We start from the raw sequence: 121,896 nt of genomic DNA on the forward strand, positions 1-121,896 counted from the left end.
ATAAATATTTACCATAAAGAGAAGTTAGTGTTGTGTTGGAAATTACCGTGCTATTGAGTTCCGCTGCAGCCAATGTTTCCCTTTACTGTGCCATTGTGTGAGTAAGTTTTTCGGAGTCGAAACAATTCTTCTGCGTTGCGATGAAGAGAGAGTGCCTCGTCTATAGTTGCGATCCGGAAACTGTTCGTTGGCAGGACAACTGAAACAAGTGAGAAAAAAAAAACTATCCTAATATGTCTGCCGCAAGTGGAACAAACGAGTGTGACCGAGCAACGAAGTAGCCTGCCTGTTATTAGACGATTTTCTCGGTAGTGTGGGTTCACCCGCTTCAATTTTCTCGGAGAGGGCCGCGGATGTCAAAAGGCTAATATTATAAATTGATGGATAAATAATCTTCAACTCAAACATTGTATTCTCTGCAATTTAAACAAGCGACACGCATCACGACACGGACAGCATCGCCGGCAGCGACACTCTTTTACTAATGAGGGCTAGCGACTCTCACGAGACTTTCCGATCACTCTCCGCCCTCACCTAACGCCTATCGGGACTGAGCAGTTCATCGATTAACCTTCAGATTACATTCAAGTGATGCTTTAAGCCAGATATATATTTTTGCCGTTTAGTCGGAATTTTGTGCTGGAGAAAACAGGAACAAGTAAAAAAAAAAGCCGGCTTTAACATTTCTGACGTGTTTCTTTCTCTTAGGACATGGGTAAACCACTTCAGCATGCTTGTGATAGTCATCGAGTATTATTATACTGTTTTAATAATAACTTAAAAAGGACTTTCCTTCATATTTCTGTAGACGTCACAACGTGAAGTTTTAAATGGGAATGCAATATGCCATTTATTATTAACGCTAATTTTGACGTCTTTCATGCAATGTGACCGGTGAAAAATAAACTAACGCATTTATCAATTGGTTGGTCGATTAAAGGGCGCCGATCAGTCGGGTTAATTTTTTAATCGAACCATAGCTTAATCAACGCTCAATGTTTTATAAAAGTTATGGTTTGTGGGAGATAACAAAAGTATGTGGAACCAGCGGTTGTATACAAACCACAACACTACGATTATGGAAGCTTCCGACTTAATAATAATCGCTTTGCTGACTTTTCACGCACCTCAAACAATACAACACCACCTTTAGTAGGAACAAACGGCAACAAAAACAGCATGTATTTCATAAGGACGGCTCAGCTCAGCCGGAAACGCGCTTGCGTCGTCGAGATCCATGCTTCTGAACGTGCGCCTGTAGCAGACGACGCACGGCGGTATCCCCGCTTTCGCGTGTTTCCAATTTCGGCCGCACGGTGGCGACAGGGTTCGATCTCGAGGCGAATACTCGGCGAGACACAAACGAGGAGGCTAGCCCGGTTCACATCGCTGACTTGAAAAGATACTACCGTTGTCGCGATGGGGAAGACTTATAACATGAGGTTGCGGTAGGACACAAGAAATCCACTGTTCTGGGCGACCCAGGAGCGAGCTCTGGAATGCGGACTTGCTGAGTTAGCCGCATGGTACACGAACCCGTCGGCAAGCTATTTGGCGGTGGAGGCTATAGCCACTGCCACAGTCTGCGGCAGAATACTTGTTCGTTATGTGTTGTTTCAACACTTCGTTCTGTGCAGAATAGCTTCTTGGAAAGACGGCCGTAGACGGCGTAGCCCAGGAAGCCAAGCGGGAGGGAAGACGAGCCCATTCGTTTTCCCAAGTGCTCCGGGTGGCTGAGAGTTGTTCGGCATGGCGAACGGTTCAGGCGGGCAGTTGTAAGCCCGCTGTGACCTTTAAGCTGGACGGGGCAAGTCCGTCTGCGTCGGCCGGACCAGCTTAGAGCAAGCCCCCTGCTGCATCGCGGTGAGTGGGACAGCGAGCGACAGACAGGTCGTCATTGTCTGCCGGCTTCGCTGGCCACCACCACCTACGCCGCTTTCGGACGCTGCAACGTGGCCACTCCGGCAACAGCAACCGCGGCCGCCCATGAAGTCCAGTGGCTCCCTGAGGCGCATGAAGTCCCCCGAAGCCTTGAGGGGGGGAGAGGTGGGAGCCGAGGGTGGAAAGACGAGGCATGCAGAGGGCACGTGACAGGCGGTCGGCGGAGAAGACACGACCTGGCGCGAGACAGTGCGTGCTGAGCGAGGCTGGTAGCTGGACAAAGAAGGTCGAAGCCAAGCTGCCTGGTGCGGCCCATGGCGAACCCCGGAGCGGTTTACCAGCGAGGTCTGGAGCAAGACCGGTGGAAACGGCGAGCCCTGGCCATATGACCTGGGCTACGACGATCCCGGGGTGGTTCCGCAGCGAGACTCGGGCATTGATAGCCCGGGACAGCCAGCCTACGCAGCGCTGGCGTGGGAAAAGCGATCCGCAGGCCTGGACACGGACCCCGACTGTGAGCTCTGATCGACGGGCCGCAACAAGGGTTGGCGGGCCCGGACTACTGGCTCTCGACGACGGGCAACCGAGAGGTACAGTAAACCCAGTCGCTGTCTTCTCGTTGCTGTATGTCACTCCCTGGGTGACGGGCGGAGCGCATACCGATCGGGCGGGATTATTAGTAGGGGTAGCTCCGTAAAGAACCCCACAAGGTACGGTGTGCGAAGGTCAGTACACCACACATCTCTTGCCGAGGCGACGCACGCGGACACGACCGGTCGACCGCTTGCGCCACGTTCTCATGCGTAACTCTGTACCAAAATGTCCAAAATCTCTACCAAAAAAGCTTGTTTTTTTCTCAAGTTGTAGCATTTCGTGTGTGAAATAAAAATCCTGACTGTATCGCATTGCAAGCGCGGGATGCTTGGGCTTTTGCGTCGCGGTGGAGGAACGCTATTTTCAAACTCTCTTGCGTAGGGTTCGCTAACGGAAGCGCTAAATTTAGCGGTAGCGTGCGCTCAAACTGCGTACGTTATTCTAAAACTTCATAATGACTGAACGCCAGTCCCGGCAGAACGCCGACAGTACTCGTGCTCAAGCTCTGAACCGCGTTGGGCCAGAGCCGTATATTGGGAGAGTTTGGCCATTGGGGCGGAGCAAAGGCCGCCGCCAGCGCCGAATACTGCCCCCGCGGTTAGAGCGTAAACTAAAAGGACGACACAGCGTCGACCAATAAGCAGATCGCGATGTCACGATACTGAAAACGACATTTAAAGCGTGAAATAAAAGCGTCCAATCTCGGCGTATCGGTGACAGTTTCCTCTGCACACTAAACATTGTAACACCCATAATCGTGTAAAAAGGGTGTAAGAAGGGTGTAAGTTATGCAAAACACCTTTTTTACACCCCTTTTACACGATTTATGAATATCGGTGGGTGTAAAAAAGGGTGTGCTGACGTTATACACCCCTTACACGCCCTTTTTACGCCCCACTTGTACCAATAATGTCTGAAATCGTGTAAAAAGGGTGTATGGGCGAATTGTCTGCTCTTCATTCACACGGTGTGAAAGGGGTTTAATAGTGATGCTGTCAAATACACCCATGATTTCATAGCTGCTCAGGTTTACTGCTTCGGTGAAACTGTTGATGATGCACGGCTGTACAAACATCGAGTATAATTAATCGCCATACCGTACGGGGCGCCGTTTTTGGTTAAATGTCAAAAATGTCCTGCGTGAATCGGCTATGCCGCTGAGGTATTTCTATTTCTTGACTGCCTAAAATCCGACGTTAAAAAAACAAAACAAAATTAAGCAAAACGGAATCTGCTTACTTTTAACCTGAGAAAGATCACCTGCCCTGAAGATTTGAACAAACTGTGGCGCCCTCATTTCGGTTATTACGAACTCACCGAAATGGATCTCGCACTACTTATAGTACTTTCACTGAGGTTTTATTTTTTTTGAGTAGTTTACGAACTTACCTAAATGGATTTCCCACTACTTATAGCACCTTCACTGAGATTTTATTTTTCTGGGTAGTTTACGAACTCACCTAAATGGATTTCGCACTACTTATAGCACCTTCACTGAGATTTTATTTTTCTGAGTAGTTTACGAACTCACCTAAATGGATTTCGCACTACTTATAGCACCTTCACTGAGATTTTATTTTTCTGAGTAGTTTACGAACTCACCTAAATGGATTTCGCACTACTTATAGCACTTTCACTGAGTTTTGTTTATTTTTCTGAGTAGTTTACGAACTCACCTAAATGGATTTCGCACTACTTATAGCACCTTCCCTGAGATTTTATTTTTCTGAGTAGTTTACGAACTCACCTAAATGGATTTCGCACTACTTATAGCACTTTCACTGAGTTTTTATTTTTCTGAGTAGTTTACGAACTCACCTAAATGGATTTCGCACTACTTATAGCACCTTCACTGAGATTTTATTTTTCTGAGTAGTTTACGAACTCACCTAAATGGATTTCGCACTACTTATAGCACTTCCACTGAGTTTTTATTTTTCTGAGTAGTTTACGAACTTACCTAAATGGATTTCGCACTACTTATAGCACCTTCACTGAAATTTTATTTTTCTGAGTAGTTTACGAACTCGCCTACATGGATTTTGCACTACTTATAGCACCTTCACTGAGATTTTATTTTTCTGAGTAGTTTACGAACTCACCTAAATGGATTTTGCACTACTTATAGCACCTTCACTGAGGTCTTATTTTTCTGAGTAGTTTACGAACTCACCTAAATGGATTTCGCACTACTTATAGCACCTTCACTGAGATTTTATTTTTCTGAGTAGTTTACGAACTCACCTAAATGGATTTCGCACTACTTATAGCACCTTCACTGAGATTTTATTTTTCTGAGTAGTTTACGAACTCACCTAAATGGATTTCGCACTACTTATAGCACCTTCACTGAGATTTTATTTTTCTGAGTAGTTTACGAACTCACCTAAATGGATTTCGCACTACTTATAGCACTTCCACTGAGTTTTTATTTTTCTGAGTAGTTTACGAACTTACCTAAATGGATTTCGCACTACTTATAGCACCTTCACTGAAATTTTATTTTTCTGAGTAGTTTACGAACTCGCCTACATGGATTTCGCACTACTTATAGCACTTTCACTGAGATTTTATTTTTCTGAGTAGTTTAGAACTCACCTAAATGGATTTCACACTACTTATAGCACCTTCACTGAGATTTTATTTTTCTGAGTAGTTTACGAACTCACCTAAATGGATTTCGCACTACTTATAGCACCTTCACTGAGATCTTATTTTTCTGAGTAGTTTACGAACTCACCTAAATAGATTTCGCACTACTTATAGCACTTTCACTGAGTTTTTATTTTTCTGAGTAGTTTACGAACTCACCTAAATGAATTTCGCTCTACTTATAGCACCTTCACTGAGATTTTATTTTTCTGAGTAGTTTACGAACTCACCTAAATGGATTTCGCACTACTTATAGCACCTTCACTGAGTTTTTATTTTTCTGAGTAGTTTACGAACTCACCTAAATGGATTACGCTCTACTTATAGCACTTTCACTGAGATTTTATTTTTCTGAGTAGTTTACGAACTCACCTAAATGGATTTCGCACTACTTATAGCACTTTCACTGACATTTTATATTTCTGAGTAGTTTACGAACTGACATAACTGGATTTCGCACTACTTATAGCACCTTCACTGAGATTTTATTTTTCTGAGTAGTTTACGAACTCACCTAAATGGATTTCGCTCTACTTATAGCACCTTCACTGAGATTTTATTTTTCTGAGTAGTTTGCGAACTCACCTAAATGGATTTCGCACTACTTATAGCACCTTCACTGAGATTTTATTTTTCTGAGTAGTTTACGAACTCACCTAAATGGATTTCGCACTACTTATAGCACCTTCACTGAGATTTTATTTTTCTGAGTAGTTTACGAACTCACCTAAATGGATTTCGCACTACTTATAGCACTTTCACTGAGATTTTATTTTTCTGAGTAGTTTACGAACTCACCTAAATGGATTTCGCACTACCTATAGCACCTTCACTGACATTTTATTTTTCTGTGTAGTTCAGAAGAAACAATGTCACAAGAGAATCGAAAGTGCCAAATTCATGACACCCCCGCTACGGATCTCGACTGTTATCTCTGCGTGGGGACACCAAAATATCTAGCGTCCCGACGCTTTTTTTTTCTTTCAGTTTTCCATTGGTACGTGTGAAACCGAGACTCTGATTGCTTCCTGTTCTCAGCGCCTTAGCTTTGACCCGTGCTACGACGGCGTTCAAATTTGTTTTTTTGTATTCATTTTGTGATATCGCGGTCCGCACCGGAGCATGCGCTTCTACATGAGTGGCAGTTTGATGCGCTCATAGTAGTGCTACGCAAAGCAACTCCTGACGAGTCCAATTTCGAGACCTTCCCTTGGCAGAGCAGGTAGCAGCACAAAGCAGCGGAGGGAAATTAGCCGCTTTGTCCAACCCCTTTTGACCTCGACTTCTGATAAGCCTCCACACCTTCTTTTGTGTCTTCGTGTGGCCGTGAGCGAGTGCGAAGGCCGCTTCTAGCAAATCAGAGGGGTGGTGCGTAAAACGTGACCGCTCTTCGTAGGGCAAAAACGCTTGGACGAAAATTTGTCACGTGACTCGCTCTGACGCGTTGATGGGCTACTGGGGCCGTAGTTTTTGCCGTATGCCAATTAATGGTGTGTTGCAGAGTTCACGTAAATCCGGTTTCCAAAAAGGAAGGGCGCCCGCTAGTGTTTTTCTGTTTTTCGTGCGTTGCAGTCGCAGCCGTGATTTTTCGACGTGAACGGCCGGTATACATCCATGCCAATTTTTCGGTAATGGTCGTTTATTTCGTCGGAGTCCATGGAATTATTGTGCTGTGTTTGTTGGACGCGTTTCGACAAACAGCTGCTCATCGGCGGCCGTGAGAGTTCCGTTGAATGTGATCAACCGCCTTCAACCTCGACATTGTCTTTGCGTTGTTTTGTGCTGCCCGAACCGGACAAAGGCCCGTTCACATATATGCGACCGAGTAAGACCGAGGGAGACCAGACCGGTTTTTAAGCCTCTTGCAACGTCTTAGGACCGGATGCGCCGCTGCGGAGCTGGTTCTCAGACGTCGAAAGGGGCTTAAAAACCGGTCTGGTCTCTCTCGGTCTTACTCGGTCGCAAGAGTGTGAACGGGCCTTTACGCATCTATCACGACAGAGAGCTGCTTATCGGCGACCACGAAACTTCCGTTGGATGTGAGCGACCGCTTTCATCCTCGACAATGTGTTTGTGGATTGTTTTCCGCTGCCCGAATGGGATTATGCATCAGTCACGGATTACATGAGATCGCTGTTTTATTTGTAAGTAATCTGCAAGCATGCTCCTGATAGTAGTCCTGCTTCCGTCTCCAATAGACCATTTTACTGTGTACAAACATGAACTGCCGCTTTCGTCCCAAGCAACTCCCGGTCGTTCCGTCTTTGTAAGTCTGCCATTTTGCTCACGGCACCAGTGCTAGAAAGCATAAATGCCGCAAGAAAAGTAAGGTTGGAGATTTAACTACGGCATTCGGTTTACAATTTAAAGGGGTTATGAAACAATATCCGGTTGGAATGTTCATGACCTTACACGAATGGACCACCACTGGTTCAGAAGCGTCTTGGTCGTGGCGAAATTGCGAGGATAAAAGAGAACTATTTCTTCAGTCTTGCCTTCGCCAAGTTTGATGACGTGCGCGTGAACTTAGCTTTGTCCGCATAAGCAGAGACATGGCAGCGGCCAGAGAACCTGCTTGCAATCGTCTATAAATAATTTAGCAGAACCTGGTAGAACCTTGATCGAAAAATAAAAGGTGAACCAGTCATGTTTCGACTGATTTGAAGTCATTTCTTCGTGCAGTCGTTTGGGTTATTACACCTTATCTTACGGGTGATTGTCATCGCGCCTTTTTTTATTTCCCTTTCTGGCGGTGGTACACGCAATTTCGAGGACGTACTGAGCAGTCATAACACTCCAATAAAAAGGTGTACACTGGAATCACACCCTAATTTAAGGGTGTTCGGAATAACGCCGTCCTTTAGGGGTGTTAGGAATAACGCCCTTTTCTTAGGGGCGTTTTTGCGACACCAACAAGGGTGTTAGTTATAGGACAAGCCATTTACACCCTGTGGGAGCCGAGGGTGAAAGACGAGGCAGAGGGCACGTGACAGGCGGTCGGCGGAGAAGACACGACCTGGCGCGAGACAGTGCGTGCTGAGCGAGGCTGGAAGCTGGACAAAGAACGTCCAAGCCAAGCTGCCTGGTGCGGCCCATGGCGAACCCCGGAGCGGTCCACCAGCGAGGTCTGGAGCAAGACCGGTGGAAACGGCGAGCCCTGGCCATATGACCGGGGCTACGACGATCCCGGGGTGGTTCCGCAGCGAGACAGCCAGCCTACGCAGCGCTGGCGTGGGAAAAGCGATCCGCAGGCCTGGACGCGGACCCCGACTGTCAGCTCTGATCGACGGGCGACAACAAGGGTCGGCGGGCCCGGACTACCGACTCTCGACGACGGGCAACCGAGAGGTACAGTAAACCCATTCGCTGTCTTCTCGTTGCTGTATGTCACTCCCTGGGTGACGGGCGGAGCGCATACCGATCGGGCCGCCATTATTAGCAGAGGGATCTCCATAAAGAACCCCACAACCCTCAAGGGTGTCATGATGTTTAGTATGAACACTGCTGGGCAACGGAGGGTGCTTCTTTCAGGAAAAGGGTGCATGCGCGCCTGATGCACCCGACTACACCCTCTTTTTTTCTTAGAGTGTACTCCGTTTCAGCTTAGCTCCGAGAGTGGCCAAAGCTACGGGTGGCCGAGGCCAATCCAACGTTGGCGAGGACACAACTTCTCCTGCACTTCGTATCTTGTCACGAATGGCAAATAATGAGGCGAGGAATGACTGAGTCAGCTGAACGTTTAATGGGGGGCCTTGTGCCCAAACATACAAAGGGAACAGAAGATAACAACATAGCGTCGCGGGCGTCGAAGTCGGCGTAAGAGCAGAATTGAACGCTGGGACGAGACTGACTCGGCTTGCCAGGCGGAGCCCCTTTCGTACACGCGTGGGCTTCTGGAACATTCGTCGTAGAAGGTTCGGTGCGTAGAATATTCTAACCTCGAACTAGCGCCCAAGACGGTTCTCGAATTTACCAGAACATCACATTATAGCCTTAAAAATGTGCAGACGCAGCCAGGAATCGAACCCCGGCCTTCGGCGTGGAAGGCAAGCGCGATAACCGTTAGGCCGCGGGTGCGCTGCCTACACTCTAAAAAAAAATGGAGGAAAAAAGTAGCAACGGCGCGTCTTCCTCCCTTCTACTGACGCGCCCCCAAGCGGACACGAGAAACAGGGAGGAACGAAACGTTTTTCTCCTTCTCCAGACAGACGGGACCAAGCTTTCGCCCTCTCGACTCATCTTCTTTCGGTTTCGTTTTTCGAGCACGTCGCGCACGTTGTTTAATAAATAGCTGTTGAGTTGATTGAGCTTCAGCGGCAGCAAGGGCCGCCTGTAATTCCGTCTTCTAGTCTAAACGTGCAGAACATTTCGGTCACATTGACGTTTTTATCACTAATTTTATCAAACGAGCAAACGAAGCCGCTAGAAACAGCGAAGTTCCGGAGCAGTGCGGCAGTGCCAGCAGTGCGGCAGTGCCAGCGGGATGGCCGACTCGATTGCGGGACTCGCGCGGCACGGAACTGCAGTCACTACAGTAGATAACCACGCGGAACTGCGTCGACGTTTTCGACGTTATGGAAACCGCAGGAACTGCGTCCAAGACAGGCAGGTTTTGCTGCCGGCTGCCTGGGTGCCTTCCGTCCTGAGTTCGGTTCTGTTTTCCGATGCCGAGTGCAACCGGCGTTCAACGTGGTTCTGTATTTGTGCGTGTCAGCAACATAGCTGCAACATCGTGATGGCAGTGTTGTGGGTTGTGAACAGAAGACTGGAATTATCGCCGATGTGACCGTGTGTTCGCGTATCAGTGGTGTAACAGCAAGATGAGATCGTGAGCTGTCGGGCATTGATGCCGTTGGTCGGGCCGTGATCGGGGGGGGGGGGGGGGGGGGGGCTTGGTGTCGCAGGCTGACATTCCGCTTTACATTAAAAAGTTTCATACCACTTGAGGGATTACGTGCAATCGATCAACGTGGGGATAGTCATGTTGGAACGCTGGTCTGAACAGTAGAAGCTCCTATCGCTATCGTACAGTGGCGAATGTGACTGTCGGAATTGTCTTTTCCCCGAGAGCGATTGAGCTCTGGGGCAAAGACTGAACAGTACGAAATCGTGACGGAAAGTACGTATATTTACAGTATGGAACTTCGGCATTAAAAAACAATGGTAGGTAAAATCGGGAAAAAAAAACTACCCTTTATTTTGCAGTTCAAATATACTACGGTTCCTGGAGAAACTGCCCTAGAAGTGGCGCGCTGGGTTGAGCGCCAGAAGTTTTCGGGCTCGCCACGGCGTAGCTCCGTACACTTAACACCTGCCGAAAGTCGCGGCTTTGACTGCATTCAAGTTGATCGAAAAGCGATTTCTCAGCCCGTGAAGCAACACTTCCAGCTGAGTGAATATCCGCTCTACAGAGATGAATTCAAGACGGCAATTGCAGCTTTGCGCGAACAGCACAAATAGAAAAACCAATAGAAATACAGGCTACGACGTGCCGTGTGGGGAAACCAACTCATGGCTTGGAACCGCATTGGAGCGGCTTGATTAATTGGCTTTCAAATAATTACGGCATGATCGAGCGTTTACTTTTTAATAAGGGATTAATCCCTTGAGCCATTCAAAATACTCTCAGAGGTATGACATTGCTGGGAAAAAATCAACATGCTGGGAGTATCTTTTATTGCTTAGGGGGTCACCGAAAAGTTCCGTCCGTTCAAAACGACCAGTATAAAGGACGGAAACGCAGAGCACGGGTGTAGTGCTCGGTTTAGTGTGGTGCTCTGTTGTATTGATATTTGTGTGTGCCTTGTGTGTGCCGTGTATGTGCTCAATGTATGTTCATCTGATTTTAGCAGTATGCGTGATGCAAGGAGGTGGCGTGATATGTGTATAGTAGAGGATCCCCAAGCGCAGTAGTGACCTAAGAAGAGCTAATTATTTTTTGTAGAACATGAATTGGGCGGTACCTAGCGCCACCTAGCCTAGCTACTTGCAATTACTCTGCTTGACCCCGCCATCTGGTGGCTAGCGAATTCACCTTACGCGCTACGCAATAAACAGCGGCTTCGAGTTTGTTCTTTCGAGAGCGGCTTTTGGTTTCGCGGGTTGAGTTTGCCCTTGTCCGTGATGTACGGTTGACGAAGGAACTGTGACTCCAGGAATACCAAAGGTAGGTAAGACGCAAAGTGCGCGAAGTAACTGGGTATCGGTTGTCTCCGTTTAATATCGCAGTGCTGTCGACGAGAAGACTCAGTAACTGCTTTCGAAACGCAAGTTTCTGTACCTGTGGGGGGAATCTGGCTTCGGAAATAAACACAGTTTGTGGAAAGCTCGTGTTACGCTTTTGTTTACTGCTGCTCTCGTCTTGTACAAGAGACGTAGCGTCCTCGTCAAGCGTTATTGGGCTCGATTTGGTCGATTCGGGGCCGCCATATTGAGATGCAAGCGACGGAGGAAGTTTGCTCCCCTGCTTCAGGGACGAAGTTTCTCCCTTTCTAAAGGAACATAGGTTACAAGACCGTTCCTCCCCTAAGGGAGGACTATCCATACCCTTTTTTCTAAGAGTGTTCTTGGTCAGCTGCGCTCGCGGCAATATCACTCGGCAGAGTCGGCACGGAATCTGCATGCGAAGAGGTGCAGAAAAGTCAGAGAGACATTTCGTCTGCTATGGGAGTACCGACGGCCGGGATCGTCAGATACATAACTAGAAATGCCATTTCGCGTCCTGAAATAAGACTCGGGTTCAGTCCGGTGGCTGCTGGGCTTCGCGACGGCCCGTCGCCCTGTCGGCAGAGGAAGGCCGGGGCTGGCCGGAACACAGAAGTTCGCAACGTTCGGTGCCCGGACGTGTCTTCCTCACTGGCGCCGTCCGGAGCCCATGGAAAAAGCGGGTTGAGCGAGCTCTCTGGTGTATAGACTGCCGCCTTGTCTCCGATTTCGAACAAAGCAGCGCGCTCTCTCCGCAAACGCACAACAGCAACAAAAGCATATAGCGCGCTCCTCCGGTCGCACTGCATGGAGACGCGTGTTCTCGGCGCTCCACCCGCACCGCATGGTTTGGCCTTCGACCGCCGCCTCGACGCCCGATGTGAACCCGTTTTTCATCGGAGAGCGTTTCCCGCCGTCGGCGGATCAACGTTTTGTGAATTTCTAGACATCTTTTCGCTCCGATGTTCGTTGAATTACTTCGCGGTGTATGGCGGTGTGAGACTCCTGACGAAGTATAAGTACACGTTCATCACGATCTCGCGCCCGACGCTCAAGCGCGAGACACATGCGCGAAAAATCCATCCGATCCGACGTCCGATCCGGCAGTGCGACTGCCTGATCCGAAATATTTGGTCGCTTCAGGCGTCGGATCGGCGATCCGACGTGCGTCCAACGTGCCAGATAGTTTCGCACGGCGGACGGATTGTCGGATGCGTCCAGCCAAGGACAGCGCAGCTAGCGCCAACGTCATGATGACGCACTGAGTCTGGCGGGACGAAGCGAACGCGATAACGGGACAGGCGAGGGGAAGCCGGAAGCGTGGATCCCGCTGACCCATTCGAGAAAGATGGCTTCGGCAAAGAATGCACGCGCTAACGAGAACGAGCTTCTAACTTCGCTCGTGTGAGCTAAACCGTCAATCTGGGACCAGAGATCTGTGAACGCGGACCTCCGCTGGACTGCTTGGATCTCCTGGGCGGAGCCGAACGGATAGTCGTGTCGCATGCAAGTTCGGAAGCGTGTGTCTCAAACTGTCGCGTGCGGCGATTCGGAGCGGCGTTCGGACTGTCGGATCGGACGTCGGATCGGACGATTCTGCCGTCCATGTGTCTCGCGCTTCAAACGTGCCTTTCTTCTGATGTTGCGTTGTCGGTGGAAATTAGGAAAACAAAAAAACAAAGCATGTCCAGCAACTTGGCAAGGAAACCGTCGAACTTAAAGCCCACTATTCAGCCGCTAAAAACACAAAATCACGCAAAAAAAAACAAAAAAAAAACGGAGTAAAAACGTGTATTTATTCATTGAAGAACCTGGGACGTCATTTGCTTCATTTATATTTTGATATTTAGTTCTTAGCAGGACACAACTGGAAAATTGTGCAATGTTTGCACATAAAAAAGTATTTCTAAAATTTTACTTCTGCGAACTACTTTGTGGTGCGTTGTGCGAAACGTCCCAAGACTCGCGTGAAGCTTATTACGATGGTTTCCGCGCTTTTTATATGTTACTACGTAGAGCTTACACGTCGGTTGCCATTCAAGTATGTTTAGAACGGCCTTCGATACGGGCCGTGCAACTTGTAGCCTTGACGAGAATAATTTGAACATCGAAACGACTGCAGTTGAAAGCTCTATTTTATAAGTTACTCCGGTTTAGAAGTTACATTATAACTTACCGAGATTATAGTGTAATCGTTCCAATCACAGCTCGGCGTTCTGAAATCCCCCGCGCTCTCTCGTCTTTTCCTCTCTCTTACTTTCTCAACGCATATACAGTCGCAATGGTAAAAAGAGAAAAAACAAAAACAAAAACGGTGTGGATGTTTTGAAAACGTCCAAACGGGAATGGGTCGGAAATACGAATGGGAGGTGTTGCGATACACCCGAGGGGGAGTATTTTTGACTGCCACCGCGAAGGTACGGAACGAACGTCGCCATTGCAGCGCTGAAAAGATGGCGGCACGCGATCGCAGTGGCCCCCATTTGGGCAAGAGACGTGACCCAGGATCTGGCTTTTGGGGGTCGTGACGGGATCCGCCCAAAGGGAGGCTCTCCCCTAAGGGGACGAAACGGAGCCAGGGCACACAAAGTCACTCCACAAGGGACCTGTGGGAGGTGACAAGCGCCGATCGAGGCGCCCCGAGGAAAAACCCTCGCAACCCGGAGACGGGTCGTCTTAGGTGTGCCGCATTTGAGACCCGGGTCGTCCTTTTCCAGGGGCACGCGCGGTAGTCGTCGCTGCACAGTTAGACGGCACGAGTGACACAAGTCGAAGGTGGCCCTCCGTTTCTCGGGGCACGGCGACGCAACGAGCCGGCTGACGGGGAGGAGACTCCGGGGGGACACTGTACGAAAGGCGAGGACCTCGCTCGCAAGAATGACCAAGGTCAAATGCGGCTGTTCGAGCAAGCGGGCCGCCGTGTGGCGGCGGGAAACGGCGTTAGGCCTAGCGGACCCGCTTCCGCGTGCTGCGGGAATGATCGGCCTTCCGCTCGCCGCGGTCGACTTTCGATCGGCGGGAACCGGGCGGCATTCTCTACGCCTCCACCTGGAAGTTGCCGAGTCACTTTGGGTTCCGGCAACGGCATTTGCGGACCGGAACCGTCTTCGAAGCGAAGGTTTTCGGAGCGAGCTCCTGCACGTGCCTCGAAGGAGCAACGTCCGGCCGGCCATTCCCCCTCAAAATCAGCTGCAAACAGCTCTTCTGAGGCCACGGGGGTCAACCCGCGCAGCGCAGACGTTGCTGCACCTCCCGACCGCCGGACCCGAGGTGCAGCAAGGTCGTCGACGCGCCGACTGCGAGTCCAGGGCACCGAACGCGGAGACACCCGGCTACGGAGGCGTGCTGCATGCAAGAGCAATGGCCGCCACCCGCGCACAGCCTTCGACGAGTCGGGTCTTCCCGGTTCTCCCAGCACCGGGGCGACCCAAGCTGTGCCTCCCAACGCGGGCCAGGAACCCGACGCGGCCTCCGACAGCGTCACCCGAGCGGACGCCGAGCGCCGAAGCGAGCCGCCGCAAAAAAGGAGCAGCCGCCTCGAGCGAGCGGCCGCGCGCCGTCCCCGCCGCCATGTTGGAACGAGGCGCCGCCACATCAGCTCGCCGACAGGGGCCTCCAGAAATCACTCGTAACTCGGCGCCCGCTCGTCGCAGCGACGCGCCGTTTGCGGCACCATCCGAGCCACGAGTCCGGGCACTAGCACTCACCGTTGGACGAGTCGACGCTGTCCCCGAAGCGGTCCAAATCGCCGGTCATAGACGAAACCAGGCGGCGGCGAGACGCTCGACGCGACGCCTGAGCCGGAGGCGCCGAAGCCGTCGAGGAGGAAGCCGCCGCACAGCCGTCTGCGTCGGGGTCCAGGGAGAGCCTCCGGAGCGGGCGGCGGAGGGTAGCTCATTGCGGGTTCCTGATTGGCCGGGGCGGGTCACGTGGACCCTTCCCGGGTAGCCTTTATCGGTGCCCTCCAGCAAATGGGAGCGAAGCGGCCCTGGCTGCCCCCGCTCCCGCGGACGCTAATGGCGACGCCGCGCTGCACTCCCGGAGAGGGGAGCGAGGTCACCCGCTCCGCGCGTACTTTTATTTATGTCTCTATTTGCGGCCGGAACGAGGACGCGTCGGAGTTCATTAGTGCCGCGCGTCGACGCGGTCGGGAGCGCGATTACGCCGTCTCCGGTCGGAGGTGTGCGCGGGTGCGCGACGAGGACGCATTGTCGGTCGGCCGGTGACCCACTCGCGCCGGTGACGGATTGAGCGCGCCTTTGTTGTTTCGCTTGTTCGCGGCGCGTATACTAACGAAGCCGCTTGCGCCGTTTACCTACGCTCTAAAAATGGTCACGCATAGCAAGCGTGACGCAAAGCGATTTTTTGCACGCTTGTTCTAAGCGGGGTGTTTTTCAACGCTTAGAATTCACGCTGCCTAAGCGTGAACTGCGCATATGTTTAACGCTTGCAGGCGTGACGCAAAGCGATTTTTTACACGCTTGTTCTAAGCGTGCTGTTTTTCAACGCTTAGAATTCACGCTCCCTAAGCGTGAACTGTGCTATGTTTTAACGCTTGGCAGGCGTGAGGGGGCCCTTGCGTTTACACGCTTATTACAGAGTGCGTTTTCTCCACACTTAGATAATGGCGCCTACTAGGCGTGTGAAATGCGCGTTGCGGTGGAGACCTCTGGCCGTGGGCATTCCGCTTTCTCACATTTAATATATCATCCCAATAACTAAGATTATTGGGACGACATACTAAATGCGAGAAAGCCCAATGTCAGCGGCCAGAGGTTTCAACCACGACGCACATTTCACGTGCCTAGAAGGCGTCATTATTTGAGAGTGGAGAAAACACACGCCGTAATCAGCGTATGAACACACGGGCCCCCATGCATCATATTGTTATCGGATATCGCTATAGGAGCTCAGAAACAATCTACTAAATCTCTCTAATTACTCCTTTAGGCGAATTGAGTAGTGCAAGAAAGATAAACGTGCTACTTTATGTATAATTACGCACATATACGAATCGGAGTTGTGAATCATGTTACGCCTGGTACATTGCGCTAAGTAGCTGCAAGCTGTTCACAGCTGTGCATCTTGTATAAAGTTTTAGGAAATTTATTTTTGGCGTCTAAAAACCCCAAAAAAAGAGAGAGAGAGAGAGAGATCCCGTTAGGTTCTAGTTACAAGAAGGAACAGTCGAAAAGGAACTAAATAGTAAAAGGCAAACAAATTCAGCTTCGGGTCTCAACTCTTTATTTGAAAATCTTTTTTTTTTTTTTTGTACAGATAAGCCATTAAAAAAGTATAATGCCCACTAACTGCTAAGAACTGCCACAACTATGAGCATAATGAAACAAATATGAATGAATGTCAATATTTGTCATTATGAATTAATGTCAATATTTGTCAATATGAATGGATGTCATTTTTAGCGGATTTGAATCAGGATATATTTTTTCAGTAACTGTTAGAAAAATATCAATATATAATTCATTGCCATATGTTTTGCAGCTACGCAGTGATAATTGTGTGGTGTCATACTTTGCGGGTCGGTTTGTATAACATACAACAATTGGTATATTAGAAAAATTGTGCTTTGTGGCAAGTCTGTGATTTTCTAAAAGAAGTTAACCACAGAATAAGAAGGATTTTTTTCCTTCTAAAAATAGTTCGTAGCGAGACACAACCAGTTTAAACAACGTCATCACTTCGCTAACAAAGGTCAAACTGGCTTAAATATTAAATGAGTTCAAATGAGCAAAGTGTTACGAAAGTCAACATTTGCTAATAAAAATTGAATTGGCGTAATGACTAGATTTAGTTTTGGAGCATTCGACCACGTGGCACTTGCCATTTTTTTCTACATATCATAGATTTTTCAATATTAAGGGCGGCTCTTTCATTCACTTCCTAAAGAGATTAATATTTTGATGTACATAACTCCCCTCCAACCATTCCTCAAAAACCAGAACGAAAAAAAAAAAAAAACAACTTTGTGCGAGCAAAAAGTGCAACTTTGAGAGAAGATCACGCAACATTTTCTGGGCCCACGCTACCTCAGACCTGCTTGCTGGTTTCACTACTCTCTGTAAAAAAAACCAAGCAGCTGCCCAAATGCTGCTGGGTATGTTACGTTTCTTTAAGTAGTAAACACAGAGGCATAGCACCAGCGCTTTCTCGAGAGACGTGTCTGGTTGCAGCTCGATTTCATTTCGTGGTTCGTGGACGCAGATTAGCCGTCTTGTTTCGCCCCACACAATGCAGGGTCCCAGAATATCCGTCGGTGCAACCTGTTGACAATAAGATTAAGATATTATGGCCTAAAAAAACTTAGTATTACAAAGATGAGTATAAACACTTGAACGTTCACATTGTCCACGTTGCACTAACTGAAGCGCTCATAACAGACTGTTCTTAGTTCGTAAAGCTGTGTAAACAAACTCGCCCGACTACCTCAACTACGCCCCAACATGCACGATTCATTCCTTCACCTTCCCGAACAAACAACATTTGTTTCAGTTACGCGCTCAATCACAAGCAGCAAAAACTGTTTCGTAGATGTGGCAGTTATGCTCAAAAGCACAACGCTTCAAGAAAAACAACACAATGGAGATTGTGCTACTTGATACTTGCGCTTTCACAACAAAAGAAAAAAAAAAAACAGCGGATTAAGACAGTAATGGGGGACAAACGAAAACAGGGTTCTTACCCAAATATTGCAGTCTTCCATGAATAGCTGGCGAACGGCCGCAGTAAAGGCACCAGCCAAATGGGAAGCTCTTTCCTTGGCTGGCCATTCAAGTCCGTCTCCCGCATGAATTCGGGGCACTCGCACTCGCTATGTTTGCAGCGACCCCGCGGCACTCCACGCACGGGAAGTGCGGTAAACATGGCACATTGTGCCCGAACTCACGCGCCGTCTCCCGCTAAATCTCACAAGTCGCAGTCAGTCAAGCTGATCCAGCCACCAGCCACAGCCACAAACAAGGCGTGTCGGGAACTGACTGAGCAAGCCAGGGAGCAACGGGAACACCACAACGGCTTTCTCGCTTTTCCCGCCAAAAAGAGGACGCATGCGCCCTCTGTGCATCCAGGAAAAGAGAAAAAAAAAAGCTGACATCAACAAAAAATTAATAAAAAAGCACGCGCAAGTGGATCTTCAGGAGGGTCAACCCATTCGGATATATATTAGCGTGACGATGAATGGAGGCGCGCGCGTTTCTCCGAAAATCTAAGCGTGTGTTTTGCGGTCGTCACGCTAACGCGGTTGATCACGTCCGAAAAAAAGGCTGAGCGGGATTCCTCGGACTGCTTTAACGCTTGAACACAGAAAACAAACGCTTATTTTCGATCACGTGGTGCTTAAAACGTCATTCCCGTCGTATTGACGTCGGTTCCACGCTTGAAACTCGCGGTTAGCGTGAGGTTCAGCGTGACAGTTTTTAGAGTGTATTGTTGTTTGGACTTAGCTAGGAAATACTAGTAACCCGGTATAAAAAGAAAATGAACCAAGAGCGCAAAGTGTGCTGCGATTTACCGCGACAGCTCTTGCGTTGTTAAAAGATGTGCCTTATGAAGAGAGGGCAAAATAACCTTTAAAAAGGTAATTAAATTACATTGTAAACTACTTTTTGAAAACTGCTAAAATTTAATTAATTTTCGCTATGCATTACCGCCGACTGAAAGTGATGATGTTACATTGCAATTACTCCCCAAAAGTAACGAAGTTTCCTTGACATTAATTTTCAATACCTTGGGGTAGTAATTCGTGCTTACTTCATTTAAAGTAGATGTACCAAACATATGATCTTCCAGTTTACACCGCAACAACCTTATAGGACTGAAAATGAACTATATATACTGAACAGTTGTGCTGCTGGCACACACGACATAAGTGTTAAACATGACGAATAACTTCTTGATTTGTGACTCAAAGAGGGTCGACTGACCGGTTTCGCTCTGCACTCAACGGTGAAGGTCCTTAGTTAAAGGGTGATTTGTTTCTGTCTTCCTGATTTAGAATAAGTTATTGTCAGTGTCAGTAAGTGAAGCCGGGCCATGGGAGCTCGTTCTGACAAGAATTCGTCACATGAAACGTTTTCCTTCCGCCTCGACTCAATCTAATTCTATTCTTCCAAGAGCACTACTTGACGCATTCCCGGTCATTCCTGTCAAGGAATACTGTTCTCAAACACCCGAAGAGCCCAAGTTATTGCACGTCCTCAAACAGGGGGCTGGATATTTGTTAGGCGGAAGCGTCCTCAGTTAAAGAAAGGGATGGCGCGAGCTTCCTAAAATATATCCTTTCGCAACCATCGGGTCGCTCCGCTTCTTTCAGCCCTGTCATGGGCTGAAAATATGAAAATATTTATGACAATTTAAAATCTCGCTGTTACGTAACTGATAGCAAGGTCAGCATTATAAGAATCAATAATAGAAGGTAAGTCATCGTTCTTGTTCATGACGCTTCTAATGTTAGTAAAAATAACAGGAATAATATTAGTAGAAGTGATAACATCACAGCTTCCACCCCTCGCTGCATGTTATTGCGGAGTTTGATTGGGATTAGAGGCGTTATGTGGAGGCAAATTAAAGTGTGGTAGAGAAGTTGAACGAGAGTTGGAAGCTTCGGTATTATGTTGAAATGAAGTGTGCTCTGGCTTTCGGGAGTTAAATACAATAACAAAGTCAGTGGCAGGTACATAGACATAGCATTTGTTTCCAGTGAGTAACTTGTCAAATCGCAGTTTAAAAGGCTGTCCCCCTGTCCTCGCAAACTGGAGCAGTTTACGCCGAGCGAGACGCACCGAGGGGATAAAATCTTCACTTATTGAGAAGATTTGAAAGCACCGCCTCTTTGTCTTTGTAAGAAGCCATTTTAACAATAATTGGGCGACGCCGTTGCTGATTGAACTGGCCAAGGCGAATTAGCTCTTTCGATACATGACACGGGAAGTTGTAAACCTAATCTTTCGAGGCATACATCAAGGACAGCCTTTTCGGATTGTACCAAAGTCTCTCTCTCAGTATCGCAGATGCCAAAGAAAAGAAGGTTAGCCCGGCGCGCTCTGCTCTGCAGCGTCATCATAGCGTGTTCTTACACTCTTATCTACGTCCTGGATAATGGCCTGGGTACAAGCGGTACTCCTCAATGTCCCGCCTACGACACGGGATATAAGCAGCCCTGTGACGAAAACTATCCGTGACGCCTCTGGAAGCGGCCCAAAAAGATCGAAGTACCACCTGTAAACGGCCCTAACCCGCCCGAACGTCTTTATGCGGCTCACTTGACAGCCGCCGAAGCTCACCGTCCTGCTTAAAGAAAAGAAAGCGCGAATGAAGCACAAAAGCCCGTAAAAGCCGCGTGTCTCCGCGTCTCCCACTCACCGCTGTCGGCGGCGGGGCGCACGGCGACGGCGCACACTTGAGAAAGAGAAAGGGTTCGAGCCCCATTTCCTCTCTCAAGTCCCTTTCTCTCTCTCTCTGAAAAGTTGAAAACAAAAACAAGAAATTTTTTGCGAGTCCTATTGCGCATGCTCAGCCCGCGCAAAAGGCAAGCCTTGGCCGGTAGTCGCGCGAAATTGCATTGTCGTCGTCGCGTTCTCTTGTGCGCGCAAGCCACAAGTTCAAAAAGGAAAGTTGGTTTGAAATCTGCGGCGGTGATGTATTCATCGCAAGACATCAAAGGTGTGTTGCGAGGTCAATGCCACGCAAGCAACTGCGAGTGCGATGGCTACAGCAGGGCCCTCGACAACTGCAGCCAACCTGTGGCTCCTCACCAAGCGACGTGGTGCGTTTACTGCGGCCACAGCCCTGTACAGCACGCACGGATTAGTAAGTGCCGCTTTTATTTCATGTTTTTGTGCGTGTGTGTGTGTGTGTCAGTCGAGGGGCACGCGAGTTCGGAACACCGTTGAGTACCCGACCGCTTCGGTATGCCCTTGTCCGTGGTAATAACGTTGCGTTGTTCCGTGTGACGCTGCCGAGACGTATGCCGTTATTGCACTTATATAGTTTTAGTTACCCGTAGGGGGAGGCACTCACTTGATCGAATGACGTTTTAGCGAACGCCCACGTTTCACCGAATGACACTTTAGCGAACAGTCAGACGCCACGAAGCGGCGTTTTCGGGTGGGCCAAATGGGTTCACAATTTTGTAATGAGCCGCCGCAGACTGTCGCCGCGAAGCCGAAGCGGCGTAACCCTTACAAAAACGGGTCTCAACATTCTTTTTAATTTTTTTAGACTTCTTATTGACTTTCCGCGATCCTACTGAATTCCTTTATAAACGCACTTTGTTTTGACTATTGTCAAAAAACTTTCAAAAGAAAAAATATTGAATTTTTTTGTAGACTTATTTATAAAAAAATTAAAAAGAACTTGTAAAGATGTTTTTCTATAGGATATTTTCTAAAAAAATTCAAAAGGAAAAACAATAGATTTTGTTTTGTAGACTTATTTATAAAAAAATTAAAAAGAACTTGTAAAGACGTTTTTCTGTAGATTATTTTCTAAAAAAATTCAAAAGGAAAAACAATAGATTTTGTTTTGTAGACTTATTTATAAAAAAAAATAAAAAGAAGTTGTAACAACGTTTTCTGTAGGTTATTTTCCAAAAAAGAAAAAGAAAACCTATTGACATTATTTCTCTATAATATTTTATAAAAAGAGACATTTTTTATTATTTTATTTGGTCTGCGGTCGTGTGCGGGGTACGATATGACTGATGTTTTTGTTTTTTTTTTACTTTTTATTGAAAATGTGTTGACTTCTTGTTCACTTTGATTACTTTATTTCGACTGACTTCCTGTTGACATGGTCAACAAAAAGTTTGTTGATTTTGCGTTGAAACTTTTTTTATGATTTTCTATTGACTTTCTATTAACTCTACGCTGGAACTTTTTTCTGTAGACTTCCTGTTGAAAGTGTTATCAGAAATACTGCAGGCGTTCGATTTACTTCGTGTTTAAATTATTCAGTTGACTTTCTGTAGCCAGTGTCAAAAGAAAAGCTACAGACTTTCTGTTGACTTTTTATTGAACATAATACATCTTGACTAAATGTCAAAAGTCACTAAGTTTCTCAATAGTCTCTGACAAGTTGAGAACCATAGGGAGGAGCTTCCGTTCTCCTGCCTCCAGCGCGAGCCTTCTATCCTTGACAACTCTTCGACGTCTCGCGCCCCTCGAGCTCGACTGCGCAGTCAAAGCACGACGGAAGGCATGGGGCGCGGGCTGGAGGGCAGGCGTTCGAAAAACACGCCCTGCCGTTCTCACTTTGTAAATGACAATCGGTGCATTATTGACCCTATTCAACTAGTAAAGAAGAGCAAAATAACTATTTTAAAGTGGAGCAACCGCCTTGACTGGCTTTGTCCCGAGTGGTGCTATGCAGAGAAGCGATAAACATTGGTTCTATGAGCCGTTTTTGTGGATGTTGTTTTAGCGACTACACGAAATTATTATTAGTTGTACCAATGCTTTTTAGTAAGAGATAGAGTCCACGAACTTCGAAACACTGTCTTTCCTTTGATAGACTTTCGAGAAGGAGACCGGAGCCTTGGAAACTTAGTAAGTGCTGAGGTGGTCACCGGCCAAATGATTACCTTCAATATGTAGGCTATATAAGGCTCTGGTGCTGTCAACAGGACTGTGTTTCTGGTGTTGAGTGCTTGATGCTGTTTGTGTTTGTTTACATTGCTTATTTGTGGGATGTGTATGTATCAAAAAGACACTATTTCCTAACGAAATTAAAAAATATATTAAACAATTTAATGTTTTTTTTTAAACGTTAATTTGTGGTTTTGTCAAAAGGAATTCAACAAAATTTATGTAAGAAGGAATTCAAAAGAATGTATGTAAGAAGGAATTCTAAAAGATTTAAGTGGCCAATTTTAACTAGGAGTTAAATAAGTTGTCAAAACAAAGTCTAAAAAACATCAAAAAAGTTTAAAAAGAAATTTAATAGGACTCCAGAAAATTTTCAACAAAAATTCAAAAGAATTTAACTACAGATTTTTGTAAGGGAAAGCGCAGCGCGGCGGACGGGTTAACGCGCGCCCCCGTTATTCGCTAAAACGTCGATTCGCTCAAATGTCGCTGTTCGCTAAAATGTCATTCGCTCATGTGATATGGACTCGATTGCCGCTTGCTGACGCGGGCGTGGATATTTTTGTGGGCTCCCCGCGCCGGGTGCCTGGTAGAGCAGCAGGGGGGGGGGGGGGGGGGATGGTGATGGTGATGGTGGCGGTGGCGGCCCAAAGGATTGCTACCCGTTTTTTACGCGTATTTTTATGTTTGACTGTCTTGTTCACCCACCATTTTCTGTTATCGTCTTCTTTTTTTTTCTTCTTTTTTTCCCTCATTTGGCGGCGGGCTAACAGGCGCATCTGAGTACGGGTCTCAACCTTTCTGTCTAGCCTTGCACGCTGCCGAGTGAGTAACCCAACTGTGCAAATAAAAATTATTATTAATATTATATCCTCTGTGAGTTCGTGCTGTCGGCATCGAGTACTGCATAAAATGACATTACAACAAAAAAACATAGGCACCCAGCACATATAGATACTATGTGCTTGTTGCACCCCCCCCCCCCACCCCCCCCCCCACCCCAAAAAAAAATGTTAAGTTATTTATTTCTCTTTCTGGGTTGAATTTTTTTTTTCTGAGGGGCCGGTATTGTGATGATTTTACACTCGGCCGTCAGTGTCAAGCTTGTTGCACAGCTTTTTAAACTAAAAGTGGAGAAAACATTCCACAAGTGACTTTGTATAACCCCAGACAATTTACAGCCATGTTTATTTCTACAGCTCTTTCTGCCCAAGGGAAACAAGGATGGTGCTAGAGCACCCATTCATTCGTCCCTTTTAGATAATACTGTGGGCTTGGAAATTTAAACAAATGTTTAATGCCAGCTGCTGACCAGGAAGCTAATACTGCCAGTAAAAACATTTGATGTTCTCGTGTGATGCCAGATTCATACCAGTTCCATAAATTGAAGTTATGAAAGTGTCATTTTTGCTGCCATATAGATAAAAAGACCACGTGAGGACAGCATATTGTAGACATTGACAGTATTTATGACTATACGACCTCAACAATGACATTTCTGACTTCATGCAGCTTGATTATTCTCTCTGTTTGCAGGTATATTTGAAGGCGAGTCATGTGATTTGTCTGACAACATGCAAAGGTCTACTTCGCAAGGTGCCAGCATCAGTACCTTTGAGGTCATGAACGACAGCACCTGCTCTGCTGCTGAAATTCTGCTTGGTGAGTACCAACATGCATATGTTGTGGTTAACATGGTTGTTTTGCAATAATTGAATCAACTTCCTGTTCACGTGGTTAAAAAGTCATTCAGGCAACAACTGTCGCCTTGATGACACCGGCAGGATTCCCTTGATTGTACTGTTAACTTCAGCTGTTGGAACAACGAAAGCATGTATGTACATAAATTCATAAACAGCATTGGCACAGTGCACACATTAGTTAAGCATAAAAAATGATTAACACTGCTAGGGATAGCAATTGGAACCTCTCTTAACAGTTTTTCAGGACAGTCAGTAAAGGGCCTTCATCTTGCAATTATAGTTGTAGATATAAAGGGTGGACTAAAATGTTAAGATGAGCTAGTTAATAAGTTTATATGTTCCTGCAAAAAGAAGTCATGGACCGAGAAGGCTTGAAACATTTGTGTATTATTATCCAGCTTGCCTGCACCCCTGTATTAATTGCATCAACATCTTAACCTTAATGTAGGCCTCACACTTGTCGGTCGTAATGCTTGTGGCAGTTGTTGAAACCCGTTTGCTCTACTGACGTCTTAGGGCTCCACTGGAAATGAAGAGGTCCCTGGTTTGAAACCAGGACCAGGCGGATTTTTTCAGCTGCACACCAGTCACCTAGCTGCTGTTGGAGATTTTGCATTTGTCCTTTGTCCCCTCGATCCCCTTCTCCGGGGATAATTTATCGTTTATTCTTATCCAGCTTGCCTGTACCCCTGCATTAATTGCACTGGCATAGAACATTCAACACTGCATGAGTTACGTCTGAAAGGTTATTTTAAAAAAGCCACCTTTTAATAGCTATAAGCACATATTTTTTTACAGAAGTTTGTAGCGACATCAAAACTCCGACATGTCTCAAATATTATTATTCCACTGTCATGTATGTATGCCACTGTCATTTATCAGTCATGTATGGTTGCCCTTAACCAAGACCTAAAAAGCAACTCTTTGTGCAGAGTACATTTTGTAGAAAGCAACAAGGCAGTTAGTGTAAATAACATGCTTTCCATTCAAGTGAAGGCCGCTGGAACTCGCAATACACAGGTGATAGGTTCATAATGAGTGCAATTAGAACAGTTATAATACTTAAGTTATATACTTAAAAAGCGCATGGTCTCAGGCTTGGCCAGTTTGCTGACATGTTTAACACTGCTGTTCTTGTTTTGTGCCTCTGTCAACAATGCTGAAGATCATACAGTGGAAACAACCGATGGGGACGATAACATGGAAGTCACCCTGAGCCCAATTGACACTGCAAACATGGAAGCCGCTCAGAGCCGAAGTGACTCTGCAGACGGGACCAGGACGCCAGCCAGCTTGGAAGGACAGCATGTATGCTCTCAATGTAACTTTTTTTGTGAAGCGTACACTTCATTTGCCACACACATGACGACTTTTCATCGTGGCACTAGTAGTGTCTTTGTGTGTAGTAAGTGCAGCTGCACATTTGCATTTTTGAAGCATTACAAAGAACATTTCAAGATATGCAAAAAGAAAACTTCAGCTTTCTCGAGTGCTAACTGCAGCAACGAAATGGATGATGGAAATCTTTTAGAACTTAGTTGTCCTGAAGGGCAGGATGCCACACAAAGTTCTACTATAGTTGATAGGCTGTCAAGTCTGTGCAGGTGCCTGGAAGGACAGCACAGGTGTCACAAGACAGTCATCGACATTGTTGTTGAGGGAGTTCATGAAATGTTCGCGACAGCTGGAGTGCCTATTAACACCGAACACATAAAAACTGACCGCCTTCGAAAGCAGCACTATCAAAATACAGGTGTCTTTGTGCCTCCTACTCAAGTGAAGCTGCTAGGTAATGCTAAAGCCTGTATTATAAAGCTATCAGATCTTCTTCAAAACCTTTTGAGTCATCCAGAGATTGTTGCCTATGTGAGAAATCCATGCAGACCTCAAAATGATTCTGTCTTGGGGGATTTTTGGGATGGAGCGAGGTTTCATTCACATCCCATTTTTGAAAAGCATCAGAAAAATATCATCTTACTGAATTTATACTACGATGATATTGAACTTGCAAACCCTATCGGCACAAAGAGAGGTAACCTAGGTAAACTTGGTATTTTTTATGTGACACTGTTGAACTTGCCTCCTCATGAACGCTCCAAGCTGAGTAATATCTTCTTGTTGGGAACTGGTCACACAGCAAATTTGAAGAAGTATGATGCACGGCTGAAGTTTTTTGAAGATTTCATAGAAGTGTTGAGAGCGCTGGCCGATGAAGGGTTAGTTTTTGACACAGACAAAGGACCAGAAAGGTTTTTTGGTGCTGTAATGACCTTCACAGGAGACGCTCTTGCTACTCACTCTTTGGCAGGTTTTAAAGAATCGTTTGGCCCAACAGTGTTCCGCTCATGCCGTACTTGTCTTGTACCAACAGCAGACTATGTACAGTACACTCACCATGGACAATGTGTTCTTAGGTCAGAGAGTGATGTCAAGGCACAGGTGCAGAGGCTTAAAGAGAGTACTTGTGTTGCAGAGCGAAAACAGCTTTCAAAGGAATTTGGCATCAATGGAGAGTCCATTCTGACCTTGTTTCCTTTTTTTCTCTTGACCAAAGACATTTTGTATGATCCGATGCACATACTGCTGGAAGGTATTATACCGAAAGAAATTTCTCTTTTTCTTAACATTGCAGTGAGGGAAAGGCATTGGTTTTCACTCAAGGAATTGAACGACGCAATCTCCAATTTTAAGTTTCATCGTGCAGTCAGTAGAAGCGACAAGCCAAGACTGTTCGAATCTGATTTAAAAGTGGTTTCTTCAGCAAGTGCATCCCTTGTGTTGATCCTTCACATCCCTTTGATCCTTGAGGGCTACCTCCCTGAAAATTCTCCACTTCTAAAAAGTCTAGTTCGGTTAGCCCAGATTACACAATTGATTTTGTCAACAGTTTTGACTGCAGAGGCAGTTGGAGACCTTGAAGAATTGGTTGCCAACCACCACGAAACATTTGTTGTGTGTTATGGGAAAAGTGCAGTCTTTCCTAAGCTCCACATGTTGCTTCACGTGGTTGAACAGATAAAAACTCATGGACCGGGGCGGCATCACTGGACCATGCGTATGGAGGCCAAAAATGCTGTTCCAAAATCGAAAAAGATGTTTAATTTTAAGAACATACCATTTTCGGTCAGTGAATTTCTCCAAACTAACATGTCTCACGCTCTTTGGAATTCTGATGGGAGTCCGAAAACTGGACATGCGACTACAAAGCTACCTTCGATTGCTGGTGTGCCTTATACTCTTACTCAAAGCTTTTGTAGTGCTGGACTGCCTGAATGTGGCATAGGGAAGACTGCTCTTGCTATGCCAAAGGTCCTTGTTAAAAATGTGTTACTTAGGGTAGACGATGTTGTTGTCATTGGAGCTGCCAGTGAAGCACCCTGCTTTTGCAAGATACGCGACATAGTTTCGTTTGAAGGTCAGGTCTTCTTGAAGTGCCAGCTCCAGACCACAACTTCCTATATGGAAAGGGCAAATGTTTTTGTTGGAAGTGACACTCTTCATGAGACCATATTTACAGCCGAAAGTTTGCTTCTTCCGTGGCCTGTGTTTTGGTACTGCAAAGAAGGAAGCGTTTATCACATTCCTCAATGTATTTCATCTTGCTCCCACATAGAAGCAGTGTGGTAACTGGTCTTCCTACTTACCGATGGTTTAGTAAGAAAAGGTACCCCTCCATTACCAGTTCACAAAAGAGAACTTAGGGTGTGTATTTAAGCAATTACTTGTACATAGCGGTATTATTGTGCGATGACCTGCGTAGGATGCTTTCACATGCAAATCACATGTATGCTTGTTGTTCTCGTGAATGCACTATTGTATGTCCCTAATTTGTTTCTTGAAGATGAAAAAGAAAAATGCAGTATGTTTTATGCAGGCAAGTTTTAAAAGCAGGCTGTTGTCAGAGAATACCTAATTGTGTTAGGCTGTTAGTTGGTACTGGTCCTCCTGTTGTGACATGTCTCTTTATCACATGTCTACATGGTTTTATAATAAATTTGCATCATTACCGTCTGTCTTAAGTCACTTCGGTTTTTTAGCAACGCACAATAAGGTACTGGTGAAATGCTGTTCTTTTTTAAACCTTATATCTTTATTGTACATAAATTGACAATTAGGACTTTCATATTTTGTTTCTTCATATAGAGAACTCTTCCAAGTATGCACTGGTCTTCTGATAATCTGCTGCCCCAGCTCTCATCAGTGGTTCAGCCATTACTGAAAGGATTGGATATCAGCAAAAAAGACCACCGTCAACACTCCAAGCAGCTCCGCCACGAGCTCATTCATTTTCTTAAGTAAGTATTAAAATTAAACATGATTATATCCTTATTAAAAAATAGTAAGCGCTGTTAATATATTCAAGCAGATCTGCCAGTTTGGAAGATAAATTTATTTTTAGAAGTGGCGCCGTTTACGAAGACTGTTAATGAACAGTAAGGCAGAATGCGGTACAGCTCACCATATAAGGATGCTCTGCTCTTACCAACCGTAGAATACCGTGCATCCGCACTAAGTGCCTACCCCCAAATTATTAAACACATGAAAAAAATATGCACAGTACATATATATATATAAAATTGATAACTTCACATGTGCCCTTCCCCTTTTTTTCGTGATTATCTTCAAATTTTGAGTGGGCATTTGCTCAGTATTTTACGGAATATACCAAAAATATGGCTCAGCTTGTTCTGTTCTATGCTTATTTATTCCACTTCACGAGTTCTATTGCAAAAGACTCTTTACTTATTTCAAAGAGGGCTTGTTTATTTTACTGTACAGCTTCACATGCCCTGTATAGCAGTGGAATTTCAAGCATTTGTTTTGTGCTAGCTTTCTTTCTTTGCCTCGATGTTTGCATTGGCAACATTCAGAGGGGATGTACAGTGTATTCTATACTGATGGCAGCAAAACTCAAATATCCCTTTGTGTTAAAGTTTGAATAATTGTCACCAGGAGGTCAAAATCAATCCAGTCATCTTGGACATCTCTTAAAGCCAATTCATAGCTTTTGGATATAGAACACCGTCCTTTCCTATATCTTCTATTCCTATTGGTCCTCACCGAGAAGATGGCAGAATCGTATTGCTCCTGGCCAGGAGAATGAGGTGGAGTGTTATGCTAATAAGGCTTCTGTCTCAATTATTTTTCAGCGAGAATAAACTAATTCAAGATGGGAATTGTGCCATGCGGCGATGGAAGTACTTTGCATTAGGAGAGTCACTCGCATCAACTCACCCAAACATGCTCTGGGAGGAGGCCCGAAAAGACAAGAAAGGGCGTACTAAGTCCCCGAAGGTAACTTCAATAGCAGTTTCCAAATGAACAATATTCAAAGGTGTTAAGGAACCCTGAAATAATAGCATCAGGCATGAAAAAAAAAAAAAAAAGCTTGTAACTCTAGCGCAATGGGTCGGCGTTCAGTTTTTTCAGCATATGGCGGTTTTGCCCCATATGACGTGATGCGCCCTGCCCCTAATGAAGCAGCGCTGCGTTCAATGCCTACCTTCCTGTCTGCATGGAAGAGGAGCCCCAAATCACAGCCAAGTGATTGGCACTCGTGACGCCCGTGACATTCTGTGGAGCGAATTGTGGTATGCTCGATTCACATACCAAGATGTAAGCAAGAGTCACAAGCTTCCCCTTTCCCTGTTCCACCGTTTTATGGACACCCTTTCATGATACCTTTCAATGTGCTCCACTAGCGAGGTATATATTTGCGAGGGGAATCACCTGAGCTAGTTGGCTGTACGTATTTAATTTTGTGGAACCAGCTGGGAGCTTACAGAAATATAGATATAGGAGAAAAGACACCCAATCGCTCTATATTTCTGTTAAGTTCAGCTGGTTCCACAAAACAAATATTATTGTGCCACAAAATAGTCTACATTGAAGTAATTCACTGGAATCAAACATTTCCTTAAAATGGCCTATAGATTTAAGTCCTGAATTATAAATTGTTGTTTCATTCAATATACTTTTCCTTAAAGTGTTCATTCAATGGATCTTGCTATTTAAGCCAGCCAACTCACACTCTGTTAAATGATTATTATGGTGATTTATGCAATTTCCTTTTATAAAATTTTCAGAGTGTTCATGACCAAGCTGTCTGAGGCAAGACGGCACAGGGCTCACAGGTGGGCAGCTAGAGAGGCTGCTAAGACTCCTGTGGTTCAGAATGCAGTTGTGCCACCAGAACTGGATGCTGAATCTGCATCAAACGAGCTGACAGTAAGTTGCGTATTGAAAACTGTACACATCATGTAGCTACACTCGATATGCTTACTCCCCACTGTGAAAAAGTGTAGGCGTAAAGCAGCATGTTCTATGACACTTGTGGTGCAACTCACTACATCGGCCCATGTATCTGTAGCTTTATGTCAGGCGTTCTTTTCCTGGCCACACGGCATAGAAGCACACTAAGCAGTAGCCTTAACTGCAAGTAGTTAAAAGACACTTGTGAGTCTCGAGACACTTATTTTCTGGAAAGGTGGAAAGAACACTAATAATAATTTATTTCTTTAGGCACTTAGTAAAGCTCTTGGTCCAGCTGGTCCATTCAACAAAGAAAGGCTGTTTTTGCTGCTGCATGCCACGCTCGGGGAACGCAAAACCAGTCCTGTGGCTTGTCTGCCGTGCTACTTTCTTAATGAAGATATTGTGAGTATCTTGGATAATAGTGCATGCTGTTCCAAACGGTGTTGCACTGATTCACACAATGTACTTTCTAATTGCAGATGACTCTAGAGACAGAGCTAAGGTTTGGCGACAACGTGGCTAATCTGTTGCAGAGACTATCGAAGGTTAAGCAACTGGTATCTACTATCTGCAACCGGCAGATGGACTTTGCCGAGATCGACGATTACCTTAGGGGAAGACATGCTAAATGTGCACTCATAACATTGGTAAGCTGGTTGGTGAGCGAGATATTTGTGCAAACAAATCAAAAGATTTGTTGTCATTGGCTATTATTTATGTAGTTTAAAAGGTTCCACTTGATTTGTATAAAGCAGCTGTGAATTTTTTCTGCAAATTCCTTGGTTTTTTGGATGCTTTCACCATCTTAGCACTGGGAACTAGCTAGACAGGCCAAGGGCACAGACAGCTTAAGTTAATTTTTTTTGGAACTGCACTACAAAACCATTGTACAGGCGTACCAGTGAAACCTAAATAGGTGTCCGGGGAAAGTGTTGTACAATGTTATATATGTATAATGTGTAGCATTTTTTCTGAAAAAGGAAACACCTTTTCAGAGCGACGTCTCCGCTGAGGACACAGCATCTCCTGGCCCAAGGATCTTCTGGGGCATATCGACAAAAATCGTCTCTTGTGGAGGGCCTGGCGAAATCATCAAGCTAAATGACGCTACTTTGGAGAAGGCTCTACTCCTTTGCCTAACGGTGTATTATGTCAAGGACATAACATACCCCTCGGCATTTGCGCAAACGTTGGGGCTCGTGCAAAGTGCGATAAGCAATGGTGAAAAATTTCCCCGCTGCTGGGCTAACAGCAAGCTCGTAAAGATTCTCGAGAGCATGAAGGTTACGTAAACGTACATATGTTTACTGCGGCAAAGTCACTGCAGGTGTTATTTCACAGAGGAAGATTATACCTGGCTTTAACGTAAGAAAGTACTCGTTCATCTTACAACGCAAGTGCATAAAAAAGAGTAGTTTTTTTTGCAAATGCACGATTAATGTAACAGCCTGATGACGTACAAATCAAATGCTTGTGCCATTCTTTGCGGATCCCAGTGGTATATGATAACATGTTGCTATGTTGGTATTTATTATACAGTAATGGGCACAAGTAGATGTGTTCGCATTGCTGAACGCTAGCGCAAAACGCAGATAGTGATGCTGTGATATTTTCCAGTAAGAAACTGAATACAGCAGCTCCTGATCTCTTTTTTTTTAATTTAATACTGTAATACAGTTTGTGTGACTTGCATAACTTACCTACATTCGGTCACATTTATTTCAGTAAAAAAAGTAATAAGTACTTTGTTTAACAGTAATAAATATTCTTAGGAATGCAGAATCTTGATCTCACTGTATTCTTTGTTGAAAAGTGCTTGGGTACAGCTATTCGATGCTTCGTACAGCGAAAAAGGGCTAACTGTGATAGTAGTGTGAGTTCTTAATGTGTTCGCTCGTTTGAATTTCAATAAATGGATTATACACCCTTCAACAGACTGTGTGGGCTGTGCTAACAATTACTTAACTTAATACTTTACTGCTATAAGCAACTTAAAAGCAAAAAAAAAAAAAAAATGACGAAGAAGAGACATATACCACGAACTGGTGCTAACTTTCAACGGATTTAATCAAGCCTGTCAAACCCAGCGCGATAGTCTATTCTGTATGGGATGCATTTATCAAGAAAGGTTGACGTGATAGACAAGACTTCACAGATGCGCGCTGGGTTTGACTGACTTTATTAAATCAGTTGAAAGTTAGTGCCAGTCCGTGTTGTGCGTGTCTCGTCCTTACTTTTTTTTTTGCTCTTTTTATTTTTTTAGATCTTAATGAACCAACTAGCCCAAACCAAAGCTTCAATTCAGCAAATACTTTATTGCGCTTTAAAGAAAAAAATGAATATGGTGGGCGTGCCGCTTAGAGGAAAACAATTTTGTCTTGAAATCAGCTGTTCTTTTTTTGTGTGTAATGGAAGCTAATACACACTAAAAAAGTTTGTGCGTCTACTTTCACGCACAACACCCTCGGAGAGCCAATCACCACAACTTACGGAGGCTGCTCAGCGAGTGACAATGCCGAAACATATGTTTAGACCAAAAAAACGCAGTCTGAGTTGTGACATTAAGCAATGCAAAATGTCACGCTTGCATTGCTTAATGTCACAACTCGGACTGCCTCCTTTGGTGTCAACACATGTTTCGGCATCGTCATTCGCTGAGCTGCCTCCGTAAGTTGATTGGCTCTTCCAGTGTTGTGCGGGAAAGTAGAGGCACGGGCTTTTTTTAGAGTGTAATGCATAATTCCTGACACTTTTTAATGAAACTCATTGATGCTGTTAGCAGAAATTGAAAAATCACGTTCCCGATAATCCTGCATGTGCCTAACGCTACATCGCATACTCAAGGGCGCTAGTTATTTGGCTCTATAGCATGTTACACTCGGGTATTTAATAAGCTCACATTTTGAAGGCTGGGAATATACCATATACGTTTCTGGAGCATCAACAAAGGTATACGGCGAAAACGTCCTTGTGTCGCTCGCCAAGGGAAGGGCGCCCGTGCACAACCAATTATATATCTACAGTTATCCGAATAGCCTGCAGAACAAGGTGGTTTGTGCGTTGGGTTACGTTCCGATTCCGCGATTGTTTCTTTTAGCGTGCCAGAAACGGTTTATATTTTGCGAGACTATGCTTTTGTCACTCTTTCAATGTCTGGTTACTGTTATAGGGAGTATTCACTGGACGCCATATTTGTGGGTGCTGTTTAGAGCGCATGCTCAGAACGAGCTCATATCAATAGGCTGCTAAGACCGGCACTCTTGATGGTGCGGAATGCACGTTGCAAAAGAACTGCGGAAGCTCGCAGTCAGCACGCGCTCAGCATTCGCGCACACCGATATGGCCGCCAGTGAATACTCCCTATAATGCTTTTTCGCAACACCACTCGTGCAAGATGTCTCCCATTGATAGGCACTTGTCAAACCAATGTATAAAATTCCCCCATCGGTCGACGAGTTTAGCAAGCAATTCTTGTGTATATAAGCATACGACAACGCGAGCACTGTATGTGTGCGGTTGTGGCGTAGCAGCTATGGTGTCTGATTTTCACTTCGCGGGCGCGGGTTCGATTCCCCTCATGTGACGTATGTTGTGTTGCTGAAACTTGTGTTCCAGATCCAGAAACAACTAGTTGGAGTATCATGCCGGCTGTCTATGCCCCCAAGCATGCGGAGAATGGCGCAAAAATGGCGTTGTAGCATAATTTTGCCGCAGTTTAAATTTTAGGCCGCATAATCGTAGGCCGCTTATAGCCAGGAAAATTTTGATCTCAAATACCGCATGATTGTCACGCATGACAAAGGGCCTGGTAAATTTAGGCCGCATACCTGATCCGCGTGAAAACGAGCCGCTTGAATCTGGGCCTCATAACAACGGGCCGCATAAGTTGAGACACCTAAACCAACTGCTTGTAAGCGGCGAAATTTTGCCCCGCTTTCCTGCCTATATGCGTGCATTTTAGCCAGGATCTAACTAAGAGTGTAGCTGAGATATCTCGGCAGCGGCAGACTCCATCAAGTGAGCAGAACTAGCGCAGCTGTTTACGCCGGTTGATTTTGTAGCGGAAAGGTCATTTTCTAACTGGTTGACCCGTATTGTGAGCGCATTTAGTGATTCTTCGGTGCCGCTTTGTTTTATTTTCAAGTCTCTAACTTCCTGGAGGATGTTATTGTGGCCTGCCTGGAGTGTGAAGTATTTGTACATGCCTTGTCCGTTTTTCGAGCCGACTAGTGACCGGTCATACACAAAATCTTGTTTTCGTTTCGGCTATTCTCCCCTTCTTGATATTATCTAATTTAATTTTTGAACTTGCTCTCCTTATTCTGCTGAATGTTCTGCTCGTATTGCTCCAGTTACTGTATTATGCTCATTATTTTAAAAAAAGTAACGAGTAATTAAAGTAATATGTTAGCGATTTTCTGTAATGAAATTAAATTACAAATTACTTCCGAAGGAAAGTAACGTTGCGATTACAAAATCGCTTGAAAATGTAACGAATTACAAGGAATTCGCTACTTGTAACGAATTACTTCCCAAGTCTGGGAGGGACTCCCCTCTTGCTCGAACCCTCGTTTGCGTACCCGGCAGATTTGGAAGGAATCCGTTACAAGTAACAGGATTACTTGTAATTAATTACTTTTTTGTAATTTAGCATTTCACCCGTTACTTTTCTGACAATGTAATTTTTAATGTAATCTCCTTACTTTTGCATTAACGAATTACTGGAATTATCGTTACAACTCTTCCGCCCCCTCAAAGGGAGAAATAGAGTGGAAGAAGGGCGATGCAACGGCCTTCGCGCTTTTAGCATTCTAAAGGCTCGTTCACACATTTGTAACCAAGTACGACCGAGAGAGACCAGACCGGTTTTTAAGCCTCTTGCGACGTTTTAGGACCGGATGCGATGCTGTGGAGCTGGTCCTAGGACGCCGTAAAAGGCCTAAATACCGGTCTTGTCTCTCTCGGTCGTACTCGGTTACAGGTATGTAAACAAGCCTTAACACAAAACGCACGTACAAAAAAGAAGACAAAAAAAAATAAAAAACGCTGGTGTGGGGGAGGGAAGGAATTTATGAAAAGCACGACAGCCCAGCCAGAGTCCGTTTCTGGACTTGTTCGTGCGCGGTCAGCCAGGCTGGGAGGATTTGACTGCCTACATGAAGGCAGCAGTGTTCCACTTCTTGGAAAACGAACAGACTGCATGCTTCGAGCGTACAAGAGCAGAAAACGAATGGACCATGAAACCGTCGCGCGGGGTTCGTGTCGAGTGAGACCGTGGACACAGTGACCGCGGTGCATAAGTCCCCCCCCCCTTCCCTCTCCCCCCCCCTCTATCTACCCTTCTTCCTCCCCCCCCCCCCCCCCCCAAAGAAAAAGTTTTTTTTTTGTGGTGTTACACGAAACCGGTTTTTTTCTTTTTTTGTCGTGGGAGGTAGGCGTTTATTAAACAATTATGTGAGCGTGCTCGTTTGCTACATTGTGAAATGAACGGAAGCGAAAATCATAAAAATAGAAGAGAGAAAGGCAAACAAAAAAAGATAGAGGGAGAAAACTCACAAAACCAAAGTATTAAAGGATTAATAAAAAAGACACGAAAAGGGTTTCGTTGGAAAATATCATCGGCCATTGCTGTTCATCTACTCCCCTACAGTTTCTTCTGTAAGCGAGTAGCTTTTAGAAATTTCAGCAGAGCTTTCGTGGCTTTATACCCCTCAGCAGCAGAGATCCATGGACCAAGCAGAGTACGAATGCTTACGTCTTGTTCACTTTGTAGCCTCAGGTCTGTCTTCATAAGCTCTCTTTCATGGCTGTAGTCCTTGCATTCACACAATACATGTTCGATCGTATGTGTGACTCCGCACAAAGCACAACCAGACGACTCCGTTCTACCGATTTTATGAAGGTAGCTGTTGGTGTATGCCACATTGAGTCTCAAGCGATGTAGGACCGTCTCGCCTCTTTCTTGTCGATGTTTCTGCCAATACAAACGTCCGCCCCGCAAACACAGAAAAAGCGAAAAAGCTCTATTGAGACCTCGCCCATGCTCATCCTTGACAGGGCTGTGAAAGATGCTGGCTGGACCAACCAGCTATATGGCTTCTTTCACTTCGCACTAGCTGATGCGAGAAGAAGAAACACGAGGGGTGCAATGGGAGCAGTTCATTGGAACAGATCAAATGTAGCATCAAACCTGCTGTCAGTTTAAACAGTAACATTCGACAGCAAAGAATAAACTGACCGGGGAGCACAGCCAAAACAGCTTGGGACTTCGAAGCTGCACCCACATTTTTAGAAAAGAGAATGCTGGGGTTTTTGTCAGCGGAAACCGATGTTTTAGGCAGAGAGAACACAGCCCAAGTTTTCTGAGAATGAAGAGTGACTCACTTGGTCACTGGACTTGAGAAGCCTCCTGTTAACGCGTGAGAGACGTGGAAACGTGTAGTTCACTGAAAATTCAGTTTTTTTTTAATTATTTCTAAACGGCAAAATCAGTTCAGCTGTAAGGTTGCGCGATTATATTTCGTGTGACGTCTTGGTTCTGATACCTTTGGTGATCAAGAAAGAAGACCAAGGGGGTCATTCGGTCGGATAACAACATTCATCAGGAGGAGTCCTTGAGATGTACCCACACGCAAGTACCGCATGTTGGTCTCGCAGCCAGTCCGTTTTAGTAGGTAAACCAGCCCATATTTAGGCAACATGCAGCAGACATATAAATATTATAAGTTCAGAGGAAGCGTGCTTTCAAGCTCGCCGATTAATTCGAAAGGTGTGCGTGCCTCCACCGCCCAAGCGCATTCGTCGCATGTTCATGGCATTTAGTTCTGCCCCGGTTGAACAGCGCAAGGCTCGTTTATCTCGAACACCTGTTTAAATCCTCTAAAATTTTATACATTCGTTCTTCTTAAATTATTATTCTAAAATTTTGGGTAGAAAGTAATGAATGTGTTTATTTTGGTTTTAATATGGATGGGGCCCAGAAGTTTCCCTCTCAAACACGCAGTATATAGTGTATTTTTCGTGTTTCTTTGGAGTAATGGAAAAGTAATCGAGTGAAGTAACGAAGTAATTGATCGATTACTTTTGACGGGGAGTAATTTGTAATGGTAATTCATTACTTTTCAAGCCAAGTAATTGTAACTGTAATTAATTACTTTTTGAAGTAACGGGCGCAAGTCTGGTACCCGCACATAGCCATTCTCCCCCTAGAAGATTAGCCCGCCGTTCAAAATTTGGACAAAAGTGGCTTTTCCCACCCAGTTCACCCCTATAAGCTCACAGTGCTGTAGAAGCTACGTGCTCCTTGGACCAGCCACACGCTCGTCACCGTACTTCGAAGGGGTCGGTTGTAACCCATTAACGCTATCGACACCACCACAACACTGACAACGCCACCAACGGCAAAGCTCAAAACTACGCCAGCCTTGCTAAGTCACGAATGCGGGGAATCGTTTTTCTGCTTTTGTCTGCGCCGGATATCGCACGATGCACCGAGCTCTCCGTTTGCTTCTCTTCGAACGCTTGCTCGAGTGCACCGATTGGAACGAAAATACAGCCAGTCGTTCAAAACACAAACGTGCGATTATCATATACGGTTATTATTCGCATGCTTGACTCATTTCCGAACGGATTAGGTAAAGACATAGAACGATGCTGGTTGAAGCGCGGAGAGGGTGGGCCGGGGATTGTGAGGACAGGGTGATTACGGGACGGGGAAATTGAACGCTGGGTCTTAGAAACATGGGGCTAATAACCCTGGGTTTTTTTGCGACGGGGACTCTGCACGCGGGGCAATTGTGATACACCCTGACTTGTACACGTTACTGAAAAAAGGAACCGATTACAATTACAATTACTTCGCTGTAAAAAGTAACCGATTACGATAACAATTACCGCCTAAGAAAAGTAACAGAAAAATTACTCTAATGGCAAATTCGGGTGGTCAATCGTCGGCAACCTATTTTGCCGTAAAACCGGTAATAGTATTCGCGTGGTCAGTTTTCAGCCGGCGCGCACCGTTCGGGTGGTGGTTCTCCGGCAAGCACCGGCAACTTTCCGGAGCTTTTGCCGCCCCAGCTCCAAACGGCCAGACGAGCAGGCGCCAGGCTGTATCTGGTGTTGCCACTTCCGAAATGAGAGAGAAGGCCAGTAAGAAAAAGTGAACGAAAGAACAAAACTGACCTGAAGTCACTTCAGCAGTCACTACTCGAGTCAATCTAAGCCGTTGGGACATGGGTGACAACGGCGACAGCCTCTGACTAGCGGTGTCTCGCGGGCAAGAGGTGAAGTAAACTGCCATCGTCTGGCGTTTCGTGTTCGGGTGCTGAGGGTCGCGTGGTGTGCCACCAGTGTGCCGCTGGCGCGTTTCTGGTTGCCGGTTCCGCCGGCTCGGTCTTGCCGGCGATTGACCACCCGAATCCGCCATAAAGTAATCGATTACTTCACACGTTACTTTTCATTTAACTTTTTCTTTAATTACAATAGCATAATCCTTGGGGTCTCGCGCTGAGTTGTTCCGAAAAAAAAAAAGAAAAAGCCTTGACCATTTTCGCTTAGAGCTGAGTGAGTGACACCAACACACTCAATCCCTCTCGTGAAATAAATAAATAAATAAAAGGAGCGCTGTTTAGTTACATCACTCACAAAAGGCTGTATAATGTCATTTTTCATACCCCCAGACGCAATCTCCGGTGTACCAAAAAAAATGTACCCAGGGAACGAGGCATTGTGAAGTGGCCTACTAATCCTCGAGGTCCCATGCTTAGTAGTTTTGAAAAAAAGAAAAAAAAAAAAAAATGACCGTTGCCCAGAGCTGAGTAGCTGCAGAACATCTAACCCCTCCCACCCCCTTTCCCTTCGCAAAAAAATAAATAAATAAATAAATAAAAAAAACGAAATTGAGAAAATTGTAATCCGTAATTTTGTAATCGATTACAGCAAAAAATGAATTCAATTACAAGGATACTTACTCTTTAAAGGAAGTAATTCAAGCCTTACAAAATTACAGTAAAATGTAATCGATTAGAAGTATTCCATTACTTGTAACACGTTACTTTACAAGTCTGGCTACACCCCTCATTTTCTTCTATTTATTATTTTTTTGACAGTGAAGTCTGCATTGTTATCGTGGGTCGTTTCCCGGTCTGCGTCACGCCTCAGTGTGGCAATCTTTACTTACGTAAAACCACTCCTTCTGTTTGAGGATTGTTTGGGAGAAACTCTGAAAAACAAAATGCGCCTTTCGGAAGGTGAGAGGAAAACCTTCATTGTACGAACTTTGGGTTGAAATATGAGTCACGTTTGGCAGAAAAGCGATGTTTTCACGAACTCAATCTAAGTCACGGTAGCATATCGGAGCTAGCAATTACAGGATTTGGTATTCGAAAGGATGTTCACGTTTGCTCGTGCCACGCCCACACGACTTCATACCGAAAAACTGGGAAAATAGAGAAATGTCAAAAATGTATTTGAGATAATGAGTACAAGATACTCAAAAATGTAATTAAAATACAGTATAAAATACTCTCGATTAAAAGTATTTGCAAGATACCTAAGATATTTGAAATACAGTATCTTGAATAGAGTATTTGAGATAGGCACAAGTCTGCATAATCGTCACAGTAAGTTGACTAACTAAAATCTCTAAATTAACTTTTAGTTATTGGTTCTTACTTCGAGGGGTCATGTTAGAATTGCAGTATTAACGGCCATTATAACAGGCCAGTCAAATTTATATAAGCTGCGAAAAGGTAATGTATTTTTGAGATATCAATAAATTTTCGCCCGATTTAAAATTCGCACTCAAAGAGAGCGTGTCAAGCCCTGTCCAAAATGACGCTTGGAAGGGTGGCGTCGTCGTGTCGATCGTGTCGTCCCTGTCTCGGCAGTGTGTCCTTGGTGGGTACGCCGGCGACACAAGCGACGACGTGACGTAAACAGTCACGTCACTCTCAAGCGTCATCGTGGGCATGACTTAATGCGCTCTTTTTGCACGCCGCTCTTTTTTTTTTTTTCAATCAGGAGAAACAAAAAGCGAAAATTGATCGATTAATATCTAAAATACCACTACCTTTTCGCAAATCATGTAAATAGGATCTGGCCTTCAATAGTAACTGCCATCAACATTTCGATTCCAACATGATCCCTAAATCGAGTAATTCAAGAGTTACTCAACAACTTTAGTTGATTAGTCGACTTAGCATGACGGTTATCCCCTCATTTAATGTCCGCCGTGCTGGATAAACAAATGATAAAGACGGCAACTGACTTACTCTCTACTTTATTTTATTTTTTTATCTGTTCAAAATTCAAATTACAGGTCAAACACCCTGTATAAATAAAGAAGAAAAAAATATATATTGGCAGAGAAGCAGAGATGTACGTAAGGCGTTCCAAGTCACGAGTTACCTCTACTTATAGTTACTATTTTAGAATAGGAACGAGTAATGTACTTGGTTGCTTTTAAGGCCAAGTAACGAGAAACGGTGTCTCGTTACTTTTGAGGAGTAACGTGTACAATACCGCTGAAACAGCCTCGTTTTAATTCTAACCAGAGTATCCGTCTATTGCGACAAAGGGAGATTGGAAACCCGAAAAACAACTAAACGGTCTGAGAGTACAGCAACTTTTATCGTTGAACACGTCACTCGAACTCTACAGCTTTGAGTGTATACTTAACCCAGCGAGCACAATAAGGTTCGTTGGTTAGACATTCTAGAATCGTGTACAGACCGAATGTAAACCCGGAGGTTGCGAACACGGGAAGGCACAGAACCCATTGCCAACTTCAAACTTTAAACGAGAGGGAATCCCAGATTCACCAGCTCTTGCCGGTGCGCAACAGGGCCGTTCCTTCGAGCGCGTCAGTAGAAAGACTGTTCAGCGTCCCCGGAGATGTATTTTCAAGGAAGCGGGGAAACATAACCGATGAAAACTTGGAGAGGCAGCTACTGCTTAAATGCAACGACTACCGAAAAGAAAAATAATAAACCATGAAACAAAGCCAGCTGTGTATTTGGTTGTCAAATTAACGAGAAAAGTAACTCGATACTCTTGAGGTAAAGTAATGCGTTCCATTTGAGAACCGGTAACGAGTAACGTACTTAGTTACTTTTCGAGCGAGTAACGACTAACGGTATTTAATTACTTTTTGAGGGTATCGTGTACATGTCTGCACTGATGTCAGCTCAGAACGAGGCATTTAATGCATTGACCAATTCGAACGTCATCACATGCATTGCAGTGACACTTGGGATCGCGGTGGCATGATGCTAGGCGTGCAAGGTCATTCTCACTGCCTACCAAAAACTAAGTTACGCGAAGACCAATTTTTTTCATTTTAATTATTTACTATTTTCATAAAAGTTGTTGTTGCTGAGACGTCAGGCGAGCAAAATAAGATCGCCTGCCTTTATTCCTTAGGAAAAAAATAAGTTTTTTCTTTTTTTTTAATTTACCTCTTAATCTAAATTATCCCAAAAATAATTCAGTCATAAATCAATATGCTGATGCCTTGTTATAGACTAGTAGACCGGTTATTTGCTAATCAGTGTATGTCAAGAAGCTTCCTTGGCTTACCTTCCTCGTGGTCCTTTATCCGCGTTACGCAGAGTGAAAAGCTGGTCAGATATTACAACCTGGAACAAACAGAAATCTATATAAGAGGCCAAAAAGAACGAGGGACTGTTGGCCTTAAAACGAGAATACCTTCCAGCGAAATTGCGTTCGGACGCCGAACACCGGCTTTCGGTGATTGGAGTTCAAACGCCGAATTCTGAGCGAGAAGCAGACAATTCCCCCTACCTCTCTCTGATTGGATGGAGACAGCGGGCAGAGAGATCACGGCAGCTATAGCCTTTTTGTCCGCCCACTCATCCTTCCCATCAGAGGTCGGAAATGTCACATACCGTTGGACAACTCTGTCCATCAACACGAGGCGAACCTGTTTTCGACGACCCTCTCACATTGAGGCAACAGCAACTGGGGGGAAAACATGTGACAGGGTCTTAACACATCACCCTTGATTCTGCAGATGTAACAAAAAAAAAACACTGATCATCGATTGCGGAGGAAGCTTATCGACTAACTGTTAAGGCGGGGTGAGAGTTTGAAGGTGAAACTAACATATTGGGTTTTAAAAATTTTCATAACCGAAGTCAGCCTCATAATGTTTATTAGAATTATTATTAATAAATGGTAGATATATCAAAATAAGCTGAAATATTGTTTTATGTCTTTTTATTGCAGTTGTAATTTTCAACAAGAGAAAAAAAATTTACTGGTTGCAGAGTTGGCAAATTTGGGAGGAAGAGAGCTCTTGTATTCCTGCATGCCTGTCACTAACAGAGCTTATTAGAAAAAGAAAAAGAAAACACTTAAACGACGGAAGTTCTTTTTGTTTGGTAAACTAAAATCACTACCTTCTATCACCTTATATGCATTAAAAAAAATAAAAAAAAACAAGATAGACAATTGACGCAAGTTTCATTCAAGCTCAATCTATAAACACAACCGCGCAAATATTGATTGAAGTCGACTGCATAGCCGATAAAACAAGGTACAGATGCAAAATAAATAACAAAACAGCACACTCAAGACCGCTTACGTGTAGGAATGCGAAAGCATTAGTATTCACAGCGTATTGCTGCAACCCGGCCGGCCGGGCTCTGCGCAGCGGCGGGAGCACGCTGCTACGGCGACGCGCGGGAGCAGCGCCAGGAGTAGCCTTCCTTGGAACTATCCGGGGTGTCGCTGTTGCGGCGCGGAGGGAATGTCTCTGTCGTTTTTTGCGGTTATGGACAACGCCGGCTCCGCTCCATGGGGCACTTGACCGCTTTCGCATTAACATACCAAACATAAATTAATTCCGTTGATGTTTATTTTGTATCCATCTACGGTGTATTGATAACTATTCTACTAAATTTCATGAGCCTACCTTTAGTTATGAAAATTTTAGAACCCACTTTATTAGTTTCACTGGCAAACTCTCACAGCACCTTAAGTCCATCATTTTCTGCGCGAGAAGCCAACCCTTAATATTTCGCTTTACCCCCCTTGCCCGATCTTTGCCAAGCGCACACAAAACGCGAACGAAGTGAAAACTCCTTCTCCTTGTTTAGTTTAGCACTCGTTCCAGCTTCGCTTTCTTGTCTGTCTTTCGCGCTATTTATTGATCCTATAGCTGATCCAAGTAGCCCACCCTAATAATTATTTTGGGACGTAGAAAGAACGCGGAAGAGGGTAACCTGCCGCTCACCGAATGCTAGTAACAGCGACCTCCAAGAGATGGCGCCACGTTACTACGCGTCCCTTTAGAAGAGTTCCATTCGATGAATGGTGCCGTGGCAGGTTTCAGTCTTTCTCTACTCCCGCCCCCGCCTGAGTAGCGGTTCAAGCTGGGCGCCACATGTCCTCGGTCAGTATTTGTTTGCTTCACCCGCACCCCGCCTGTCCTCCTTTGTTGTTATTTTTATTTTTATGGGTGGCAATTGAGGCAATTGCGAGTCCCCCTCTCCCAACTGTGGCGGTCTACGCGCTCCCTACGCGACCCGGACGAATATAGATCGACCCACACAGCGCCCGATGGAGTGGCGGCACCCTGCGGCGGGAGCTGGAACAACTTTCAGAAAGCGGCTTTTTAGCCGACGAGGAAATGCCGCCTGGTTTGTGGAGAGGGGATAGACATTTTTCTTTGTTGTTTGGCACATTCGTTTGTGGCGGAACACATTGGCTCGGTGCTGCGCTGTCTCGTTTACGATACTTTTACGGATCGCGTTTCTCCGCTAAGGCACCCCCCTCCTAGAAAGTGGTCAACGGTGTCATCCTGGTGGCTGTATTTTTCGTTATAAACGGCCCACTCTGGCAAGCGCTCGGAGAAGGCCCAGCTTAGAGCACGTGACATCCAACGCAGTCGTGACGTAGGTCGTCTCAAGACAAGCAAAGCTACGGCGAGGCTGACGTCGAGAGGATGGCCTAGTCGTTCCAGCCACCGAAGCGGCTGCTTTTGTACGAATTTTGAGTGACGGGTTAATCTTCTGTAATCTTGTAGGGGGACAATAGCGACTTCTGCGACACACAAAAGGGGTTCTCGGGAAGAGGGGAGTTCCTCCTTCCCCCTTCTCTCGTCGTGGCCGGAGACGAGACAACCTCCGTCACTAGCTGTCAAGGTTCCTAGACGAGCATTACAAGCGAGGCGTTAGCGACATCCACCAGGTGCTCTTTGCTAATCGTTTAATTCGTTTTAAAATTCCTTTTCGAGACTTTTTAACAAGATATTGGCATGTTCCATGTGATACTGCTCTTTTGAACACATATAGATAAAAAAATGAGCGCCGAAATTTCGTTGTAGTATCCCTTTAACGGTTACTTTTTTGAGTAACGGCCACTTACTTTTCTTCTCGAGTAACCTAACTGAATAAATTTTAGGCACGAGTAATTGCAATTGTAATAATTGATTCTTAGTAACGTGCACGAGATTAGTATTTTGCAGTATTATATGTTAATTACGTTACTCCTCAGTCGTTACTTTTTATTGTTATTACTGATGTTTTCTGTCTAATAAAAAATCATTTGCATTCTGTCAACTGCGGCGAAGAAATATATAAATATTTTTTTCGCGGAAATTTTGCAGTCAGATAGCTTCAACGTTTCCATGCCGGTATCCATAGCAAGTCACATGGTTATTTATTGTAGGGAAACTGCAGCCATCCTTCGCGGATGTTTTGGATCTCGCCCTCGAAGATCACTGCCGTTATACTATAAAAAACAAATCCATCCTTCTGTAAAAGATATCGTATCCGTTCAAAACACGACGATGTCTCGCTTCAGATCTTTCCCAACGAAATCCGTCACCCGTAACTTTTAGGGAAGAGCACCAAGAGGCATCGCCGTGCGAACCGATGCCTTTTGTCTCCGAGGAAAGAGACGTGGCCTTGCAATCCGAGTCTGTCACAGCGCAATTCGTTCATCAGCCTTTCCCGCCCGCGGCGCCTTCCGAACAGACGAACGACCGCGTCGGCTGATAATCCCCGAGGACACTTTTGTGTCAAAGTTTCTTAAACGGGAACATTGTCGCTTTCTTCAAGGACGCAGGCATTCCGATCTGCCCGGAATAAGTGAAGCGGGTGTTTCTCCTGAATGCAGAATGTATTTTAACGGATGTGAGGTTAATGCTTCTGCATAGCCGTCATTGTATCGTCCACCGCCCTTTCCCCATCCCCACTTCCCTCTTTTATTGTGTATCACGTGGAGGCATGTCAGCCAATAACATCTTAGATGACAAACCTGTAGTGCTGCATTATCGGCGTCACCTATAAAGCCACAGTTAAAAAGTTTTGGTTTCAAAGAATTTCCGGGAATATGTCGACAAATGCTTTTGAGAGAAAGATTTGGCTGCGTCCGATTCAGAAGAACCAGCTTTCAGGCTTTTCCTCAACCGCATGCAAAATGGATTCGAGAACCATGGATCCCGTCTGCCTAAGGCAGCATAGGAAGCAGCTTGTCATATCTCGCTACAGTCATTACGACTTCATGTGAACCCCCAGCTAGCATAAGAAGCAGTTTCTCACGTCTCGCCAGAGTCATTGAGATTTTCTGTGAACCCGAGCTGCCATGGCCCGACCAACTGAAGCGAATGCGTTCGCTTCAGCTGGTTAAGGACTGATGGGATTCCGTTTTCCTGATTTTGAAGAAGTCGCGACTTCTTCAAAATCAGGAGAACGGAATCACATCAGTCCTTATCCGGTCGAATAAACAGCGAAACTGGTGGGCTGTCTATTTTCAGTCATATTTAAATAAGCTGTTCGTTATTCTTTATGTTTACCCTTCTGAAACCTATATTGTTCATTCAGCTAATCTTCTCGGATGTGCCTATAATTATGCTTCTCAAAAGTGGTGCCACACATCTAACTCACCGCAGTCTAACTCATCTAACTCAACGCAAAAAAAACACACACACGCACACAAAAAACAAAACAGAAAAAAAAAAACAGAAAAGCAACAACAAGATTTCGCGCGTTACCCGTAAACGAAAACTAGAAATAAGGACGGTCGTTCAACTTTATGTTAAAACAACTTGCTAAGCCTTAAGTGTATAGCACCTTTAACCCATTTTAACGCCGCTTTATGGTCACAATGAGCGTTTTTGTGAACTTGCGTTACTACATATTTTATGTAATTTTACATGTACAATGCACTTCAAACTTAACACCGCCACTCGGTTACCCAAATATTGATCTTTTACCGGTTACTCAAACCTAAATTGGTTACTGCAGCAGCTGAAAAGTTTTCACCATGTGAGGTAGAGATCGGGCGGGATGAAAGCGACACCACGTAGATGAACCGAGTGGACACGGAATAGCACAAAACGTGCCCAAAACAGGCCGTTTCATGGCAGCGTTCAGTTTGGGGAACATTATGCCTCCCCAGGGGTGTATCCGAGCTTTCTTCTTTTTCTCTTTTTTTTATTTTTTAAGCAAGAAATGACAATTGAAAGAGTTACACGAGTGCTAAAATATTGAAGTGGTCTATAGTCGGTTGCAAGCTAAGAAAAAACCGGAAATGCCTCTCAGAGGAAAATGTAATCCTACGCCGAGAAACGCCAGCCAATTGTTTTCATGACGTCACGATTCCGTGGACCAATCGCGATCCTTTTGAAAAAAAAAAAGCTCAACATGGCTGCTGGCCTTAGCAACGCGATGCTATAGTTTCTCGTGACAATTATTCTGCTTTTTTGCACCGTGTTTTACGTGCCCGAGGTTACGCCACGAAATCTTGATGGTATCGGCTTGCGTTTGCAGCAGTTTTTGCGCGACAACGTGATAATGCAGCGACGCTATCGCCAACGAAAATTTTGAAGCGGGCGCGAGGCTTAGCACTGCTGAGAGGTATGTTAGACGGTATGTTAGACAGTATCTTGGACAGAAAATGAATTGGGAAGACGGTACATTGGACATGAATTTCTTTCTTTCTTTACTAAACAGCTATTTCGTTGACAAAAACGTATTCTAACTTATTTAAATGTCCTGAATGAATTAAATAAATATTGTAGTAGTTTAAGACAGGTTTCCTGGAGAAAGAAAAAGCAACGTTGCTAGCGAACTACTTTCTCGACGGCGGAGGCTCTTCAGATGGGCGCAATGCGCTTGTGGGTGGAGCTAAAAGATTGTTCTCAGGTTGCATCCGACTATAGTTGGTTCAACATATGGAAAATATAAAGCGCGAGGGACAGACACGGACATGAAGAATGAAGTAGACAGGATAGCGCTGTCCTGTCTACTTAATGTCCGTGTCTCTCCCTTGCGCTTTACACCTTCAGCATGAGTTACACGAGCCCAGCTTGTCATTAGGCTTAGCGTGCTTGGCGAAACGACCCTTGAAAAAGACCGAAATTCGCGCTGGGCCTCTCGGCCGATCGGTAACAATACTTTTGTTGCCCCTAGTGCCACAGTATCCCAGATAAGACTTTTAGAGGGTAACATATATAAACATTTTATTTTCGTAAGACAAATAAGAGAAGTTGATTTTTATTACAATCTATTTTATTTTATTAAGTAAAGAACCTGGATTTGTTTATAAAAACGTCTAAATGAAGTGCGTATCATGATTAATTATTTGTTAAATTGAAGCCTACCAACACCACGAGTAAATAGTGCCTACAAATAATTTACAATGTGTCAGAAACAAATTGCTACGACCTAACTTCTCCTCTTAAAATATAACTTCAAATATATCGTCTTTCCGAATGCACGGATTTGTATGTCCCCAGCATATATTACATCCATTTTTTGTTGTTTCTTCTAAAACGCTACATAAACTCTTCATACAAAAAGAAATAATAAAAATGCTTTTAAAAAAAATTTATGTTAAAATTTCTACTTTTAGAACTTCCTCTTGTGTTCAGAGGTGTTTATCGCAAAGATAACATTATTTGACTCCGACAATATCGTATTTGTTAAATGGGTATTTGTGTAAACTTTCATTTTAAATGTAGTTTATATCCTAAAATATAACGTAACAAAAGGTTTCATTTACCAAACCAGATAAATTATCGTAAAAATAAATAGAAAACAAGTGTTATGAACACTGGTCGATTTTAATGTAGTTCAATTAATAATGTAAAAGTTTGTTTGCCTAGTTAAATTATGTGAGCGCGTCGAAGCTACCAAATACGCGACTGTGGCACGCAAAGAAGGGTACTGTTTCCTTGGCATTCCTCCAATCCCTCCTAAATTCATAGCGTTTAGAACGCATTGTTCGCGTCCGCCCGAAGCCGCAATCCGTCGCATGCATTACACAGCGCATCGGACAGACTGTCCGACAACTTGCGCTTGACTTGCCGGTCGGCCGCTGTGCAATGGCGCCTGTCGTTGCCGAGTCCTGGCGCTCTTGTTTAGCGACTGCGCTCTTCAACTTCCCTGAGCCGCTTCTGCGTCGCCTTGGTGGCACGCAAAGCCCGCGAGCCTTTGTAGTACGTAAGTCAACTTTTCTACCGCCGAATGCATACTGCGGAAGGTTTCCGCTTCATGAGTGGGTGGTCGTTGACCTCAGGGAAAGTTCGACTGGGATGCGCGAGCAGCAGACTTGGAAGTAATTCGTTACAAGTAACGGGATTACTTGTAATTAATTACTTTTCTTGTAATTTAGTAATTAATCCGTTACTTCTTGAAAATGTAATTTTTGATGTAATTTCATTACCTTTTTCAGTAACGAATTACTGAAGTTACTCGTTACAATTCTCCCGTCCCGTCAAAGGGAGAAATAGAGGGGAAGAAGGGCGATGCAACGGCCTTCGCTCTTTTAGCATGGTAGCACAAGACTCGGGTGAGGTGCTGGTGAGGGAAAGGAATTCACGGAAAGCACGAGAGCCCAGCCAGAGACCGTTTTTCGACTCTTTCGTACGGTCAGCCAGGCTGGTAGGATTGGACGCTCTACAGAAAGGCAACAGGCTTCGACTTCTTGGAAAACGAACGGACTGCTTCGAGCGTACAAAAGAGCAGAAAACTAATGAACCATAAAACCGTGGGGTGGGGTTCGTGTCGAGTGGAACCGTGGACAGAAAGGCCGTGGTGCACACGTCCGCTCCCTTCCTCCCCCCCCCCCCCCCCCCCCCCCTCCTTCCTGTACCTTCCTTCTTTCCTCCCCACTCCTCCGCGCCTTGTTCCCCCAAAATAATTGTTTTTAACGAAACCGTGCTTTGCTTGTTGATGTTTCCGCCTATACACCAACTCATGTTTACAAACAAACCGGAGCGCCCTAGCGGACGCCACCGGCGCCGCGCATGCGCGAGGGGGGGTGTGGGCAAGAAGCTCGCCGTCGCCCATAAACAAACCATTGAAATGCGATGTTGTCGGCGTCGGTGTGAGCCCCCCTGCCCTTTTTCGCGTTCGAAGTGTAGATTCTACGTCTTCCTGGCGATGTCTGACTACTTGAGCGGCCTCAGCGAAATTACCGAGGCTCGTTACACGGCAAAGCTTCGCGTGAATAATGTGACATGCGGCGATTCATTCCGCGTGGACGCCGCAGAATGTGCGCTAAAGCCCGATTCGCATGAAGAGATTTCGCTCGCAATTTTCTGCCCAAGCAATCGTTGTCCGACGGCGCCTGTTTTTCCTTTTTAATGACCCCTGTTCACGTTCTCGGGCGAACCGAGCAAGCAGAAAACGCATGAAAACTGACCTTCAAACCTTTCCCGACCCTTTCGGTAAGAAGTCGCGGCGTTTTGACGAGAAGGCAGGTTTTTGTCCGGTTTCTTCCGAGGCAACACAGAAATGTACGGGTCCGATGGCGGCTTCCGCCCACAGCCCCAGACCGGAAATGCGTCCGACGCGCCACCACTGAGCCATGACTTAACAGAGATGAGTTCGTGTATAGTGCCTGTGAAGAGACACTGAACGACGCTGACTGACATTAGTTTACGCCCGTGGATCGTACTGATGGGACGCTAAGACGCCGCTTCGCGTCTCGCGGACGCTAGCGTAGGCGCGTTTTTTGTGGTCCCGGCTTCTTGTGGACGCTCCGCCAATTTTTGGCTTTCGGCGGGTTCCTGGGAACTTTGATTCTTTGATTCATTGGATTAAGTACGGCTCATTCATCTGCACATATTCGTTCATATCCTCCTCGGAGACCACATACGATGGTGTGAAGTGCCCGTGTTGTATATATATATATATATATATATATATATATAACGGGCATGGTGGCGGGAGGCCGAAGGCGTGGGTATAAAACTGAGAAGAAAAAAGCCCTTAGTGAAAACAGCAACAACGGACGATTTAATCTTCGACGTTTCGGCCGGAGTCCGGCCTTCGTCAGGTTACGTGGCATCAATTTGCCCGCCAAATTTAGCAGAGAAACTCATTGGTGTTTTTGGTGTCATTGGACGAAGGCCGGACTCCGGCCGAAACGTCGAAGATTAAATCGTCCCTTGTTGCTGTTTTCACTAAGGGTTTTTTTCTTCTCAGTTTTATATATATATATATATATATATTACAGCGTACGTCTTTTTTAGCGGTAAATATTTTTATAAAGAATGAAATGCTTTTTAACGCCCCCCCCCCCCCCCCCCCCTCATTCCCAAAATTTTGTCCGTCCGTTCGTCCGTGCATATCCCGCTACCTTTAGCGGGGACATTCATGTCACTTACACGAATTCAGTTCCCCCGCTAAATTTAACGGGAAATTAGATGTCTCGTGGCCTGACCGTCACAGGAACTACCAGCCCAATTCATTTTCCCCACTAAACTTAGGGGAAAAATTGACGTCACATGGCTTATCGGCAATTCCGTTTCCCCGCTAAATTTGACTGGAAGTCAGGTAACGTGACATGATGTCTTGTGACCTATACTGTTAACACCAATGAGTTTCTCTGCTAAATTTGGCGGGCAAATTGATGCCACGTAACCTGACGTCACGTGAACTATACACCAATATAGTTTCCCCGCTAAATTAAAAAAAATTCAAGTCAGGTCACGTGTCACGACGTCATGTGACCTGTACTATGCAAGACTGTATATAGTCTTCTAAACAAATTAAAATGATTACTTCTTAAACACTGCATTTCATGCATCATAGAAGTTGGAAAGTAAAGGTCACGTCCTATTACCCTCGATGGTGACGTGACAGGGGAAACAGCCCTGTGGTCCGGACAAAAAAACAAAAAAAACAAAAAAAAAAACATATCCAGTGTCTTTAGTTCAGACAAGGCCCGCATCGAAAGCAGCTCTTTCCGCGGCGCGCGGGACCCGGGAAGGCTGGACAGAAGGCGGCAATGGCCCCTAAAGCGTCCAGCGTGGCTCCTTCGCGGCTCCGGAGCACAGAATCGATCGTCCTCTCGGGTTCTCGACCCGCGGTTTTCTCCGCGGAGGGAGGACAGGAGCCGGTGGCAGGCGGCCTTTTCTTTCGTTTCCGGCCATCTGAACGTTATGATCATCCTATCGTGCTCACTGCATGGGCGCAGTTCTGGAACTCGGATTTCGGCGTCCTCTTCGGGAATCCCGGAAAGAAGCTCAGCAAAGAAAAGCGCACCGGGGTAAAGCTCACGTAGACTTGTACGTAACGCGTTATAAGTAACGGATTGCCTATATTAGATTACTCTTTGCTGTAATTTTGTAACGCTTCAATTGCTCCCTTTAACGAGTAACGATCATTGCAATTCAATTACTTTCTTGTTGTAACCGATTACAAAATCACCCATTGCAATTCTTTTTTTCAATTCTTTTTTTCTTCTGTTTTTGCGAGAGGGGTTAGAAGTGATGTAGTCACTCAGTTCCGGGCAAAACCGGTCAACAGGCTAAGAAAAATCTGGTTCTTGTCCGCGTTTTTGGACTGTTTTTAGCTTTTAACCAGGAAAATTCGCATTCAAATTCACGAGCATGCTCCTACAAGTTTTTGACTGGTTTAGGGGTATCGCATTCAAACATCTATATTCTTAGTTCGTATTTGGTATGTTTCATTGGGTTTGTCAAAATTATGTCTTCGTCCCTAATATTAGTTCCCGAATAATATCCCTCCATCCACTGTGTCAATTGAAGCTAGGAGCTCTGTTCATGACACCATGATTCGTTGGCGGATGACCGACGCAAACTTTGAGATACAACTGCTGCTGACACTGAACAAGGTGTAAAGGACAGAAAACAAGAAATGTATAAATGCGGAACGCCTATTTAAATGTGTATCCGTGCTACCGTAATAACAAAAGTTGTATGAAAAGTAACGTGGGAAGTAATCGATTACTTTAGAGTAATTTTTCGATTACTTTTTTGAGGCTGTAATTGTAATTGTAATCGGTTACTTTTCACGGTGAAGTAATTATATTTGGTTACTTTTTTCAGTAACGTGTACAAGTCTGAGCTCAAGGGAGAAAACCTGGCGGGTGCGAAGTTAGCTCACCGTTTTGTTGGTCCGGGGAAAAGCTCACCAAAGAAAAGCTTACGGGAGAAAAGTTAGCCCGCTTTTTTGAAGGTCCAGGGAAAAGGTCGAAAAGCAAGGGAGAAAAATTATACTCTTTTTCGCCTGTTCGGGGGAAAACTCGCAAGAGAACACCTCAGGGGAGAAAGGGAAGCAAACTCGTTTGTCGGTATGGGGAGAAGCTCACCGGAAAGAAGCTCCCGGGAGAAAAGGCAGGCTCGCTGGGCAGATTTTACGAGCGAATTACAGTTTTATACCGCCTGTCGGTGTAAAAAACCAAGGCGTGAAAGTATGATCAAAAACAGGTGATGAAAATCGCCAATACTCTGGAAGCCGCACGATTTGTTCTCTCTCATCAGTGGGATCTCAGAACGCATGAAAACTAAAATGAACACAGAACGAGGTCATCACGCACTCGGCTTTGCCTTCCCTCTGACTTCTCTGCGTTCTTTATCTTAAAGCGCAGCTCTCAAGCGCACGTTTCCGGCTTGAGTGGCGTCGCCGTCGCCGTCAGTGTCGGCGTAGCAGTCGGCGTCGCCGCCGGCGTAACCGTAAAGGGCTGTTTATGCTCGGTCGTAACGTCAACGAGCGCACGCGCTCGTTCACGCTGGCTGACGCTGTCTACGAAAGGGGTGCCTCCAACGTCAAGTTGAACGCGGCGCCGCGCTGAGCAGCTCGACGCGCGACGTCGTAGCTTGCGACGGACTTGGACATGCTCTACGTTCGACGTTGGACGGCGGCGCCGCCGACGCAGGCTATCCCAGAAGCCCTCGAATGCCTCATTCGGGAATCCGGTTGGCGGGGTCGTCGGGGCCAGTCGGAGTGTGGTGCGAGCGGCTCATTTCTGGGATCTGAACCTGTCGTTCTTGCCGTGTGTCGTGTGACGTTGTCGTGTTCCCGTGTTGGTGTGCGTATTTAACGTTCGTGCGCTCGACTGAGCGATTGTGTGCGTGGGCGTGGACCGCTCCGAGGATGCGCTAGCCTCGATTCTCGATCGGCATATCGACCTAACGAGCCGGTGGTGGTGGGTCGTGGTGTTGGGGTGCCGGCAAAAGCTGGAAGCTCGATGACGCGCCAGAGGCAGGGTTAATTAGAATCAAGGATGACCTAGTGTGTGTGCTGTTTATAATCATGTGCCAGTCGCACTCACCGGCAGTTGTTCCCGATCGAAAAAGCGTCGTCGAATGTACGAGAACGGCGGTCACGGAAACCTTTGAATTATTTAGCCGGTCAGAAATTTTCAATTGGGCTGTCGCAGCTTGTAAATGGTCTCAGCTTGTAAACGATAGTAGCGATACGGGATGACAATTGGACTGAATCCTGTATTGTTTGTATAGGCTTTGTAAAGTGCGTTACAATTTCAAACGCGTACATCGCGTAATTTAGGTATCTTCGGTATCCGTTTCTTAAGTCAGCGTGAAAGTCTACTGTGATGATAACATACCGGCTACCTGCCAGAAAGAGGTTTCTGTGGAATATCTAGTGCATAGATTTCATTGAAGCATATGGCGAAATTGCCGGAGTCGCTTGGCACGATTCCGGCGAACCTGCAAGCAGCTAAATTCAACAGTTATCGGGCTTTTTTCTTTTTTTCGTTGACCATTGTGTGGCATTTAGGAGAAAATAAATGCTGGTTTGTACTCGTTATCACAGTCATTTGCTTGTTTTTGAACTTCTAACCACTACCCCGAATGGTTGTTCTGAAGCGTGACATGACAAGTTGACAGCATTAAGACGAACCACACTGACCGATTGCCTCTAGGCTAGATGGCCCAAGCTCAAGCCCATAGATAACCCGTAGAGACGATGCGGTTGCCACAGAGACGCGCATGCGTAAAGTGGGGCAGTTCGTCGGGGCGCGCTGCACCAGCGTTGGTCTGGGCTGGACTGTAAACACCATCGTTCGGGTGCTTCTCGGCGCAACGTATTGGCCGACGAACGTCGGTCTGCGCCGGCGCGCGTTGCGTTCGTCGATGTTGGAGTATAAACATCCCCTAACGCGTCGGCGTAACGTTTTTCGTGACGCAGCACGAAAAAGCGTTACGCCGACGCGTTACGCGACGCCGAAGCGTCACGAAAAAGCGTTAAGACGAGGCATTACGCGACTCCGAGGCGTCACGAAAAAGCGTTACGCCGACGCGTTACGCGACGCCGACGCGTCAAGAAAAAACGTTATGCCTACTTGTTACGCTACATCGACGCGTCACGAAAAACCGTTACGCCGACGCGTCACGAAAAAGCGTTACGCATACATGTTACGCGACGGCGACCATAACGCTAGCCGTAACGCGTCGGCGAAACCGCACGGTGCATTATGGGAAACGTCCCATAATGCACCGCGGTGACGCGTGCGTTGCATTATGGGACGTTTTTCATAATGCACCAAGCGGGAGGGAGAAGGGGGGAGGAGGATGGAGGAGGAGGAGTGTCGAGGAGGAGAAAGAGGCGGGAGGAAGAGGGAGGAGGAAGAGAAGAGGGGGATCAGGTGGGGAGCAGGGGAGAAGTAGACGAGGAAGGAGGACGAGAGGCTTACCGTCCCCTCCTTACCCTCCCCTCCTCCTCCTCCTCAAGAGCTACGCTCCGATTCGGCATTACAGAGAGTGGTAAACGTCTTTCATTTTTTTATTAGAGATATTAAAGCTCCATTAAGGGGAGTATAGGGATTCGCCATGCAGTTTTCCAGCTGGGAAGGAGGGAGCAGAGAAGAGAGAGAAAAAGAAGGAATTGCGGATGTGAAAGGAGGTTCCCTCATGGACAGGTCCATGAGTTTACGATAGATGTTGAGGTTTTTTGTCAGCAGAGCGTGGGGTATTAAATGTTGACGTTGATGAAATGTTGATGATCCAGACCAGTGCCTCCAGTATCATCAACATGGTGAGCAGTGCCCTGTGCGAACTCGCGAAAACCGGGATCAAGTTTCCAGCGACGTTGCGGGCCGCATGCTAGCTCAATGCACGCGCGGTAAGTGTTTTGCAAATGTCGTGCTCCATCTGCTTAATGACATTAACGCTCACCAAGATGCACTATATAGCCCGTTTTCTCGGCCTGACCCTCATATCAGAAACGCTGCCATCAAAGACCGTTTTCCGTGCGCGAAGCTAATTTCTGTGACTTAGTGTATGAAGCCGATCCTGAACTGGAATATCGTACGCAATTCGACTGCGTAGGCAGCTCGCTGCGACGTTTTGTAATATATTGCTTATTGAATGTCAGCGCAGGAGTAGGCTGAACGATGGCCAGCATGCATGGAAATCAGCGAACTAAAATCACATATAGCACCCTCTCCTCTTTTTCTTGTTTATTTAGTTCTGTTTAAATTATTGTTATGTTGCTTCAGTAAAGGCATAACTGACGTATGTCCCCTTTCGTTCAAACAAAGTGTTTGCATCACTTGTTTGAATGCTGCGAACAGTGTTCACAATGCACATGGTCGACTGAATGTTGCACATTTGGTTGGTGTATCCTCTAGGTTTCCTGGAGATCAATGGCTTCCCCGAGGTGCTGGAGTGCATAGACGGCAGTCACGGCACCCACATCGCCCTGAAGATAGCCAAAGAGGACCAACACCTCTACCGCAATTAGGAAGGGTTATGGCTCTCTCAACGTGCAGGCCATCTGCGATGCCTCCAACGAAATAACACGACTGACCGTAAAATGGCCTGGTAGCACGCACGATAGTTCCATCTGGCGAAACAGTGATCTTGCCGACAAGTTTGAGGCAGGGGACACGCCCCAAGGGTGGTTGCTCGGTACATACTTTCGGTTCTACTTGGGTTGTAAAGAGGGTATTCATTTTGAGACGGCTCGACAGAACACCGACCGGAGTGGTTAAAAATCCCGCATCGGGCTCCCCTGATGCGATAAGCTGTTGGGAGCGAGGCTGGAAAAAATGCCGCGACTTCATGCAAGAGAGAGGGGGAGGCATGTTAGTAGCGATAAGCCGTGCAGCGGTGGTAAGCACCGATCTCCACTATAGGGGGCTGGATGGCGCATAGCTGCTGTCCGAGCCTGGCGCAAGTGAAGCCACCGGAAATTAAGCATTTGAACGTGGGGCATAGGCACACTTGACCAAATAGAATCTCAAATTTTTCACATCAAATGCCTTCCCATAAGACTTCTCGGGTCCGTATGCGCTGTTACTCCGCCGCAACAAGCAGGCTCTCGTGGGATGACAAGAAAAAATCCAGCGCCCTAAACGCTGTTCGATCGAGCACTCGGAAGAGTTGAAAAGACTGTCAATCGCTTACTTCCAGGACAAGCCGCTTACTTCCGGTGGCTTCATACCTGTCTGCTCAATGCGGCGCCATTTAGCCCCCCTTTAGTGGAGATCAGTGGTAGCAAGACATCCCTAGTGAATCCGGCCTCTGGATCGTTGGCTTGCATTGGATTGTTGCCTGCTTACCCTTGTCAGCGAAACTTTCGGGAATCGGCTAGATTGAGTGGAAGCATGCTCTTGTGTAATTGGTCATCCTCCAACGGGGCGGAACCCCATCGTTCCCCTCGTCGACGACGGAGACGAAGAACATCGTCCATCGTCGACCACCACCGGGATTTTTTGGCCCAAACCGGTCGGAAGACCCTTTCCCCCGATGGAAAATGCGGCCTCTCCAGTGCCGAGAGGGAGCTGGTTCTGTGAATGAGGCCTCCATGAAGTTCTGCTTTGACCACACGCCATTGAGTGGTGTGTACGTTATGTTAGAAATGTGTCGGTATTTGGTGCTCCCTTCTTTGCATTTTGACAACAAAACGAACAGCTGCGGCAAGCATTATAAAACTTTTTTTTTTTTTTTTTTCGGCGGTCGGGAGCGTTTAGCAAGGAACTGGTATCATATTCGATGTTGCCGAGCCTCGTATACATCTTGTGCCACTGATGCTACAGTTTGGTTCACTTGCATTGACTTTCCTGGCGCCTTTGTCACATAAGGGCATATACAGACGGCGCGCGATCTTGACGTTGTCTGTGTTACGGCGGCATTGTGCCTCGACCTATATCTTTGCCTTTTCCTCGTGATGGCTCGCTCTCGACTTCGTGTACTACAAAGAATGTCGTCGCCCAAAACGGAAGATTATAGAGTTTTAGAACAATTTTAGAGCATGCGCAGAACTTCTATACATACGCAATGCGACGCCTTGGGAACTTAACGCGTTGGGACTCCCTATTGTAATAGTATTGTACTGAAGCACCGAGCCCCAAAAGTTGTCGAGAGACACAATATCGGTCGTTGTTTGAGCTGCTTTCGTAGAAGTCTCTTCATGACCGATACTCCATGTGTGTATGGATACAATTTAGAGGCGATCTCATTTGATGCGTAGGGCGCTGCCTGTTTCCTGTACACCCTGTCGTGATTCAGATTTAATTTTATCAAAGTTTTGATGCCGTCCTTGCAGAATAGCCTCATCGCTCAATGGATTTTGAGCTGATCAAGCGTGTTATAAGCTCATCGCTTAATTTTAAATGATAATAGCAATAATAATAAAAAAAATACGGAGCACGCAAAGACAATTCCACTCGCTCCGGAGTAAATATTAATTTTTTTCTTTGTTCTGGCTACTTCTTAAAATTATTTAGAATAGAGTAATTTCGACGTGCATTGCAACTCATATGTAAGATGAATCCTTTAGAAGTCAATCATTGCGTTTGTCGGCAGTACTTTCGAGATGCCTTGGATTCTGCACGTACAAAATATTCTCTATATAAGCAAGTTAGAACGCCAGAAGAGCCACCGACCAGTAGCTTCTGTCTAAATGTCTCTTAGTTTCATACAACAATTCAATGACTGGTTAAATTCGCCTACCCGGCTTTGTAGGGAAACCAATACGCATAAGCCTTGTTCTTGCATCCTATATGAATTGACCTTTTTCAGGGAATTTTGTGCGCATGCCCGAACTTGAGGAGAGAGTAGGAAAGGGAAAGGCGCCATCTTTGCGGGCTCTCCTCGTACGCTGCCTGGCTTCGCTCGCATTGCTAGGCGCGTCTGTCCGGCACTGCCGCGATGCCTCACCGCTGCTCGGCTGTTGGATGTACAAACAGCAACAAAAACACGCCGAACGTGAGCTTCTTTAGATTCCCGAAAGCTACCGCGCACCTCAAAAAGAGAGAAAAATGGATTCAAGCGCTGCGACGCCAGAACTCCGACGGAACGCCTTGGCAGCCATCTGCGAACTCGCGTGTTTGCAGTGTCCACTTCATTGGAGCTTAGTTCATTCATATTTGTTTGAACTCAGGATATACCCGTCATACTCCGTGCAGGCTAGTCATTCATAGCAAGGTTTTTGTTCCTGATTGTTACGACGCAAGGGTATCTTCACGAGACCAGAATCACCCAGACTTCGCTCCCTCCTTGTTTACATAGAAGCCGACACTGGCCTCCGCACCGAGTTTGCTTGCACGGTACAGCAGGGCAGCGAAGAGGCGGGACGCCAAGCCGTCGTCACGGAAAACAGATATTTACACTATCGCATAGTGTAAAGAGCAGGTCAGCTATGTGCTGGCATGTTCCGCTCAACCTGCAAAGTATATATTTACGCTTGAAGCTCATTAAAATATTGAATAAAAAAATGTCCTACTACAGAATTTTATATCAACACGTCACCTAGTTCGATAAGTAGATCGATGACATAGCTTGGCCCTTTTTAGTTGCATGCTCAAGTACCACAAAAAAGACGAAGACAACAAATCTTGTTTTTTGTTTTGTTTTTTAGATAACTTATCGCGTCACGCATAAAATATGATCAAAGGACTGGCACACACGGATCTTGATACAAATCTGCCGAAAGGATAGCGACTATGGGGCTCAAGCTTTACAAAGATTGACACATCTTGTATCCCTTAAGACACATTACATCGCCACGGGTTTTACCGAAGAAATAAACTCACACTGCAACGACGCTGTCGGAAGACGCTTGAACGATTTCGGCACTCTTGGAAAGCGATATCAGCTGCCTGTAATGTCCCAGCTTCATAGACGGTGCACACGTGCTCCTTACAAGGTGAACGGTGTGGTCGGGATCAAAGTTGTTCACCATGACCTTCTTGACGTAGGCTTCTTTGAAGGCCCATCCTTTCCGGAGTTGTCAGCAGTCCTTCGCCAAGTACCGATCGACGTACGCTGTGTTGACGACCGGTACCGATGCAGCATCGGCACTCCATCCGTCTTGAAAAGCGTACAGACGAATAATCTCCGAACTGTCGAAGACGGTTGCTTTACTCGATCCTCCGGGATCGTCATCAGCCATTTGTAGAGAACGCCAGCCAGAAAACAGCGAGAAAAACTTTCCACAACGAACGCACCAAAACGATCGCGTCAAGGAAGCGAACGGGGTGACGGGAGGACGAACTGAGCCCGCAAACGTTTTGAATTATCTCCACGAGGGTGCGCCACGGTCGCTTCAACGAATACGAGAGGCGTACACATTGATTTACTTTCTTGTATTTTCAACCCAGGTTCCCGCCATTTACAGGTTTGTAGAACTATGCACCTCTTCAAATTGTGTCTTTTGAAGACGAATGCCCTGGCGCCACCTCTGTTGTAGACTTCCCATGTCCTGCTGGAACCACTTTTTGAAAGTCCTTCGCATTCACGCCCAGACGGTTACTTCAAGCTCATCAATGACAACAAAACTGCGTCCTCGAAGCGTTTTTTTTTTTTATGGCCCTGTACTGGTGGTAGCCATCAAGAGCCAGATAAGGCCGAACGCACTCAAGGCCAAACGCCCGACTGGTGGTAGTATACGACTTGTCGGGAAGATGGCCGAACCCAATCAGGCGCTGGTTAATCACGGCGTCGCGAGAACTCACGCGAGGCCGTGATTGACCGGCGCCTGATCGGGTTCGGCCATCTCTTCGACGTCTCGTATGAACCCGTCGAGTTTCTGGTCTCTTCGCGTGTACCGCCTGATCCGGCCCCCAGTCTTTGCCACCCGTCCGTGGCCATGAAAAAAAATACCTAAGAATGTGCAATTTCGCTCTCACTAATGAGCTGGAAGAGTCGCCTAGGCACGGTTGCGAAGCACTTGCATGAACTGGTTCCAGTAGGACATGGAAAGGCTGCCACAACAGTGCATGATGCAAGTGCATTCAGCTCTGGGAAGTATGTCTAAGAAGGTTGGACTTACTACCTCTGAACCTCTAAGACAGTGGCGTAGCCTGGATTTTATTTCGGTGGGTGTGCGTGTGTGTGGGAGGGGGGGGGGGAGATCAACGGCATTCTCTACCCCCCCCCCCCCCCTGACGTAGGGTGAGCTCGGCTGTACGGTCGCTCAGGCAAAGGTTAGGGAGGTGCTGTTCTGATAAAACGGGTAAAGCTGCATTGTCATTCTTGAAAACGGAGCAGGCTTCATTTACAGGAATACGGGCGCGGTGGCGCACCCAGGGCCGTACCCAGAAAAAAATTTCGGGGGGGGGGGGGGGGGGGGGTTTCGGGGACAACGGCGGCCATTTTGAAAGTGTTTATTGTCTTATTTTCGCCTATGAATCATGTGCATCGGTGGCATATAATGGAGAGTTACAGCAAACCAGAGAACCGGTCCCGGTTTGGTATACCGGGTAGCCGACCGGCGCTACAGCGCGTGCGCAGAGGTGGAGATTAAAATCGGCTGGCTGCCAGTGCGCCGACTAGGGCCGTACCCAGAAAAAAATTTCGGGGGGGGGGGGGGGTTTCGGGGACAACGGCGGCCATTTTGAAAGTGTTCATTGTCTTATTTTCGCCTATGAATCATGTGCATCGGTGGCATATAATGGAGAGTTACAGCAAACCGGAGAACCGGTCCCGGTTTGGTATACCGGGTAGCCGACCGGCGCTACAGCGCGTGCGCAGAGGTGGAGATCAAAATCGGCTGGCTGCCAGTGCACCGACCAGGGCCGTACCCAGAAAAAAATTTCGGGGGGGGGGGGGGGGGGTTTCGGGGACAACGGCGGCCATTTTGAAAGTGTTCATTGTCTTATTTTCGCCTATGAATCATGTGCATCGGTGGCATATAATGGAGAGTTACAGCAAACCGGAGAACCGGTCCCGGTTTGGTATACCGGGTAGCCGACCGGCGCTACAGCGCGTGCGCAGAGGTGGAGATTAAAATCGGCTGGCTGCCAGTGCACCGACCAGGGCCGTACCCAGAAAAAAATTTCGGGGGGGGGGGGGGGGGTTTCGGGGACAACGGCGGCCATTTTGAAAGTGTTCATTGTCTTATTTTCGCCTATGAATCATGTCCATCGGTGGCATATAATGGAGAGTTACAGCAAACCGGAGAACCGGTCCCGGTTTGGTATACCGGGTAGCCGACCGGCGCTACAGCACGTGCGCAGAGGTGGAGATTAAAATCGGCTGGCTGCCAGTGCACCGACCAGGGCCGTACCCAGAAAACAATTTCGGGGGGGGGGGGGGGGGGGGTTTCGGGGACAACGGCGGCCATTTTGAAAGTGTTCATTGTCTTATTTTCGCCTATGAATCATGTGCATCGGTGGCATATAATGGAGAGTTACAGCAAACCGGAGAACCGGTCCCGGTTTGGTATACCGGGTAGCCGACCGGCGCTACAGCGCGTGCGCAGAGGTGGAGATTAAAATCGGCTGGCTGCCAGTGCACCGACCAGGGCCGTACCCAGAAAAAAATTTCGGGGGGGGGGAGGGTTTCGGGGACAACGGCGGCCATTTTGAAAGTGTTCATTGTCTTATTTTCGCCTATGAATCATGTGCACCGGTGGCATATAATGGAGAGTTACAGCAAACCGGAGAACCGGTCCCGGTTTGGTATACCGGGTAGCCGACCGGCGCTACAGCGCGTGCGCAGAGGTGGAGATTAAAATCGGCTGGCTGCCAGTGCACCGACCAGGGCCGTACCCAGAAAAACATTTCGGGGGGGGGGGGGGGGGTTTCGGGGACAACGGCGGCCATTTTGAAAGTGTTCATTGTCTTATTTTCGCCTATGAATCATGTGCATCGGTGGCATATAATGGAGAGTTACAGCAAACCGGAGAACCGGTCCCGGTTTGGTATACCGGGTAGCCGACCGGCGCTACAGCGCGAGCGCAGAGGTGGAGATTAAAATCGGCTGGCTGCCAGTGCACCGACCAGGGCCGTACCCAGAAAAAAATTTCGGGGGGGGGGGGGGGGTTTCGGGGGCAACGGCGGCCATTTTGAAAGTGTTCATTGTCTTATTTTCGCCTATGAATCATGTGCACCGGTGGCATATAATGGAGAGTTACAGCAAACCGGAGAACCGGTCCCGGTTTGGTATACCGGGTAGCCGACCGGCGCTACAGCGCGTGCGCAGAGGTGGAGATTAAAATCGGCTGGCTGCCAGTGCACCGACCAGGGCCGTACCCAGAAAAACATTTCGGGGGGGGGGGGGGTTTCGGGGACAACGGCGGCCATTTTGAAAGTGTTCATTGTCTTATTTTCGCCTATGAATCATGTGCATCGGTGGCATATAATGGAGAGTTACAGCAAACCGGAGAACCGGTCCCGGTTTGGTATACCGGGTAGCCGACCGGCGCTACAGCGCGAGCGCAGAGGTGGAGATTAAAATCGGCTGGCTGCCAGTGCACCGACCAGGGCCGTACCCAGAAAAAAATTTCGGGGGGGGGGGGGGGGTTTCGGGGGCAACGGCGGCCATTTTGAAAGTGTTCATTGTCTTATTTTCGCCTATGAATCATGTGCATCGGTGGCATATAATGGAGAGTTACAGCAAACCGGAGAACCGATCCCGGTTTGGTATACCGGGTAGCCGACCGGCGCTACAGCGCGTGCGCAGAGGTGGAGATTAAAATCGGCTGGCTGCCAGTGCACCGACCAGGGCCGTACCCAGAAAAACATTTCGGGGGGGGGGGGGGGTTTCGGGGACAACGACGGCCATTTTGAAAGTGTTCATTGTCTTATTTTCGCCTATGAATCATGTGCATCGGTGGCATATAATGGAGAGTTACAGCAAACCGGAGAACCGGTCCCGGTTTGGTATACCGGGTAGCCGACCGGCGCTACAGCGCGTGCGCAGAGGTGGAGATTAAAATCGGCTGGCTGCCAGTGCACCGACCAGGGCCGTACCCAGAAAAACATTTCGGGGGGGGGGGGGGGGGGTTTCGGGGACAACGGCGGCCATTTTGAAAGTGTTCATTGTCTTATTTTCGCCTATGAATCATGTGCATCGGTGGCATATAATGGAGAGTTACAGCAAACCGGAGAACCGATCCCGGTTTGGTATACCGGGTAGCCGACCGGCGCTACAGCGCGTGCGCAGAGGTGGAGATTAAAATCGGCTGGCTGCCAGTGCACCGACCAGGGCCGTACCCAGAAAAACATTTCGGGGGGGGGGGGGGTTTCGGGGACAACGGCGGCCATTTTGAAAGTGTTCATTGTCTTATTTTCGCCTATGAATCATGTGCATCGGTGGCATATAATGGAGAGTTACAGCAAACCGGAGAACCGATCCCGGTTTGGTATACCGGGTAGCCGACCGGCGCTACAGCGCGTGCGCAGAGGTGGAGATTAAAATCGGCTGGCTGCCAGTGCACCGACCAGGGCCGTACCCAGAAAAACATTTCGGGGGGGGGGGGGGGGGTTTCGGGGACAACGGCGGCCATTTTGAAAGTGTTCATTGTCTTATTTTCGCCTATGAATCATGTGCATCGGTGGCATATAATGGAGAGTTACAGCAAACCGGAGAACCGATCCCGGTTTGGTATACCGGGTAGCCGACCGGCGCTACAGCGCGTGCGCAGAGGTGGAGATTAAAATCGGCTGGCTGCCAGTGCACCGACCAGGGCCGTACCCAGAAAAACATTTCGGGGGGGGGGGGGGGGGGGTTTCGGGGACAACGACGGCCATTTTGAAAGTGTTCATTGTCTTATTTTCGCCTATGAATCATGTGCATCGGTGGCATATAATGGAGAGTTACAGCAAACCGGAGAACCGGTCCCGGTTTGGTATACCGGGTAGCCGACCGGCGCTACAGCGCGTGCGCAGAGGTGGAGATTAAAATCGGCTGGCTGCCAGTGCACCGACCAGGGCCGTACCCAGAAAAAAATTTCGGGGGGGGGGGGGTTTCGGGGACAACGGCGGCCATTTTGAAAGTGTTCATTGTCTTATTTTCGCCTATGAATCATGTGCATCGGTGGCATATAATGGAGAGTTACAGCAAACCGGAGAACCGGTCCCGGTTTGGTATACCGGGTAGCCGACCGGCGCTACAGCGCGTGCGCAGAGGTGGAGATTAAAATCGGCTGGCTGCCAGTGCACCGACCAGGGCCGTACCCAGAAAAACATTTCGGGGGGGGGGGGGGGGGTATCGGGGACAACGGCGGCCATTTTGAAAGTGTTCATTGTCTTATTTTCGCCTATGAATCATGTGCATCGGTGGCATATAATGGAGAGTTACAGCAAACCGGAGAACCGGTCCCGGTTTGGTATACCGGGTAGCCGACCGGCGCTACAGCGCGTGCGCAGAGGTGGAGATTAAAATCGGCTGGCTGCCAGTGCACCGACCAGGGCCGTACCCAGAAAAAAATTTCGGGGGGGGGGGGGGGGTTTCGGGGACAACGGCGGCCATTTTGAAAGTGTTCATTGTCTTATTTTCGCCTATGAATCATGTGCATCGGTGGCATATAATGGAGAGTTACAGCAAACCGGAGAACCGGTCCCGGTTTGGTATGCCGGGTAGCCGACCGGCGCTACAGCGCGTGCGCAGAGGTGGAGATTAAAATCGGCTGGCTGCCAGTGCACCGACCAGGGCCGTACCCAGAAAAAAATTTCGGGGGGGGGGGGGGGGGGTTTCGGGGACAACGGCGGCCATTTTGAAAGTGTTCATTGTCTTATTTTCGCCTATGAATCATGTGCATCGGTGGCATATAATGGAGAGTTACAGCAAACCGGAGAACCGGTCCCGGTTTGGTATACCGGGTAGCCGACCAGCGCTACAGCGCGTGCGCAGAGGTGGAGATTAAAATCGGCTGGCTGCCAGTGCACCGACCAGGGCCGTACCCAGAAAAAAATTTCGGGGGGGGGGGGGGGGTTTCGGGGACAACGGCGGCCATTTTGAAAGTGTTCATTGTCTTATTTTCGCCTATGAATCATGTGCATCGGTGGCATATAATGGAGAGTTACAGCAAACCGGAGAACCGGTCCCGGTTTGGTATACCGGGTAGCCGACCGGCGCTACAGCGCGTGCGCAGAGGTGGAGATTAAAATCGGCTGGCTGCCAGTGCACCGACCAGGGCCGTACCCAGAAAAAAATTTCGGGGGGGGGGAGGGGTTTCGGGGACAACGGCGGCCATTTTGAAAGTGTTCATTGTCTTATTTTCGCCTATGAATCATGTGCATCGGTGGCATATAATGGAGAGTTACAGCAAACCGGAGAACCGGTCCCGGTTTGGTATACCGGGTAGCCGACCGGCGCTACAGCGCGTGCGCAGAGGTGGAGATTAAAATCGGCTGGCTGCCAGTGCACCGACCAGGGCCGTACCCAGAAAAAAATTTCGGGGGGGGGGGGGGGGTTCGGGGACAACGGCGGCCATTTTGAAAGTGTTCATTGTCTTATTTTCGCCTATGAATCATGTGCATCGGTGGCATATAATGGAGAGTTACAGCAAACCGGAGAACCGGTCCCGGTTTGGTATGCCGGGTAGCCGACCGGCGCTACAGCGCGTGCGCAGAGGTGGAGATTAAAATTGGCTGGCTGCCAGTGCACCGACCAGGGCCGTACCCAGAAAAAAATTTCGGGGGGGGGGGGGGGGGGGTTTCGGGGACAACGGCGGCCATTTTGAAAGTGTTCATTGTCTTATTTTCGCCTATGAATCATGTGCATCGGTGGCATATAATGGAGAGTTACAGCAAACCGGAGAACCGGTCCCGGTTTGGTATACCGGGTAGCCGACCAGCGCTACAGCGCGTGCGCAGAGGTGGAGATTAAAATCGGCTGGCTGCCAGTGCACCGACCAGGGCCGTACCCAGAAAAAAATTTCGGGGGGGGGGAGGGGTTTCGGGGACAACGGCGGCCATTTTGAAAGTGTTCATTGTCTTATTTTCGCCTATGAATCATGTGCATCGGTGGCATATAATGGAGAGTTACAGCAAACCGGAGAACCGGTCCCGGTTTGGTATACACCTTTTCCGCGTAGTGGTCGCCATCTTGCGTGTTGCAGCGACAGCCGCGCCGTCTGGCGTACGGTTGTTGCGCGCCCATTTTGGTATGCGGTGAGCAGCGTTGTTCCTAGCTCCCGCGTTCTCCCCATTGACCCCGTGCATCGTATCTTCATTGTTTTCCCTTTAGTGAGTTCTTAATTTGTTTGTTATTGAAAGTGTGAATCATTCTTGTGTTCTGGTGTGTTTATTCGCCTTGATGGCGCCCGTTGTTGCGTCAACAGCGCCGAGAGGTTCGTCGCCAGCGTCGCCGGTAATCGAAATCGGAGGTATGTTCACTTTTCCTGAGCACGTTTACCAGTGTTTTACTCTTCGCGTGTTGTTGTTTGTGAAGAATGACAGTCTTCTGCGAATGACTGACGGAGGGTTTCTATGCGCGAGCGAGGGTGACCCTGGGCATAGAAGTATCGCCGTTTAATCGTAGAAATACAAGTTGGCGACGCGGGCCGAACGTTTTTTTGTTATGGTGCACCGTCGAGGGGTACGCCAGTTACCGGGACATCTGTACTTCGTATGACGCCCAGATGCGTCGGAACTATTCAGGAGATGGGGGTGAAAAGGGGGGGGGGGGGGACGACGATTTTTCGCTCCTTTTTTCGTATTGTTTCGCTTAACGTATTTTAACGGGCGTCGCTACCGAGCAACACACAAAATTATAGTGCACATCCTCGTAGGAATGAACGGAATGAAAAACAAAACTTGAGTAGCCAATAACAATCATTACACCCAGGGTCTTATATTTTCACCACAAGCTGCAAAATTCGTTCTACATTTGACTTGTTGAGGCCTATTACGGCACTTGTAGATGTCTGTTTCTATTCTGCCTATTTCCTTTTTTATGTGCTGATATTGGTGGAACTCTAATGTCACTAACTACCATTTCCCTAATTTTGTGTGGAATCTTATTTTCAGAGAACCGCCTTTACCCCCATCCAACCTGCATAACTACATGGGAGGACAACCTAAAGAAATGGCCAGAAATTCGTGCCCCACAGATAGTTTACTATCTTCTCAAGACCAAGGCCTGCGACTTGGAGGAGGTCAAGGCGTACAAGAGCCTCGACTCGTACAACTACGTGCAAAGCGGCTGGGTCGGAGCATTGCTGGTGCATGAGATTGACCCGTGCACACTTCTACTGAAAGGAACTGTTCAAGGTTCACAGTCTGTGAACAGGCCCAATGACGCATGGATTTGCGCGAAGAAAGACGGTGAGGTGATCACTGGTGGGTGCACATGCATGGCCGGCAAGGCAAGAGTTTGCAGCCACGTCGGGGCTGTCTTGTGGAAAGTGGACTGTGCGGCAAGTGCTGGTTTTACTGGGCAGGCATGCACCGATGCCGCAATGAACTGGAATCGGGGGACCAAGAAGAATGTTATGCCAGCACCCCTGCACAACATCAGCTTCCGGCTCCAGAAAGGAACTGCCAGGGCAGTAGAAAGAAGAGGGACTGAAGTTACGGAACCGAAGCAGGTCCATTCCCTTCGGGACGACCAGGAGCTCCAGCAGTTTCATGCAGCAGCTCCGTTCAAGAGCCTATTCTGCATACCAGGCAAGTATGAGCTATTCTTATAATTATTATGTCAAAACTCTGCGTAGTGAGCTTATGTGAAGTTAATTTTAAGTGGAAATGGCAGGTTCATTCCATCTGGTAACTACCCCAAACATGTGGAGCATTCATTTTGTCATGAAACAGTAGGGTCAAAGTAGCTGCCATATTCGTTTATTAATTGTCTAATTGTTAACCATTTGGAAGTCCAGTACCCTGGTCCATTTGGCAAGTTTGAATTGGGGCAAGCTCTGCTAACAACACTACTCAAAAACAATTGTTCCGTGCCCCTAAAAAGATGACGGCAATATTTAACAAAATAAGATCAGATGTGAAGCTTTACACGAGATAAATAACAAGATTAGAGCTCAAGGGCAACCATAGAGCTTGAGCAATCCAGCCTATCTGCACTACCTTAACAAGTGTACTTAGTGCATACATTACTGTTACAATAAATATATAACTCTTCCATGTTGAGCTTCTACAGACCCCTTTTTTAACCACAGAACTTGTTCCAACTGGTGAGTCACTGACCAGTCAGCTGTGTCTGCCACCCACTTTGATTTACCAGCATTCCGGTATCAGCAGAAAACACTTGAAAATAAAATATTCTGCGATATCAAATAAATTCCAACACCATTTTGTCTGTCCTTGACACATCAGGTACTATTTCTAAATGCAGAGATCACCTAAACAAGCTGCAAACGAGCTAAGGATGCCCGTTATCATTTGTTCTTGCTTTTCTAATGTAATTCATTGATATGAAGTTGTATGTTTCGTTTTTAATAAATTCTGTTTATATTGCAGGAACGCTTTTGCATAAGACCATCACAGCCTCTAGGCAGCCCCAGGCTCAACCAGTTGCCAAGGTGCCCGACCAGGCCCCAAGCCACCGAGACCATGATAGGGCAGAGACCCTTCCAGAATCGTGCCCAGCATGCAACTTATTTTATAGGGACTTTGTTGTACTAACTAGTACTGCAGCTGTGCAACTTGAAACTGGAACACGGGGCACTACAAATGCCTTGTGGAAAGATTCACGGAAGTTGCGCATCACAGCATCCAACGTTAAGTGCGTACCAAAGATGATAAAAACATCTCACGAGAAGGCCGTTCTAACCCTGACAGGCAGTTCATTCCATGGAAATGCTGCCACTAGACATGGACACATGTATGAACCTGTAGCGCGGCAGGCGTTCATTGTAAAGACAGGGTTCACAGTTTCCCTCTGTGGAACTGTAGTTTGCAGTGAGGAGCCCTGGCTCTCTGCTACTCCTGATGGCATCATCGAAAGTCAAAATGCCATTCTGGAGATAAAGTGTCCAGAGGTGCAAGACTGCAGGGCAATGATTGCCACTAATAAGAGGTATGATTTCCAGAGAAGAGATGACACATACACACTAAAAAAGACTGGAAGTAACGGCTTTTATAGCCAAGTACAGTACACAATGCTGTGCACAGGGAAGCAGCTCTGTTTTTTGTATGTGTGGTCAAAGAACAGTGATGTGTTGTTAGAGATTTCTTTCGATGGCAGCTTCATTGCTGAAAACACACCTCGGCTGAGCCGGTTTTATTTTTCTTCGATTTTGCCGCACCTTGAAAAGATGCAAAGGGGGGGCAAACTGAACATGTGCCTTGAATACAGGCGACTGGCCCTCATGTAATCAAACTTTTTCCAAAAAGTGACAAGAACAAAAGGTGAAATAAATGAAGCAGCAGGTGGAGCAGTGACAATGCTTCATACAACAAGCCAGTGTTGACTGTCGCCTGCTCGCCATGTTTTTCAAGGTTCGACGAGGTGTGAAGACTGTGCCATTTGTCTTTCACATTCCTTGAATTATTTCATATACACATACCACAATCGGTCAAGCAGAACAGAAATCAGTAACTTGCAAGTGTCCAAGAAGTAGAAAAACTGTCCAACTTTGGAAAATCTTGAAATGTACAACACATCAAGGACAGCTTACAAGGCTTTCGAGACCAGCGTCCTCGTCCTCGGCTATTGCATGTGTTGTCAAAGCTGAAGAGGGGACCACCGGTTCCAAACCAATCTTGAAACTGCACTTGAAGGGATGGTGAACCGAAATTTTGATATCAGAAAACATTGCAGGAGCTGTAGGCGGGAGACTACGATCCCTACAACACTACTCGTAAAATGATATCCCGAATGGACGGCCGCATTTTTGGAAAAAGGTCGAGATTGGACAATGCGCGTGATGTCAAGATGTCTCGTTTCCTCCTCTTCTCACTTCGCCCCCTCAAGGCGACGAGGCGGAGAAGACGTGAGGCTGTTCCTTCTCCTCCTCGGAGAAACGAGACGTAAGCACATCTGTCCAATGCGCCTCCTTTTCCTGAGAAATACGGTCATCCCTTCGAGATATCGCTGTACGAGTGATGTTTTGGTGTTTGTAGCATCCCGCTGAACGCTTTTGCCGCCGTGTTTTGTGGAATCCAGATTTCAGTTCAGCATCTCTTTAAACTGGTTAACATTTTAAGATTATCCTCGGCTAAGCAGGATCTTTTATTTATTAATATGTTATTTTTGTTTACGCTAGTACACATATCACAACGAAAGAGGTGAAATAATTGGCATGAGTAAAACGAGGCATGTGAAAAACCTACTTTTTTGCTAGACTAAGTCCATAAGCCAAGTTTTATCCTTTGCATCAAATAAGAATACTAACACTTTCAATCTAAAGGGGAGGTGAAACAATTTACTACACAAACATGAAGCATATCACTTATATTTTGTTTGTATCAACGTAAGTAAAAGTAAATGCAGACTTTCCCTAAAATATTGTGATTTTTCATGTTCTCGCGAAGCAAAAGCCAGATTATTTCCCAACTTGCAGCAGCATGTGGCAGCCATGAGAAAAATGGCCCGAAGTTACCACGAGCTACGCCACAGTGAATGAGCAAGTTGCGTGTGTAAGCGTGCCATTCACCTGAAGTCAACCAAATTATCCCCTTCCGATGCTTTCATGACAAGCGAGCAAAAACGGATGTCCATACTTATGTTTTTTCACTCATCCAAGATTGGCTACCTGCCACGACCATTACCGATGCCGACTGGCTATAATGTTCCAAGGCGATCGAACCAAAGTTTGAAAAGTGTTCCTATCTGAGGCGAAAGGTCCTCTTCCCACCGATGAAAAAAGGAAGGTCACGAGCATGCTTGAGAACACAGTGACTCAGTAGACAGTGTAACAGTTGAAAGATACCATGAACTTCAATTTGTATTATTTTTACAGCAACAGCTCTTAGCGAGATCCTGCTGGGGGAATAACGTTGACATCCTGCTCAAAACTTCACAGTGCCTCGAGCAAATGCACAGCTAGTGAATGCATCAAAAAGCAACGACCACGTGATCAAAACCACAAACACTAGTTGAGGGCCAGGCATTTGAAAGACATGCCTTACCGTTCTCACTCTGAGGGTGGATGTAACAGAAACCCCACTTTTTCCGGAGCATGCACACGACCATCCGAGCAGACGAACTTGCACGTTGTATGGCTAGACCTTGGAAAGTTTGTAGCGGGTCCAAAGAAAATGACTTTTAGTTACGGCACGGGAGTGGAATTGAGAGCGGAAGTGGTGTAAAAATTCTCGGAACTGTGCTCAGGAGGCAGTGCAGAAACGACAATGATGTCACAGTGTTGGCGAATTACGTGATTGCTGAGCTCCTGTTGCTGTGACGTATGTCGTGCAATTGTGTAAACCCACTATTGTTAAAAAAATATCTAGTGCACTTAAGCAATGAAAGGTTTTTGTTCTGAAGTTTGAAAATTGTTCCACTCCCCAATTAAGTGAGCAAGAAAATAAACAAAAAACTTCCATCCTGCAGACAAGAGATCAAAACAAACACACCTACAAAAATTGTACTCAACATCAGCGATGTGAGGCACACAAAGGAAACACGGATAGAGCAATGATCATAAACCACACTACCAAGTCTGTCCAAGGAAATAAAACCTGTCTTGAGCCGCATAGGTACTGGAAACTGCATGAGAATGCGACACTAGCTGTAGTGGCAGAATGCAAAAGCTGGAGAATATGTTACCAGAATCGAAAAATGGAAACACGAAATTTCTCTATAAATAGACGACTACCTCAGCGTAATGCATGTAGAACAGAACAAATGCCACTAAATGCCTGTGGTGTTTATTTTAAAAACAAATAACAAACAATAGCCAATGACAGAATTTGCTATCCGAATTTGTCTACTGAGAGCAGCTGCAGTCGACCTAGATTCTATCCCTGCTGGGGCTATGTTGATTTTATACACAACTTTAACGAACATGTCGGTCGTTACGACGCTTGTTCATATCTAGTTTCCTATTGTAAACAACCCATAAACCACATTCTGTGCTAGAAGTATGGTCTCAAAAAAAAAAAAAAAAACAATACTGCATTTCTTACTCACAAATTTTTCCCACCGGAGCATTAGATACATCTAGAATACCATTTTTTTTCGTTTGCCCCGAGTATTTGGATGATCCAGGTAACTTCAAGTTGTCGAACTTTCACATTCTCTCACCACTGCTAGCCTGACATTCCCAGTTTCATCTTTTGGCGACAAATAATTTGTCTATGCACGCCAAAAACCGGGTTTCATTTTCTTGATCAGACCCAATACATTAGAACGGAACATGTAGAAAACAAGCTCGAGAATTCAGTGTCTACAGAGTCAGTGTCTACACATCAACGCTGGCACTTGCCGCTGTTTCTTGCGTTGCAATCAGAGGTGCCTTCAGATTGCACAGTCCTGCGCAGATGAAGACCATGTCACTGATGGTTCTCCTCGACGTTATGGTTAACGCTGACTTGAAGATACGGTACGTTTTAATGCGATTAATCGCTCTCTCAACTTGTATCCGTAATGAGGCGATTCTTCTCGTTCGAGTCACATCGAGCTCGGAGAGCTGGGATTTCCCTGCGAATAATAAAGAAGACATATGATTGTTTAGTCTTACTAACGCTGCATCCTGCAGTACCTTTGACCAGTCCTTCCATTGCAAGCTGCATATATAGCATGCTGACTTTAGTAAGGAATACGTCACATCAACACAATTTCTGGCTATGCACTGAACTAGAAACAATGGAGGACATGTAGAACTAAGGAAATCACAACAAACATTAAGAAATATGTGAGTTGCAGATTTACTGCAAGCGTGCGGGGAGAGAGTGCCAAGCTCTGACTGGAAGGAATATTGGGCTAGCTGCATTTGTCTCCAGAGTCTCCCTCTAATCAAAGCGAAATTAGAGCTCGGTGCTCCGACATCCCTGTGCGCTCTCATGTACTCCTCTCTCCGTTTCTCCTTGCATACAAAACACGCAAACTGTTTTCTCATGGCAGTACTATCCTTGACAAAGTTGAAGAATGGCTACTTCATGTAGTGCTTCACAATAGTTTCTGAAGTGCTACGTCTCAAAACCATGGCTTGGCTGCGGCCAAAATAGCATTTCGATGAAAAAAAAGACAGCTTGTGTGCTGTGTTTTGTGTACATGCAATGCCAGACATGCAAAGCATGCTTGAGTTGCTCCTATTAGCTTAAAATGCTTGGCGAGATTAAGAATTAAGAAGCATGTTCCCACTATTTCGGCAGATAAGGAAAGTTGCCGGAGGTATCCACTCAAAGAAGTTGGATGTTGTGCACCAACAAGTTGACAAGTCTAGTGCCAAGCCACTGGAGAGCGCAGCACTCTGGCCACCGAAATAGCTGGGCAAAGCAGCATGAAGCACTGCACAATGCAAGCACATACTTATAACAGATCAAACTTGCATTGCAAACATTTGAGGATCCACATTCACATTTAAGCAAACACAGTCATATTTCCTATGGCTGGGTGATTGATAGACTAACCTCACAATTAATTGAATATTATTTTTAACTAAGTAAACCCCCAAAAAATCTTTTTTTTTTTTTTTTTTTACGGTTTCCGTGCTTTTAAAAGGTTAGTCCATTCATCTGTGGGGAACACAAAAATGCCAATAACATTCATCACATTTAGGCTCGGATTGCTTCCAACTTAAGCTTAGTTCAATATAAGGCCCAGTCTGCAGCCAGAGACGAGGACACCTCTCCTCGATTCTGTCTCTGACCCAGAAAGAAGGAAATCCCTCCTTTCTGCAGGAATTAGCTCCCAGGTGAACACCTTTTAGATAGCAAGGCTCATAGGCCTGAATATTGTACAGTACCTGAAGAGGCAAGCATGAGGCACAAATGAGACACGAGTGCTGCATCAGTGTTTGGCTGAGGATCATGTTCAATCAGTGAGGATACAAGTCTCGTCTCAGTGCTGCCGCAACACTTGTATCCAATCTGTGCACATTTGCCTGTTTAGATGACATAAAATAAGGCCAGTGCCTTTCTCCCAAGGCCCGTTTCTTATGTTACATTATATCATAGTACTCGCTAGGCTTCCTCATTTTAGAAGTCGAGTCAGTAATGAAGAAAGTTCCGTGCGTCTTTGTTCAACGTCTCGCAAGCATCTATTTAGCGCTGCAGGAATGATTGTGAAGTGAATGACCCTGCTCATGCCAGATAACATCAGGAAACCTCTTTGCCTTCACAGTTGGGAGTAATATTTTGTCATTTGAGCATTATCAATTGAAGGTTCAAGTTTATCCCCAGCTGAAAAAGTGCATTGCATTGTTTATCACACAGTAAAAGGAAGCAACGAAGAACAGGCGTCCTTGCTCTTTTCACAATATATTGAGCCTGAACATCAGTGCAACCAAAAATTTGACTATTGCAAGGCAATGAGACTGGCTAAAATTTTAAACCAAGAACCAGCCCTAGTTATCTCCAAGAGTATAACTAACACAAAGCATTTGCAGACAGGACATGAATAAACAGTGCCTGCATTAGGGTTCATGCCATGCAATCGTCTTACCCTTTGTGAACGCCGGCATGTTCAACTTCACCCCTTGAAGCTCCAGGTGGGCATCCAAAGTAAACCCACGATCAGCCATAATCTCATCGCCACGCTGGAAGTGGTCCTCGACCCCGCAGTGCCGCACAATGTATTTATCGGAAGCCCTCCCACCATACACATCTGACACATACATAATGAAGCCATTGGGGGCGATAACTGTAAGAAATTTGACCGTGTTGTTTGCCTTGTAAGAGCTGAATGTCTGTGCTCGAGCCATGAGCTTCTTAGGCCTCTGCAGAATGACTTCCGTGCAATCAAAGATGCAGGTAGTCCTGCCGTAACCGCCTTCAACAAAAGAGGCAGGCATACTGTTTTCTATGCGTGACCGTGGCAGCCAGAAAACAACATAGCTCATGATCTTCTTTAGGATCCGAAGCATTCTTTTCACAATGTCACAAATTCTAGTGACCGAGGTCTCAAACCTCCTAGCTAGGTCCCCATAAAGGAGGCCTAGGCGCAATCTCATGAGTGTTATCAGAAGCTGGTCTTCTGCGGACAACTGAGAGTTGGTGGTGGTCATTTTACAGACGGCCTCCGCGAGACTTAGAAACACGGTCTTCGAGACACCCGTATAAAACATTATATCTGAAGCCGACATTTTCAGCGCGATGGCAGGTTTTCGAGACTCCTTGAAGGAGTAGGTGTGGTCCTCTAGTTCCAGAGCTTCCCACTGGGTTTCTTGGTCTTTTGTTGTCACCTGAGAAATGTAAAACCAAAGAAGTTAGTCAGCTTACAAAGATTACGCTGCTTAAAGAAGCCAATAACTTACTGTAGGGCAGTGTCGCGCTTCCAGAGGGCCTTGATCATTACGTCCAGCCTGCAAAACCTAAACCACAATCCACATGAATGAGACGTTAGGCAGCCTGAACTACTACATCTCTCATATAACAGGGAGGCACTGACTTGATCGAATGACGTTTTAGCGAACGCCCACGTTTCATCGAATGACACTTTAGCGAATAGTCGGCTTTTTGGGTGGGCCAAGTGAGTTCATATTTTTGTAATGAGTTGCCGCAGACTGTCGCCGCGAAGCGGCGTAAAGCGCAGCGCGACGGATGGGTTAACGCGCGCCCCCGTTTTTCGCTAAAACGACCATTCGCTCAAATGTCGCCGTTCGCTAAAATGTCATTCGCTCTTGTGATATGGACCCCATATAACACTGTACTGCAATGATGATGTTTCATTTACATAAACCTGTGCAGCACTACACTTTCGTAAAGGGATGGATGAGGACTTACCAAATCTAAAGGCACCACCGTAACTTTGATTGTTGTTGTCAATGGCAGAGCCTCAGGCTGCGGAGCAGGCGTAGTCGTGGGACCAGCGGAGTATCCTGGGTTCTGTTGATGTGCAAACACAAATGCGTAAGAACAGTAAGAATGGACTTGTGAACAGCAGCCTGCACTGAGCCAAAAATGCAGTCTGCTTACAGCATCCAGCAGCTTGTCGGCTTTCGGCAACGGGCTCAGCACAGGCAGCTGGAGCGGCAGAGTCTTGGGTTCTGGGGCCGGCGTTGGCGTTGGACCAGCTGGGTGAACTGGGGTTTCCTGATGTGCAAATACAGATGCATAAAAACAGTAAGAACTTAAGAACTAACTCACAAACAGTGGCCCGCAGAGCACCCGAAAGGGGGTTAGCTTACAGCATCCAGCAGCCGGTCAGCTTTCTGCAAGAAGCTCCGCACGGGCGGCTGGAGCAGCAGAGTCTTGGGTTCTGGGGCCGGCGTTGGCGTTGGACCAGCTGGGTGAACTGGGGTTTCCTGATGTGCAAATACAGATGCATAAAAACAGTAAGAACTTAAGAACTAACTCACAAACAGTGGCCCGCAGAGCACCCGAAAGGGGGTTAGCTTACAGCATCCAGCAGCCGGTCAGCTTTCTGCAAGAAGCTCCGCACGGGCGGCTGGAGCAGCAGAGTCTTGGGTTCTGGGGCCAGCGTTGGCGTTGGACCAGCTGGGTGAACTGGGGTTTCCTGATGTGCAAATACAGATGCATAAAAACGGTAAGAACTTAAGAACTAACTCACAAACAGTGGCCCGCAGAGCACCCGAAAGGGGGTTAGCTTACAGCATCCAGCAGCCGGTCAGCTTTCTGCAAGAAGCTCCGCACGGGCGGCTGGAGCGGCAGAGTCTTGGGTTCTGGGGCCAGCGTTGGCGTTGGACCAGCTGGGTGAACTGGGGTTTCCTGATGTGCAAATACAGATGCATAAAAACAGTAAGAACTTAAGAACTAACTCACAAACAGTGGCCCGCAGAGCACCCGAAAGGGGGTTAGCTTACAGCATCCAGCAGCCGGTCAGCTTTCTGCAAGAAGCTCCGCACGGGCGGCTGGAGCAGCAGAGTCTTGGGTTCTGGGGCCGGCGTTGGCGTTGGACCAGCTGGGTGAACTGGGGTTTCCTGATGTGCAAATACAGATGCATAAAAACAGTAAGAACTTAAGAACTAACTCACAAACAGTGGCCCGCAGAGCACCCGAAAGGGGGTTAGCTTACAGCATCCAGCAGCCGGTCAGCTTTCTGCAAGAAGCTCCGCACGGGCGGCTGGAGCAGCAGAGTCTTGGGTTCTGGGGCCAGCGTTGGCGTTGGACCAGCTGGGTGAACTGGGGTTTCCTGATGTGCAAATACAGATGCATAAAAACAGTAAGAACTTAAGAACTAACTCACAAACAGTGGCCCGCAGAGCACCCGAAAGGGGGTTAGCTTACAGCATCCAGCAGCCGGTCAGCTTTCTGCAAGAAGCTCCGCACGGGCGGCTGGAGCAGCAGAGTCTTGGGTTCTGGGGCCGGCGTTGGCGTTGGACCAGCTGGGTGAACTGGGGTTTCCTGATGTGCAAATACAGATGCATAAAAACAGTAAGAACTTAAGAACTAACTCACAAACAGTGGCCCGCAGAGCACCCGAAAGGGGGTTAGCTTACAGCATCCAGCAGCCGGTCAGCTTTCTGCAAGAAGCTCCGCACGGGCGGCTGGAGCGGCAGAGTCTTGGGTTCTGGGGCCAGCGTTGGCGTTGGACCAGCTGGGTGAACTGGGGTTTCCTGATGTGCAAATACAGATGCATAAAAACAGTAAGAACTTAAGAACTAACTCACAAACAGTGGCCCGCAGAGCACCCGAAAGGGGGTTAGCTTACAGCATCCAGCAGCCGGTCAGCTTTCTGCAAGAAGCTCCGCACGGGCGGCTGGAGCAGCAGAGTCTTGGGTTCTGGGGCCGGCGTTGGCGTTGGACCAGCTGGGTGAACTGGGGTTTCCTGATGTGCAAATACAGATGCATAAAAACAGTAAGAACTTAAGAACTAACTCACAAACAGTGGCCCGCAGAGCACCCGAAAGGGGGTTAGCTTACAGCATCCAGCAGCCGGTCAGCTTTCTGCAAGAAGCTCCGCACGGGCGGCTGGAGCAGCAGAGTCTTGGGTTCTGGGGCCGGCGTTGGCGTTGGACCAGCTGGGTGAACTGGGGTTTCCTGATGTGCAAATACAGATGCATAAAAACAGTAAGAACTTAAGAACTAACTCACAAACAGTGGCCCGCAGAGCACCCGAAAGGGGGTTAGCTTACAGCATCCAGCAGCCGGTCAGCTTTCTGCAAGAAGCTCCGCACGGGCGGCTGGAGCGGCAGAGTCTTGGGTTCTGGGGCCAGCGTTGGCGTTGGACCAGCTGGGTGAACTGGGGTTTCCTGATGTGCAAATACAGATGCATAAAAACAGTAAGAACTTAAGAACTAACTCACAAACAGTGGCCCGCAGAGCACCCGAAAGGGGGTTAGCTTACAGCATCCAGCAGCCGGTCAGCTTTCTGCAAGAAGCTCCGCACGGGCGGCTGGAGCAGCAGAGTCTTGGGTTCTGGGGCCGGCGTTGGCGTTGGACCAGCTGGGTGAACTGGGGTTTCCTGATGTGCAAATACAGATGCATAAAAACAGTAAGAACTTAAGAACTAACTCACAAACAGTGGCCCGCAGAGCACCCGAAAGGGGGTTAGCTTACAGCATCCAGCAGCCGGTCAGCTTTCTGCAAGAAGCTCCGCACGGGCGGCTGGAGCAGCAGAGTCTTGGGTTCTGGGGCCAGCGTTGGCGTTGGACCAGCTGGGTGAACTGGGGTTTCCTGATGTGCAAATACAGATGCATAAAAACAGTAAGAACTTAAGAACTAACTCACAAACAGTGGCCCGCAGAGCACCCGAAAGGGGGTTAGCTTACAGCATCCAGCAGCCGGTCAGCTTTCTGCAAGAAGCTCCGCACGGGCGGCTGGAGCGGCAGAGTCTTGGGTTCTGGGGCCGGCGTTGGCGTTGGACCAGCTGGGTGAACTGGGGTTTCCTGATGTGCAAATACAGATGCATAAAAACAGTAAGAACTTAAGAACTAACTCACAAACAGTGGCCCGCAGAGCACCCGAAAGGGGGTTAGCTTACAGCATCCAGCAGCCGGTCAGCTTTCTGCAAGAAGCTCCGCACAGGCAGCTGGAGCGGCAGAGTCTTGGGTTCTGGGGCCAGCGTTGGCGTTGGACCAGCTGGGTGAACTGGGGTTTCCTGATGTGCAAATACAGATGCATAAAAACAGTAAGAACTTAAGAACTAACTCACAAACAGTGGCCCGCAGAGCACCCGAAAGGGGGTTAGCTTACAGCATCCAGCAGCCGGTCAGCTTTCTGCAAGAAGCTCCGCACGGGCGGCTGGAGCAGCAGAGTCTTGGGTTCTGGGGCCGGCGTTGGCGTTGGACCAGCTGGGTGAACTGGGGTTTCCTGATGTGCAAATACAGATGCATAAAAACAGTAAGAACTTAAGAACTAACTCACAAACAGTGGCCCGCAGAGCACCCGAAAGGGGGTTAGCTTACAGCATCCAGCAGCCGGTCAGATTTCTGCAAGAAGCTCCGCACGGGCGGCTGGAGCAGCAGAGTCTTGGGTTCTGGGGCCGGCGTTGGCGTTGGACCAGCTGGGTGAACTGGGGTTTCCTGATGTGCAAATACAGATGCATAAAAACAGTAAGAACTTAAGAACTAACTCACAAACAGTGGCCCGCAGAGCACCCGAAAGGGGGTTAGCTTACAGCATCCAGCAGCCGGTCAGCTTTCTGCAAGAAGCTCCGCACGGGCGGCTGGAGCGGCAGAGTCTTGGGTTCTGGGGCCAGCGTTGGCGTTGGACCAGCTGGGTGAACTGGGGTTTCCTGATGTGCAAATACAGATGCATAAAAACAGTAAGAACTTAAGAACTAACTCACAAACAGTGGCCCGCAGAGCACCCGAAAGGGGGTTAGCTTACAGCATCCAGCAGCCGGTCAGCTTTCTGCAAGAAGCTCCGCACGGGCGGCTGGAGCAGCAGAGTCTTGGGTTCTGGGGCCGGCGTTGGCGTTGGACCAGCTGGGTGAACTGGGGTTTCCTGATGTGCAAATACAGATGCATAAAAACAGTAAGAACTTAAGAACTAACTCACAAACAGTGGCCCGCAGAGCACCCGAAAGGGGGTTAGCTTACAGCATCCAGCAGCCGGTCAGCTTTCTGCAAGAAGCTCCGCACGGGCGGCTGGAGCAGCAGAGTCTTGGGTTCTGGGGCCAGCGTTGGCGTTGGACCAGCTGGGTGAACTGGGGTTTCCTGATGTGCAAATACAGATGCATAAAAACAGTAAGAACTTAAGAACTAACTCACAAACAGTGGCCTCTCAGAGCACCCGAAAGGGGGTTAGCTTACAGCATCCAGCAGCCGGTCAGCTTTCTGCAAGAAGCTCCGCACGGGCGGCTGGAGCGGCAGAGTCTTGGGTTCTGGGGCCGGCGTTGGCGTTGGACCAGCTGGGTGAACTGGGGTTTCCTGATGTGCAAATACAGATGCATAAAAACAGTAAGAACTTAAGAACTAACTCACAAACAGTGGCCCGCAGAGCACCCGAAAGGGGGTTAGCTTACAGCATCCAGCAGCCGGTCAGCTTTCTGCAAGAAGCTCCGCACAGGCAGCTGGAGCGGCAGAGTCTTGGGTTCTGGGGCCAGCGTTGGCGTTGGACCAGCTGGGTGAACTGGGGTTTCCTGATGTGCAAATACAGATGCATAAAAACAGTAAGAACTTAAGAACTAACTCACAAACAGTGGCCCGCAGAGCACCCGAAAGGGGGTTAGCTTACAGCATCCAGCAGCCGGTCAGCTTTCTGCAAGAAGCTCCGCACGGGCGGCTGGAGCAGCAGAGTCTTGGGTTCTGGGGCCGGCGTTGGCGTTGGACCAGCTGGGTGAACTGGGGTTTCCTGATGTGCAAATACAGATGCATAAAAACAGTAAGAACTTAAGAACTAACTCACAAACAGTGGCCCGCAGAGCACCCGAAAGGGGGTTAGCTTACAGCATCCAGCAGCCGGTCAGCTTTCTGCAAGAAGCTCCGCACGGGCGGCTGGAGCAGCAGAGTCTTGGGTTCTGGGGCCGGCGTTGGCGTTGGACCAGCTGGGTGAACTGGGGTTTCCTGATGTGCAAATACAGATGCATAAAAACAGTAAGAACTTAAGAACTAACTCACAAACAGTGGCCCGCAGAGCACCCGAAAGGGGGTTAGCTTACAGCATGCAGCAGCCGGTCAGCTTTCTGCAAGAAGCTCCGCACGGGCGGCTGGAGCAGCAGAGTCTTGGGTTCTGGGGCCGGCGTTGGCGTTGGACCAGCTGGGTGAACTGGGGTTTCCTGATGTGCAAATACAGAGGCATAAAAACAGTAAGAACTTAAGAACGAACTCACAAACAGTGGCCCGCAGAGCACCCGAAAGGGGGTTAGCTTACAGCATCCAGCAGCCGGTCAGCTTTCTGCAAGAAGCTCCGCACGGGCGGCTGGAGCAGCAGAGTCTTGGGTTCTGGGGCCGGCGTTGGCGTTGGACCAGCTGGGTGAACTGGGGTTTCCTGATGTGCAAATACAGATGCATAAAAACAGTAAGAACTTAAGAACTAACTCACAAACAGTGGCCCGCAGAGCACCCGAAAGGGGGTTAGCTTACAGCATCCAGCAGCCGGTCAGCTTTCTGCAAGAAGCTCCGCACGGGCGGCTGGAGCAGCAGAGTCTTGGGTTCTGGGGCCGGCGTTGGCGTTGGACCAGCTGGGTGAACTGGGGTTTCCTGATGTGCAAATACAGATGCATAAAAACAGTAAGAACTTAAGAACTAACTCACAAACAGTGGCCCGCAGAGCACCCGAAAGGGGGTTAGCTTACAGCATCCAGCAGCCGGTCAGCTTTCTGCAAGAAGCTCCGCACGGGCGGCTGGAGCAGCAGAGTCTTGGGTTCTGGGGCCGGCGTTGGCGTTGGACCAGCTGGGTGAACTGGGGTTTCCTGATGTGCAAATACAGATGCATAAAAACAGTAAGAACTTAAGAACTAACTCACAAACAGTGGCCCGCAGAGCACCCGAAAGGGGGTTAGCTTACAGCATCCAGCAGCCGGTCAGCTTTCTGCAAGAAGCTCCGCACGGGCGGCTGGAGCAGCAGAGTCTTGGGTTCTGGGGCCGGCGTTGGCGTTGGACCAGCTGGGTGAACTGGGGTTTCCTGATGTGCAAATACAGATGCATAAAAACAGTAAGAACTTAAGAACTAACTCACAAACAGTGGCCCGCAGAGCACCCGAAAGGGGGTTAGCTTACAGCATCCAGCAGCCGGTCAGCTTTCTGCAAGAAGCTCCGCACGGGCGGCTGGAGCAGCAGAGTCTTGGGTTCTGGGGCCAGCGTTGGCGTTGGACCAGCTGGGTGAACTGGGGTTTCCTGATGTGCAAATACAGATGCATAAAAACAGTAAGAACTTAAGAACTAACTCACAAACAGTGGCCCGCAGAGCACCCGAAAGGGGGTTAGCTTACAGCATCCAGCAGCCGGTCAGCTTTCTGCAAGAAGCTCCGCACGGGCGGCTGGAGCGGCAGAGTCTTGGGTTCTGGGGCCGGCGTTGGCGTTGGACCAGCTGGGTGAACTGGGGTTTCCTGATGTGCAAATACAGATGCATAAAAACAGTAAGAACTTAAGAACTAACTCACAAACAGTGGCCCGCAGAGCACCCGAAAGGGGGTTAGCTTACAGCATCCAGCAGCCGGTCAGCTTTCTGCAAGAAGCTCCGCACAGGCAGCTGGAGCGGCAGAGTCTTGGGTTCTGGGGCCAGCGTTGGCGTTGGACCAGCTGGGTGAACTGGGGTTTCCTGATGTGCAAATACAGATGCATAAAAACAGTAAGAACTTAAGAACTAACTCACAAACAGTGGCCCGCAGAGCACCCGAAAGGGGGTTAGCTTACAGCATCCAGCAGCCGGTCAGCTTTCTGCAAGAAGCTCCGCACGGGCGGCTGGAGCAGCAGAGTCTTGGGTTCTGGGGCCGGCGTTGGCGTTGGACCAGCTGGGTGAACTGGGGTTTCCTGATGTGCAAATACAGATGCATAAAAACAGTAAGAACTTAAGAACTAACTCACAAACAGTGGCCCGCAGAGCACCCGAAAGGGGGTTAGCTTACAGCATCCAGCAGCCGGTCAGCTTTCTGCAAGAAGCTCCGCACGGGCGGCTGGAGCAGCAGAGTCTTGGGTTCTGGGGCCGGCGTTGGCGTTGGACCAGCTGGGTGAACTGGGGTTTCCTGATGTGCAAATACAGATGCATAAAAACAGTAAGAACTTAAGAACTAACTCACAAACAGTGGCCCGCAGAGCACCCGAAAGGGGGTTAGCTTACAGCATGCAGCAGCCGGTCAGCTTTCTGCAAGAAGCTCCGCACGGGCGGCTGGAGCAGCAGAGTCTTGGGTTCTGGGGCCGGCGTTGGCGTTGGACCAGCTGGGTGAACTGGGGTTTCCTGATGTGCAAATACAGAGGCATAAAAACAGTAAGAACTTAAGAACGAACTCACAAACAGTGGCCCGCAGAGCACCCGAAAGGGGGTTAGCTTACAGCATCCAGCAGCCGGTCAGCTTTCTGCAAGAAGCTCCGCACGGGCGGCTGGAGCAGCAGAGTCTTGGGTTCTGGGGCCGGCGTTGGCGTTGGACCAGCTGGGTGAACTGGGGTTTCCTGATGTGCAAATACAGATGCATAAAAACAGTAAGAACTTAAGAACTAACTCACAAACAGTGGCCCGCAGAGCACCCGAAAGGGGGTTAGCTTACAGCATCCAGCAGCCGGTCAGCTTTCTGCAAGAAGCTCCGCACGGGCGGCTGGAGCAGCAGAGTCTTGGGTTCTGGGGCCAGCGTTGGCGTTGGACCAGCTGGGTGAACTGGGGTTTCCTGATGTGCAAATACAGAGGCATAAAAACAGTAAGAACTTAAGAACGAACTCACAAACAGTGGCCCGCAGAGCACCCGAAAGGGGGTTAGCTTACAGCATCCAGCAGCCGGTCAGCTTTCTGCAAGAAGCTCCGCACGGGCGGCTGGAGCAGCAGAGTCTTGGGTTCTGGGGCCGGCGTTGGCGTTGGACCAGCTGGGTGAACTGGGGTTTCCTGATGTGCAAATACAGAGGCATAAAAACAGTAAGAACTTAAGAACGAACTCACAAACAGTGGCCCACAGAGCATCCGAAAGGGGGTTTGCTTACAGCATCTAGCAGCCGGTCGGGTTTCTGCAACAAGCTCCGCACAGACGGCTGAAGCAGCTGAGTCTTAGGTTGTGGGGCCGGCGGAGTCGTGGGACCAGCTAGATGAACTGGAGTTTCCTGATGTGCAAATACAGAGGCGTAAAGACAGCAAGAACTTAAGAACTAACTTACAAACAGTGGCCCACACAAACAGTGGCACCCGAAAGGCCGTTTGCTTACAGCATCCAGCAGCTGGTCAGCTTTCTGCAAGAAGCTTAGCACGGGCGGCTGGAGCGGCAGAGTCTTGGGTAGTGGGGCGGGCGGAATTGTTGGACCAGCGGGGTGTACTGGGGTTTCCTGATATGAGAACACAGGCATAGCAACAGTCAAAACTAACTCACAAACAGCGGCTCGCAGAGCACCCGAAAGGCGGTCTGCTTACAGCATCCAGCAGCCGGTCGGCTTTCCGCAACAAGCTCCTCACAGACGGCTGGAGCGGCACAGTTTTGGATTGTGGGGCCGGCGGAGTCGGGCGATCAGCGGGGTATACTGGGGTTTCCTGATGAGCAAACATAGAGGCGTAACAACAGTAAGAATAAACTCGTGAACTGCAGCCCGCACTAAGCCAAAACTGCAGTCTGCTCACAGCATCCAGCAGCTGGTCGACTTTCTGCAACAGGCTCCGCGCAGGCAGCTGGAGGGTCCGAGTCTTTGGTTGTGAAGACGGCGGAGTCGTGGGACCAGTGGAGTGTACTGGGTTTTGCTGATACAGAAACACAAAGGTGTAACAGCAGTAAAAATGGACTCGCAAGCAGCAGCTGCGCTGTGGCTGGCTTGATCCTCAATAGACTACGGAATTTGGGAACGTCAGTTAAGACGCAGTGAAATTTCATTTGTATCAGCCAAGACACTGTTCTTCTGGTGTTAGTCTATCGTAGCACTCTAAATTTATTAGCAAATACAGATTATGACTGTCCAGCATCTGCTTCTTCAAATAACAAATTTGATTCTGTAAACTACATCATTAAATCAAACACTGGCTTTTGTTTATTTATTTTTTGTTCCTAAAAGTTGAGCGTCAGCTGTTTAAAAAAATTACAGATTTACAACATTGTTATAAATCAATAAGGTGTGCATATTCAGGTCTTTAACTATGAACTGCATATGAGCGATTCTTCCAATAACGGGACGAAACGCTTGCAATTCAGCCTTTACTAATATGACACTACGCCAATCACCTTCAGCGGACAGCCTGTCGACGAGCCTGATGGAGAGTCATCTGCGAGCTTCTGTAATGAGAAAATACACAAATGTCTCATCGCGTCAACGACGTGATTTTATAAGCAGGAAATGTCCAAGCATCAATTACCGATTTCTTGAGGGGTGGCACGGACATCCTCTGCAATCGTCTTCGGCCTACAATAACCTACAGAAAGCACCAATCGAGCAATAAACACAGGTTCCAAGTACCAAAAGCAACGGCAAATAGCAAACAACAAATATGGCAAAGTAGCAGAAGTAACCAAAATAGCACAGTACCTTGCGATCATAGCCCAGAAAGAGCATCGGAACTGGGTTCTGCTTGGTTCGCTTGCCGTCGACGAAATGCCGCGAACAAACTCTCGACGATGACCCCGGCACGAAGTCTTTCCTGTAGACACTTGCCACCCACTTACGTCGCAAATCAGGATCAGCGGGGAAGCGATGTAAGGTGTATACGTTACAGCCGCATTCGCTTTGCGACTTCTTGTGTTCGGTGCACAATTTGTCGCGCGCTATCTTCCGTTTTCGGAAATTGCTGCTGCAGCCAACGACTGCGCAGTGGTAGCCCGATGACCAAGTATGCACGGACATGATACCTCGACGTATTAATCCACCTTATTACAACACACTGCCCTGTCAAGGGCTTCAAAACCCATTTTACGCGCACCACTTCCGCACCGTACGAGCCAGCTAGGCCTGCTCCCGCATACCGGAAGTGCTAGAACCGGAAGAACTATTCTCGCTATGCGCCGAGTCGCCGAGTCGAGGCTACGCACGTTACGCGCTGGGTCGAGGTTACGCGGAAAAGGTCTATACCGGGTAGCCGACCGGCGCTACAGCGCGTGCGCAGAGGTGGAGATTAAAATCGGCTGGCTGCCAGTGCACCGACCAGGGCCGTACCCAGAAAAAAATTTCGGGGGGGGGGGGGGGGGGGTTTCGGGGACAACGGCGGCCATTTTGAAAGTGTTCATTGTCTTATTTTCGCCTATGAATCATGTGCATCGGTGGCATATAATGGAGAGTTACAGCAAACCGGAGAACCGGTCCCGGTTTGGTATACCGGGTAGCCGACCGGCGCTACAGCGCGTGCGCAGAGGTGGAGATTAAAATCGGCTGGCTGCCAGTGCACCGACCAGGGCCGTACCCAGAAAAAAATTTCGGGGGGGGGGGGGGGGTTTCGGGGACAACGGCGGCCATTTTGAAAGTGTTCATTGTCTTATTTTCGCCTATGAATCATGTGCATCGGTGGCATATAATGGAGAGTTACAGCAAACCGGAGAACCGGTCCCGGTTTGGTATACCGGGTAGCCGACCGGCGCTACAGCGCGTGCGCAGAGGTGGAGATTAAAATCGGCTGGCTGCCAGTGCACCGACCAGGGCCGTACCCAGAAAAAAATTTCGGGGGGGGGGGGGGGGGGTTTCGGGGACAACGGCGGCCATTTTGAAAGTGTTCATTGTCTTATTTTCGCCTATGAATCATGTGCATCGGTGGCATATAATGGAGAGTTACAGCAAACCGGAGAACCGGTCCCGGTTTGGTATACCGGGTAGCCGACCGGCGCTACAGCGCGTGCGCAGAGGTGGAGATTAAAATCGGCTGGCTGCCAGTGCACCGACCAGGGCCGTACCCAGAAAAAAATTTCGGGGGGGGGGGGGGGGGTTTCGGGGACAACGGCGGCCATTTTGAAAGTGTTCATTGTCTTATTTTCGCCTATGAATCATGTGCATCGGTGGCATATAATGGAGAGTTACAGCAAACCGGAGAACCGGTCCCGGTTTGGTATACCGGGTAGCCGACCGGCGCTACAGCGCGTGCGCAGAGGTGGAGATTAAAATCGGCTGGCTGCCAGTGCACCGACCAGGGCCGTACCCAGAAAAAAATTTCGGGGGGGGGGGGGGGGGTTTCGGGGACAACGGCGGCCATTTTGAAAGTGTTCATTGTCTTATTTTCGCCTATGAATCATGTGCATCGGTGGCATATAATGGAGAGTTACAGCAAACCGGAGAACCGGTCCCGGTTTGGTATACCGGGTAGCCGACCGGCGCTACAGCGCGTGCGCAGAGGTGGAGATTAAAATCGGCTGGCTGCCAGTGCACCGACCAGGGCCGTACCCAGAAAAAAATTTCGGGGGGGGGGGGGGGGGTTTCGGGGACAACGGCGGCCATTTTGAAAGTGTTCATTGTCTTATTTTCGCCTATGAATCATGTGCATCGGTGGCATATAATGGAGAGTTACAGCAAACCGGAGAACCGGTCCCGGTTTGGTATACCGGGTAGCCGACCGGCGCTACAGCGCGTGCGCAGAGGTGGAGATTAAAATCGGCTGGCTGCCAGTGCACCGACCAGGGCCGTACCCAGAAAAAAATTTCGGGGGGGGGGGGGGGTTTCGGGGACAACGGCGGCCATTTTGAAAGTGTTCATTGTCTTATTTTCGCCTATGAATCATGTGCATCGGTGGCATATAATGGAGAGTTACAGCAAACCGGAGAACCGGTCCCGGTTTGGTATACCGGGTAGCCGACCGGCGCTACAGCGCGTGCGCAGAGGTGGAGATTAAAATCGGCTGGCTGCCAGTGCACCGACCAGGGCCGTACCCAGAAAAAAATTTCGGGGGGGGGGGGGGGGGGGTTTCGGGGACAACGGCGGCCATTTTGAAAGTGTTCATTGTCTTATTTTCGCCTATGAATCATGTGCATCGGTGGCATATAATGGAGAGTTACAGCAAACCGGAGAACCGGTCCCGGTTTGGTATACCGGGTAGCCGACCGGCGCTACAGCGCGTGCGCAGAGGTGGAGATTAAAATCGGCTGGCTGCCAGTGCACCGACCAGGGCCGTACCCAGAAAAAAATTTCGGGGGGGGGGGGGGTTTCGGGGACAACGGCGGCCATTTTGAAAGTGTTCATTGTCTTATTTTCGCCTATGAATCATGTGCATCGGTGGCATATAATGGAGAGTTACAGCAAACCGGAGAACCGGTCCCGGTTTGGTATACCGGGTAGCCGACCGGCGCTACAGCGCGTGCGCAGAGGTGGAGATTAAAATCGGCTGGCTGCCAGTGCACCGACCAGGGCCGTACCCAGAAAAAAATTTCGGGGGGGGGGGGGGGGGGGTTTCGGGGACAACGGCGGCCATTTTGAAAGTGTTCATTGTCTTATTTTCGCCTATGAATCATGTGCATCGGTGGCATATAATGGAGAGTTACAGCAAACCGGAGAACCGGTCCCGGTTTGGTATACCGGGTAGCCGACCGGCGCTACAGCGCGTGCGCAGAGGTGGAGATTAAAATCGGCTGGCTGCCAGTGCACCGACCAGGGCCGTACCCAGAAAAAAATTTCGGGGGGGGGGGGGGTTTCGGGGACAACGGCGGCCATTTTGAAAGTGTTCATTGTCTTATTTTCGCCTATGAATCATGTGCATCGGTGGCATATAATGGAGAGTTACAGCAAACCGGAGAACCGGTCCCGGTTTGGTATACCGGGTAGCCGACCGGCGCTACAGCGCGTGCGCAGAGGTGGAGATTAAAATCGGCTGGCTGCCAGTGCACCGACCAGGGCCGTACCCAGAAAAAAATTTCGGGGGGGGGGGGGGTTTCGGGGACAACGGCGGCCATTTTGAAAGTGTTCATTGTCTTATTTTCGCCTATGAATCATGTGCATCGGTGGCATATAATGGAGAGTTACAGCAAACCGGAGAACCGGTCCCGGTTTGGTATACCGGGTAGCCGACCGGCGCTACAGCGCGTGCGCAGAGGTGGAGATTAAAATCGGCTGGCTGCCAGTGCACCGACCAGGGCCGTACCCAGAAAAAAATTTCGGGGGGGGGGGGGGGTTTCGGGGACAACGGCGGCCATTTTGAAAGTGTTCATTGTCTTATTTTCGCCTATGAATCATGTGCATCGGTGGCATATAATGGAGAGTTACAGCAAACCGGAGAACCGGTCCCGGTTTGGTATACCGGGTAGCCGACCGGCGCTACAGCGCGTGCGCAGAGGTGGAGATTAAAATCGGCTGGCTGCCAGTGCACCGACCAGGGCCGTACCCAGAAAAAAATTTCGGGGGGGGGGGGGGGGTTTCGGGGACAACGGCGGCCATTTTGAAAGTGTTTATTGTCTTATTTTCGCCTATGAATCATGTGCATCGGTGGCATATAATGGAGAGTTACAGCAAACCGGAGAACCGGTCCCGGTTTAGTATACCGGGTAGCCGACCAGCGCTACAGCGCGTGCGCAGAGGTGGAGATTAAAATCGGCTGGCTGCCAGTGCACCGACCAGGGCCGTACCCAGCAAAAAATTTCGGGGGGGGGGGGGGGGAGTTTCGGGGACAACGGCGGCCATTTTGAAAGTGTTCATCGTCTTATTTTCGCCTATGAATCATGTGCATCGGTGGCATATAATGGAGAGTTACAGCAAACCGGAGAACCGGTCCCGGTTTGGTATACCGGGTAGCCGACCGGCGCTACAGCGCGTGCGCAGAGGTGGAGATTAAAATCGGCTGGCTGCCAGTGCACCGACCAGGGCCGTACCCAGAAAAAAATTTCGGGGGGGGGGGGGGGGGGGTCAGGACCCCCTATCCCCTTTCCCCCCTGGTTACGGCCCTGGGCGCACCGTTCTGCTGTCGTCGTAGTTGCGTCCCACCAACTTTAAAAGCTTCCTCACAGTACACAACTCCCTCCGCTTTTGAGGTACCACTGCATTACCAACGCGTGAAGGCCAGACAAAACACAAGGATAGCTATACTGTCACAAACAAAATAAACACACGACACACAAACACGCAAACCACACGCCGAACGTGGAAAGGAACTTGACTACCCATGCGCCTATGCGTAGTGAGGATATGAAGGCTTGTCTCTTCGGAGTTTCTAATGATCCGTGCAACGAAGAGATTAATTTAATAAGGAATTGCATCGGATGCTACCTCGACATGCAAAGCAAAAAGCAAGACGGACTTCATAGCATCCGTGAGCGACTATCGAGACTTGAGTCTCCATAAAGGGAAATTTTGCAAAGTGAGGGAAACTTCGCCAAAAATAGGGGAATTTTATGCGTCAAATGCAAGAGGGAGGAACGTGGAACGCCCTTCACGTCTGTGCTACAGGCGGTCGCCCTCTGTCCGGATGTCATATATTTCAGAACGTCCAACGGCTCAACGGCGGTAGCTGAGCGCTCGTTGTCTTCACTACGATGGTTGAACACATACTTCAGAGCAGCCACTTCGAATGAGCGACTGCTCGGTCTGTAGCGCTTTTGAATGTTCATCGCGACAATAAAGTTCAGACGGAGGACGTCCTGGATATTCTGCGCCGTGAACGCAGGCGGCTGCATCTTAATGTGTAGGCGCTTGGCATAAAGGAGATAATCAAGAGAGGCTGTAAATTGGTTTTTGAAATAACTAGTCGCAGTAACCTTTTTATTCGCGGTAATTTCTAGTCGAGAGCACGTAATTCTGATCAGTACACAAGGTGTGCGTGAGTGCAGCGCCACCCGTTGCTTACAGTGCGATTGCTTTTACAATTCATTCAATATTCCTTGCATCACTGACATTTCTTTATATTATCACCATGTGTTCGTTTTATTATTTTCACTTTGGTTTGATTGAACAGTGTATTTCAGTGAAAATAGTTTGCTATACTTTGCCTTGAAGTTGCCATCCATCCCCCCCACAAATGTTTCGAATTATCTATTCTCTATATACTGCGATCAAGTTTCGCATAGTATCGAATAAACATGAATGAAGCAATATTGCCTATTTTATTAATGTGAGCATTTGCTACCCCTCAAACGCTTTTCCCGAGAGCTTATAAGTAGCAGATAGTGCGAGCTCCCCCACGCAAAACCAATTGCGTGGGGGAGCCCCAAGGGGGTTTCGACCCCCTCAACCCCTCTCTCCCCCTGCCTACGCCACTGCTCTAAATAGCCGGTATCTGCCGCAAAAAAAAAAAAGTAGTACATCAATATCGTGCACGGTGCACCCCTCGTCTGTGTAATGCAATTGTTTTATAGCCCAATCTTTGTTCACATTTTTCTTTGTGTTTTTTTCTAGCCAATAAAGTTTTCTTTTTTCGACGGCTAATATATGCATGATTCCGTTCCTTCAGCGCCATGCCGCTGCGCGTTGGCTACGCCCAACCTCCCGCACACGTGACGTCACGGGGAGGGGCGCTGCGGCCTTGAACTCAAGTTCATAGCGCCGCTTCGCAGCGTTCTCTTTTCCCCCTTTAAAACCCCCTGCATGTACGTAAGCCACGTAGAGAGAGAGAGAGAGAGAGAGAGAGACGGCGCGCCGAAGGTCCTTGAAGAGTTGGAAGAACGTTGACCTTTCGCAGCGCTACGCAGCGCGCGCGACGGCGCTGACAGCGTTCCCGGGAGAGCTCTGCGCAAGATGTGCGAGCCCGCTGCGGCTGAGCTGATGGTATGCTCTGTGGCTATAAGAGGGCGCCACGAGATAAGCCGCTGCCGCTCAGCCGCCAGACTTCGCAGTCGGCTGCGCTAGTGCCAGTAAATAAGCTACGCTTCGGAGTTACGACACTTGGCCATATTGTGTCTTAAAATCATGGCTGCCAGTTACCTGAAGCCTTGTCTGAAATCACAGGAAACGCTTTTCCGCCCTCCACAAATGCTTAAACAGTTCGCGATAGAGCGAAGCAATATTACACGAGCTTCCTAACACCGAATCCAATGCTGAGGACGTCGCACTTTTGAATTATGACGATCGGCAGTTGCGCCTGCTCTGCATAAGAGTTAAAATGGCAGCGCCCACAACAATGTCCGGGAGCGGAGTGCCGATACTCTAAGCGTAGTTCATTTAGTGCCTTTAGGCTGCATAGTTTATCATAGACGGTTTGCCCATGCACTGTTGAATAAACCTACGGCAATCGCTGAACATGTGATCTAGGGTATCGTGTCAATAATAACACGGATAACAACCAAAGCTATACTATTTTATGCGAACAATTTAAATTATATTATCTACCAAGTAACGTCAAGAAAACAAAAGTCCTCCAATCAATTTTGTAACCCATGAAAGCGCCCTCCCACGAAGGCATGGGGGCAGACATGTACACGTTACCCCAAAAAAGTAACTAAATACCGTTACTCGTTCAAAAAGTAACAAAGTATGTTGCTCGTTACCGATTCTCAAAAGTAACGCGTGAGTTACCTCAAAAGTAACGAGTTACTTTTCACGTTACTGTGACGACTACATACGCAACTGCCTCTGCTTTATGGTTTATTGTGTTCTTTGTAGTAGTCGTTGCACTTAAGCAGTAGCTGCCTCTCCAAGTTTTCATCAGTTATGTTTCCCCGTTTCCTTGAAAATACATCTCCGGCAACGCCGAAGAGACGTTCTACCAACGCACTCGAAGGAACGGCAGTGCTGTGCTTCAGGAAGATCTGGTGGATTTGGGATTCCCCTCTCTCTCTCTCTCTCTTGTTATCTCTGCTTCTAAAGTTCGAAGTTGACAATGCATTATGTGCCTTCCCGCATTGGCAACCTCCGGGTTTACATTCTATCCGTACTCGGTTCTAGAAGGTTCAACCAATGTTCCAGTTCCAGGCTTCCTTTCTTTTCAACACTTCTCTCTCTCTCTCTTTCGACCGCTGGGTGAAGGACATTGCCAGCTGAAGAGTTCGGTACAGCAACGTTTATCGCTGGACACGTCAGTTAAACTGTTCTACTGACGTGTTCAGCGATATGCGTTGCTGTACTGTCATACTGTTTAGTTGTTTTCGGGGTTGCCCATCTGCCTTTGTGGCAATAGACGCGTAATCAGGTCAGAATAAAAACAAGGCCGTTTAAGCGATGTTGTACACGTTACTCCTCAAAAGTAACGAGATACCGTTATTCGTTACTTAGCCTTAAAAGTAACTAAATACGTTACTCGTTCCTTTTCTAGAAAAGTAACTAAATACCTTACTCGTTACCGAAAATAGTAACTAGGTAGAAGTAGCTCATTACTTGTAACACGTTACGTACATGTATGGCATGGGGAAACTAACTGCATTTGGGTTTCGGTTTTGTTGTTTCCTTTTTAAAGATGGCGGCCCCCATGGTATTTTGGTTTGCTTTGGTCCTCGCGTTCGCCGGCATTGCTAAGAATAGAGCTGTGTCCAGGGGCGCATTAGACCTGCCCCGTCAGTGCGCGAGATAACCGTCAGACAGACCTAGCCAGATTTCTAGCAGGTATACTGGATCTAGCCAGTGTATTTCATTCAAACAATGTCTACAGTGGATAGAAGCGCCGAAGGACAGGGACAAAGTGAAGAAGGTCACTATAACACGGAACGCACTCGCAACTGAAAGTTTAAGTTAAGAAACATATTGACTTAAATACAGGGTGTCACAAAAGAAAATTTACTAGGTCTTTTTTACCGCAAAAATAAACTAGGCATCGCCGAACGCTCATTCTCCGCCCAAAGGTAGCGCTAGAGGTCACAACCAGATGCCAAAGTTTCAGCCCGATCCGATAACTTAATCAAAAGTTATAACCGATTTTCTGAAACTTTCAATGGGAAAATGGCGGCCGACGGAGTTTTCCAGTACATGGGGCTTTATGGCACCACAAACCGAAAACTGGCAAAAATGGGCTCCATTTTCCAATCGAAATTTTCAGGAAATCTCTTATAACTTTCGATTAAGTTATCGGATCGGGCTGAAACTTTGGCATCTGCTTGTGACCTCTAGCGCTACCTTTGGGCGGAGAATAACCGTTCGGCGATGCCTAGTTTATTGTTGCGGTAAAAAAACCGTGTAAATTTTCTTTTGTGACACCCTGTACTTTAAAGGAACACCTAACACCCCCCCTCCACACACACACACGGAATTTTTTTCATTTATTGCCAGGCGATTTATTATGGCGTCGGAATACTACCCAGTTAATATTCTGCTAGAGTCACGCATTTTTTTAATAAATCCAAAAAACGCAACTGCTCGAAACTGAAACCGAATCCTTCGCACCGAAGTGGAGAGGAGAGAGGGAGTGGCGGAAGTCACGTAGCTACACCCGACCGTGCGATTGTTTTTTTCTTCCGGGTGGAACAGACGAAATGCGTTGCAGGATTCGTTCGCCGTGCGATTCCTTTGCAGTTATTGTTATGGAGTCGCCGACGTGCCGACGCTCGCGAGCTCCAATGTCCCCAGCGACCGAGAACCGCCGTTCGCGCTCAGCCCGAGAGATAAACATCCGTTCGTCCGCTTCGCGCGTAACCTGAGCGCCCCGTCTTTCTTTTATTTAGATTTACCTGTAATAAATGAGGCCTCAGTCTTCAGACTGACTTTCCCCAAAGAACGTAAAACGAAACAGTTATGTTTGTTCCGCTCGCTTTTCTGTACTTCAAGGTGAGTTGTTTTGTACATTTTAGTGTTGGAGATGAGTACTAAGTGCCCGTGGTGAATTCCCGTGATCGGCTCCGGAAAGAATACACCCAAGATGTTGCGTGAAGAGCTGCCTCACATGTCCTGCATCTGAGAGTTAATGTGCGGCAGAGGTGTCAAAATTGGAATCCCATACCATTTAGTTCAGCGATGTATTGTCCACAACAATTTTTGTTTTGTTTTTTTTAGTGATTAACGTAGAAAAAAGAAATTTAAACATCGCAAAATGCCTAAAAAAAATGGCACGCCCACACTAGGAATCGAACCAGTGCCCGCTGCGTGCGAAGCGGACGTCTTTGCACTGAGCTACTTTTTTTTTTTTTTTTTTCTTTATTGGACACAATGTGCAGCATACAAATGCCATGTCAATATTCATACAAACCGCCCAAAAACTCATGGGCTAACTAAAAGTCCTTCATATTTTTACACAATTCGAACAAGTGTGCCCAGTCAGGCGCTGTGTCAGGAGTCCTGCAGTACACAGACTGGACCTGAGTTACCACATCAATAAAATGAAAACGTGCCTGTTTAACGTGCAGGTCTGCATGACGCAGTTCCATTCGGGTTTTCCATAGAATAAACAGACCGAGGACTATAAACATATCATAGGGGACCGTGTCCCCTTTATCGACTGGAAGGATACGAATTGTTTCATGCGTTATAACCAAGTCCTTTTTCAACGTTCTCTGTAGTATGTCCCAAAAGAAGACCGCGTCCCAACAATAAATGAAAATGTGCTCTATTGTTTCTTGGCGTCTTGCACAGGAGACAATCAATCGACCAAGGAACGAAAAGACCCTTTTCCTCCAACCATGGTTTGACAGGCAATGTATCGCTATGAAGTTTAAAGAAAAATGATTTGACAACGGGCGGGACGGTCATCTTTTTGACGCGACACAACACATATTGTCCCGGACAATGGCTATAAACTGAGCGATACAGGGGCGTGGGAAAAAGAATTTCAACTAAATCCCTTGACAACTTTTTTTTGACGCTGTTAAGGTATTCCAGAGAAAATCGCGATTGTAAAAATAAAGCAGCATCCTTCACTTCTTTCAAAAATCCGACCAGACTCAGAGGTTTACCACAATCACTGGTAACTAACATGGCGGGCAGGGAATTAGCTAGTTTCATCTGGATAACAGTGCGCAGAAACGGGTGGTTCTGATCACGCAGAAAACAGAAACGTGAAACTAGTCTAACGTACAAGTGCGTGAGTCCCAGTCCCCCGGTCTTGACGCGGCGAAAGAGGTTGTCTCTTCGCATCCTCTCCCAGCTGGATTTCCATATAAAAGTGGCAAAAACTCGATGAAACTTTTGGATGCTTATGCGTTTGCATGCCAGAACCTGTAAAACGTACCATAGCTTCGCTATGAAGAAGATGTTGCATACCGTGGCACGGGTGAAAATAGATATATCCCGAGTAACCCACGTGGCGGTCTTTGATTTTAAATCCTCCAAAACTTCGGTCCAATAGGGTGTGCTGTCCTTGTAGTGTTGTAACGGCACCCCGAGATAGGTGGTTGGAGTGCTTGTCCAGTCAATTCTTGCAAAAGACAATGGCTTTGAGGTCCAATTGCCGTGCCAGAACCCGCAACACTTCCCCCAGTTGACCGCGGCTCCTGTGGCATCACAATACTCATTTGTGATCTTCACAGTTTCCTCTATGCTTTCTTTATCACTGCAAAAAACGGCAACATCGTCCGCATATGCTGATACTTTAACTTCCACCGTGTTTAAGGTGAAGCCTCGAATACTTTTGCAAGCTGCAATTTTCAGGCAAAAAGGTTCTAAGTATAATGAGAAAAGTAGAGGCGACAAAGGACAGCCCTGTCGCACCGATGTCTTGACTTCTATGCGTCTTGATAAAGAATTGTTTATTACCAGTCTTGTACCACAGTTATCATAAGCCATGGTCACGCCTTCCAAAATTAGGTCCCCAACATTTACGTGTGATAAAATCCGCTTCAGCACGTCGTGCCGAACCCTATCGAAAGCTTTTTCGAAATCCAACTGAATCATGGCCACGCGGCTACCCCCCACTGTTTCTAAAATACTCCTTGCTACGTGTATGTTTGTTTGTATAGACCTCCCTTGTATGCCACAAGTTTGGTGATCTCCAATAAGGTCAACGATGACTTTCTGAAGGCGGCGCGTGAGGACTTTTGTAAATATTTTATAGTCTGTGTTGCACAACGAAATAGGCCTATAGCCTGTTACACTGCGTTTTTTTACTTCGTCGTCCGACTTCGGTATAAAAATTGTATGGGCCTCTGAAAATGAACGTGGCAATTTATGCTTTTTGTAGGCTTCTTGAAATACCGAAAGCAGTAAGGGGCTGACAGATTTTTTGAAACATTGATAAAATTCCGCGCACAGGCCGTCGGGCCCCGGCGTTTTCTGTCGCGCTAACGAATCAATAACTAGCTCGATCTCTCCTATGGTTATGTCTCCTTCTAGCCATGTTTTCGCGTCCTCGCTTAGTTGGGGCATGAGAGCAAGGAAGTCATCTAGATTTTGAAAACCTTTAGGAGGCGACCGTTCGCCATAGAGCTTATTATAATAGTCGACAAAGCCTTGCTGAATGACCTCTTTATCCCTGCTTATTGCCCCATTAACCTGCAATTTCACGGATTTCCTTTGACAACGCATATTTCTTTTCATCGGACAAAGCTCGCTTGGTGGGCTGCTCCCCCAATAGGTACTTCTCAGACCGTGAACGTATTACTGCCCCTTTGTACTTTTCTTGGTATATTTTGTCTAGCTCTGCCTTAATGTTTCGTATATCTTCCATGCTTGTTCCTGGTTTTTGGCTCTCTAAGCGGTGAAGTGCTTCCAGGTTCCGTTTTAGTTGTTTTTCGCGCTCCCTGCGTTGAAAAAGAATGTTGCTCGATCTTTCGATCGCTACCAATTTCACTTCCTCTTTTAATACTTCCCACATTTCGCCTAAGTCGCCGTCCCTGTTGCTAACGTCACGCAGTAGTCCGTCTACAGTATCAATGAACTTTTCGTCCTTAAGTAGCGTTCTGTTGATCTTCCAGAGGCCCCAATTGAACTTTGAAGCTGCGCTTTCTTTTTTCCCTATTTTAAAGCTTACGAGGCAATGGGCCGAGAAAAAAACTGGTTTGACGCTATACTCACGCACTTGTTGTAATAGGTCACACGATAAATAAATACGGTCAAGACGAGCGTGGGAAGAAGCTTGAAAATGGGTGTAGCGCAGACTATGCGTTGGTGCGCACGATCCGCCTACATCATCCAGGCCACAAGAGATTACCATGTCTCTCAAAACGCTCACGCTGTTATCACTTAACGCTGTCTGCGAGGACTTATCGCTCTTATCGCAAACACAGTTAAAATCACCCATCAGAACAACTGTTCTGTCACAGTATACGTTACTGTGTAGAAACTGAAAAAACTGTTCCCTGTCTCCCGCATTATTCGGTGCGTATACACATATAACCCGCCACTGAACACTTGCCAAATTAAAATCGCATAAAATAAAACGTCCGCGATCATCTGTAGTCACATGTGTAATCGTTTGGTCGTTTCAAATAAAATAACTTCTTGATAATAAACGAGGTCTTGACGAATGGGTTTTTGGAATTAAAGAAACACTGGATTTAATATTCTTGATACAATTTGAGTTTACAAGACGGACACTATTGGTGGTCGCGTACCACCATCGCACACACACTCTCGCTTTGAGTCCCGCTGTTAGACTGACGCATAGTTTTCTTGAGCAGCTTGGTCTCGCCCAAGGCTGTAACCCGATCCGCATCCTGCCCGACGCCAGCCAGTCGCGCCTTCATGGCACGGGCATCCACGTGCGAGATTCCCGGCGCCGAGGAGTTCAAATAAGTCACGATCTTCTGAGAACTGAACCTTGCGCCCAGCGAAATAAAAGAAAAAGGCAAAACACAATGGCGCCTGCTTGGAATGCGCTCGGCGAAATAAAATAAAAGAGCCAGTACAGAATGGCGCTCGCTTACATTCGGGCATCCTGGCATTGTTAACGTCCTCGTTAACGACAACATAAAGCAATGCTTATACAAATTAATAAAGATTAATCTTTCATGTTTCTTAATAATAACAACATATGAATACACAGGAATTGACGCTACATATACGTGAACAGCACAAGAAACGCATAAATGCTTCAATGCACGTTATGCAACAAAAAACAACAACAACAAAATCGATACAAGCGAAAAATAATATGTGTTGCAAATGTGCTCATTTCGGAATTGCACGCTTACGTGCAGAGCGCCTCGGGAGCTGAACGGTGACTTCGTCCCTGGCGGATTCTGCTTCTTCTGACGATGAAGTGTTGTCTTCCAAGTGTGTTTTCTTTGTTGTCGACGTCCATCCCTTCAACTGGGAAACATGCGCCGTAGTTGCGAATCTACTGGCCTTGGTCTTGTCAAGCTCAGTGACGCGATATGTGTCGGAGGGAAGAACCTGTGTCACAACCAAAGGCCCTCTGTACTTCGGTTGAGCCTTCGTTGGCTTGCCTGTTGGTTCAGTAGCTTTTCTCATAAAGACTATTTCTCCGACATCGTACAGTCGCGCACGAAAGTGTCTTCGGTCGTATGCGGTTTTCAGTTTTTCCTGTTCCTCAATGAGGTGCTGTCGCACCCGTTCCCGCATTTCCTTGGGGTCCTGCCACGCCGGTCCCTCAGCTTCGACTAGCCGTTTTAATGCGGTGTTGTGAAAGTCTGGTTGATATCCGTGTAGCATCTCGAAGGGAGTCCTTCCCGATGTTTTGTTCACGGAGTTGTTCAAACTACACTCAGCTAAATTCAGTTTTTCGTCCCAGTCGCGCTGCTGGGGGTCTGTCATCGAGGTTGTGATGACAGGAAGTACTGTCCTATTCACCCTCTCCACCTGACCGTTTGCTTGCGGGTGTCGTGTAGAGTTAAGCACGTGGTGTATGGCTCGTGCACCGCAAAACTCCTCAAATTCTCGAGAAGTAAAACAACTGCCCCTATCTGTGATTAGGGTTCTCGGCAGGCCTCTTTCTAGGATAAACTCCTGCAGAGCCCGCAGTACGTGCTTGGTCGATGTGTCGCGCGCTGCGAAGAGTCTCACAAATTTTGTTAGGTTGTCAATGATGACAAGCAGGTATTGGTTTCGCTTCTTACTTTGCACGAATGGACCCATGTGATCCATGTGCACCACCTCAAATGGTCGCGTGCCTGGTCGTATGGGATTAAGGAGACCTTCTCGTCTGCCAGCAGGTATCTTGTTGGAAATGCACTCAAAGCACTGCGAAATGTGTTTCCGAACGTAGTTCCGCATTCGCGGGAACCAGAAGCTCTCTTGAATCTTGGCAACTGTTCTGTCAAGTGCGAAGTGACCCATTAAGTCATGGGACTGCACCACTACAGCCTTCCGCATACACTTGGGCAGCACAAACTTGTACTTTTTCTTGCCGTCGTGTTCGATTTCTCTCATGAGCCTATCATCCTTCAGAACGTAGCCGCTCACTCTTCCCTTCTCCTGCCCGGTGCGACAATGTTCTGGCTTTTCTAGTATGGCCACCAGTTCTCGTAGCTCTTCATCTCCTCGTTGTAACACTAGCACTTGGTTTGCAAGGTCATAGGTGAGGCAGATCTCGAAGCGGTCCTCAAGGACAGAGTCCATCGTATCCACCGGCTCTTCAACTGGGCTTCGGCTAAGTGAGTCCACATGAAGCATCCGTGATCCGGGACGGTGCCTGATTGAAAAATCAAACTCCTGGACCAAATCATACCACCTTGCAATCTGGGGCTTCTGTGTTCGTTGTGCATTAAGGTACACCAGAGCCTGGCAGTCAGTCACAATAGTAAAATGGATGCCAAGTAACAGCGGTCTAAGCCGATCCACCGCCCAAACGATAGCCATCAACTCGAGCTTCGATGAGTGATAGTTGCTCTCGGCGTCGGTCGTTCTTTTGCTTACGCAGTATAGGTGCCACTCGTCGTCTTTCCGTTGAAGGAGCATTGCTGCCAATCCCTTCGCACAGGCGTCTGTATGCAACTGCGTCTCCGCATTCGGGTTGTACAGTTGAAGTACAGGTCCACATGTTAGTTTTGACTTCAAAACTTGGAAACTTTCCTCTTGCTCAGAGTTCCACTCAAACTTTTCATTCTTCTTGGTGAGCCTTGTGAGGGGTTCAGCGATTAACGCATACTTCGGGACGAAGCGTCGGAAAAAGCTCGTCAGTCCCAAAAATCGTCTGACATCATGAGGGTTCTCTGGGACTGGGAATTCTGTGATTGCGCGTACCTTAACTGCGCCGGGTTGCACCGCTCCGTTCTTCAGTCGAAAACCCAGAAAATCCACACTGTCTCTTCCGAAAGCGCATTTGCTTAAGCAAAGGGTTAAATTCGCCTTCCTGAAGGCTTCGAGGATTTGGCGCAGCCGTGTAATGGTGTCATCCCAGTTTTTCGCTGGAATCAGCACATCATCCAGGTAGCACATAGCTATTGTTCCCCTCAGCGGCCCCAAAACGTGGTTCATAAGACGCTGGAACACGGACGGAGCATTCGTGAGTCCAAACATCATCCTCTCAAATTGACCGGTCTCGTCCGGAGTGATGAAAGCTGTCTTCTTCTTCGCATCGTCAGTCAAGGGAACCTGAAGGTAGCCGTGAGCGAGGTCGAGAACTGTGTACATCACTGCTCCGGATAGTCCTTCTAGTTGATCATCAATGCTTGGTAGGGGGTATTTTTCTTTTACGGTCTGGGCGTTCAATCGTCGATAGTCTACCACTAGACGCTTTTCTCCGTTCTTCTTCTGAACAAGGATCACGGGACTTGCGTAAGCGGAATGCGTCTCGGTCACAATTCCCTCTCGTTTCCATTCGCTGACGATCTCGCGAATCGTTTCTCTTTCGGCCACGTTTGTTCGGTAAGGCCGAACCGCAACTGGTGAGCTTCCCGGCACTTCCGGGATGTCCATTTCAAGGACATTTGTGCATCCAAGCTCGCTCAAGTTCGTAGCGAAGCACTCCCGATACTCGTTCAGGAGATCAAGGAGCTCATTCTTTTGCACCTCGGTCACCGACGGACCTACTTCGACCTGATTCTTGTCTATCGGCTTCCGAATTGCCGTGGTGAAAACCCCTTGTTTCTCGCTTTCGTAACTCTCTTCCGCTCGGTTTCTCTGGTTGTCCTCCTCACCGAGCGTGTTTACAATGTCGACCGCAGTGACACGTCCAAGACGCTGTCCCTTTTTAATGACTACATCGTTATTTCCGCTTGGGAAAACTGGAACAGCAATCTCTCCGTCTTTCATGTCGAGAAGAATTTCTTTTCCACAGTTGTTGAAAAGGACGGGGCCAGTGACATCAGATTCTGATGACAGCGTGATCCAATTTATCACGTTCGCCTGGAGGGTGGATTTTTCGGTTGTCTTTACAATCAACTTGGGATCGTCGCTCAAGGGTTCGAGGTGGGAGAAAGGGCACTGACTCTTGTGCCAAAAGCGCAGACATCCGCCCAGCCTAGCATAGGTCACGTACGGGAGCTCGGTGAAAGTTCGACCAACGAGCAGGTCGACCGACTGGGCGTCGTCTGGTACAACAAAAATTGTGATATCCTTCCCGGTAACACCGTCAACATCCAAGTCTGCTTTGCATTTACCAATTGTCCTTACTGCTGGGACGTCCTGGTTACCGAATCCATAAAGAGGTGTTGCGTCTCTCATCAGCTCAGCACCGCAACGCGCCGCCGCAGACGCGCGCAAGAGGCATCCGGAACTTCCGGTGTCAATCATTCCAATGAGCTTTTTGTCGCCATTCCATGTGACTTGCTTAAGGAGCACTTCAGAGAAACTCCTCTCTTTTGAGTTGCTTACGGCGTTGGCCTCACTCCTTGGAGCTCTTTCGATGCAGTGACGCTGAGTGTGCCCGGTTTTTCCACAGCTCAGGCACTTCAGTGGGCGCTTTGGCTCTGGACAGTCACGCGCGATGTGACCGAACCGTGAGCAGTTGTAGCACTTACGCTCACCCTTTTCGTTGTGTATTGGTGATCTCTTATCCTTGTTGTCTCTCTCGTCAACGGTTTTCTTGACAGACGTCATACCCGGGTCTCTGTTTCGCGGTGTGTCGGTATTAGCCCCTTTTTCACGCTGTCCACCGAAGCGCTCTTGTCGCTCCCGATCGATCCTTTCGAATTCCTGTATGTCGTGTAGGAGGTCATCACCGTCCTCGTGTGTTCTCCCCATTAACATGGTGCACAGTTGTCGCGAACGCAAGCCGGTGAGTACTTGTTCGCGAGTATCGCAGAAGTCGAGGTTTGCCTCTCCACAAAGACGAATCTTCGAATGGAAGTAGGCAATCGTGCTCTCGTTTCGCTGCTGGACGCGGTCTTGCATTCTCCTCCAGCGTTCCGCTGCTCGGGTCTGGCTAACGAATGTTCGTCGAAACTGGTACTCTAGATCTTCCCACGACGCAATTTCTGCATGGCGTGAGCGTAACCAGTCTTTGGCAGCTCCTGTGAGATGTGATTTTGCCGTTTCCAGGAGGAAAGGTGTCGGCCACTTATGAAGTGTCGCCGTCCTCTTTAGGTTCTCAATCCAGTCTCGCGCTGCTGCAGCGTCCTCACTTCCGTCGAAATTGGATATGTTCTTACTGAGGTCAGGCATCACCTGGAACGTCGCCACGCCGCTCACGTCCGCTGCGCCTGACTGCGCCGGAAGGGCAAGTCGTCCCAAGAGGTCCGTTAACAAACGATCCTTTTCTCGAATCATTCCCAAGAGCTCGTGCAAAGAAAACCCGTCCCCCATGGAGTGAGCAACTTCAGGCGAACCCGCCTGGCTCGGAGACGCTCCTGACGCTTCCTGGTTCATGGTGAAGCGTTCAGCTGTATACATGTAATTACACCCAACACACACGCTCGCACAAACAATATAAAGCCACAACATAATACACTACATCTCATATGTAAAATGAAAACTCTGTTGATAAAGAGTTCCACAGGGAGATGAAAAATCCGACAGTACCTGAACCTTGAGTTCCGCACAGTAGGAAGCCCCCAATCGCAGGCACTCACACACACGTCGCCCACCTGTCACACTGTGGGTCGCTCCAACCTGACTCTGATCGCACTTGACTCGTCGATCCAGGGTCCACGGGATTGGATGCCTGACGCACTTGATTGCTTGTGTCACTCTTCGGTCCGCTCTTCATTCCGAGGAGTTGGTTGATAATCCCACTACTGATATGTAATCGTTTGGTCGTTTCAAATAAAATAACTTCTTGATAATAAACAAGGTCTTGACGAATGGGTTTTTGGAATTAAAGAAACACTGGATTTAATATTCTTGATACAATTTGAGTTTACAAGACGGACACTATTGGTGGTCGCGTACCACCATCGCACACACACTCTCGCTTTGAGTCCCGCTGTTAGACTGACGCATAGTTTTCTTGAGCAGCTTGGTCTCGCCCAAGGCTGTAACCCGATCCGCATCCTGCCCGACGCCAGCCAGTCGCGCCTTCATGGCACGGGCATCCACGTGCGAGATTCCCGGCGCCGAGGAGTTCAAATAAGTCACGATCTTCTGAGAACTGAACCTTGCGCCCAGCGAAATAAAAGAAAAAGGCAAAACACAATGGCGCCTGCTTGGAATGCGCTCGGCGAAATAAAATAAAAGAGCCAGTACAGAATGGCGCTCGCTTACACATGTAAGTTCGAAAGATTGATGGATTTTTTCAGAAAAAGGAATCATCCCGCCGAAAAACCAACCGCCTGACTCACGCACACTTCATATTTGAAAAGAAAAGGCTTTAGCGCAATCGCAATGCCATTATCACTTTCCATTTTAGTTTCTTGCACTGCAAGAAAATCCGGATTCGCGTCAGATAACAAGCGTTGCAACTGGTACTGCTTCTTCCTCGAATTTAAACCACGTATATTGAGGGTGGCAAATATGAGGGCTATATTAAAATTTGCGGAGATTAAAGCAAAAACCGTGCAACTACACTGTCATTCTGACAAAGAAAAAAAACCCACTCACGACCCTAGTGTTTTTTTTTCTGCACGCCTCACCGCGGTTCTTCCCGAGGCTTGACCTCCACCGAGGTTCGAGGCCTTCCTCCTTGGTATTTGCCCCTCTTGGACATGACCGTTCTCCACCTTTCGAGCACCGTGTTCTGGAGCTCCGCTGGGTGCTCGTCGTCCGGTGTAGCTGATGGCGCGAGAGGCCGCTTGGCAGAGCCGTCCACGGCCTCCATTTGGACGCCGTCGTCCTCGCGGTCCGCCTTTTGGGCGGGGGCTACTGACGCCCGGTGTGCCTGGTGTTCGTCTTCTTTGCCGTCGGGTTCTTGGGGCGGCAGAGGGTGAGTAGGCCCGCTGCCTGTCGTTTCTTGCGTTGGAGTGACGTTCGCTTGGGTTTTCACATCAGCTGGGGGTACCTGGGGTTGGGCTAAAGAAGTACTTGAGGATGTTCCACCCTGACCCCGAGGTTCCGGGTTGATGGTGGTCCCTCCGGCTTCTGCCGTCGCCGCTTCCGCCTCGACCTGGTCCATGATGTGTTCCGCCAGGTCTTCTTCCGCCCCCGCGTGAGCCACGACGGCGTATGTCCTGACACACTCGCTTCTAGTGTGCCCGAAGCGTCGACAACCTTCACAGCGGGGCACACGACACTCCTTCCGGATGTGGCCGGTTTTGCGGCACCGAAGGCAGAGCGGTGCCCGTCCTGGCGCCAGGACCAGCGCAGTGCAGCCAACGAGCCGGAGCTGATGCGGCAGGTACTCAATGGTGACGCCCTCTTTTAGGGTTAGTCTCACCGTCCTCGTGGTCGACTGGACTCCCTCAAATCCGCCGACGCGCCAGGTCTCTCGGGAAACTTCCTCGACTTTGCCGAAAGGTTCCAGGGCTCGCTTTACGCAGTCGTCGGGCAGGTAAAACGGAATCCAATGCAACTTGAGGCGCACCTCCGCCCGGTCCGGGTCGAGGATGATGCACTGTCTGCCTTTAACTTCGAAGGCCTTGACGCCAGCCAACTTCTATTTGGCATCGGGTGTCTTCAGGGTCGCCAGCCATACGTGGTTCATCTGAAATGAACCAAACGCAGCTATGTCCTTGAGCACTCCTGCGTTCTCCAGCCCGGCCTTGAAATCTTCGATCCGGTACGGTCTTGCTCCGATATCGGCGTGCAAAAAGACAGAATTTAGCAGATGCTCGCCCGCCGGGATCGGGGGCATGATAATCCTGTAGTCCTCGCTGCTGCGTTCATCCTTGAAACCACGGCTATCAGCGGCCGTTGATACCGCTCCGACGGAGCTCATTGCGATACGTCTGCTCGCCTCGAAAGCCAAACGACGAATCTTTGCACTGAGCTACTGAAGGAACTTTTTAGAGCGCAGCTCTTAGGGGCCCGTGTCCGGCTTGAGCGGCGTCGCCGTCGGCGTCGGCGTCGCCGTCGCCGTCGGCGTCGGCGTAACCGCGCGGTGCATCATGGGAAATGTCCCATAATGCACCGCGCGAGCCCCCCACCGGGGTCACGTGACCTCGTGGGGGGCACGTGACCCCCCGAGGTCACGTGACCCCCCGAAGTCACGTGACTCCCCTGAGGTCACGTGACCCCCCACTGGTTAGTTTAACCCCCCCCCCCCAGTGCCCTTCCCTCCTCCTCCTCAAGAGCTGCGCTCTAATTCGGTGTTACAGGGAGTTGTAAGCGGCTTTCATTTTTTTTTTCTTTATTGCAAAGGTAAGTATCACAAGTCACATAACATTAAAAGTGCACTGCAAGACTCTTACAGGTCATATTAAAAAGCGCGCATTTCACGAAGCGCTTTACAGATGCCGAGCCACTCTGGCTTGAACTCGCGGGTGGCAAAAACACTTTCCACCTGCTGAATTAGGCTGAAGAAATAAAAGCGCACTTCTTTCGCATTGACGTCGGCATGCCTGACTGCCATGCGCGATCGCCATATGCTACAGAGTCCCAACAGAAAAAAAATATCGTATGGGACACAGCCGTCATTAGTCACGTTCAAGAAACGGATGCCTGAAGGGGAAATGCTCAATTGCTTTTTCAAAGCGCGCTGAAGCACTTCCCAAAAAAAAAAAACTGCGTCCCAGCAAAAAATGAACACATGTTCGATGGTTCCTGGTTGTTTACATAAAAGACAGTCAGTCGACCATGGCACATCTATGCCTCTTTCTTTAAGCCACGCTTTCACGGGCAAGGTATTGGTGTGTAGATTGAAAAAGAATGTCTTTACAGAGGGTGGAACACACATACGTTTAACGCGTTTCAACACATCTTTACCGCCTTGACAAACGACACTCCGATACAGCGGCGTTCAGAAAATACTTATCAACAAATCGCGAGCAAGCCTCTTTCTGTTTACTTCAGACAGGTACTCAAAAGAAAAACGGGCAGACAAAAAGTGCAGCGATTCCACAACGTCCTTCTGAAAGCCAACAAGTGTTGCTGGTTCACCGCCATAAGACGATACAAGAAAAGACGGCAAATGGGGTGACAGTTTCGTCTGAATGAACGCGCGTATGAAAGGGTGCTCTTGATCGCGCAGAAACATGAAGCGTGACACCAGCTGCCTCACAAACAAATGCGATAGCCCCAATCCTCCATCGCATACTCGGTGAAAAAGATTATCTCGCCTCATCGGCTCGACATTTGATCTCCAGATAAAAGTGGCAAAAACACGGTGAAACTTCTGTACATTCATGTGGGCACAGTGTATCGCTCGCAAAACATACCAGAGCTTCGATACAAGAAAGACATTACAAACCGTCGCTCTGGCGAAAATAGACAGGTCACGCCTCTTCCAGCGAGAAGCGCGCCTGTCCAGGTCGGTTGCGACACCCGACCAATAGGCTTTGTTGACTCGATAACAGTCGAGTGGCACGCCGAGCTACGTGCAAGGCACACAGTCCCAGCACACGCCCTCAAACATTGAAGGCGTTGTGGCCCACGCGCTATGCCAAAACCCGCGGCACTTACTCCAATTTATAGCAGCACCAGTAGCTTCACAATATGTTTTCGCTAAAGAAATTGCAGCACTGATGCTTCGCTTGTCGGTACAAAAAACTGCAATATCATCCGCATAGCTAATAACTTTAACCTCTTCATTTTCCAAACGGAAGCCCCGACATTCCTTGCTATTCAGGATGCTTAAACAAAAAAAGTTCTAAATACATGTTGAAAAATAACCGCGACATAGGACAACCCTGCCTTACGGACGTCCGAACATGGATAGGTTCTGTCAATTCTTTGTTGACGGTGAGTCTTGTGGTACACCCCTGATAGCCCCCCCCCCCCCCCCCATTTTGGCTCCTTCCAAAATGACATCACCCACGTTGACACATTTTAAAACATCAAAAAGAACATCGTGCTTAACACGGTCGAAAACTTTGTCTAGGTCCAATTGTAGCATGGCAACTTGGCCCATGCCACCGTCGCAGGCTTCCAGAACACTACGGGCTACATGTACATTAGTTGTAATTGACCTGCCTTTAATACCGCATGTTTGATGGCCTCCAATAAGCTGGCAGGCTACTCTCTGAAACCGTCGCGATACAATTTTCGCAAAAATTTTGTAGTCAACGTTACATAAAGTAATTGGACGAAACCCCGTGACGTAACGCAATTTGTCAGCATCGTCGCTCTTAGGAATGAAGACCGTGTATGTTCTCAGGAAAGACTGCGGAAGCACTTTCCGTTCATACGCAGTTAAAAAAACGTCCAGTAACATCCCGGACACTGCGCTCTTATATTTCTTATAGAACTCGGCGTTTAACCCATCGGGTCCCGGCGTTTTGGAATTTGTCAAATCGTCTATTGCTTTTTCAACCTCTTCCAAAGTGCTTACCTGCGAAAGACTGTCCCGTTCCTCCTCCGCCAGCTCTGGTAGGTAGTCAAGAAGGTTCCCGCACTCTGGGTCCTTCCTCCCCCGAACTTGCGACTCAAAAAGCTTTCTATAATGCGCAACAAACGCTTGCTTAATGGTACTCGGGTCTGTGCTGCTGACGCCATTTTGTTCAATTTCGCCTATTTTGCCACGAAGCGCGTATCGTTTCTCGTCGGCTAACGCTCCCTTGGTCGGCTGCTCTTCCAGCAGGTAGCTGTCTGAACGAGCACGAACAATGGCTCCACGGTAACGCTCAAGATGCAGCCGGTCAAGTCGGTCCTTTACACTTTCTAAGTCCTTCAGACCCACTCCAGGTGTTTGACACTCCGCTCTCAACAGCGCCTGAAAATTGGCGTTTAAAGTGCGTTCGGCACCGCGCGCCCCGAACGCTAAAACAGACGACCTTTCATTCGCGAGCATTTTAACTTCCTGCTTGACGGATTCCCACATATCAAAAATGTCCCCTCCCTGTCCCTAAACACACGATTTGAAAATGTTATCTACCCCCCTAAGGAAAGAACTATCGTTAAGAAGCTTGGTATCAAGTTTCCAAAGTTTCCAATCAAAGCGCGCCCTTGGCAGTGCTCTTCCACCAACCGTTGTCCACACTAAGCAGTGATCGGAAAAAAACAATGGCATGACCCGTTACTTCGTTAGAAAAGTTGCTAGTGTCGCCGAAACGTAAATTCTGTCTAGCCGCGCATGCGATGACGCCTGGAAATATGTGAAACGCATCTGGGAGGTTTCATTCCGCACAGTTCCAGCGTCTATCAAGTCGAAGTCTTCGAGCAGATTGTTGAGAACGGTAATGTCTTTATCGGTGCGTTGCCTGATAGGCGCTCTATCAATCGCTCGAACAACACAGTTAAAATCACCACACAGCATGACTGTTCTATCACAATCTACAAATCGGCCTGAGCCAGAAAAAAAGGAAACACGGTCTTTCACCGTACTGGGGGCGTATATGCAGATAAGCCGCCAGGGGACTGTCGAAAAAACAAAATCGCACATAATAAACCGTCCCTCCGTGTCAGTTGTAACCGCCAACTCCGACAAGGGCAACGACTTCTTTAAAAATAAAAAAACAACCCCCCGAGACCCCTACCGCGGGAATGACACACACCTCATACGAGTGCAAAAAAGGCTGTACTGCGCTAAAAACCTGCTCCTCCTCGGCCATCTTGGTTTCCTGCAACGCTAAGAAATCGGGTTTCTGTGTCTGCATCAGGCGCTGCACCCGGTATTGTTTCTTGCGCGTGTTAAAACCTCGAACGTTTAGCGTTGCAACCGAAATGGCCGAATTGAGCGTACAAATCATGAAGGCTATGATGCAGCGCTTGCCTTGTTGTTCTTCCACCAGTTCTGGAAACCAGGCGTTGCCGCCTTACTCGGAGCCGCAGAGTTGCCGGTCGTTCGGAGGTGCGTTCAGCACCCCCTTGAAACGGCCCCGCTTGTTCTTCTCGAACCCCAACCAAGGGTTAGGGTTGAGCGTCGTGTCCGCTTTCGGGGGCGTATACTCGAGGCCGCGCTTAGTTGAGTCGGTGGTTTCGTCCATGTCGTCGTGGCGCTTGGAGGTCGTTTCGGTCGTCGAAGGACGGGCCGTGGGGGTCCTGGAGCCCTCAGGCGATGCGAAGCAGAGGTCCGGGGATCGGAAGCAGGCTCCAGAACGTGAGGGGCTGACTTCTCTTTTTGTCCCCACGGCGCCCTCCCCGGAACCGTCATCTCCGTCAGGCTTCCCTTGTTGCTCTGTAGACGGTGGGGTGTCGAGCCCCAAACCACGCGCGGCTTTCTCGGCGTCTTCAGTGTCCATCTTGAAAGCCGTATGCTCGTCCAGCGCCTGTACCTCGGTGACGCCAGCGTACGTCTTCATACAGTCATCTTTATCGTGGCCGAAGCGAAAGCACTGTGAGCACTTTGGTGCTCACAGTGCTTTCGCCTGTGTCGTCCTTTCGCTTGTGGCGCCTTGTGTCGTTCCACTTCTTTGTCCTTGTCTTTTTCGGCGCTTTTAATTATTTAAAGAACCATGAACCAACTGGCTCAACTTTCCACTTTGCTTAAGAAACGGCCCGTGACCTCGGAGAAGAGAGTGAGCGCGACTCAAACCGACCAGTTCTCCATCGGCGGTTTTCGAGCGGAAAGAAACCGAATTTCGAGCCGCAAATTTTGTTCTGGGTATAGTTGGGCTCTCATATGTCACGTACGTACAACTAAAAACGTCGGCGAGCATAAATACCCTGTCAGTGTTCCTTTATTGAAGCCACGTCACTCCCCCCCCCAGCCACCCCATTCTCTCTCTCTCTAAAAATAACATTTCCTTATCTAAAAGTGCCACAAACGGCTCGCTAATACGCTTATCGGCCTCCCTTGTTTTGATGACAACCGCTTCGTGAATTTCCCTAGCTGCTGCGTGTTCTCTAGCACGGTCATTTCCGCAATGGCCTTCCCTTGCCTTACGTAGGTGCGCCCGCAGGATAGTGGAATGTCGTAGACCAGGGGTCTCCAAACATTGTGGTTAAGCGGCCTGATGGAGGCTCTGTCTCTGTCTCGAGGGCCGGAAATATAAATGGGCATATGTAAATGAGGAAAATCTAAATAAATAATCCTAGATATCTAAGCATTTAAATATACAATATTTAAAGTTAGAATAAACATGAAACAAAAAGATTCTAAGGTGGATGAATGCATTCACTTTGTTATGAAATTTAATCATTTAGCTGCTTATGACATCACACGATAACTGGAGCCCAGAAAACATACCAGCATAAACCAGAGCGGATACGAACTTAGGCACGTTCACACAGGGCAGAAGACTAGTGAGAACGATAGAAGTTATGCTGACAATATTTAGTAGCTACGACACAGTACACCAAGCACAATATACATAGGGACGTACACTAATTTTAACGTACTTAGTTACCCAGATATGGAACAGGGGACTAGGAGTGTGGATTCTGCTAATGACAATGTCCAATTACCAATATGACCAGAGCACACGCCTTACGGTAGGCAGTTTTCTCTCGTTTTTTTCTGGTAACTTCGTTTACGCGGTTGGTGCGCGCCGCGGCGCCGTTTCACACGCGCTTATTTTTTCGCCAGTAGCAGCGGGCGTGGAGGAAGCGGGCCGTGGGCCGGGCTCCATTGGGAGGACTACAGCCAGCCACGGGCCGGTCGGAAGAGCTCCGCGGGCCGAATGTGGCCCGCGGGCCGGGGTTTGGAGACCCCTGTCGTAGACCAAAGTTTCTAAATAACAGCCAAGGGACCTTGTACATTTCCAAAACTTTTTTTTTGTGTGTGTGTGTGTGTGTGTGTGTGTGTGTGTTTGTTTTTTGCATTCGTCACTGGGATAGTGACGAATACAGTGCTCGGCAGCATTGATTGTGTTGAACATTGCTGAAAGCTATATTTGGACCGAAAGAAAAGGAGAAAGAGAAATGGCTGTGAAGTGGCGTGTTTATATTAAAGTATGTCGTTACCTTCTTTACGTTGTCCCTTTCCTTCGGCACTTCCATCCAGTCACGAACCAACTATACTTCGTTTCAGCTTCGGTCCGAGCGCGGCCGATGTTATGATCCGAAGGGCCAATCAAACACCGCAAAAAGCGCAGCGTCATGGCGTGCTCTCTGCGCTTGATAAGCCTGACCGGCGGAGGAGCACGCAGAGAGAGACGGCGAATACCGGCTGGTCCTATCAACTGCAGAGAGCACGCCATGACGTTGTGCCTCTTTCGCTGTTTGATTGGCCCTTCGGCTCATAACATCGGCCGCGCTCGGACCGAAGCTGAAACGAAGTATAGCAGCATTTTGCTGTAATGTCTGGAGGTTTATTTATTTTTTCAGAATAGATGAAAGACTTATTCGAAAGTATCGGTCAAGTTTAAATGTGTTCAGTCATTATTATCAGCTGCAACACTCGGCGAGCATGTAAACGAACACCCGCTCTTTGGCAGCGTTCCCTATAATCGAACTACAGGGGAAAAAAAAAAAAAAGACAGAACAGCGATTGCCGGCAGGGTAACTGCCGGTGATCGCTGTTCCCGATAAGCGCTCTGCAGCAAAACATTGATAAGGAATTCTTTCTTGTGCCCTTCCGCGTGTCAGAGCCATTCCATGCAAAACATATTGCGTCCGTTCGTTCGTTCTTTTTTCGTTTTCCCTACCTTTTTTTAAGTGTTTTTTCGGCAGTTACCATGATGCTCGCGGTACTCACTGCCAGATACCTCCCGGTCTCGGGTCTGACTCGGCAAACTGCCAGATGTGCAAAACTTGACACTGCTGGCTAAATACCGGCCGGTTGGTCGCTCCACCAACGACTGGGTTTAGTTTCGTCTCTGCACGACGGTCTTCATTCAGTCAAGCTTTTAGTCGTGAAGTCGATAGGATGACGTACACGCTAGTAAAATGGCTGAGAGAGCCGAAGTGGGATTTTTATCCCCTGCACAATTTAGCGAACGTTGAATTGGGTTGTACGCCTCAACGACGACCCGACGGTATACTTGATGCCAGGGATGGGCAGTATTTCAAATACAAGTATTTGAAATACGCATTTCAAATACCTTGTGTATTTTGCATTTGTATTTAATTACAAATTGGGTAATGTATTTGACGTGTGTATTTAAATACTAAAACGTGGGTATTGCAAATACAATTGTAATTAAATACAATTTTGTGGCCGAAGATACATCCTTCAAATTTATTGTCACTGTCCAGAGCAGGAAGAAAACTACGCTCTGCACCGAATGCAGCGTCTCTCAATCAAGCACAAGCGTTTAGTGACTTCATTTCATTTCATTTATTTATCCCTTAAATGCCCACGTGGGGCTTTACATAAGGGGGGCGGGCAGTATTTCTAAGATTTAAGTACACGGTATAAACAAGAAAAACAAACAAAAGATAGCAAAAACGTCAGTTACGCGCCGTAAAAGGTGGCAAGTGCTTCTCTACATTTTGAAGTGTCCGATACGGTTACTATTGGATCTGGCAGTTTATTCCAATTGGTAACGGAAAGCTGCAGGGGAGAAAATTTAAAGGTATTGGTCCTGAAGGTGGATAAAAATAGTTTGCAGGAATTATCTAAGCGACGGGAGATATGAGGAGCGGGTATACAGTATAAAGTTTCCTGGAAAGGAAGATGGTAGTAAAATTTATGAAGAATAGTTAAGGCGGACACCGTCCTACGCGTTTTGAGAGGGGGAAGACCAAGTTGAGCTTTAAGAGTGGTGATAATAGTAGGGAAGGTATAATTTCGATGAATAAACCGTGCTGCGCGGCTTTGGACTGCTTCTAACATATCTTCTAAAAATAACTGATGGGGATTCCAGACAGATGAGGCGTACTATAACCGGGGACGGACAAGTGAGGTGTATGCTAATAATTTAGTTTCCTTGGAGGCAAGGGTGAGATTGCGGCGCAGGAAGCCGAGAGTCTGATTAGCTTTGCTAATAATATGAGTTATATGATTTTCCCATGAGAGATTGCTTGTTAAGTTAACACCGAGGTACTTGTAAGTTGGTACATATTCTATCGTATTGCCGGAAAGGGAGTATTGAAAGTTTATTGTGTCATGTTTCGTAGTAAAGGTCATTTGTTTGGTTTTATTTACATTGATTTGCATCTGCCACCTTTCACACCAAGATTCAATAGCACATAGATCGGCTTGAAGCTGCGCACAGTCAGAGCGATTGGTTACTTTAGAATACACAACACAGTCGTCAGCATATAACCTAATTGAAGACTTAATTAGCGAAGGTAAATCATTCACATAAATGAGAAATAACAAAGGACCCAGCACGGTTCCGGGAGGTACTCCAGATTTGACCACTATAGATGACGAGCAACTATTGTTAAGGGTGACGTATTGTGTTCGGTTTGAGAGGAAGTTAGCTATCCAATTAATCAGAGTTTCATCAATTTGAAGCGAACGTAGTTTTAATAATACACGTTGGTGAGGAACCTTGTTGAACGCTTTGGAGAAATCTATAAAAGTAACATGCGTTTCTGCACGAAAATGTAGGTTTTTATGAATGTCTCTTACGAATTCGAAAAGTTGGGTGTCACACGACAGAGACCGCCGGAAACCGTGCTGGTTTACAAAACGTAGACCATTATCAGCCATGTGGTTCATAATATTTGAGTAAATGATATGCTCCATCAACTTACTTGCAAGACAAGTGAAGGAAATAGGCCTATAATTGTTGGGGCAGTCTTTGTCACCGCTTTTATATATTGGGCAAACCCTAGCATGCTTCCAGTCAAGGGGTATGTCACCGGAGTCAATAGACTGTTGGAATATTCTACATAAAAGAATACTAGAAACCGATTTGGTTCATTTTAGCAGTTTAGTTGATATATCTTCCGGGCCTATATATCGATATATATCGTCTGGGACTTTGTGATTACGGGATATATCGTCCGGGACTTTGTGATTACGGTGCTAGTCCAGGGCAAGAATAGTGACGAAATCGACGTTCACAGGCAGACTGGCTAAAGAAGTAAGTACCTGTGACAACTTGTGATGCTTTCCAGCCTGATTTCCATCCATATTTTTGCCTGGAACATTTTAAATGCGCGGGTCGTCCGGATTTTCGTAACTGGTGCGAGTTGCAACAATAAAAAGTCTCTGGCTGGTGCTGCGCGTCTTGGTCGTCTCAGTTCTTTGTTGGTCTATACCAAAATGTAATCGACAAAAAAAGCTGCTTGAAGCTCTGTACTTTTTTCACCTATTACGTCCAAGCTGATTACATTTAAAAAAAATTATATTTCTATTACGTTACTAGAGACTCGCACACTAACTCACGAGTGTGCGATGCAAAATTAAAATGAGATGTCTAGAAACCCCTTGCAGGTGCCCTGAAGTCGCTGACGCAAATTTTGAGGAATGTATTTGGAAAAGTATTTGGAGGAGACCAGATACATTTGGTTGTATTTGCATCTTGTATTTAAATGCTTTTTTGGAAATGTAATTAGATTTGTAATTAAATACATTTTTGACGAAGTATTTTGTATTTGTATTTCGATACATATTTGCATGTATTTTGCCCATCCCTGCTTGATGCGATGAGCGGGAAAGTATCTAAAGTTCAATGGGCGGAAGACGAGACACCGGGTGATGCATTTGTCGTCGGTGGGGGGTAAGTACAGTGATTTTCACTGCTTATTTGAGAGTTTCAGCATTGCGCCAAAGCCGGGAGCGGTGTTGCATCCGCCTGCTCGCGCTGCGACTTCGAAGCATGCTATACTCCGTTCAATTGTAAGCTGAAACTAGAAGCTCTGCCTTCAGCGCGAGCTTTCTGCGCTTGCTAACGCAGGTGTAAACGCGAAGGCACGAGCAACAAAGCACTGCGGAAGCCAGCTAACTCCCGCTAAAAAGGGAGCTTCACCCCCCCCCCCCCCCCCTTTTTTTTTTATAGGAGTGGCACCGTGCCTGCGGGAGCGTGCGGAGTCGGTCGTGTTGTCAGGTTTCTAACCTTTTTTTTTTTTTACCCTCGCCCAGAAGCAAAATTTAAGAAAACTTGCTACTGTGTACTGTCATAGCGCTGAGATTCTCTCAATCTAAAAAATACCAGAAAATTATATTATTATACTGTTACAAAATTATTGCTTATTGGGCAGTCTGTCGGCCACTTTGCGAGGCTAGAAAAATAAAAAAAAACAGTGTTTATTTTTTAGTAATTGAAGTTAAATGTGACGTTTATTTAAACTTGTACTTTATGACTGATTATACGGAATTTTGATAAAACTGATATAGGAAATGAACTGGCCCAAAAGTTGCACCTTTTTTTCTACTTTACTTGCACGAAAACTACGTTCTAAGATCATGCTATTAATTATAAGATCATTGCTATCGCAGCGCGCAATGTAGCTGACCCTCAAAGTAAAATGTACGAGAAGTCAAGTCGACCCCGAAAGGCTGGGAACTTATTGTCTCTGAGCTTTTGGTTTGAGGTTTCTTTATTTCGTAGGAGGGTAATTTCATCTCCAATTGGGCAGGCAAAATAATTTATTATATAAATTCGACGAAATAATTATCACCCATATTCACCAGGCCTGACTAACTAGCGCCGTTTTAAGGTTAGTAGCACGACTAAGTAGTCGCGAGCTAAACGAGAAATCCGCGACTAACAGGCGATTCTGTTCTGCGGTTATTCACGAGCGTGAAGCGAGTGGGTGACTATCTAGTCAAAACTAACAAGCGGAAGAGACGTAAAAAGATAGGTCACGCATATGCATACTTAAACGCCACTGCGTAAATGGGTATTTTTTCGTATAAAAACTAAGCTTTAAATGTTCATGAGGAAAAAAAAACTTACAATGAGGGACATATTGTCCCAGACAGAGTTTTACAAAAAAAAAAAAAAAAACTTTAAAAACAACGCCAGGGAGAAACACGGTAGCCACATTGCCAGCGACATAAACAAATATGGAGACGCCCGTAAACGCGTTTTTTCTCGTCGTCCAGCGCCCTGCGGAGATCTCTTTAGTGGTCTTTCTGACCGTTGAACATGGCTATATACTTGCTCCTCCAATTCTTTCTAGATGTGTCCCCCAGCGTTCCGAGACAGAAGTGCTTCGTTAGCGCTGGCGGTCAGCGGTGATACGAGTCGGCCATGGCGCTGAGCCGCTAGTCACCCGCTAAACACCGGCTGAACTAGCCCTACCCCATGACTAAGATTTGTTAGTCGAATTCTTAGTCGCGCGGGGCGACTAGGCCCTAAACACGACCTGTGAATACCAAGCACTCCCTTAGCGGCGGCTATCGCTCGCCACGTGATCATTTTAGTCGATGACGTCGCCAGTCAGTGGTTAAACAGGCGCTACTCGCGCCTGGTGAATACGGGCGTATATGTTTTTGGGGGACATTTCTTGAAAGGATGGGAGCACAAACCCCAAGTTCCGTGAATTTTTTTATATCAAGATATAAACCGTAGACGCGACTACGAGGAGATTACTGTTTTCCCGCGCCGCTAGAGGTCGCATGTCTGGCTTACTCCTGCCGTTGCTTTTCGCTCGACACCATACTAACCTTTTCTAGTATTTAGTGGATGCGTAAAGAAGACATAGAGAGGATAAAGATTGGAAAAAAAAAAGTTTTTCTGACATAATATGAAAATTGCCTTCCAAGTCAATTTTTATAGTAATTATAGCAAGGAGCAGCACTATACTCCTGCTTAAGTTCTAGTAATACATTTTATACTCATAGGAAGTATAAAGCAAGCTCTTTACAAGTATCATAAGGTAACAAACCAGATATGTAAACGGTGAGCCGCACCCGTCGAATTCGAAAGCAAAATGAACGAACTGTTGAAAAACATAAGCCGGGATACGAACCGCGGTCCCCATGATTACCGGTCAAGTGTAACCAAGATGTCCGAAGCTCGAGTCCCACATGCACTCCCCCCTCCTCTCCCTCCTATGATTTTCGACAGTTTCTTAATTTGGGATTCGTTTTAACTTGATGAGTCTGGTTCGCCGTGTGCATATTTGGTTCGGGTAGAAAAACGCATTAGTTCTTCACCGAGAAATTAAGTGTTTATAAAAAAAAAAAAAAAATGCTAGGCATGCATGACCTCAATTTCCTCCTGACATTGTGAAATGCATAGGCGAAAAGGTCGCTTGTTTTTCTAACCGAACAAAAAACATTTTACCAGAGTGGGCTTAGATTGGAGGCCCATACAGTAAAATATAACATTGAAAACTTTTTTGATAGGTAACTAATTAGATTATCTAAAGCTATTTGCAAAATAGAGTTAAAAAAGACAATTGGTTGATGAGAAAATCGGTTTGAAATTTGCCACATTTTATGTATCTTTTAATGTTTAAGAGACAAGTAACGGATAATCTATAAAGATAAATAACTGTATCTCTAGTGAGCTTCTTTACAATTTCTATGGACACAGGAAATTATAAGTATACATTTTGTAGAATGACGCTCTTTTTAGCCAAATGAACACACGTTTCACAAGACCGAGGCTTACATTGAGGCCGCAGAACCGAAAGAGCATCTTGATCGATCATGGTTGACTATATATAGAGAACTGTAATAGCAAAAAAAAAAAAGTGTTTTGGAAAAATTGGAATAGATGCACTACACTTCTGACATGTGATCAATATTTTTAATTCATTTCAGAAAGCGGCCAGTTCCTGCGCAGATGAGGTGAACTCATAAAAGAAAACAGATATTTGAAGAAAAAAGTGTAAATTCTCTAGAGGATGTACAACTCAGTGTATAGTAATAGTTTTTTTATTGATCTAGGGGAAATATATGGTACCTCCTGGTACCTTAATTGATGAGGTCGTAAAGAGTAAGTTAAATAAGTAAATAATGAAGAAGTGGTACGGAACACCTGGACTACGTGCCGAGCATCGTGCTCAAACAACAACGGTTCGTATATAAACCACGAGGACAGACTATGCGCCGTGGACACGCTAATTACGTTATAAATAGGGCTCCGTGTTTTCGGATAAGTCCGAAAACTCCGAAGAACAACCGTTAGTAAAATTTGGGACAATTCGGGTTCATCCGATAAACTCCGAATGTTTATATGCCAATGCCCCCCCCCCCCCCCCCAAAAAAAAAAAAAGTTTTTTTTTTTTTTTTTTTTTTACAATTTGATTAGCACGGCGTTAATGGTCCTGGGAAAATGGCGCCATAATTATCTTTCAAATCTCAGACCGTTGCATAGCCTCCTGACCGTTGTCAAAAGGGGTTTTGCCGCTTGTCTCGTCGAGGGTGATTCAGGGCAACAGGTCATTGTACATTGGGTCACGACAAAAGTCAGTCTTTTGGTTTCGAGTTTGAGCCATGCAATCTGTGATTTAGAGAAAGGAGAAGGTATGTTTTTGTAACAGTGAAAGCTACGGACCATAGAGATTGTATTAAATAGAGAAAAGGTACAGTTCAAACATTCTATTACATCCTTAACCACTCCACCTCGCGCGGCCGCGGGCTAGGTTGATGGAATAGGATGGGATGACTACGAGTTTCGTAGCGACTGCCCCCGGCAGTTTATTGATGTTAAGGTATCGACGTTTATGGAAGCAACACTTGTGTGCGACTTTTGTCGTGGGACAAATGAATATTGCCAATGGCAATGGCACGAATGTCAAATTCAACTGAAGAAATTTTAATCGATACAAGCACGTTTTATTTTTTATTTGGCATACGTCTACATCCGGTTATTATTTACATATTTATTTTCAATAGGAAACACTGCGAAATTAAACTCCGAATTTCGGATAATTGGAAATCAAACAAATATAAACTCCGATAAACTTCGAATCTTCGGCCAAAAACAAACTCTGAAAAACACCCTCCGAATTTGACGAAAAATAAACTCCGAAAACACGGAGCCCTAGATATAAAGTAATTGTAAGCCTACAAAGACTTCTAAACTTGAAGAGTGCATACGGGGTAAATCGACTCGGTGTACACGACATATACAATGTGATATTGATTGTTGGCCATTGTAATCGATGGAAACCGTTCATTTGTTATATATCTGATTCCCATTCAATCAGTTCCGCATTGCAATTTTTATAGTCGCGAGGTCGAGCAGAGCACGTCCCGCCCAGGCTTCTTTTGCAGCACGAGCAACGTCCTGACTGAAAGTTGTGCGCAGAATCGCACCGCGGATCAGGCTTTAGTCTTCACGCTCTTTCCGCGCAATATGGAGTCGCACCATTTGCGGAAGTTTCAAGTATTACAAGCCTTGTCCATTTCCGTGTGATGATTAAAGTAGTCAGACATAACCGGGAAGACGTAAAATAAAACAATCACAATGCCAAAAAACAGTCCGGGGACTCACATAGGGTGACCACCCGTCCCGCGACTCGAGGGACTGTCCCGCTTTGAGGGCTTGTGTCCCGCGTCCCGCAAGAAATTCCCAAATATTCAAAATGTCCCCATTTCATACTTTCGTAAAATTCAATCTGCAACTCATGGTGCTGCCGAACAACGGGGCACGGGGAAGCGGGGAGTTTGCTGGTAATCACGTGAGCCGCAATGGTTACGCCATTTTCTACAAA

The 121,896-nt window shown here is 47.4% G+C and overlaps 3 protein-coding genes, 1 long non-coding RNA gene and 1 pseudogene across 4 annotated transcripts; 2 read left to right on the forward strand and 3 right to left on the reverse strand.

Moving 5' to 3' along the window:
* Window positions 1-30,727: 30,727 nt before the first annotated feature.
* Window positions 30,728-32,334, forward strand: LOC121837509. The gene is made up of 4 exons (XM_042293110.1): window positions 30,728-30,862; window positions 31,157-31,291; window positions 31,369-31,536; window positions 31,885-32,334. Exons 1-4 carry the CDS (start codon window positions 30,728-30,730, stop codon window positions 32,179-32,181), a joined length of 735 nt encoding a protein of 244 aa, XP_042149044.1. The 3' UTR covers window positions 32,182-32,334.
* Window positions 32,335-32,430: 96 nt separating this feature from the next.
* Window positions 32,431-70,694, forward strand: LOC115319610. The gene is made up of 3 exons (XM_042293085.1): window positions 32,431-32,440; window positions 68,333-68,971; window positions 69,776-70,694. Exons 1-3 carry the CDS (start codon window positions 32,431-32,433, stop codon window positions 70,630-70,632), a joined length of 1,506 nt encoding a protein of 501 aa, XP_042149019.1. The 3' UTR covers window positions 70,633-70,694.
* A 311-nt stretch (window positions 70,695-71,005) lies between these two features.
* LOC115323145 lies at window positions 71,006-76,521 on the reverse strand. Its single transcript, XM_040221458.2, has 2 exons — window positions 75,867-76,521; window positions 71,006-73,901 (listed from the first exon to the last, which is right to left on the reverse strand). Exons 1-2 carry the CDS (start codon window positions 76,504-76,506, stop codon window positions 73,663-73,665), a joined length of 879 nt encoding a protein of 292 aa, XP_040077392.2. The 5' UTR covers window positions 76,507-76,521; the 3' UTR covers window positions 71,006-73,662.
* Window positions 76,522-76,551: 30 nt separating this feature from the next.
* On the reverse strand, window positions 76,552-77,449 carry LOC121837510. Its single transcript, XR_006078175.1, has 4 exons — window positions 77,339-77,449; window positions 77,147-77,248; window positions 76,678-76,734; window positions 76,552-76,605 (listed from the first exon to the last, which is right to left on the reverse strand). It is a non-coding gene; the product is annotated as an uncharacterized LOC121837510 (long non-coding RNA).
* Window positions 77,450-111,260: 33,811 nt separating this feature from the next.
* LOC121837490 lies at window positions 111,261-119,211 on the reverse strand (annotated as a pseudogene).
* Between the last annotated feature and the right edge of the window lie 2,685 nt (window positions 119,212-121,896).

Source organism: Ixodes scapularis, unplaced genomic scaffold (assembly GCF_016920785.2).
Source record: "Ixodes scapularis isolate PalLabHiFi unplaced genomic scaffold, ASM1692078v2 PGA_scaffold44__24_contigs__length_19508400, whole genome shotgun sequence".
NCBI lineage: Eukaryota > Metazoa > Arthropoda > Arachnida > Ixodida > Ixodidae > Ixodes > Ixodes scapularis.

Coding starts and splice junctions, on each gene's coding strand:
- LOC115319610 (XM_042293085.1), top strand. Junction 68,972..69,775: donor GAGCCTATTCTGCATACCAG/GCAAGTATGAGC, acceptor TTTATATTGCAG/GAACGCTTTTGCATAAGACC.
- LOC121837509 (XM_042293110.1), top strand. CDS start 30,728: ATGACCAAGCTGTCTGAGGCAAGACGGCACAGGGCTCACAGGTGGGCA. Junction 31,292..31,368: donor ACTTTCTTAATGAAGATATT/GTGAGTATCTTG, acceptor TTCTAATTGCAG/ATGACTCTAGAGACAGAGCT. Junction 31,537..31,884: donor AATGTGCACTCATAACATTG/GTAAGCTGGTTG, acceptor ACACCTTTTCAG/AGCGACGTCTCCGCTGAGGA.
- LOC115323145 (XM_040221458.2), bottom strand. CDS start 76,506: ATGTCGGCTTCAGATATAATGTTTTATACGGGTGTCTCGAAGACCGTG. Junction 73,902..75,866: donor CATGCCGGCGTTCACAAAGG/GTAAGACGATTG, acceptor TATTATTCGCAG/GGAAATCCCAGCTCTCCGAG.